This window comes from Cornus florida, unplaced genomic scaffold, assembly GCF_030987335.1.
Source record: "Cornus florida cultivar Cherokee Brave unplaced genomic scaffold, ASM3098733v1 CherokeeBrave_3.0.0_Hap2_Chr02, whole genome shotgun sequence".
In the NCBI taxonomy this organism is placed as follows: domain Eukaryota; kingdom Viridiplantae; phylum Streptophyta; class Magnoliopsida; order Cornales; family Cornaceae; genus Cornus; species Cornus florida.
The window spans coordinates 40,948,729-41,092,907 of NW_026775572.1; the positions used below are offsets into that span (position 1 = coordinate 40,948,729).

At 36.6% G+C, this 144,179-nt stretch overlaps 4 protein-coding genes across 5 annotated transcripts; all 4 read right to left on the bottom strand.

Annotated features, from left to right (window-relative positions):
- Positions 1 to 66,777: 66,777 nt before the first annotated feature.
- LOC132294765 (uncharacterized) lies at positions 66,778 to 83,274 on the bottom strand. Of its 2 annotated transcripts, none has more exons than XM_059792740.1 (15): positions 82,829 to 83,274; positions 82,558 to 82,692; positions 82,126 to 82,279; positions 81,899 to 81,978; positions 80,083 to 80,142; positions 79,729 to 79,941; positions 79,142 to 79,270; positions 77,542 to 78,183; positions 76,949 to 77,141; positions 76,622 to 76,815; positions 75,794 to 75,898; positions 68,436 to 68,575; positions 67,806 to 68,084; positions 67,386 to 67,706; positions 66,778 to 66,995 (listed from the first exon to the last, which is right to left on the bottom strand). In XM_059792740.1, exons 1-14 carry the CDS (start codon positions 83,036 to 83,038, stop codon positions 67,436 to 67,438), a joined length of 2,805 nt encoding a protein of 934 aa, XP_059648723.1. In that variant the 5' UTR covers positions 83,039 to 83,274; the 3' UTR covers positions 66,778 to 66,995; positions 67,386 to 67,435. The 2 variants fall into 2 exon arrangements, with proteins under 2 accessions (XP_059648723.1, XP_059648722.1); XM_059792739.1 differs by having other exon boundaries at positions 66,778 to 67,008; positions 82,829 to 83,273.
- Positions 83,275 to 92,134: 8,860 nt separating this feature from the next.
- On the bottom strand, positions 92,135 to 93,582 carry LOC132286708 (universal stress protein PHOS32). Its single transcript, XM_059789075.1, has 3 exons — positions 93,151 to 93,582; positions 92,954 to 93,042; positions 92,135 to 92,595 (listed from the first exon to the last, which is right to left on the bottom strand). Exons 1-3 carry the CDS (start codon positions 93,449 to 93,451, stop codon positions 92,311 to 92,313), a joined length of 675 nt encoding a protein of 224 aa, XP_059645058.1. The 5' UTR covers positions 93,452 to 93,582; the 3' UTR covers positions 92,135 to 92,310.
- Positions 93,583 to 95,983: 2,401 nt separating this feature from the next.
- LOC132294766 (truncated transcription factor CAULIFLOWER A) lies at positions 95,984 to 116,872 on the bottom strand. Its single transcript, XM_059792742.1, is given in 10 exon segments — positions 95,984 to 96,077; positions 96,725 to 96,840; positions 97,097 to 97,141; positions 99,866 to 99,907; positions 100,006 to 100,105; positions 100,413 to 100,476; positions 101,599 to 101,605; positions 105,567 to 105,596; positions 107,410 to 107,452; positions 116,486 to 116,872. Coding segments are annotated over 10 exon segments (726 nt in total). The 5' UTR covers positions 116,671 to 116,872.
- A 16,149-nt stretch (positions 116,873 to 133,021) lies between these two features.
- On the bottom strand, positions 133,022 to 133,426 carry LOC132296111 (uncharacterized). Its single transcript, XM_059794350.1, has one exon. It carries the CDS (start codon positions 133,424 to 133,426, stop codon positions 133,022 to 133,024), a length of 405 nt encoding a protein of 134 aa, XP_059650333.1.
- Between the last annotated feature and the right edge of the window lie 10,753 nt (positions 133,427 to 144,179).

Here is a 144,179-nt window from a genome sequence, read left to right on the forward strand (position 1 = left end):
AATGGCTCATTTCAGCCCACTTGCACATTGGTTTCCTCAATGCCATCTTCCTTCTTTATGAAGTGGTTGGAGGTGTTCCTTGGAGGAGAGAGAGTGTTGTTGGAGCATAAAAAGCTACCCAAGGGCCACACATGAGGGAGTTTTGGATTTTTAGAAGATAGAGGAGAGAGAAGAGAGCAAGAAGAAGAGGGTTCTTGGAGCAAAAGGAAGGGAGCTCGAAAATGGAGAAAAAGGGCAAGCTTCTTCCTTCTCCTAGCTCACTCATGGGTAACTAAACCTCATCTAGGGAGGTGATGAAGCCTCCCCTTATGCTCATGTTCTAGATTAGGTTCTATTTTGGGGATTATAATGTATAAACTTTGGTCTTTTCATAGTTTAAGAGCTTATTACTTCTTGTAATGAATATTCATGTTTAAATGATTGATGTGAGTTATTTAGCTTGTCTTGATGATTCTTACATTAGTCTTATTGCTTTTATTTTCATAGTGACAATGAAGATATTAACTATGAATGGTTTTCAAGGCATGTTAATTTTGAAGCTTGATATTCCATTGCTTAGGTACCTCCTTTGATGGACTATGCTTGATTCTTACTTTCATGTGCTTCATCATTTGATTGAATGCTTGATGGTCTTTTGCTTAAGTTAATGTATTTGATACTACACCCTAGTCTAGGTAGTCCAAATGTGTTGTCTTTTGATAGACCATTCTTGTTTTAATCTCATGAACTCTTTTTTGGTTATGAAGCAACTATGTGTTGCTACATAATTCTCGATCATTGCTTATATAGTGTTTATCCCCAATTTAGTCTTGATTTAGCATGTACTTAGGGCGTAGGTGGATTCACTTCTCTAGTTTCCCCTTTTATTATCTCTAACTCTCATTTACTAGCACTACTATTTTATGCATTCTAAGTTCCTAGTTTAGTGACCATAAAACAAACCCTCTATGAACACCCCTTATCACTCTAAAATGACTCTAGACACTTAGGTTGCCTTAAGACTAGCACAGTCCCAGTGGTTCGACTTACCCGACCAATAGCCCTATTTTACAATGATTCGTGCTATTGCGAAGGTTGATGTATAGTTGATCAACCGATGAATTTTTGGCGCCGTTGCCGGGGACTGCAAACGGTTTAGCAACCAAAGTTTAGGGTTAAATTTAGTCTGATTGTGCATATTGTGTCTTGTGAATATTCCTTGTATGTTTTGATCATCTTCGTGTTGTAAGATTCTAGGGACTCAAAGCTCGCCGTGGGATTGCTAGCAAATTGTAAGTCTAGAGGACCCCAGGTAAGTCTCTTGACTTCTAGTTTCGCGTTGTGAATATTGTGTATGTGTTTAATTTAGTTGTGAAGCCCTTGTCGAGGCTCTTAACTTGTTTATATTTTGTGTTCAAGCATCGGTCCTTATCGTGACCATTTACATTTTCTGTCTTGATAATTGAGGAGAAAGGGAACATCGTATGTGGAGTTGTGGTTGATGAATTGCTTTGTTGAGTATATGCTTTGTTGTTGATGTTCGGTTGTAGGTCACTTTCCTTACCCACAATCGATTCTCCCATTGATATTAACTCTCTTGAAAGAACTCTTAGACGGAACCTTAGGGAACCCACTCTTATAAGGGACCTTGGAACTGAATTCAATATAATGGGGGATAACGTAGGAAATCCGGGGAATGAAAGGGCTGAAATTCCTAATATCGAGCCAATGACTCTTAGAGATCATTTCATCCCTACCACCTATGCTTCTCCATCTTGCATAGTGATGCCAAACATCGATGCAGCTCAATATGAGATCAAGTCTAGTACCATTCAAATGCTTCCATCATTTCATGGCTTTGATAATGAAGATCCATATAAGCATCTTGATGAGTTCCTTGAAATCTGTTCGACCATCCGGTTGAGAGGTTTTCCGGACAATGCACTTCATCTCCATCTTTTCCCATTCTCCCTAAAGGATAGGGCAAAATATTGGTTGAACTCCCTCGCTCGCAACTCTATTACTTCTTGGGCTCAATTGCAACAAGAATTTCTTAAGAAGTATTATCCGGTGAGTAAAACCAACCAAATGAGGCGTTCCATTCTAAGCTTTTCTCAAGTTGATGGAGAACAACTCCACGAGACTTGGGAAAGGTTACAAGATCTTCTTCGGAAGTGTCCTCATCATTTGATCCCAAAATGGCAATTAGTGCAAGCTTTCTATGCTGGCTTGACTGAAACCCATAGATTCATGGTTGATTCTTCTTGTAGTGGGATGTTCATGTCCAAGAATGCGGATGAGGCTTGGACCTTACTTGAGAATTTGAGTGAAAATTCACTTCACAATTCTCGTAGGGCTCCGACCGCAACCACTCCAAACAACACCAACCCTTGTCAACCAAAGTCAATAAGGGAGGAATCATCTCAAGTGGATGCCATCGCTCATAAATTCTACCAATTGATGGCACCACATCTTCCTCCTTCATTGTCTCAAAATTCGGCAAGTTCAGTTTGTGCTTCATGTACTAGTCCATTCCATCTCTCGGAAGATTGCCCCACATCGGAGCAATTTCCTAGTCCCAACCAAGAGCAAGCTAATGCCATGTTCTCGCGGCCCGGGAACAATCCATATTCCAACACCTACAATCCGGGTTGGCGAGATCATCCGAATTTCTCGTGGCGGCAATAAGCCCCACAGAATTCCCAATTCCAAAACCAAGGGCGGCAAAATCAGCCCTCTTCTCAATATCAAGGTAGACCTTTCCAAGCCTCTTCAAGCTACCGTCCTCCTTACACTCCAAATGTCTCCAATCAACCTCCTGTGTGTCCAACTGACGAGATAGTAGCTGCAAACAAGCAAATGATGGAATCATTAAATAAGCAAATAATGGATGCCAACAAGCAACTCTTGACATCCTTGCAGCCTACTCTCCAAATGGTTCACTCTCATACTCAATCCATAGCTAATCTCGAAAATCAAGTGGGCCAAATAGCTAACTCGGTGAATCAATTGCTTCAAAAGGACAAGGGCAAGCTTCCCTCTCAACCTTTTGAAAATCCTAGAGGAATACATGTGATTGACGAAACCCCTCCTCCGAGTGGGCCGACTCATAAACAAGTTCAAGCTATCACCACCCTTCGGAGTGGTAGAGTGGTGGACAACAAGGTCGATGGAGACAAAAGTGAGGAAGTTTCTCCGTTGAAAAATCCAAATTCAAGCTCTTCTAATCCAAATTCTTGTCCCAATACCATTCACGGAAATCCCACACATGTCTCCCCAAATGTGGAAACTACTTATGAGCCAAAAGCTCCGTTTCCTCAACGTCTTCAAGAGTCGACACATTTTGGGAACAAGAATTGTAAAATTCAAGACATGTGGGAAGTTTTCAAGCAACTGAAGATTAACTTGCCCCTGTTGGATGCTATCAAGCAAATCCCTCCCTATGCAAAATTTCTCAAAGATTTGTGCACTCAAAAGCGCACTTCTAAAAATCATTTGCCAAAAAAAGTGAGGTTGACTGAAAATGTTAGTGCTATCATTCAGCACAGCACTCCCCCGAAGTATAAGGATCCGGGTGCCCCCACAATCTCGTGCGTCATTGGTGACAGCAAAATCGAGAGGGCCCTCCTTGACTTAGGAGCTAGTGTGAATTTAATTCCATACTCGGTCTACCTACAACTTGGTTTGGGAGATCTTAAGCCGACTTCCGTGGTTTTGCAACTTGCCGATAGATCGGTCAAGCATCCACGAGGTATTCTTGAGGACGTTATCATCAAAGTGGACAAATTCTACTTCCCGGTAGATTTTGTGGTTCTTGATACGGAACCAGTCCATGACCCAAAAAAGCACATTCCCGTGATCCTTGGTAGGCCATTTTTAGCTACGGCTAATGTATCAATTAATTGCCGAACCGGGGTGATGGACATTGCTTTTGGAAACATGCAAGTCAAACTCCACATCTTTCATGCAACTCAAGATCCCTCCAATGAGGATGATTGTTTTCTTGTGGATGTCATTGATGAAGTGGTCGAAGAATCTCTCCCCTTCATCCTAAGCAAAGATCCCCTTGAAACTTGCATGTCTCATTTTGACTTCTCAAACTTTGATGTGGATCAAGCCATTCAAGAAGTCAATTCCTTGCTTGATATTAATGCTATCATGGATGTACCTCCTTGGAAAATTCCAAAAGAACACTTCCCCAACTTTCCACCACTCCTCCGGTCCCATCATTGTTATCTCCGCCACAACTTGAGCTTAAGCCGCTCCCAGCCTATCTCAAGTATGTGTTCCTTGGTCCAAAGCAAACCCTTCCGGTCATTATTGCCTCGAACCTTCGAAAAGACCAAGAGACCAACCTTTTAGCGGTGCTCCAAGAGCATAAAGAAGCTATTGGTTGGACAGTGGCAGATTTGAAAGGAATTGACCCCTCCATTTGTATGCACCGCATTCATATGGAGGATGACGCAAAGCCTACTAGAGAGGTCCAGCGCCGGTTAAATCCAAACATGAAGGAAGTGGTCATGAAAGAGGTGATCAAATTGTTAGATGCGGGAATCATCTATCCTATCTCTGATAGCAAGTGGGTGAGCCCCACACAAGTTGTCCCCAAGAAATCCGGGCTCACCGTTGTTGAAAATTCAGCGGGCGAGCTCGTGCCACAACGAACCACCACGGGGTGGCGTGTGTGCATTGACTATCGTAAACTCAACTCATCAACTAGGAAGGATCATTTCCCACTCCCATTTATTGATCAAATCCTAGAAAGGTTAGCCGGCCAAAGCTTCTATTGTTTTCTTGATGGTTATTCCTGTTGGGAAACGTGCAAGTTTTAAAAACTTTTCGAGCGATTTTGATTCATAGATCTTGATTCATTACGTAGAGACAAGTTTTATGCAAAAATATTAATATGATGTATCATTCAATTAATGGATTGAATACTTACATCAAAGGTCTGAGTAAACCTTTAAAACTTTCCTCTAAAGTGAATGTTCTCACTTATTGTAGATCCCTTAGCAAGATGCCTTCTCTTTGGATCTCCATCTTCTTGGTAATTATTTTGCCTTTAGGAATCACTCATAAGCCTCCATGAATTACCTTGGAAAACTAGGCTTGTGGGAGCCTCCATTAGATGAGAACATAAACCCTAATTTTCTAGAGAGAGAAAAGTTATTCCTTTTTTCCTCTCATCAAAATCACCCTTAAAATATACATAGACCATGTATATTTATAGGCAACATAAAGGTAAAGAAAAGGAAACAACAAATCCTTCTCCATCTATAATTCATATGTCTCAAATCTAATATGATTCCAATATCAAGTTGGGCGATGAGTGAGAATCCATTGGGCCTATTATTTTATTGGCTACAATGAATTAATAATTGGCCCGGTCCATGGACCCAATTCAATTAATTCATAAATTAATTTCTACTCCACTAAAAGAAATTAATTGAACTCCAATTAAATAATAAATAACCTCTAAGTCAATATTGCACTTTGACCCCTCTATGCATAATTAGTTATCGGATAAATAAAGCCATCAATCCGACTACTTAATTAATATATCTATTTTGGTACCTCTGATTATTTCTGGCTCGATCACAATAAAAACATTTGTTTGACAAAAATAATAATTTAAATAAATAAATATATAATAAATCATTTTGTCTAAAAACACACGAAGGCCTTTGAATTTACTTTGTGATCAACCATAATCAATACAAAATAAATACAAGTAGCAATGATGCAAATATTAAAAATATAACCCTCTAACTATTAATTACATAACTACCCAAAGTGTCGGTCTAAGGATCCCGAAGAATCCGCCGAACAAATCAAAGTAATTATTAATTAATAAAAGAGTCTATACTTTTCTCATGCTTAAGAGTCAAATGCCATGACGGTGATAGGGAGTAATTGCATACGACGGCTCTCGCAATATATCTCAACCTAACGCGGATCCAGTTCAAGTCTTAATTAATTATGAGTCCATCCATAATTACCGACTATGAACAATTTATAATTACTATTTATATATCATGCATTGATTGCCATCACATACATATATATAAATATTTCTTGTAATTATATGGACACTATCAATTTCATAGTGAATCGAAACATAATACATTGAATTCACCAATTATATAAATCATAAATATTTCAGATATGTCAGGAACATATGTCACTATAATTCAGATAGGAATTTGCTATGCCAGGGCATATAAATCCCAACAGCTCCCACTTGCCCTCATAGCCAATTCAAATTGCACCTAACTCCAATGTTATCCAGATAATGATCAAAATTATTGATCAATGACACCTTCGATAATGGATCAACAAAGTTGTGTTCCAATGCAATGTTCTAACTACAAGTGCATTTTCTTGTCGGACAATATCATGTAGAACATGATACTTCCTCTCAGTGTATCTTATTCCTCTATGGAACCTTGGGTCATTGGTTTGGACTACTTCTGCACTATTGTCACAACATAGCTCATTAGGCAGGCTAGTATACTCCACAACCTCTAAATCAGTGAGATCAAACTAATAGGCTTCCTTTGCCGCCTTTAAGGCTGCAATATATTCCACCTACAGGTTTGAGTCAGCAATTGAAATCTGCTTAACAATCTACCAACTGATCTCCCTTCCATTAAGTGAACTTACACTGAGTCATGAACCTCATAGTATCTACTTCTGATTGAAAATCAGAACTAGCATACCTGACTAGGACCATATCATCACATCCATAAATGAATATGCTATCATTGGTTCTCCTTAGGTACTTAATGATATTTTTCACAATAGACCAGTTGTCAAGTCCAGTATTGGACTGATCTCTACTGACTATCCCTACTATGTAGCGGATGTCCTGTTTGGTATAGACCATGGCATATATGAGACTCTCATATGCCGAAACATATTGTTCCAGTCTCTTTTGCTCAATCTCCTTTGATAGTCTTGAAAAACTACTTACTAGAGAGAGCCATCCATATCAATAAAGCAAGAACTCATTCTTTGAGTTATGCATACCAAACCTGGTCAAAACTTTATCAATGTAGGATTATTAAGATAAGCCTATTTTCCTTTTAACCTGATCTTGCAAAAGCTTGATCCTAGGAATATAGCTTACATCTTAAAAATCCTTCATTTAAAAGTAATTGAACAACTACCTTTTTATTGATGACACAACTTCCACATCATTCTAAATGAGTAGGATGTCATCAATATATATAGAATTAGAAAAATAATGACATTCCCTTGCACACTCATGATTTATTCACTAAGAAATCTTCTGCTATCTTTTTGTAGATTAACTTGCCTTCCATAGGAATCACCCTACTAGAAAGTTCTACAAGATCCCAGAATTTATTAGAATACATCGATTCCAACTCTGATTTCATAGTAACTCACCAAAACGATCTGTATCCACATCGGTTCACGCTTCCGTGTAGCTTACTGGGTCCAACTCATGTTTAACAGGGATGTCCATAATGGTCTCACCTAAAAACATGATTCTGTCGAATTGGATGATAATCCTCCCACTACATCAATGTACCGATGCAAGAATCTGTGTAGTAGATGATGCTAACGCATCAATAGGGAATTCATATATTATTCTTAATCTCTATAATAAGTGTGTTCACATGTGGTACATCTGGTACTCATACCAAATTCTCTAACATTATGCTACTAGGTATGTGATTCATAATATGATTCTCCTATAGATAAACAGTGAGTGAAAACAATTAACTTTTATCTTTGAGATCATAAAATAATCCATCCTAGTGACATTTAGAGTAGCTATCAAATCTAGCATGCCTATGATCTGCTTCCAACTTACTTGTCCATATCAAGCGCACATGTGCAAGACTACCCCATATGTGCATATGATTCAAACTAAGATTTAGTCAAAAACACAGCTCAACGGTATCCTTGAGACAGACTAAGATGGAATGCAGTTCATAATGCGCATCGATGTCATTAACGCTAAACTCTTAAATGAAAGAGATAATGTGGCATAACTGATCATAGATCTAACCATGTTAAGTGGAATTCTGTTATTCCTATTTGACACCTAAATTAATTTAGCGTCAATTGCGGAAAACTGGTACACAACACCCTCATTGACCATATAGTCTTTGCACTATCCCAAGAAATACTCAAATACTCGATCAGATCGAAGTGTCTTGATAAGTTTACCTAATCTGTGCTCCACATCAGTCTTGACCCTCTCGGAATATACCAAAAGTATAAGACTTGTGTCGCAACAGGTAAATTTATCTAAAACGTGAGTAATCTTGATTGGATGTTCATAAGACTACACATGTACGTGTGTACCGACTCCAATTGTTCTTTATGTCTATTTCATTTGGCTGATTAAGCCCTTAGAGTTATCTATCCTTCAAAACAAGATTCACAAGTTTGGTTTAGGCTCCTCTGCCTCACTAGGTAATAAACCTTCTTTAACCAATCTTTAAATCTCATTTTGATTGATTACAACCCAAAAATAGACACCAAAAATACAATGAGTCAGGAATAACAAATGTTCTCTTAACATTCAATCTAGAAGATGCAACATTAGTTTTTACATCCTGCAAATCTTAAGAGCTTGTGATTATAGTATATTAACCATCTTTCAATGCACCAGAAGCAATCGCATATCTATTCAATTTTATAAAACCAGTTTTAGAAAATAACAACACAGTTTTTATAAACCACAAGTGAAACAAAAATTAGATAGCGTCTAACCTCTGTGCATAAAGATAATTCTCTAATACTAATATCCTCATACTCTCTAATTTCAGATGTAATACTCCCACTGACTTAGCTACAACCTTGACATCAGGTTAAGTACAAATATATTCCATATCATCGAGGCTTCTGGAATCCTGAAATCCTTACAATAAATTGCAAACATGTTTAGTGGCTCCAGAATCTATCCATCAGGAATTAATAGACACAACCACATAACATGGCTCAATGATTAAATATATATTTTCCTATGCCACGTCATTACTTAAACAGTTCGTCCTTTAGTGTTTTAGTTAGCGACAAAAGAAACAGTTTTCTTCGCCCTCAACATACACTGCCTTATTCCCTTTAACCTTTTTGAATACCCATATTTTGTGCTAGTCTAGTCCTATTATCATCCTTCTTCTTTGCTTTGCTCGTCCACTTGGGCCTAGAAGAAGATGGTATAGACTAGGTTAGATTGATAGGAACGCCCATACTCTTGATTATCCCTTTATCTGTTACCAATTCTATAAGAATATCAGCGAGTGTGAACTCAAACTGATTCCTTATTTAGTTCACTCTAACAGAGTCGAATGAGTTTGGTAATAAGGCAATAATCATGTCAACTTGAAACTTACCACCCAAGTCAGCCTTATTGATCTCCAGCTAATTTTTAAATAATAAACAATCATTTTTCAAAATTCGATTTCATACTGGAGTTCCTTAGGCTATCTTGATGCTATTCAAGTCTAACATAGTACTTTGGCATACTCTCTATCTAATCTCACCAAAACATTTTATTGACATTTAACATGATGCTTGAAGAAAATAAAATAATACAAATGTTAGCTTTGGAGTAGATTCGAGCTAAACTCTAGAATATTGCACCAAGTCATATCATTTGCCTTATCTAATTTATTAAAAGCATTAATGTCAAATTTGGTATCTCAAAGTAAAATAGATAGGTATAGGAGTAATAAACACATTTTGTACCCTTACGTTGTGAATAAAATATCTAAGTTCATTTTCCAGTCATTATAAATAAGGTCCAATATCATAGAATATGTAAGCAAGCAGATAAACTGGAGTAGACATAATTAATCTGAATATAAATGCATTCATACAATATGCAAGGTGAACTATTAATAATGTCATGCATATTTAAAATTAAAATGAGCTTGTTAACCACATAATACAATAAATCTCAATCGAACAAGAGATCATTATCATTATTGGTGAACAATCCCTTTTAATTAATGCGGGTCCCTCAACTCTGTAGCATAATAAATCAACTAATCAATATGTCAATAACTTATCCTGTTGGAGGAGTTCATTATTACTATTATTGAGATTCATTTGCTATTAAGCGAGCACTTCCATTAAAATAATAATATGTGGGTCCCTTAACCACTGCATGAAAAATCGAATAACCAATACGCCAATAACTTATTCGGTTGGCGAAGTTCATTATTGCTATTGGCGGGCAAATCCCATCATTTCCATATCTCTTAAGACAATGCCTTATCTATCATATGAAATGATTCCCGATTTAATTTAGCCTTTCTAAAATCACCTAGTATAGACTACTTCGTTGGGAAGCTAACACTATTGATTTTAGATTGAGTGTATAACGTTATTAAAACTCTAACGAAAAATTAAACATTAAATATGTTGTCATTATAATCTAGACTCTTTAAATTATGCGTAGGGCCTTATTTTTAAAGATCTAATTACAATGAACATTTAATATTTGTATTTTCATGAGACAACCATTCTTGTAATATTAAGACTCTTCAAATCATGCGTGGGGCCTTATTTTTGAAGATCTAATTACAATGGTGTTAATAACAAAGGCCATGGGGCAATGTATAAAAATCCCCGCTCCCACTCAATTTTTAATCATTCATAATTAGGGTTTTCATTTTATTCATTTACATGATATAATGCATGCAAAACGTCTTGATTTCAATCCAATTAAATTTAGAAAATATTTGGACTTTAAACGATTCACTAATATTTAACTTGAGGCACACTTCAAAAATAATTTATAAAAATAATTTTTCGTTTCCCAATAAGTGTCCTCTAATTAATTAGTAATCAAATCCAATTAATTTTCATAATTTAACTAATATAAATCAAGCCATTTAAATAAATATCATGGATCCAACGCATGAATAATAATTAATTAACAATTATATATTTCATGCATTTCATACATCGCATAAATAAATAAATGACAGATAAAGCAAATAAAATGGCCAATGGAATCAGCTTTTAACATTTAATTGCTCTAATCACTGCGCGAAGATCTTCCATCAGCTTGCAAACACCCACATAAGGTTGGTACGCACCAGGAGAAGCAAAACACGGCTTGGAACGCGCCTGGAGGGCCCCACACGCGCTCACACGCGCCTGGGGCATGCTGCAGGTCTTTGCACGCGCTCCCACGCGTCCCCACGCGCCGACACGCGCTTGGGGCGCGTGGGACGCGCCCTCACGCGCTCCCACGCGCCTGGGGCGAGTGGGACGCGCCTCCACGCGCCTTCACGCGCGTGGAGGACAAAACCTCCATGGCTGGCGCGTGAGATCCACGCGCCAGCTTGCCTATTGATTAGTCCACTCCTGGCGCGTGTGGAACACGCGCCAGGCTCACCTAACCGCTGCCACACCTGATCCGGGCCACCTCCGACGCCTCTTCTCGCCGCCGGCGAAGCTCCGGCCACCGGAAAAACGCCGAAAAAATTCCAAAAAATCCGAAAAAATCCTAGAAAATTAAATTAAGCCTCAAAAAATTCCAGAAAAATTCCAAAAAATTCGAAAAAATTCCAAAAAATTACTGAAGCATAATTTAACCCTTTTGGACCTTCTTGAAGCTTCATAGCATCCTTTGATGAATATTACATGGCTTTAAAAATATTTACAACTTGAAATACAATGGGAAAAATAAATTACATCATTGAACTTTCAAACGGCTAAATCAAAGCCTTAATTACATTCATCCAAAGATAAAATTACATTCAATATTCCTATAAGCTTCATCCATGGCCCAACCATACATCATCATTCATTCACAATTATTCATACATCATCATGTATCAATATATATCAACATATTAAATCATACATCAACATACATCAATAAAAATATATATGAATATAATTTTGGATCCATGAATGATGATTTTCATAAAATCATGATCTCTAATAATGAATCAAACCTGGCTCTGATACCACTGTTGGGAAACGTGCAAGTTTTAAAAACTTTTCGAGGGATTTTGATTCATAGATCTTGATTCATTACGTAGAGACAAGTTTTATGCAAAAATATTAATATGATGTATCATTCAATTAATGGATTGAATACTTACATCAAAGGTCTGAGTAAACCTTTAAAACTTTCCTCTAAAGTGAATGTTCTCACTTATTGTAGATCCCTTAGCAAGATGCCTTCTCTTTGGATCTTCATCTTCTTGGTAATTATTTTGCCTTTAGGAATCACTCATAAGCCTCCATGAATTACCTTGGAAAACTAGGCTTGTGGGAGCCTCCATTAGATGAGAACATAAACCCTAATTTTCTAGAGAGAGAAAAGTTATTCCTTTTTTCCTCTCATCAAAATCACCCTTAAAATATACATAGACCATGTATATTTATAGGCAACATAAAGGTAAAGAAAAAGGAAACAACAAATCCTTCTCCATCTCTAATTCATATGTCTCAAATCTAATATGATTCCAATATCAAGTTGGGCGATGAGTGAGAATCCATTGGGCCTATTATTTTATTGGCTACAATGAATTAATAATTGGCCCGGTCCATGGACCCAATTCAATTAATTCATAAATTAATTTCTACTCCACTAAAAGAAATTAATTGAACTCCAATTAAATAATAAATAACCTCTAAGTCAATATTGCACTTTGACCCCTCTATGCATAATTAGTTATCGGATAAATAAAGCCATCAATCCGACTACTTAATTAATATATCTATTTTGGTACCTCTGATTATTTCTGGTTCGATCACAATAAAAACATTTGTTTGACAAAAATAATAATTTAAATAAATAAATATATAATAAATCATTTTGTCTAAAAACACACGAAGGCCTTCGAATTTACTTTGTGATCAACCATAATCAATACAAAATAAATACAAGTAGCAATGATGCAAATATTAAAAATATAACCCTCTAACTATTAATTACATAACTACCCAAAGTGTCGGTCTAAGGATCCCGAAGAATCCGCTGAACAAATCAAAGTAATTATTAATTAATAAAAGAGTCTATACTTTTCTCATGCTTAAGAGTCAAATGCCATGACGGTGATAGGGAGTAATTGCATACGACGGCTCTCGCAATATATCTCAACCTAACGCGGATCCAGTTCAAGTCTTAATTAATTATGAATCCATCCATAATTACCGACTATGAACAATTTATAATTACTATTTATATATCATGCATTGATTGCCATCACATACATATATATAAATATTTCTTGTAATTATATGGACACTATCAATTTCATAGTGAATCGAAACATAATACATTGAATTCACCAATTATATAAATCATAAATATTTCAGATATGTCAGGAACATATGTCACTATAATTCAGATAGGAATTTGCTATGCCAGGGCATATAAATCCCAACAATTCCGGCTATAACCAAGTGGCCATCGCCCCCCAAGATCAAGAGAAAACAACATTCACATGTCCCTTTGGTACTTTTGCCTATCGACGCATGCCTTTTGGTCTATGCAATGCACCGGCAACGTTCCAAAGGTGCATGATGTCCATATTCTCCGATATGGTTGAAAGGTTCTTGGAAGTTTTCATGGATGACTTTTCCGTATTTGGCTCCTCCTTTGACTCGTGTCTCAAAAATTTATCTCTTGTGCTCCAAAGATGCAAAGAGACGAATCTCATTCTAAGTTGGGAGAAAAGCCACTTTATGGTCCAAGAAGGCATTGTTTTAGGACATGTCATTTCTAAGCGGGGAATCGAGGTAGACAAGGCAAAAGTTGAGTTAATCTCTAATCTTCCTCCTCCGAATTCCGTCTGTCAAATCCGTTCTTTTCTTGGCCATGCCGGATTCTATCGTCGCTTCATCAAAGATTTTAGCAAAATCTCACGGCCCTTGTGTAATCTCTTAGCCAAGGATGTTCCGTTCAATTTTTATGACACTTGCATGGAAGCTTTCATCAAACTTCGCATTCTCCTCTCCTCTGCCCCGATCATGAAACCCCCTAATTGGTCTCTTCCCTTTGAGATCATGTGTGATGCATCCGACTATGCATTAGGGGCGGTTTTGGGCCAACGTGTGGATAAACTTCCGCATGTCATTTATTATGCTAGCAAAACTCTCTGCGATGCCCAATTGAACTACACCACCACTGAAAAAGAATTGCTAGCTGTGGTGTACGCCTTGGATAAATTTCGCTCCTATCTTCTTGGCTCCAAGGTCATCGTCTTTTCAGATCATGCCGCTCTTAGGCATTTGTTAGCGAAAAAAGAGACAAAACCCCGCTTAATTCGATGGATCCTCTTACTTCAAGAGTTTGACATTGACATCCGGGACAAAAAAGGGACCGACAATGTTGTCGCCGATCATCTCTCTCGCTTACTTATTGAGAAATCTTCAGAATTTGCAGCCATCCGTGATTCCTTTCCGGATGAGCAACTTCTTCAAGTTTCACATTCTACTCTTCCATGGTTTGCGGATATTGTCAATTATCTTGCGGTTGGCAAAATTCCAGCTCATTGGTCCAAACAAGAGAGGGACCGGTTTTTCTCCCAAGTCAAGCATTTCTTTTGGGAAGATCCGGAATTATTCAAGTATTGCCCGGACCAAATCATCCGGCGATGTATTCCTGAAACCGAGGCCACCAGCATTTTAAATTTTTGCCATACTCTTGCTTGTGGAGGCCATTTCAGTGCCAAAAAGACCGCTAACAAAATCCTTCAAAGCGGATTCTTTTGGCCTACCTTGTTCCGGGATGCATACAATTTTTGCAAATCATGTAAACGATGTCAAAAACTTGGATCCATGTCCCGAAGAGACATGATGCCCCTCACCAACATTTTAATTGTTGAAATTTTTGATGTGTGGGGGATTGACTTCATGGGACCATTTCCATCTTCTTATGGCTATGAGTACATCCTTGTAGAGGTGGATTATGTGTCTAAATGGGTTGAAGCCGCGGCTACCAAAACCGATGATCATAAAGTTGTGATCCATTTCATTCAATCTCACATCTTTAGTCGTTTTGGTACGCCCCGAGCAATCATTAGTGATGGCGGATCTCATTTCCGAAATCGTTATCTCAAATCCGTCCTTGCTAAGTATTCAGTCATTCATAAGGTTGCTACACCTTACCACCCTCAAACGAGTGGTCAAGTAGAGATTTCTAACCGGGAGATTAAGCACATTTTAGAAAAAACGGTTAGACTGGACCGCAAAGATTGGTCATTAAGGCTAAACGATGCACTTTGGGCTTACCGGACAGCTTATAAGACACCCATTGGCATGTCACCATATCGACTTGTCTTTGGCAAAGCATGTCATCTCCCGGTAGAATTAGAGTACCGTGCTTATTGGGCCGTAAAAAGGTTCAATTTTGATCTCAAACAAGCCGGCTCTAATCGTGCGTTGCAATTAAATGAACTTGAGGAATTGCGTAATGAAGCGTATGAAAACGCAAAAATTTACAAGGTAAAAACTAAAGCTTTTCATGACAAACACATCGTCAAAAAGTCTTTTGCCCCGGGACAAAAGGTCTGGCTTTTCAATTCCCGCTTGAAACTCTTTCCCGGTAAACTCCGGTCAAGATGGGATGGTCCATACATTGTCACTACCGTCTTTCCTCATGGAGCAATCGAACTTCATGATCCTGCAAATGGATCACTCTTCAAGGTAAATGGCCAAAGGTTTAAGCCTTGCATTGACGGCACAATTCTAACCCGAAAAGTTGAGGAAGTCCCCTTGACGGATCCCATTTATGAGGATTAGTGCCTGCTCTAGCTTGGTCTAGCTATCGACATTAAATTTGGCAAAGCAAGGGAATAAATTCTTTCGATGTTCCAAGCTTCCTTCTCTTTGAAATTGCTCGTGCCTTACAAAAAAAATTTTCTGGGAAACGCCCAAAATTTGATTTTTCTTAGACATTCTCAACTCTAATTTTCATTCCCGGAATTCTCCATCGCTTTCTAGCAATTTCATTAGATTTTTCAAATGCGACTCATGTGCATATTTTCTCATTTTTACTAAAAAGTTTGAAATTTTTCTCAAAATTCTTCATGCATTTGAGATGTTTAAACAGTTGAAAAAAATTGCAAGGTTTCAAAACAAAACCTTCAAAATTTCCCATGCATTGGAATGGAATGAATTTGCAAGTTTAAAAAAATTTTCTCCAGAAATTTCATTCATGCATTGTGTGATGTTGCCAAGGTTTGAAAATTTTCTTACATCTACCCATGCTTTGTGTGATGTTCTGAAAGTTGGCATTTTTTTTCATGCATTAGATATTGCAAAGTTTGAAAATATATATATATATATATATATATATATATATATATATATATATAATAATAATAATAATAATAATAATATTATTATTATTAATAATAATAATATTACTTATTCTTTTCCGCCAACTTACTATGATTATTTTGTTGTTAATAATAATAATACTAACGCCAATTTTTTTTTCTTGCATGCATTGCATTCATGCATCCTGTTGCCTGCATTCAGCTCTCAGTGCATGCATTGCCTTCATGCATGCATGCAAATTCCATGTAGAAATTCTTGCATGCCTTAACCCCTTGCATGCATCGGACTCAATGTTGCATGGCATGCCACTGTAGTCATTTGCTCACTGGCATGCTCACTGTCCCTCCATGGTTCAATGGTTTGAAGAACCAGCTTCATCCTCCTACCCAAGCCCCGATTGCTCAAGCTCACAACCTCTTTTAAACCACACCATTCTGAGCCTACTGACCCACTTTCGAGCACTCCAACTCCAATTTGGAGTGCTCGGGCTTCCTTGCCTTTTTCCTCGACCTCTCTGGCTTCATTTCGAGCACTCTAAGAGCCCATTTAGAGTGCTCGACATTGCTTGCACCAAACAACAACCTCACTGCTCTCAGTTCGAGCACTCGCCAAGCCTCTCTAGAGTGCTCGAACTCCACCTTCTTCACTCTCACCACCCAACTTTCTTCCTCTCTCACCTCATCACCCCTCAACCTCACAACCATCTCAGCCACTCCATAACCAACCTAAACCCTCCTGCATGCATGCATGCACGCCCATGCATGCATGCCAAACCAAACTCCCTCACCATCCCACCCCCAAGCTCACCACCCTCTCGACATCATGCATGCACATCACATGCATGCATGCCAACCACATCTCACCTCATCACCCCTCAACCTCCATCAACCCTCACCATGCCATGCACATCAACCAACTCACACCCAACTTCTCTCGGCCTCCTCACCCTTCCCTGCAACCCACTGCTCAAATTTCGAGCACTCGAAGACCAAGCTTCGAGTGCTCGAACTCCTCATGCCCATCACTCACGCTCTCTCACTCACCACCGAGTGCTCAAGCCCCTCTCACCCTCGGCCCCCAACTCTCTGCCAAAATTTCGAGCACTCGAAGTGGGACTTCGAGTGCTCGAACCAAGCTCTCACTCCCTCTCTTTTAAACCCCGAAGCCACACCAACCCCTCACTCTCATCACCCTCTCTCGGCTGCAACTTCACCACCCTCATTCCCAACCACTTTTCACCTCTCTCTCTAACTTCACCACCCTCCTGCTCGAACCTCTCACACACCACACCAACTTTTCTCTCTCTCCCACTCACAACTAAGTTCAAAACCACCAGCATGCACAACACCATGCATGCATGAAAATCCAACACCCTTCACCCTCTCGGCACTCCTCCATCCACAACCTTCAACCTCCACATGCATAACCAACCTTCCCACCCTAACCAACATCATCTCCTCTCTGCACCACCAAACCAATTCTCTCTCATCCACCATACAAACCCACCTCTCTAAATGTCCCTGAAATTCAGGTTTGTGTCCTCTTCCTTAGTTTTTCTTTTCCTTTGTTCATTCATGGTGTTTTACAAGGAGGATGGGCTTGTAATGTTGGAGTTTGGTTCTGTTGGTGCTTTGTTGTTGATTTGTTGATAATAGGGCTTGTTTCTTTGTCAAAAATTTTGGGTTTCCTCCTCCTCCCCACTCATTTTCACCTTCTCCTTTTTGTGGTGCACGCCAGGTGTTCGCTGAAATTCCTCAACCAAGTCCACCTCTCTAAATGTCTCGTGCCGGTCCTTCTCGCCCTCCTCGACCCTCTTCAGGTGCCCGTGCTGTCACTCGTGAGCGACCACGTGATCCTTGGGATCGCAAACAACTCAACTACGAACTCTCATTTCTGCTCACGGATGCCTTTGACATTCTACCTACAACTTCGTGGGCTGTAGCCGAATTGACTAACCGGCGTCTGCAACACATTTGCGCACCCCTTGCCAGGGTTGCCTACCCCCGTGTAGTGCGCCTCTTCTACCAGAATCTCCAATGCCCTGAAGAGCCACCCATTTCTCTCACTACATCCATTGATGGCACCGCCTATGCTTTCACTATGACCGACATCATTCAGGTTTCTGGTTGCCCCATTGAGTGCCCCGATGACATTGTCAATCGTCAGAATCTCCCTTTATATGAGGAGCCGGATACATTAACTGTGGCGCAAATTGCCGCTGTCATTTGCACTATTGACGATCCTACTCGGCCCCGGTCTTTTATCCGCAAAACCACTCTTCCGGAACGCCTATGGTTCATTAACACCGTCTTCAAGCACAATGTCTGCCCTTTGGTGCATAGCACCGAGCGTCGGGGCCTCTTTCTGCAAGCCTTATATGCCATGGACCAAGGCCAATGGTTCTCCATCCCAGAGCTCATTTGGTCCATATTTATGAAGTTTTAGCATGATGCTCATAATACACGGGCTCCGCGAGTTGAAAATCGGAAATTGCCTTTGCCATTTTTCATCACTCGGCTCCTTCAGCACAAGGGTTTCGTTGTTCCTCCCCATGAACCAAAAGGCGACAAAATTAAAATTTTTACCCAGCGCCGGTGGATCAATGTTCTGAGCCATTCTAGTACCCCTCCGCCTCCTGCCCCCCTGTTCATCCACGCTCCACCTCCTCCTCCTTCTGAGGCGGTTTCCACCGCCGCAGCCGCTGCAAGGGTCGAGCCTCCGGTCGACTCTCACCAGGACCAGGCTTTCATCCGGGCTTCCATTGCCGGTATTCATGAGCGACTAGATCGTTTTGAGAATTCTTTGTCCGCGTGCACTCAGACTCTGTGTGAGACTTCTTCACGTGCTGAAGAAGATCGTCGTCTTGCTGCTGAAGACCGCCGTGTTGCTGCTGAGGACCGTCGTTTGGCTTCCGCTGAACGGCGTAAGACTCAATCCCTCCTCCATTCCATCCTCGCCCGTTTACCTTCTGGACAGTAGCTTGTTGCGAGTGTGGACCTTCTCTTTTTGTTTCATCTGTAACTATTTCTCTTGTATATTTTGTTTTCCTTTTAAACTGTAAGAATTTGCTATGTATAGGTTACTCTGGTCGACATGATCCCTGTACAGCTCTTTTTGTCATCATGTAAACTCTTTTTGCAATGCAAATTCTTTATGTTCTGTTAACTTTCGCTACATTCTTTTTCCGTCTTTATGCTTGTGCTATTAATGCTGTTTGTGGTTGTTTCTTTTGGTTCTTCATGTTGCTCTCCAGGTTGCGCAGTCCAGTTCAAGTTTGGGGGTTTTTGTCTCAAAATGCCGTTCCCTCCCCCTGGGTATTGTTGTTCCTTTTATACTCTTTGTCCTTTTTGTCTCTAACTTGCATCCATGTCCCACATTGAGGACACTGTGTCGTTTAAGTTTGGGGGTGCATCAAAGCATTCTTGGCATATTTTTGGTTCCATAATTTTTGCTAAGCAATGATAGTATAACTTGACACTTGTCGGAGATGAAACATATGTTTAATACCTTGTGTATAGAAGCAATTGAAATTTTTGAAAATAAAGAAAAATTTGAGTTGAAATGATCATGTAGATTCAAACTAGTCTGTATAAATGTTTCAATTAGATTCTTGCTGGATTTACACTCTTATAAGCTTCACAATGCACAGATGCACATTGGAAACGTAACTGTGAGGCATGCAGCTGATTAACCTTGACCTTGGCCTAGTTAATCTGATTTGATGGACCTGATAGATGAATATCTTTGGCATGATTTAAGTCATTTAAAAAAATAAAAAAATAAAAAAAATAAAAAAAAAGAATGAAAAATGACCAGTTGACGTTCGTAGCCTTTCTAACTCGAGCTATTAAGCCCTTTGAAGTGTCTCTACACTTAACACCCTAAAGCCGTCTGGTTTGGGAGTTGTTGGCCTAACGCTTGCTACAAGGGTTGGTTAGAAAGCTTAAAGGACTTAAACATTGCACGGTCATTCAAAAAAAATTGTAATAAACATGGTTAGCTGAAGTTCGTAGCCTTTCCAACTTGAGCTATTAAGTCCTTTGGAGTGTCTCTACACTTAACACCCTAAAGCCGTCTGGTTTGGGAGTTGTTGGCCTAACGCTTGCTACATAGGTTGGTTAGAAAGCTTAAGGGACTTTAGCATTGCACAACCATTCTATGTTTCGCTTATGTGTTGAAATAAATTGTTAACAAGCAACAAGAGTTGTCTTGAAAATAAAATCATGCCTTAGGGACTTCATGTAAAAGGGAATTCATTGATTTGAAAACTTGTGCCCTGGAATTGGAAAAGAATGTAAAAGCCGCATGTGAGAATCCAATTCACTTTCACTGGAGTTTGAGTTATTTCCATTTAAGAGATGACAATTGAATTATTTATATGGACTATGATGTTGATGCATGCATGTTGAAATGGTTTTTCCCATTTTTTGTATCAATGCTTCATATATGCAAGGTAGTTTTCCCAATGACCCCATCTCCAGTTTTTGTCTGTTTCAAGTTGTATTTGAGCTATGTATCTATCTCATTTTACCATGGATGATATTTTTGTAGTAGCATGCCCATGGTTGTCTTTTCATTGAAGTATTCATTGTAGTTTTGCTAAGGGACTAGCAAAATGTAAGTTTGGGGGTGTGATAAGCGCCGAATATTGTATATTCAAGCGCCCTAAATTACATTAACAAAGTCCAGTTGTTAATTATTTTATGTAGATTAACTCCATTTGCATGTTCTTATGCATTTTCAGGTTGAAGTGCAAAAAGGAAGCAAAAATGAGGCCTTGTGGAATTTTGAACAAAAAGGATGCCATTTCTGAATTTCTGGCAGCAGTAATCCTGACTTTTGTCACCATTTTCGACCTAGCAAACTTAAGAACTAGACTTCCATCATAACATGAAATATTTAGATCTCTGAATCAGCTTTCCAAATCTTCAAGTGGTTCATCATTCGGAGTTCGGAGCAGAGAGTTATGATCTTCATAACAGAGGGGCGCAGAACTGCCTAGCAGCACTGATGTACTGCCTTTCTCCCCATTTTCGACCAACCAGACTTGAGAATTGGGTCTTCATCAAAACATGAAGTTTTTAAAGCACTGAATCAGCTTTCCAAATCTTCAAAAAGATCATCATTCGGAGTTCGGGGCACAAAGTTATAGCAGTTTTCCCAAAATAGGTCAGCGCTGAGCAAGAGGAGCATGTTGCACATTGCACTAAGTTAGAGTGCTCGAGATCACCAAGCGTGTGCTCGAAAATCAGGCAGAATGCCCTTCGGAAATGGCTCATTTCAGCCCACTTGCACATTGGTTTCCTCAATGCCATCTTCCTTCTTTATGAAGTGGTTGGAGGTGTTCCTTGGAGGAGAGAGAGTGTTGTTGGAGCATAAAAAGCTACCCAAGGGCCACACACGAGGGAGTTTTGGATTTTTAGAAGATGGAGGAGAGAGAAGAGAGCAAGAAGAAGAGGGTTCTTGGAGCAAAAGGAAGGGAGCTCGAAAATGGAGAAAAAGGGCAAGCTTCTTCCTTCTCCTAGCTCACTCATGGGTAACTAAACCTCATCTAGGGAGGTGATGAAGCCTCCCCTTATGCTCATGTTCTAGATTAGGTTCTATTTTGGGGATTATAATGTATAAACTTTGGTCTTTTCATAGTTTAAGAGCTTATTACTTCTTGTAATGAATATTCATGTTTAAATGATTGATGTGAGTTATTTAGCTTGTCTTGATGATTCTTACATTAGTCTTATTGCTTTTATTTTCATAGTGACAATGAAGATATTAACTATGAATGGTTTTCAAGGCATGTTAATTTTGAAGCTTGATATTCCATTGCTTAGGTACCTCCTTTGATGGACTATGCTTGATTCTTACTTTCATGTGTTTCATCATTTGATTGAATGCTTGATGGTCTTTTGCTTAAGTTAATGTATTTGATACTACACCCTAGTCTAGGTAGTCCAAATGTGTTGTCTTTTGATAGACCATTCTTGTTTTAATCTCATGAACTCTTTTTTGGTTATGAAGCAACTATGTGTTGCTACATAATTCTCGATCATTGCTTATATAGTGTTTATCCCTAATTTAGTCTTGATTTAGCATGTACTTAGGGCGTAGGTGGATTCACTTCTCTAGTTTCCCCTTTTATTATCTCTAACTCTTATTTACTAGCACTACTATTTTATGCATTCTAAGTTCCTAGTTTAGTGACCATAAAACAAACCCTCTATGAACACCCCTTATCACTCTAAAATGACTCTAGACACTTAGGTTGCCTTAAGACTAGCACAGTCCCAGTGGTTCGACTTACCCGACCAATAGCCCTATTTTACAATGATTCGTGCTATTGTGAAGGTTGATGTATAGTTGATCAACCGATCAAACACAATCCATCAAGGAATAAGTATGAACCATCTAGAGACATAACAAGAGCATTACATTAAGAACTTCATATTTTAGCAATCTCAAGATTAAAGGCATTAATACACATAGACATGCATCAATAACATTAAATCTAGAGGTGAGCATCTACTTTAGCATACATAGACATATAGATAGAGAAAATGATCAATTAGAAGCATTAATCCATAGAACTCAATGAATAATCAAGATCTTCATAAGTTCAAGAATCAAAATATGCATTACAACACACATCCCTCAAAATTACACAAGATTGGGTAAAGAAAGCATGCTTGGGGCTAAATCTAGCCCCAAGAAGATGTCTAGCCACTCATGGTAGTGATGATCCAACCCTCAAGGGCTAAATCCATGGCTGTTCCTTGTAGATGAAGATCTCCTCCAATGGTTGCTCTAGTTTCCTCCCTTCTTCCTCTCCAAGAATAGCCTCCAAGATGATTTTCAATGTGTGACAAAAGACTCTAAGCTCCTCCCCAAAAAATGTATCATATTCCTTATATAGGTAGGTCAAATACACCCTATGATGAGCTGTGGTCGTGCAAGGTATATTCTCCAATGATTGGGTGAAGGACGGAATAAATGAGCTGGACTTTAACTTTTTCTCGCTGGAGGAAGTTCGATCGATCGAACCTTAACTTGGATCGATCGAAGATGGGTTCGATCAATCGAACTGCATCTTGGATCGATCGAAGTGGTCTGACTCCTCCGGATAAGAACAAGGCTGAGATATTTCGAAGATATTTATGAGGAAAAGGACAAAAGTGGTTGGTAGGCGTACAGCTGTGGATAAGATCAATCATTTGAATAGGACAAAATAGGGTTCGATCGATCGAAGGTGATGTTGGATCGATCGAACTTGGAATTTCAGCAAAAGCCAAGGTTGGATCTATCGAGAAGTACTGTGATCGATCATAGATGTTCGATCGATCGAACTCTAAGTTGGATCGATCGAACTTTTCAGCTGCACAACTTTGATTCCTTTTTGCTCCTTACTTTCTCCACTTTGCTCCCTCCTTTGGTTTATCTCAGGATTGCTTCAATTAAGCTCTTATTTGGCTGAGTTAGCTCAATTTTGGGATTAGTGCCTGAAAATATAAATAACACGTAATAAGTCTAAAACGGCAAAGTAAGATAGATAAAGATACTAGAATGTTTAAGCTTAACGGGTTTAAATGCGCACTTTTCAGTGCTCATCACTATACTTTTAAAAGCTCAAATATTATGAAACAAAAATTTTAGCTCATTATTATTATAGTCAATTTTTTTTTGGTAAATAATTATTATAGTCATTATCTCAACACATTGTTATTTTTTATATATATACACGTACAATATCTATAATATTAATTCAAGAGAGAAAGAAAAGGAATAAAATAATTAATGTTCCCTCATGTTTGGTAAAAATGCATGAAGAATTTTTTGTCAAATATTTTTGTAAAATGGTATTTACAAGAAAAATATCTAAAATTATATAACAATCTTTATTGGCAAGTTTAGGAATATTTGGAAAGAAGATAAACTAAAGTATTGTGAGACTCTCAATAATAATAATAATATCATCTGTATAATCTTAGTTATTACTTTCTAAATAACAAATTTTATAACTATTTGTATCTTGTTTAATAATTCAATAATAATTTTGTTGATATATATATATATATATATGTTAAAAATTGAGTTAAAATTCATTATGTTGTTGAATTGTGGAATCTACTTAATTTTCTTCTTCCAAAAATTAGATTTTTTAAAAATTAAAACAATTGATAAAGGAAATTTGATTTTCTAAAAATGTTTATTTCCTTACATTTCTTTTCTATAATTTTCTTCTAATATCATTTTTTTTTAGTTCAAGTTGTATTTTTTTCATTTTTGAATTTTCTCAAGATACATATACTATGACCAGTATTAAAAATAAATTACATTACAATTAATTTATAAGTTTTTTTTTTAAATTTTTGTTACATAGTTCAAATTCAGCCCCCCAACCTTAAATTTCTGACTCCACCCCTGATTATGGATGCATGTCCTGCTTTGCCTTTATTTACTTTTTTTGCTATTCAGAGAAAAGAGTAGTTCAAGCCATATAGTTTTTCTTTTGAAATTTACAGAATTACATTGAATGTGTAGAATTGCGTAGTTGTCCGAATCCCCTGTAATAATGATATAGGATATAACACAAAAAGAACACGTCAAATCATCCAGACTTCTGAAGTCATACTGTACCACATTCTCATATTTCATTTATCAAAGCCCTTGATCTCATCCATGGCAAAACCAAGACACCATCATGGCTGAATTACCCATTAGTTTCATTTTTTTTTTTTTTCGTTTTAGGGTAAAATTATCCATTAATTATTTTCAGTAGAATCTCTTCCCAGAGCTCATCTCTCTCACAGACGCACTACAACTTTATTGGTGAAGAAATTAATAAGTGATATATGTAATACCCATAAGCTGCTATCTTTCAAACTTTCCCTTTGAGCTCTTGAACTTGAGCAAAATGATAGAACAATACGACCATCGAAATATACCGGCCTATAATAATTAAATACTTTGAACCTATTTGAAAAGGCCCAATAACTGGAGAAGGTCCAAAATATTTGGTTAAGTGAAATTATTATAGGTCAAAAATATTTAATTATTATGGGTCGGTATATTCCAATTTCCAACGAAAAAAGGTAAAAAGCCTATGGAGATCTCAGCTGAAGCCCAACAGTTTGGAGAATTACGACTGGGTCATCTTGCTGGACTTCAGTTGAGATCTCTATGGGCTCTTTACCTTTTTGTGGATCACCTATAGGATCTAGACCTGACTCTTCCGATTTTAATATAGGCGATAAGTTATCGTAATCGTGAGATATCTTTGACCGGCAGAGTTGTCATTATAATCAACCTTCTAGGATTATCCACCCATATTATAGGAGATTTAGCCACGTCAGAGTAGTGTTCTCAAACCACACTTTGATTTTGCTGCATTCCCACAGGCGACAAAAATGTCGACTGATTTGCTGTTACCAGCGACGTAGAATCCTCCACTGTTTCAGAGAATCAACTTACGACCATCGGAAAATACCGGCCTATAAAAATTAAATATTTTGGACCTATTTGAAAAGGCCCAAAAACTGGAGAAGGTCCAAAATATTTGGTTAAATGTAATTATTATAGGTTAAAAATATTTAATTATTATAGGCCGGTATATTCCGATTTTTGACGAAAAAATGCAAAGAGCCCATGGAGATCTCAGTTGAAGCCCAACAATTTGGAGAATTATGACTGGATTATCTTGTTGGACTTCAGTTGAGATCTCCATGGGCTCTTTACCTTTTTGTGGATCACCTATAGCATCTGGGTCTGACTCTTCCTATGCTGACGTAGGTGAGAAGGTCATCGTAATTATGAGATATCTTTGACCAGCAGAGTTGTCATTATAATCAACCTTTTGGGATTTCTGCCCACACTACAGAAGATTCAGCCACGTCAGAGCAGTGTTCTCATACCACACTTCGATTTTGCTGTATTCCCACCAGTGACAAAAATGCCGACTGATATGTTGTTACCGACGACGTAGAATCCTCCACTGTTTTAAAGAATCAACATACGACCATCGGAATATATTGGCCTATAATAATTAAATATTTTGGACCTACTTGAAAGGGCCCAATAACTAAAGAAGGTCCAAAATATTTGGTTAAATGAAATTATTATAGGTCCAAAATATTTAATTATTATAGGCCGGTATATTTTAATTTCCGACGAAAAATGGTAAAGAGCCCATGGAGATCTCAGCTGAAGCCCAATAGTTTGGAGAATCACGACTGGGTCATCTTGCTTGGCTTCAGCTGAGATCTCCATAGGCTCTTTACATTTTTGTGGATCACCTATAACATCTGAGCCTGACTCTTCCTGTGCTGACGTAGGCAATAAGTTCATCATAATTGTGAGATATCTTTGACCAGCAGAGTTGTCATTATAATCAACCTTCTGGGATTCTCCGCCCACACTACAGAAGATTCAGCCACGTCAGAGCAATGTTTTTAGACCACACTTCGATTTTGATGCATTCCTACCGACAACAAAAATGACGGCTGATTTGCTGTTACCGGCCGACGTAGAATTCTCCACTATTTCAGAGAATCAACATACAACCATCGGAATATACCGGCCTATAATAATTAAATATTTTGAACCTTCTCCAGTTAATAACTGGATAACTGGAGAAGGTTCAAAATATTTAATTATTATAGGCCGGTATATTCCGATTTTCTGAATGGTAAAGAGCCCATGGAGATCTTAGCTGAAGCCTAGCAGTTTAAAGAATTACAACTGGGTTATCTTGCTGGGCTTCAACTGAGATTGCTCTTTACCTTTTTGTGGATCACCTATAGCATCTGGGCCAGACTCTTCCTGTGCTAACGTAGGCGATAAGGTTATCGTAATCGTGAGATATCTTCGACCAGCAGAGTTGTCATTATAATCAACCTTTTGGGATTCTTCGCCCATACTACAGAAGATTTAGCCACGTCAGAGCAGTGTTCTCAGACCACTCTTCGATTTTACTGCATTCCCATCGGTGACAAAAATGCCGGCTGATTTGTTGTTACCGGCGATGTAGAATCCTCCACTGTTTCAGAGAATCAACATATGACCATCGGAATATACTAGCCTATAATAATTAAATAATTTGGACCTACTTGAAAAAGTCAAATAACTGGAGAAGGTCCAAAATATTTGGTTAACTGCAATTATTATAAATAAAAAATATTTAATTATTATAGGCCGGCATATTCCGATTTTCGATGAAAAATGGAAAAAAAACCATGGAGATCTCAACTGAAGCCCAGCAGTTTGCAGAATTATGACTGGGTCATCTTGTTGGGCTTCAGCTGAGAACTCCATGGGTTCTTTACCTTTTTATAGATCACCTATAGCATCTGGGCCAGACTCTTTCTGCATTGACGTAGGCGATAAGGTCATCGTAATCGTGAGATATCTTTGACCAGCAGAGTTGGCATGGCGGCACTGACAAGGTTAGGTCTATTGGCATAATATTCTTATCATCTTTAACCTCATCTCAGAAATATATGAAAGCTCCTGGCAAGGTTAACACCAGGATTCCCAGGAAAGACTTTCAGGACAACCCAAGAGACTCTACTTTTGCAATCACCGAATAGATAAGAAATTCAAAAAATAAGGGACCTGCTTGATTTGTAACTCTAAAAATAGTTCTCAGAAAACGGATAACAGTTTTCAGAAAACAATAATAATTGTTCTTTAAAAATAGGCATTTTTAACATAAAACTAAACCATTTAAGTAAAGTTTGTTTTATACAGTTTTCTATTTTCTGATAACAGAAAACAATTTCCATAGTTATAAACGAAGCAGGCCTAAAGTTACCAACTTTGACTAATAGTTTTATACTTATCAAAGTTATGTTTTGTGAGTCTTAAAGAGAATATATATATATGCGTGTGTGCGTGTGTGTGTGTGTGTGTGTGTGTGATTATAATGAACTTTATTATATATGCATGCTCTACTTGCATTTCTGTGATGTATAGTGGCCAAATTAAAGTCCCTAACACATGTACACAAACACAACAACAATCAAACAAACAAACAAAATTAGAGCTTTAAAATTCGATTTAGTCCTTTTAGCCAGGGACAAAGCCCAGGTTTTCATCTTAAGACGCGCAATGTACTTTAAAAAAAAAAAAAAAAAATCAAACAACATGATAAATATAAATTTATTTTAAAAACAATGCATGAAATTAAACACATTGAGTTTATAAAATTATAACAATAATTGTAAATAAGAAGAGGAAAACAAAAGGCTACATATATCATATATAAGTGCAAAAAGAAGAATTTTAGAAAGTGGAAAAATAAAATAAAATGAGAGAGCTTTGAAAGAAAAAAAAATAAAAAATAAGAGCTAATTAACAAAGGAGAAATAAGAATGTAACTTTTTTTAGTCTATGTTTGGTAGGAAGGAAAGAGGGGGGGAAAGGGTTGGAAAGAAAATAGGAAGGAAGGAACAAATTTCCTTCATTCAGTAGAGATGATATAAAAAAAGAAATGATAATAGGAATGATGAATCATCCTTCCTCATTTACAAATGTTCAATCGCCCATATTTGAGCCGAAGATAGGAAAGAAATAAATGAGTCTATTATAGAAATTTTAAATTACTACATCACCCTTCATAAATATTTAATAAATCTGATAAATAAAGTAAGGGATGGGTTTAATGGTAAAAATAACTTAAAAATTTATCTTTCCTTTTATCCTACTGATCAAATTAAATTGTCAGTTTTTTCCATTCTCTTCCATCTAACCGAACAAAAAGAGTGAAACGCTTAATCTCTTCTCTAGGGATGTCTCAGTCATCCTTTCTTCTCTCCCTTCCATTCAATTTTTTTCCTTCTTACCGAACGGAGCATTAAGAAAAATGTAATTAAAGGAATTTGAAGAGTAAAAGAAGAGAAAAACAAAGAAATAAAAGATAATTTTAGTAATGAAAATTTTTAGGTGGGCCATAATATAAAAACTTTCAAACAAAGGGAAAAAATAAACAAAAAATGATAGATGTATAAGGGAAGGGAAGGAGCCAGGGGGAGCATGTGTGCTCCACACTTGCTTCTAATTGAACTTGATTGGATCAGATCCTAAGAGTGACACGGGTACTTGCTATTATCCTTTTAAATTTTTAGCCAATTTTATTTATTTATTTCTTTGTTGGTACTCACACATACATGCTTTCACTAAGTCTTGAACCCCTGACCTCCGTTTAAGAAATAGAGGTCTAGTACCTCTAGGTCATTGTACTGTTGATAATTTTTAACAAAATTTTTCAACTTGGTAATATTAATATTTAAATTTAAAAAGATAAATTAGTAATTTTAAAAAAGAACAACTCTTACAACTAACATAGAACTAAGGAAGTATATAAATAAATGCTTATATTTTTTACCTGACATCGTCTCCGTTTACTCCAGACCGAAATCATCTCCGGTGCTACAGGATATATATCCTAGCCGGTGAGTAAATTAGAAAAGTAAAAATGCGTAAGTTAAAAAATTAAAAAGGAAAACTTTGTATATGCATACACACATACATACGGGGCCCAATCAAAACCAAACCAACGTCTTGCTCTTTTTTTTCTTTTTTCTTTTTTTATTATTATTTTCTCTATACAAACATTTCCCTAACTTACAACTTCTTGTATATCATAACCTACATCTCAACTTTCACCTTATCAATATTCCACTTATTGTACAAATACATAAATAAACATATCTTGATACAAATTGTATATCACAACATTTTCCTACCCTACATCCCAATTATCCCCTTATCAACATCCCAACTTTCTCTTTACCTATATCACACTATTCATCTCTTTATCTTGTTTGGGATATACGTTAGAAAAATGTTGTGATGCTAGTAAGGACAAAGTTGGGATGTACATTAAGAAAATACTGTGATGCAAGACCAACGTCCCAAAATTTTCTTAACATGTATCCCAAACAAAAGAAAGAGATGGTTAGGATATTGGTACAAATTAATATATATACATCAATACGTGTTTATGTATATATATAACAATACTTTTTACGCACATACATATATATGTATATATATGTATATATATATATATACATATATATGTATGTGCGTAAAAAGTTTTGTCATGTTCGAATGAAATTATCCAATTTCAAAACTGTGGGAACCGTTTTCCCACCAATCAATTACAAAACAATAATTACCTAACTATCCAATTTGAAAATTATGGAGATATTCTCCTTAGTACCAATTAATAGTAAAATAAGAGATATAACACTAATAATAAATAATTTAAATACATATATTCCGAATCAATCAATCAATCAACACCAAATTAAAGATTTTGATAAGACAATGCTAAGAATTTAAAATTTTGAGAGAAAAGAAAGAAAAAACGTCATCAGCTTAAACTTAATATTTTATAGGGTAAAGGGCAATAAACCCCCTCAAACTATGCTCTCTTTAGCAAGAAACCCCCTTAAACTTTTATTTTTACAATTAACCCCCTAAACTATCCCTTTTTTTGCAAATATCCCAATTCCGTTCAAATTCCGGTGAATTTTCAACGTTAAAGTGGTGTGTGACATCACATAAGCTAAGCATAAATTTTAAATGGCAAGAATAACCTTATTACCCATTTAAATCGGGTTGTCTTTTGACCCGATTTAAAACCCACTCCAACTCCCAAATCTAGTCAGCTTCGTCAAAGAAACTCCTTCTCTCTACCAGACTCTCTCTCTCGTTCTCAAGCAGATCCTACCAGCAGATCCGATGACAGCGAAGATCAGCCAAGGAATATAACAACAATAGATTCTGATGGTGACAGCAAGAATCAACATGGTGGCGACAAGGTTGAAAGTCTGAACTAACGACGATAAAGCCTGATAATCGGCGATCGTGATGGCGATGGTGTTTCGACGGCGAGACCCACCAATGTGCCTGTTGCAGCGGCAGTGGTTTCAGTGAAAGTTCTCTTATATGGGTTTGGCGATGATGGGTTGAGAATTTTACGGTCGCGATTGGGTTTGCCTGGTGATCACTCTTGGGGTTTTGCGATTGGTTTGCTTGTTGATCGACGACAACATATTTTTTAGATTTTGCGATTGGGATTACTTGATGATTGACAACATATTCTTGGGTTTTGTGATTGGGTTGGCAACTTTTGTAATTGGATATTGCGGCTAGAGTTTGGGGTTTTGTGATTGGGTTATTAATGATTGCGATTCATAGCCAGAGATTGTATCGAAGGAGAGATAACACTATGATGTTTGGGATATTTTTAGTTGCTGGCTTTCGGTATAAATTTGCCCTGTTACTGGTTTTTTTTTTTTTTTAAATTGTTTTTCTTGTTGTGCATTTGGTTGCTTATGACTATTTGATTTTGGCAAATTTAGGGTTTCAATGGTCACTGGTCAGAGCAACAAATTTAGGGTTTCAATGATCAAAGAGATGGGGATTGTTTGGCGCAAATTTTAGCAAAAAGCACACATAACAGTAATATGTGATAAAACTTGATGTGCTGTCAATGTTGGCAAGAGGGATTAGCAGATGAAGGTTAAAAAACAACAAAATGACATACCAGTCTATTGTAAGGGCAAAATGGTCAATTAATTTTTCTGTCAACTGCTGTTAGACTACTGTCCTTAAATTGCACATTTTTAATAGTTGAGGGGGCAATTGTTAATATAGGGGGATTTTGTGAAATACTCTAATAATTCAGGAGGGTTTATTGCCTTTTACCCTATTTTATATAAGATATTATATTTGCAGTATGGAGTAACAAATTTTAACTCAACTCCGCGACATAACGTTACTAGAATGATTGGGATATATTCCCTGTGGCCCTGGATAAGATTTTTATCCTCTACTCCATGCTTTGGAAGTCGTCTGCACAAGTCTTCCTAGGATGTGACACTTTTTGTTTTTCAATTTTATGGTCCTCGCACCCTCACTAGTCTCACTTCATTGCTCTTCTTTTCATGGCTAGACCCCACACAAATGACTTAGTAATTAAAGTTCTCCATTTTTTACTGTATATTTTTTTACTTTCCGAATATATATATATATATTTATTATCATTTTATTAACAAAAACAAAAGATTATTTGTCACAAATATAAAACTCTACAAATATAATATTGGATTCAGTTTTCCGTAAATATTATCCATCAATATTTACTTATATAAAGCAAGCATATAGCTCTCTTACCTTCCATATCAAGGGAGAATTTTTTTTAGAGAGAGAGAAAGAGAGGAGAGTTTGAAGATGGCAGGGTTCCTGGAAGATTTAGCCAAGGCAGTTGAGGCAGCCATGAAAGCTACGAATAGCACTAGTGATGATCATCCTGAAGATCCTGATGATGATGAGAAGAAGAAGAAGAAGAAGAAAGAGGATGGAATGGAGCTGAAAGATATAGCCATGGGAGTCGGCGCGGCGGCAGGGGCAGGTCTATTGGCATGGGGCACAGCAAGACTACTACTGGGTTCTTCTTCGGAACCACCGGAAAAACAACCACCTACAAAACGTCGCGAGCCGGATATGGTAGCTCCTGGCAAAAACCCCGCCAGAATTTACAGGGATGAATTTGAGGCTAACCCAAGTGGCTACTTCCGCGGTGCCCGTGAAGAAAAGAAATTAAAGAACAGAATTAACCAACTTTAGCTAGCTAGCTAGCAATGGTTGTGACTTCTCTATCAAGCAATTAATGGTATCCTAAGTACTGGGTGATCAAGCTTCTCGTACTCTTTTATTATTATTTTGTTTTGCAAGTATTGCTTTCGATCTGGTCGTGTTTATCTATGTTATGTTCTGTGAGTGCTATCGATTATATATGTATGTATGTGTGTGACTGTGTATGATTGTTTTATCTATGCTATGTTTTGATGTATTGTGGTTGGATTAAAAGATAATCTTCTCTCTCTATCACATGCACGTACAGTCAAACAAAAAAGACAAAAACATAATTAGGGCTTTAAAACTCGATTCAGTCCTTCGAGTACTTGAACAGGATTGGATCAAATCGACTGATAAGAGTTAGTGTGTTGACAAGGCTCATTTAAAATTGGTTATTATTGAAAAATGCAATGAATTAACCGATTCAACTGGGAATTAAGAAAACAAATATTAGTATTTAATTCGCTGCACTCGAACACACTTTACACACATTTTATCACTTCTATTTTTTATTCAGGACTCACTTTTTCCTCTTTATCACTCGCACATTCTTTACTATCTTGCTTTTCCTTTTATTCTTTAACCATCTCACACTCACCTCAGAGGAATCAACATTCTCTCGAGGAACTTTTTCTGCGATTATTTGTGTTGTAAAACTTTATCACTTTCAATTGATGGTGAATTTCTCAATTATAATGTTTATTTGTCTAAAAAAATGTTCAACATTCATCATTTAAAATTTTAAAAATGGTAAACTCAATAACATTAAAAATCCAAAAATGATGAAATTTACTATTTAAAATTTTTAGGTGAAGTTTATGGCGGTAAAATTCGTCATTAAAATTGCTGAAATTAATTCTTAAAAGTGGTAAGTAAAATTGTAATGTTTTTTGCAATGAAAAGCTATTAGAGAGTATTCGATTCCCAACGAAAGGATTGGGTAGAGAGCATATCTTCTGCATTGCCGTACTCTTTTCTCTCTTTGTTGTGAGTAAAAAACTAAAAAAGCTACCGGCTGTATTCACTCACTCAGAAATGTGAAAAATTACCATTAATCTTTTAGTTTAGGTTTGGTAATTTCTTTGAACCGATTTGATTGTTTAGTGGATTAGTGTCTTTTATAAATTTTAAAATGTCGACTTCGATCCTCTATATCTACTAATTTAACTTCTAACACTTCTTGCCTTGAAAAAAAAAAAATATCAAATAATGGCTCACAAAGATTGGTCAAAAATATCAAATAATGGCTCACAAAGATTGGTCAAATGGGCAACAAGGCACTTCTAACACTTCTTGCCTTGCAAAAAAAAAAATATCAAATAATGGCTCACAAAGATTGGTCAAATGGGCAACAAGGCACGCCACCTTCAATTGAAAATCAAAATCTTGAATTTTAGGTTCTAAAATTTCTGTGTGGTAATTAAAAAATAAATATATTTTTAGTTTTTTTAAAAATTTTAAACGTTCAACATTCAATTTTAAGTAATATTTTCGTCACTTAAAAAATTTATTTTATTTTAAATAACTCTTACCGGTTTTATTGATATTCAAATTGTGTTATCAAATACATTTAATTAGATAAGCGCTTATTCCGTCAAAAATTGAACGGTGAATTGAATTTTCAAACAATACCTAACACTCGTAATTAACCCAAATTGGAGGGAAATTCAGAGTTTACCCAATTTCTTTTATCTATAGCCATTTCCATTTCTATCTTGGTAAGTCAAATTTTTTTTTTTGTTTCCTTTACTGTCTAATTTGTTCTGTCCTAAGTCACATCAAATGAGAGCGAGAGTAAATTCAAGAGCAGGAGAGTAAGAGCGGCAAAATTAAATAATAAATAATAATAATTTGAGACAGAACGCGCACAAAGTATAAAAGTAAGAACACGTTCAGAGTCACACTCGTTAAGAAAAATAATATAACTTAAGTTCTGCAGTGTATTATTTATTTATTTATATTTGGGTAAAGTACAGAGACACCCCCTGAGGTTTGGGGTAAGGACACCCATGAGAAAGTTTGTTTATTTTTGGACAACGACACCCCTTTGTAAAATTTATTATCCAAACAGAGCCTTAAATCATATGAAAAGTCCACTTTACCCTTCGCTATTTTATTAATTTTAATTATAAAATATCAAAAACTTAAATGACCAAATTACCCTTTTCATCTCTCTCTCTCTATATATATATATCTATATATATATATATATATATACACACAAACAACCAGTGACCACCACCCCCAAGTGAAGACGCCGAAGAGGAGCTCTGCCACCGCTACTTCCTCGACCTCGGCGGAGCTTGGCCTCTAATTCCACTTAGGCTATTCCTGGACTCCATCATTCAGGTTCAGGCCTCTGCTTTGGAGCACTTTGGGACCTCAATTTGGCCTTGAATGATTGTGTACTGGCCATGTAATTTAGATAATTTGTGTACTGCCGGAAATAAGTATCAACACAGACGCTCTTCGCCGACGTCACCGGGGCATTAGACCCGCCAGAATTTACAAACCGAGGGGTGCTTTCGGCTGTGGAGAACCGGCATTCGTCTCCGGTTAGTCCCCAATCGATGTCTTGGGAGTTCCGGTGACCGAGGATTGATAAATGGGTCAAAATTCGACATGGGAAGGGTGAGGAGAGTGTTTGGCCAAATGGGTCGTCGCCGGAATCTGACACCCAGGTTTTGGTTCTCCGGGATCTTGATTTGGCCTTGCCAGTGTCCACTTCCACAACCTTTGGATTGCCCTCAGTGGTGTTTATGTCCAAAAATATTGAACTGTATAATATGCACAGAGGCGTGTTTGGGTTCCGTTTACAATATGCTTTTTCACTACAACGTTTCGCCGTTACTACTGCGCCGGCAACATTTCCGACCACCACGAGCCATCCGGATATTCTGATGACTCGAATAATTGATCCGAATGAACGAACAACCCGTCTAATGAAACGTACTCGCCGTTATTAATATAACTATCACCACCAACGATTCCCAACCCGAACGAGTCGTAACTTAAGATCTCGTCATCAAACTCCCATAACTCACCGAGTCCTGTCGAGTCCGACGGAACTCGGACCAACTCGGTCTCTTCGTTGTTCTCCACCTCGCTTGACGACGCAGTCGACGGAGGGAGGCCGAGCTCGTCGTTGGAGGCTTCCAAGAGGTAGCCGAGCTCTGGTTAGGAATCTCCGGCGTCTGACGTCAGATCTACAACGTTCGCCGGTGGAGGTAGGGACACGGAGATCTCTTCTTCGAAGCTCTTCATGAATGAGTCGAGGTCAGGACAACTGGTTCCGAGATCCGAGTCATCGAGATTTAGGAGGTCATCCCTGAGTCTCTTCACCTCGGCTGAGTTCAGCTCTGACTCATCCCATTCATCTCTGACTCGCTTCTCTCTACACCCACCATCGCAGCCACAAACACCATCCATCTCATCTCCCTTCTTCCTCTCTCTGTTGTCTCTCCTCCGGTGAACTATATAATATACACACAGGCGGGTTTGGGTTCGTGTTTAAGATGGGTTTAGATTTAATCCAAGGGTATTTAAGTCAATTAAAATGTTAATTTTATTTCAAAGGATAATAAGGTCAATTCACCATTTTCAGGGTCTCTTTGTCCATTTTTCAAACTTAAAGGGGTGTCATTGTCCAAAAATAGACAAACTTTTCTCCGAATGTCCTTACCCCAAACCTCAGGGGGTGTCTCTGTACTTTACCCTTTATATTTTTACAGCAAGTCTGTGACATTAGTCAGACATTATCATGGTTACTTTACTTTCAAACCATAACTTTACCCCCACACATGCGCCATTAGCAGACCTTTAAATCTAGCAAAATGCGTTACGTCTGTTCCAACCGGCCCTACCACTCTCTTTTTCCGTGGACACGCAACTACCTTGTACCGCCTAATATCTTTTTATACTGTATATCTTTTTCCTCAGAAAGATAAGACAAGTCGCTACCAAACACTTTTTTAGTGTATCGATGTTCCGGCCTCATACATCTTAAGTATTTATAGGCCTGCCCGATGAAACGAACTTTAGATTGCACCACCTTCAAAGTTTATTTGCTTACGTCACATATATTTTCTTTTTACTGTTTAGTATACTTCTATTACGGAGTAGTTATAAACTTTGACCTATTCACAACATTATTATTATTATTATTTAAGAAAATTCCTGTGCAAATAGGGATTTTACTATCAACTTAGCAATTGAATTGTCTAAAATGTCCTCATAAAGATAAAAATTTCTGTCACTTTCATATTTCCGGCGAGCAAGGGTCGACGCCGACAAACCGGCAAGGACGGCTCAAGTTAGCGAGAAGACGACGAGTTGTAGACCAAAAGGCACATATCACTTGCAGTTAGACTCATCAACTACTTCACCCGAACTGGTTACCTCTGGCCCTCTCTCTCCTTCTCTATCATTTTATCCTCATCTTCTCTCTCATCCTTCACACTCGCAATCTCGTCTGCATTTCTCCCTTCTCTGACCCAATTTATCGCATGCGATTCTTCGGCTTCAACGGACTCCAATCCGATTTCGGATTTTTGCATTTAGTTCTGTAAATTCAGGGTTTGTTAGATCTGAATTAACTATGCACGATATCCATGTGAACATGCAAATTTCGATGGAATTACTGCCTAATTTATAACTGTTTGGGCCGTTTGGCTACTGGGAAAATGGGGTGAAATGAAAAAACGCGATAATTATGTACTACGGCGGGTGTGCGCTTTTTTTTTTTTTTTTTTTTATTTATTTTTCACCACCTCTGCTATGAAAGCTTAAATCAAACAAAGATAGATTGTTGTATCTAGGTTCCCTCTGCGGTTTTTAATGGATTGTTGTATGTAGTCTCACTCTGCATTTTTTAATTTGTTGAGTTCTCAAATATTGTTCATCATCATATCATCCTTGTTTATTTAGTGAATTGGTGATGCTACCATTGGGCTTATTGTACACCAGATGAGTACAAAAGTGTGCCTGACCATTTTGTGGACTATGGATTTTATACTTTGTTTTATAAATAGTTTTTGGGCATATCCATAAATGACCGTCCTTATTATAGGATATTGAAATGGAGGCTGCTCTTTTTTGATCAACAAACTGGTTCTGTTCCATTGTTGCGGAGAGATGGATGGTTTTGAAGAGAGAGAATGGAGAGAAAAGATAAAATAAAATAAAATAATTGCTTACGTTAGCATAGGGTATTTTGAAATTTTTATTAAAAGATGATTTGATCAAAATTGAAGATTAACGGTCAATTTGCTCAAAAAATTGATAATATAGGGAGTTATATTATCAATCTTTTTTTTTTTTAGGAATTTTTTGCACATCTTGTATATAGTAAGAGAATTTTTTACATTCAACCCTTATTATTATTATTATTATATTCTATTCCGACAACAATCTGTCATGGTGGCGACGATTTGAAGCTATGCATATAATAATATGGATTTAGGATGGACCAGTATGTGTGTGTATATATATATATAGACCAGTGGGTATATTATGTATAAAAGAGAGCCGTGCTTGTAATAAGTTTTTGAGAGAGATTTGTATACAAAGAAAAATAAACTTGATTGTTTGGAGGGTATACGAGTAATTTTTAATTTAAAAGTAAGGGTGAAAATGTTTTTGTAATTATGTAAGGGCAAATTTGTCATTTCATGCTAAAAAATGGCCGACATCATCAAAACCCATTATTGACCGGTGTTGACCGAAGGAGAAAAGTGTTACATGAGAGTTAACTTTGAAGGAGGTTGATGTAATTATTGAGACTTTAAGAATACTCTTTGTAATTAAACCTAAACTCAAAAAAGTTAAGTGATATTTAAGTATAAAGTAAAGATAATTGAGGTGGGGATATGACTATCCTATTATTATTATGTACAATAATTTATTTTTTTATTTTTTTTATTTTCTCTAGTTGGACTCACACACACATATCTCTTCTAAAATTTAATCTTTGACCTCCTTTTGAAAAATAGGAGGCCGATATTGTTAGACCACTGCCCATTGGTATTAATTTAGAGTCTAAAGTTAAATTTGAATGGAATTTTATTCTTAGTAAAGTATGGTCTGTTTGACTTGTAACCCTAAAAACAGTTTTATATGAAAACAGAAAATTATACAAAAAAAAATTCTGTTTAATTCAATTTTTTAAAAATTTAGTTATAAAAAGAATAATTTTTAAAAAATTCAATTATAAAAAGACGTGAGTTTTCAATAACTATATCATATTATTATCTTAAAATTATTTTTTATTTTTTAAAAATTATTTTTAAAATTACAAACCCGGTAACTTAGTAATTTTTGAGTCTTCTTTTATTCTTATCCTGTGGTCCGCAGACCACTCGTCACCCTCACAAAGTGTTCATTGTAGGAGGTTTTTCTCTTTTCTTTTCAGGTGGATGGACCCCACAGAAATAACTAAGCGAGTCTAGTGACCAAATAGCTCTCTTCTAAGCTTATCATTTCAACTAAAAAAACAAAAAGGCTCTCTTCTTCCTTCCATAGTTCCACAACAAGAGATTTGAAGATGTCTGGGTTGTTGACAGATTTAGCCAAGGAAGTTGTGGTCGTGTTGGTGGCAGATGTAGGCAGGACAGTCTTTGCAAGGTTCTTGGAAGCTCCCAATAGCAGCACTACTAGTACTTATGCTCTTGTTAACGCTGATGAAGATTCGGATGATGAGACGGCTGCCGCCGGCGGAGTGGAGCTGAAAGCGAAAGATGTGGCCATGCGCGTTGGCATGGCGGCAGGGCTAAGTCTATTGCATTGGGGCACAACAAAACTTCTTTTTGGTTCTTCTTCTTCTTCTTCTTCCTCCGAGCCACTTATGAAAGCTCCTGGCAAGCCTCCCATCAAAATTAACAGGAGGGACTTTGAGGCTAACCCAGCAGGCTACTTCCGGCAGGCCCGAGCAGAAAAGAAATTAGCCAAGCAATTAATTAATGGTTTCTCTACTACTACTAAGTGATCATGCTGCTACTTATCGTTTTCTGGCCGGTTGAGTTTATCTATGTTATGTTTTCGGAGATCTTGATCTTATAATAATGTGTGTGTATGTATGATCTTAATGATCTTTTTATTATAAATCTTGATGAACTTTATTGTATATATGCTGCCTTGCACTTCTCTGATTCTGTAGTCCTTCCAGTACTTTGAACAGGTTTGGATCAGATCCTGAGACCGTTCAACAGATATTGTGTTGATAAGTCTCATCAAAAATTGGTTATTATTGAAAAATTAATCTAATATTTTAATTGATTCAACTGGGAATTAAGGAAACAAATGCGAACTAGTTTATGAATTTTTCCCAAGGCTATGCCTGAGTGTATTTACCTTAAGATGAACATGAAGAAACAGTATAACTGTGTGTGCCCCTTTTTTTCTTTTTCATTTTTCATTTTTTATTGTTTGATGAAGCTTGCAGATGTTTTGGGGAGAGAGAAATAATTGAAGATGATTCATTTTTATTTATTTTTTTATCATGTTAGCAAATTAGGAAACGGGAAGAGAGGTGATGCTCTTCGAACTGGGGTGGTGACAAATTGAAGAGAATCCATTATCCACTCTTAATTCACAGCACCAAAACAAACATTTTCTCAGTTCTTATTTTCTGTTCACACGGGGATTAGTTAATTTTCTTTGGAATTATTACAAATAAATTATGTTAATGACTCATATTTATTATTTAATAGACTCAAAGTATTATGGTTTCAAAAAAATGAAACATGAAAAAAAATACTTTTCTCTTACTGGGGTATCACTTTTAGGCAGATAAGTACTAATTTTTATCATTAGGTATCACTTTTTATTTTGCATAAAAAAGTAGTGCTCGATATACAAAAAGTGATACCTCTGTGTACAAAAAGTGATATCTTAGTAAGGGTAAACAATAATTTTTTATATTCACGTTAGCATTTTGTTCAATTTCATTTTTTCAAAAATTTAAAACTTTGATATTATAAATACGAAACATTAACACCATTTATATATAATAATCTTAATTTCTTTTTCACTAATGACTTGGGTGGGTCTCCCAAAACATAATAATTTTCCTTTTTCTCTTATGGATGGTTCCCAAAAACTCAGTAATTTCAACTGCACGTCCTCTACTTTCTCATGGATGGTCACCAAAATCACCAAAATAATAATAAAGACTACTGTCTATCAATCGACTGTGCTTAGCAAACTTTATATATATATATATATTTTTTAAGTATAAAAAAATAAAATTATATTCTTCAATTTATCATTATTAATATCTATTTCTCAATGGAGTAACTATGTCAAAAGAAAAAAAAAATTCCACTTTTTAAAAATATAAAAAAATAATGGTTAATAAAATTAGAGGGGACTCTGAAAATGTCCCGGCACTTGTTTAAAATATTTGTGATAATTTATTTTTTTTCTTTTTCTAATAGTTGGAACTTTCAAATGTTTCAATATTTTGCAAATAATAGTCGAACTTTTAAAAGATTACCTGTGAGGCATTTGTTGGGATGCTCTTCTACGTTCTTTGCTTTGCTTTAGTGGGCCCCATTTCTTTCACCTTTGTCGCCTTTTGTTTTTCTCTAGCAGATCTGATGCAGTCAAACACAATTTCCACCAACTATTTGCCTGACTTTTCAAAAAAAAAATATTCCACCAATTACCTTTTTTTCGATCTAATCACACGACAACACGTAGAAAGCGGACAATCATGAGTATGATGTAGTAGCGATGAAGTCATGAACACCACACACACACACACACACACACACACACACATATATATATATATATATATAATATAGTGTTAAATACAAAAAACGCCCTGAACTATTAGAATTTTGCAAGAAATCTCCCGAACTACAAAAAATTCCCATAAACTATTATTTTGTTACAATTCACCCCATCATGTCACCGAAAAAGGCAAAAGATAATTTTGCCCTTACTATTAAACAATACAGTTTCAAATATTGTTTATTTAACTTACTAGCGTGGCCTTAATATATAATATGTATATATATATATGTAAGATATATTATACATATATATCATATATTTCTCTTCAATATTCCAAATGGAGATGGAATAGGGGGATGAGTGGTGAAAAGGGCGCAACTATGAAGATGGAGGCGCCGGCTGAAAAAGATGGGGAGAGCTTGGCGGTGCACCGGCGATGGGTGAGCGGGAGCAATGGTGGTGACGACAGCGATTATTTCCTGTGACGCCGTGACGGAGGACGAGCATGCCACCTCCCTCCCTCACCTCCTGCAGGCGGAAACTGTAATACCCCTAGTTTTCAAAATGATATAATGAGAATTTAATTATTTTATTTTATTTCATTTTAATTGATTATTTGGCTAATTGCTTATGTGTTTAATTTAATTAAGTGTTACTTGATTAATTGTCTATATGTTATTTGTATTATTTGTTTAATTAAATTGTGTGTTTAAATGTTGTGAGTTTATTGTAATTATATTTGGTAGATTAAGTGTTTATTTTATTTATCTTAAAGAAATGGATTTGGATAGTAGTAATAGACCACTTAAATGGGTCACATGGACTACTTGGATAGGAGCCTAAATGGGTAGAATTATGACTCATGGGCATGGGATTTTATATGTATATATATATATATTGAGGAGGCCCCGGATGACATGGGCCAGGTCCGACTCGCAAAACACAACCTTCAGTCCGAACAGCTGGGTCAGCCCATAGAAAGACACCGCCATATGGGCCGAGCGGGAGTAAGCCCATCAAGGGTGACTAGGGCTCACAGAGGAATAGGTCCAGGTCCAGCAATCAGAAAATATCTTGCAAATATCTTGTAAATATCTTGTAAGGATCTATAAATAGGAGTTGAAATGAAGAGGAGAGGGATCTTTTTGGGGTTGAGGTGTAAGAATTCTAGAGAGAGAAAGAATAGTAGGAGTTTCTTGCATCTTCAATTGGCGCCGTCTGTGGGAAGCGCATGAAAGTTTGGTTGATCAATGAGGAGTATCGAATGGATTCAAACCAATTCGGTTGATCGAGACTCGATCTTGGGGATTTGAATCCAGATCTGAGCGATTGTGACCTACTCTGGAGGAATTACAATTCTTGAAGCTTTGGCAGGAGTGACTTCGGATCTACGCAACCACGAGTTGTTCGATTGTGGCAGGATCTGACGGATTTAGAGTTCAGACAATTCAGATCTCGTAAACAGTGAGCATAATTCGGAGAATTAGAAGCCAGATCTAAAAATTCCTACTCACGAAGCTCAGATCTACTCGCGAACTTGAGATTAATGCCTTTACTCCGTTCGGGAATAATGATAGGTGAAAGCTCCAATCCGATGGAGGCTGTCCAGCAAACAAAGCTTGAAGAGTTGATGAACTTGATTGAAGCTCTCAGGAAAGAAAATGCAGAATTGAAAGCTGGACTGCAGCATCGGCAGATACCTGCGGTTTCGCATCCACTTCCGGTCGGAGAAGGAGGTGTTCCATCTAATATCGCGCATCAAGGCGATCAGGACGAGAACAATCAGTCAGCTCACCACCGTGATGAAAGGATGATGGACAACTTGCCGCCAAATGTTCGTCGAGTTGAAGATCACGAAGGATCGACTCACGTTGATCCGCAGCGGGAAAGGTTTGACCGAGAGGAAGTGATGGAGGTTGATCGCCGTCGAGTAGCGTCGCCTTGGCAAAGAGAGTTCATAGAGGAACGGTCGTTCGATCCGTCTTACCGGCCCTCCATGGTTACTGTCACTCATCACGGTTCGGAGGGCAGAACCGTAACTCACAGAGCTACCGCTGGACTCCAGAGAGAGAATGAAGCTCTCCGATCCGCAGCTCGGACGGTGGATTCACCATTCACCGACGCGATCTTGAATGCGCCGCATCCAAGGAAGTTTGCTATGCCAGTCTTTATTCTGTTTGACGGAACGACCGATCCGATCGATCATGTGTATCATATCCAGTTGAAAATGGCCCTGAATACGGAAAACGACTCTTTAATGTGCAAATGTTTCCCTACAAGCCTGGCCGGACCGGCGCTCAGCTGGTTCAAAAACTTGCCTAGGAGCTCCATTAGCAGTTTCAGAGACCTGTGCGATCGGTTCATAAGCCAGTATTATGGGAACAAACGCCCGCCGAAGGACATCTCGAGCCTATTCACGATGCGGCAGCACAAGGATGAACATCTCCAGGCCTTTCTTACCAGGTTTAATCTCACTAAGAGTATGGTGATCGAATGCCACCCTTCTACGACAGTTCAAGCCTTCAAGTTAGCCATGACACGCGGAACTCCCTTTCACACCAGTCTGGTAGTGAACACGCCGGCTACCATGGATGAACTCAATGAGAGAGCCGATGGCTTTGTGCGCCTAGAAGAAGAGGAGGCAGCTAATGCTCGGACAACGTCGCTTGTGTCACCCGAGGAAAAGTCCAAGGCAAAGATCAGGCAGAAGCAGGCTCAGCCGCAGCGTCAGACCACCTGGAAGGCCGAAAAAAGGTCCAGGGAGGAAGAGTTGATTACTCCGCTGAAGGTCACTCTGGCGAGGCTGTATCAGGAGAACAAAGACAAGTTTCATCCACCACTGCCAATTAGACAACCCCTCAAACAGAGGGATCAAACTAAACATTGTGCTTTTCATTCTGATTTCGGACATCAAACTAACGAATGCAGGAACTTGAGGAGGCAAGTGGAGATGTTGATAGCTAAAGGGGAGTTTGCGAGTTATGTTCAAGGCTCGGCGATGGAGCAGAATCGACCAGTGGAACAAATAAAAAGGAGTCATAAACAAAGCTCCCACAATTCGCAGCCAGTTCGTATAATCAATGCTATCCATGGTCGACCCGAGCCTAGTGAAGAGTCAGATGAGCTGCTACGGGTGCGCCTGCGGCAGGCGCAGATGAAGAAAAGGGTCGGCAATGTGACCACTCTACACCAGCAGAGCCCATCAATGCAGATAAAGTTCGACTGGACAGACCTGCAGCGTGTTCAACTGCCTCATGACGACCCGTTGGTAGTCAGTTTGACAGTGGCAGATTGCTTGGTGCGCAGAGTTCTGATCGATCCTGGGAGCAGTGCGAATGTTATGCCGAGGGACACATTTGACAGGCTCGACATTAAACCAGAGAGGCTCAAGCCCACCGGAAATCCCTTATTAGGGTTCGATGGGAAGAGGGTGGAACCCGTCGGGATGGTGGAAGTAGAGGTTCAAGCTGCAGAACGAGCTCTTATGGAAACTTTTGTGGTTGTGGAAATTCACCCCTCGTATAATCTCCTGATGGGAAGAGGGTGGATTCACAGAGTCCGAGGTGTACCCTCAACTCTGCATCAGGTCATGAGGTGCCTCGGGCCCGATGGAGATAAAGTAATAGACATTCGGGGGGATCAGGTCGCAGCCAAAGAGTGTTATTCCGTCACACTAAAGCATGCTGGGAAAGGAAAGGCGCCCGTCCGGTCGACAAGCCCCAGATAGCAATTACAGGAACCTCCACTCGAGCAGAATAGGGTGGAGGAGTCAGCCGACTTGACCGAGGAGCCCCTTCTGGATGTGCAGATCGATCAGTCCAGGCCAGAACGAACTACCAGAGTTGGTATAAGACTGACCAGAGAAGAGCAGCAAGAGCTAGTGGATTTCTTGTCCCACAATGTCGACGTATTTGCATGGAGTCACCTCGACATGCCTGGAATTAGTCCTTCCGTATCCTGTCATTCCCTGAATGTCAATCCTAATTTCAAACCAGTGAAACAGAAGCAGCGAAGATTTGCTCCAGAACGTAATCAGATCATAGCGGAAGAAGTCGATAGGCTGCTTGATGCGGGATTTATCAGAGAGGTGCACTACCCTGAGTGGTTGTCCAACGTCGTTGTGGTGCAGAAGAAAAATGGGAAATGGCGAGTATGCATTGATTTCACCAATTTGAACAAAGCCTGTCCGAAGGACAGCTTCCCGTTGCCTAAGATTGATCAAATGGTGGATGCCACCACTGGGTATGAGCGTTTAACCTTTCTGGACGCATATTCAGGTTATAATCAGATTCCTATGGACCCCGCAGATGAAGAAAAAACTTCTTTTGTCACCGAGCGAGGAACATACTGCTACAAAGTTATGCCTTTTGGATTAAAGAATGCGGGAGCAACTTATCAACGACTTGTTAGCAAAGTTTTTAAGAATCAAATGGGTAAGACTGTCGAAGCCTATATTGATGATATGGTGGTAAAGAGTAGGAAAAAGGATGATCATCTGAAGCATCTGCAAGAGGTATTTGATGTACTAAAGCGATATGGGATGAGGCTCAATCCGACCAAGTGCTCGTTCGGTGTGAGTTCCGGGCAGTTTCTGGGACACGTGGTCAACCGCAGGGGCATCGAAGTTAGCCCCGCTCAAGCAGAGGCTTTGATTAAGAATGCCGAGCCAAAGACGATCAGAGAGGTGCAAGCCCTAACAGGACGAATAGCTGCATTAAGTCGATTTATTTCAAAGTTGTCAGACCACTGCAAACCATTCTTTGACACGATTCGGAGCCATGGAAGGCAGGTCTGGGGGGATGAGCAACGACAGGCATTGACTCATTTGAAGCAATATATGCAGAATCCACCAGTCCTGTCAGCCCCAGAACCGGAAGAAAAGTTATTTCTATATCTTGGAGTATCTGGTGTCGCGACGAGTGCCGTTCTGATTCGTTGCAAGGAAGGGATGCAATACCCGGTATTTTATGTAAGCAAAACACTGATGGAGGCAGAAAAAAGATACTCAAAGGCCGAACGGGTGGTACTTGCACTTGTAAATGCAAAAAGAAAGTTAAGGCATTATTTTGAATCCCACCCCATAGCTGTTCTAACAACTTTCCCAATCAGAACGCTCATGCACAAGCCAGAGCTCTCGGGCAGAATGACAAAGTGGGCCATAGAGTTGAGTTCATTTGACATAACGTACGAGCCGAGAACAGCTATTAAAGGGCAAGCGGTAGCCGATTTCCTACTAGAATGTGATGCCGAAGATACGGAAGAGGACCTTAGAAGCGGCTCTTGGAAACTTTTTGTGGATGGCTCCTCTAACCAGATGGGGGCTGGGATTGGGATCAAACTGCAAACCCCAGAGGGTACTTCCTTGAGCCAAGCACTCAGACTTGAGTTCCGAGCCACCAATAATGAAGCGGAATACGAGGCGTTGCTAAATGGATTAAAGTTGGCCAGAGAGCTACAGATCACAAGTTTGACAGTGTATAGTGACTCGCAGCTGATTGTTCGGCAGGTAAATGGTGAGTACGCAACCAAGGATGACATGATGGGGGCATATCGTTCTGCCGTTCTGCGTAGAGCCAAGGACTTTGCAAAGATTGAATTCATACAGTTGCCGAGGGAACAGAATGCAGATGCAGACCGTTTAGCATGCAGTGCTTCGAGTTGCGGTGAAACATTGGCGAGGGTGATTCCAGTGGGAATAGTGACCCAGCCGTCCATTTTCGAAAAACCAATGGACTCGGACCCTTGGCAAGTCAACGTCATACCGTATGAACCGAGTTGGATTGACCCAATCATTACCTATATTCGAGATGGCGTTTTGCCTATGCAAAGGGATGAAGCTAGGAAACTCAAAAAGAATGCTGCCAAGTACGCCATCGTGCGGAACCAGCTGTACAGAAGGTCCTATTCTGGCCCGTACTTGAAATGTGTCACCCCCACGGAGTCGCAGCAGGTATTGCGAGCTATTCATGAGGGTGTGTGTGGCAATCATTCTGGGGGAAGATCGTTAGCGCATAAAGCAATGACACAAGGGTATTTCTGGCCAAACATGTCAAGAGATGCGGAGGAGTTCTCTCGAAGGTGCGATAAGTGCCAACGATATGGACCAATGATCCACCAACCACCTGAGGAATTGCACGTAATGGCCTCGCCGTGGCCTTTCGCGCAATGGGGGATGGATGTGGTCGGTCCTCTGCCAACTGCAAGAGCTCAGAACAAGTATGTGTTACTGGCCACGGATTATTTCACTAAATGGGTGGAGGCAGAACCGTATCCTAGCGTGACTCAGACTCAGGTGAGACGATTTATCTGGAACAACATTATCTGCCGCTTCGGTGTTCCCAGAACAATAGTCATGGACAATGGCACAAACCTCGACAGCAGGCAAGTAAGAAAGCTGCTGGAGGAGTATGGAATCAACCAGAAGTTGGCTGCAGTAAGTCATCCTCAGGCTAACGGACAAGCAGAAATCACAAACAGAACCATTTTCGCCTGCATTAAGAAGAAGCTGGAAGATCATAAGGGGAAGTGGTTGGATGAACTCCCGAACGTTCTATGGGCTTACAGAACCACCCCAAGGCGGCCGACTGGGGAGAGCCCGTTCGCAATGGCGTATGGTACCGAAGCAGTTATACCGGTTGAGCATTTAGTCCCCACTATCAGAAGCTTAGCATGGAGTCGAGATCAGAACGACAAGATGTTAAGATTGAACCTCGACATGATAGACGAAAGGAGGGACGCAGCGGCTATAAGGCTAGCATCGTATCAGCAAGTGCTGGCGAATAGTCACAATAAGAGAGTAAAACACAGGGATTTTGCCCCGGGCGATCTGGTTCTGAAAAGAAAGGTGGGGATGGTCAAAAAAATGATGCCACCCTGGGAAGGCCCATACAGAATTGCAGAAGTCATTGGCAAAGGGGCATATACGTTGGAAACCATGGCGGGAAAGTTGGTCAGCAAGCCCTGGAACGCCACGTCTCTGAAGAGGTACTACCAATAGAAGCTGAGTTCTGGCTTTAATTGGATGTTATTTGTTGTCAATCAAATACGTATGAATGAGCAAGTTACTGGAATTTACAAAAAAAGAATTTTCTTTTCCAATGGTCTACTATAAAAATTTAAAGCCAAGTGGCAAATGGCATTCTAGCCGAGCGCCAGGCACTTAAGCAAGATAAGTGGCAGCTGGCACTATAAGCCGAACGCCAGACACTTGCTAAAAATTTAAAGCCAAGTGGCAAGTGGCATTCTAGCCGAGCGCCAGGCACTTAAGCAAGATAAGTGGCAGCTGGCACTATAAGCCGAACGCCAGACACTTGCTAAAAATTTAAAGCCAAGTGGCAAGTGGCATTCTAGCCGAGCGCCAGGCACTTAAGCAAGATAAGTGGCAGCTGGCACTATAAGCCGAACGCCAGACACTTGCTAAAAATTTAAAGCCAAGTGGCAAGTGGCATTCTAGCCGAGCGCCAGGCACTTAAGCGAGATAAGTGGCAGCTGGCACTATAAGTCGAACGCCAGACACTTGCTAAAAATTTAAAGCCAAGTGGCAAGTGGCATTCTAGCCGAGCGCCAGGCACTTAAGCGAGATAAGTGGCAGCTGGCACTATAAGCCGAACGCCAGACACTTGCTAAAAATTTAAAGCCAAGTGGCAAGTGGCATTCTAGCCGAGCGCCAGGCACTTAAGCAAGATAAGTGGCAGCTGGCACTATAAGCCGAACGCCAGACACTTGCTAAAAATTTAAAGCCAAGTGGCAAGTGGCATTCTAGCCGAGCGCCAGGCACTTAAGCGAGATAAGTGGCAGCTGGCACTATAAGCCGAATGCCAAACACTTGCTAAAAATTTAAAGCCAAGTGGCAAGTGGCATCCTAGCCGAGCGCCAGGCACTTGCCGTACAAACACACGGCGAAGCTAATATAAAAAGAAAAAAGAGAGAAAAGATATGTATGTACTGAAGATAAGTTGAATAAAGCACAACACATAGGGAAAAAGAGTTCTGTCATTTCATTAATATTGAACATTGAGTTTACAAAAGAGAGATGTCCATCATTACAAGAAGATATGAACTAGAAGAATTCGAAGGAGCCCTAGCTAGACGCCTCAGTACCAACAGCATCCTGGTCTTGCCGACTCGCCTCCTCGGCCCCATCAGCCGCCTCACCCTCGTGAGGTGGGGAATCCAGGTGAATGACTGAATCGTTCGGCTGGGGTTCAGCGTCAACAGTGGCTATAGAAGGAGCCACGGTTGACGATTGGGGAGCAGTCAGTGGCAGAGCAGTAGGAGGAGCGGTGATGATCCTTGAGGATGCGATGTCCTGGCACTCATCGAATATACGTTCAGCTTCGGTGGGTTCTGGGTCGACATAGACCCCCAGAGGCTCGATCCCCAGATCCTTGTCTACCTCATCCGGAGTGGAGCTGGTCTGTCCCTCATCCGGAACTCGGTCGGCGAAACCTTCCCGGAATCCTTGAGCATACCGAAGAGCACCGACCCTGGAGAACCGAGCGTGAAGGGCCAGCATCCCACCACCCACTCTGCTGATCGCGTCGATCAGAGCGGTACGCTCGTCGAGAGCTCTTTTTTCAAAAGCCATCCGAGCAGACTGTTCATCAGCTAGAAGGCGCTGGAGTTCTGCCTTCTCTTCTCTGATTGATTCCCGCTCAGTCTGCCAGACGCTCTTCTCAAGCTGGAGGGCGTCCTTCTCATCCTGAAGGGAATCATTCTCCTTTTTCAGGACATCTCTCTCTTGCTCGGCTTTGTCAAGCCGAACCAGCACCTCGGTATTCTTCATGGCAAGGAGGTCATTTTCTTTATTAGCCACCTCCAGGCTGTCAGAATACTTTCGGGCCCTGGCGTTCCCCATCTCCACCTGCTTCTGCATGGCCATCATCCCGAACAATGTCTGCATAGGTGCACATTAAAAACGGTTAAACCAATAGTCAGAACGGGCGAAGGCAGGACCAAGTAATATGAGAGAATTCATGAGTTAGAAAATAAAAGTCACCTCCATAGCAGATTGGGGAAAGCGACTGAACACGTCCTTCTGGGAAAGACCCTTTGCCGCCTCAATGTCCTTCGGAGTCCACATGCTCCTGTAGTAGGCCATAGCGGTCTGGCCATCCTTCAGCATGGTCTCGTTCGGTTTCACGAACGTCCCATCCGTTCGGGTGTACCGAGGGGCCCATGGCGGTAAGCTGGGGATAGAAGGGGGGCCCGAAGCAGAAGCAGAGCCACCAGCTGCGGGAGGCCCAGAGGGAGAAGGAGCTCTGATCGCTCGGTGCAGGAGAGTACCCGGCCCAGAGACCCGGGTCCTTCTAATGAGAGGCTCCTCCTCCGGATCGATTTCACTGTCAGGATGAGGCCTTTTGCCTCGCTCTTTGTCCCGACCACCCCCCGCAGCAGCAGGAGCTATGGTAGCTGGGGAGGGCGCGTTCTGGTTGGCAGCAGGGGCGCTGACAATAGGGTTAGTTGCCACTGCGCTCGGGACAGTGTCAGATATGGTGGCTGAAGAAGAAGCCGACGCTGGAGAGGAGGTCGCCCCAGCAGCAGGAGTGGCTGGGGGAGTATTTTTCCTCCTGCCAAAAGAGGGAATCTGCAGTCTGCTCATGTTGTAGCCGAGTGATGAGAGCGCAAAGAGGTTGTCTGAAGTGAGGAGATCTGAGCAGGAAGGAATATCGTTCAGAACGTATCTCTTCAAGTAGTTACTCCTATCCCTGCAAACACTATAGCTCAAGTCATCACAAGGTATTCCTAAGGAGCGGCATAAGTAAGTGCAAAAACGAGGAACGCATGTTTCACAGGGGCAGTCATGTTTATGGGATTTGAATTTTTTTATAGGAGGAGACAGAGCAGACACCAAAGGCGCTCGGGATGGGGTAATCCTCTGCAGCCGGCGAAGACCAAGCCCCACTAATGCCCACTATGCTATCCCTCCAACCCTTTTCAGATTTTATTGTGTCAGTGCATATGGACATCTTCTCGAACGGGTAGAGGTGGTAGAAGGGCTCGTTAGTACGGATCTTACTGACCTTATAGCACAGAAGGAGGTCTATGAGGTCGAGATCCAGATTTCTGTCACGCATCAATAAGAGCATAACAGATATGATCCTAAAGAAGTTGGGGTTGACCTGCAGAGGGGATATCCCCAATCTATTGAAGACATAACTAAAGAAAGGGTGCAGAGGGAACCTAACAACATTCAATTGAAGGTTCGTGAATAAGACTTCGCCGGGCAGGAGGCCGGCGCCGGTCGTAATATTAACGTCTTGGGGGCAAACCCTAACTTCGATGTTGTCAGGAAGTCTAAGTCTCATACGAAGAACACCCAGATCTACAACCATGGTGGAAATGCTAGAAGAATCTAAAGAGGGAAAATGGAAGCCTGCCGAAAGTAAAAAGAACGAAACTAACCTCGGAGGACTGCAAGATCGCTGGAAGAATGACTCTCGAAGGATTTCACCGGAAAAGGCTTAGCACTGTTCTAGAAAGAGAGAGACTTGGCTGATGATGGAGACGGTAAAGAGAAGTGAAGTGGAATTCTAGAGCATTATAAAGGCGAGGGGGCCCGAGGGCCGAAGCGTCGGGAAGGCAAGAAATCCCTCGAGCCCCGGAACATTGATTCTGGATCTGACCGTCCGCTCCCCCACGTGGTTATCTCGAGCCGTCAGCGTCATGATGAGACGCCATCAATAATTACCCCTTATTAAATAAGGGGCAATTATGGGGGCAGTTGAGGAGGCCCCGGATGACATGGGCCAGGTCCGACTCGCAAAACACAACCTTCAGTCCGAACAGCTGGGTCAGCCCATAGAAAGACACCGCCATATGGGCCGAGCGGGAGTAAGCCCATCAAGGGTGACTAGGGCTCACAGAGGAATAGGCCCAGGTCCAGCAATCAGAAAATATCTTGCAAATATCTTGTAAATATCTTGTAAGGATCTATAAATAGGAGTTGAAATGAAGAGGAGAGGGATCTTTTTGGGGTTGAGGTGTAAGAATTCTAGAGAGAGAAAGAATAGTAGGAGTTTCTTGCATCTTCATATATATATTAAGGTATATACATATATATGGTCATTACATATATATGGTCATTATTATTAATATAATTATTATGTAATAATAATGGATGGAGTATATATATATATATATATATACATATATGTGTGTGTGTGTGTGTGTGTGTGTGTGTGTGTGTGTACTACTATGGTATGTATTATTAGTATTTAGCGTTATTAATAATACATAGTAGTTTTGTTAGATATATATACATATTTATGTGTGTGTGTGTGTATATATATATATATAATTATTTTACGTATCTATATAGTTAATTAGTATTTTATTAATTTAACTAGTTTATATTTCTTTTTCTTATCATTTAAACCTAAACGTGACTTGGAATAGAAGTAGGATTAGGTTTGGTTTTAGAACCTATATATATGTAAGTATTAGGTCTGGGAGAGGGGCTGAAATATATTACGTGAATTTTAGAAAGAGAATGAGAGAATAGCAAAGACAGAGAGAGAGAGATAAGAGAGAATCAAGAGAGGAAGAAGGAGATTCGGCCAAAGGGTGAAGGCCAAATCCAAAGGAGAAGGAAGGAGGAACTGCTCATGGCTAGAACTGAGCGGCATAGAGGTTGAAGGTAACCCAAGAGTCGCCAGAAACAGAGGAAGAAAAAGAGAAGGTTTCATTTCAAAACCTTTGAGGCAAGTTTTACTTCTATTTCTCTCCCTTTGGTCTTGTGTTCTATACATGCCTAGGACAATTCCAGGAGCTTTTAATCATTAAAATTAACCATATATGTATGCTAAAAGATAAAGTACAATATGTTATATGTATGTGTATATGATTGATGGATTTGAATTTAAATGCATAATTCTTGTTCTAAACTTGTTTAGTTTATGTATAACAATGTACAATAATGGTTGGGGATGTTTGGGACTTAAAACAGTAGCCTTAGAACCCTTAATGGAGGAGGAAGGAGTCGCCGGAGCCGGAGAAGACGGACAGTCGAGGCTTCACGTTAACGTCTGTGGGCTAGACGAAATCGGTCGACGTTTGGAGCTTCACGTCGACCGGTTTGTGCAAACCGATCGACTCCTATTGGTTTCACGTCAATCGGTTTGTGTAAATCGGTCGGCGCCTGGGGAAAAATCGTCGACCGGTTTGGGCCTCAAAGTAGGTTTATAAATTGTTGGATTAGGGTGCATTTATGGTTATTTTAGAAACTACAGTGTGTTTAAATTAGCCCATTAAAATACTGGAATGTATAATACTCAATAATATGCTAGGTATGGAATATAATTAACTTGAAGGTTAATTTATGGATGAATATTTGCATTAAACCGATTTAATCAATTAATTGGATTTAAATAGTTTAAACATGTTAAGGAGGTTTAAATAATTTATTTGAGATACATGTTAATTTCTTATAATGTAAATTAAAATGCATGCTACTTAGAGTTGTTATTATTGCTTATTTATATGTAGGGATTATATATATGATTTTTATCATGTTATTCTAGATTAATTGATGTATTACTTTATCCGTTGCATCATATGTTGGATTGTGTGGATTAATGCACCAGTATAAGATGGTGGTACTCTAGGGACGGATTAACCAAAGAAGTTAAGTCCTACCTACTTGTATTATAAGGGAATGGATTAACCATAGTGTTAAGTTCTAATTATTCATGTCAGTTCAACTGAATCGGTTGGATGACATACCGAATATTTTATTTTATGTTTTAGGATGGATTTTATATATATATATATATATATAGTTATGAGTCATGATATGAGCTTGAGTCTCAGGATCTATGGTTAGGGTGCGTATATTGCCAGGGATGTGTAGCTAGACATAGTGTAGTTATGTGCCTGATAGGTCTAGGTACTCATGCCCGCTTTATGTGCGTTTTGCATGTTGCCTACTATTCAGGTTGAGGCAACCATATAGTCTAGTGAGGTTCCTTTAGTGTGTGTGTGTGTATATATGGACTATTAGATATTGTTGGGTTGACTAGGATGTATACGTATATCGGATCTCTGTTTGGATTGTAATAGAATAGAACTTGTTTGTGAACCTGACCCACTATTATTTTTCAGGTGTTCTTTAGGTGTAGAGGATTGTTCGTGCTGAGCAGGGATCAATTTACTTCACTCTTCCGAATCTACTTAGGAGATTCGTTTATGTTTCATCTATTAGATGTAGACAGTCATTACTATTACTGATTAAGTTTTGGATTTTCTAAGGGTCCACACAGTTTGGATTCTCGAGTTGTATTAATGGAGGATTAATTGTATCAGAATAATTTTATTATTAATGAAAATTTATTATGAGGTTTAATTATTGGATTAGTTTTAGTTTTCTTTCAACAAATTTATTTTTTCTTATTTTTTCTTTTTTATTATGTGTTCGTTTATTACCGATTTATCTTGATATCTCCGGTTGTTTGGGCGTGGGCATGGCCAATCCGCATTTGAAAATCTGGGGGTATCACAGAGACGTTCTAAAGAGAGAAGCCGATAGATTTATTCCCTTTCTAGGTATCCAATTCCAATCCATCATTCTTTTATTATTATGATTTTAGATTATGAAATCATTGATTTTCAATGTGTGTGTGTGTGTGTATTGAATTGAAGAATTAATTATTTATGGTTTTGTTAATCGATCAGTAGGAGTCTCATATTTTGATTTCATTATTCAAATTCTGAAACAATTCATTTCCAATGAATGCATGTATTGAATTGAAGAATTAAATATTTATAGTTTTGTTGATCAGTAGTAGGTGTCTAATATTTTGATTTCATTATTCAGATTATGAAATCATTGATTATTAATGTATGTGTATGTATTGAATTCGAAGAATTAAATGTTTATGGTTTTGCTGTTCTGTAGGTTTCACATATTTTGTTGCACCGGCGAAGTTTCAATAAGGAACTGTACCCAATTCTTTGGCACTGCAAATAGGTTCATATCCTTCTTTATTTCATCGAGAGCACTGCTCGATCTAATAGCCCTGTCACCGCCCCCTTTTCGCATCGGTGTAAGTTCGGAATACGAAAGAAAAAAGTCATTTTTTTCTTATAAAAAATGTGCAAAGAAGATGAATAGTGGTTCCAAGGATATATAGTATATTTGTGTGTATATAGAGGGATAATGGCGTGTTTGGGAGTAGCCATAAGAAAAGGGTGTGTTTGTGTTTAGGTGTCAAAATAAGGGGTAATATAGTATTTTAGTGTCTAAAAGGGTATTATGGTCTTTAAATTAAATATTATGGGTTTAATGGTGAGTTTTAACTGGTGTCGGCGCCAGATGGGATCATCTGCAACAAAAATGTATAGTTCAAAGAGGGGTTTTGCAATTTTTATAATTTATAGGGATTTGTTGCTAATTAGCCAATAATTAGGAGAGTTTTTGCACTTAACCCTATAATATATAACATATTATCCAAATTCAAACCATGACTTTACCCCCTGCACATGCGCCATTAGCAAACCTTTAAATCTAGTAAAATGCATAAGTTTGCTCTAACCGCCCTACCACTCTCTTTTTTTCCATGGACACGCAACTACCTTGTACCACCTAATATATTTTCCCTCAGGAAGATATGACTAGTCCCTTCAATGCCTGTACAAAACACTCACTAGCTGCCAAACACTTTTTAGTACATCGTACACATAGATCATAAGTATAAGGCCTGCCCGATGAAACGGACTCGATTGCACCACCTTCAAAGTTTATTTACTCACGTCACCAAGATTTTCTTGTTACTGTTTAGTGTACTTCTACTACGGAGTAGTTGTAAACTTTGACCTATACACAACATTTTTATTATTATTATTATTATAATATTATATCCCGAGATCTATCGTGGTGGCGACGATTTGTTGCAATGTATATAATAATATAGATTTATGATGGACCAGTATATACATAGACCAGAATATATATTATGTATATAATAGAGTGCAGTGCTTGGAATAAGTTGATTGTAGAGAGAGATGTATATACATAGAAGAATAAACTTGATTGTTTTGAGCAGGGGTGTACAAAAATCCTGTCAAACCGAAAATTCAAATCAGACAGATCAAATTAGACCGGACAATTTGGTTTAGTTTGGTTTGTAAATGGTTTGGTTCGGTCACGGTTTTAAATTTGTAAAACCGTAAAGATACGATTTGGTCACGATTTGAGATTCTTTAAAATTGAACTAGACCGAACCGAACCGTTATGTTATATATTTTATATATATGTATATGTGTGAGGTAAATTATACAGTATATTTAATATAATATAATCCTACAATCTAAATCACTTAGAAGTTTGTTGTAACTATTGATCTTATGATCCACTCTTAATTCTCTTAGGTCTTATCAATTTATTAGATAATTCTTTTATTTATTTATTATATAGTGTTTGAATTTTGAATTGTAGCTGATTGCTTGTTGCTGAATTAGTAATTATGAATTTATTCACTTCAGTTTCAGAAGTGATAGCGAAAAATGAATTAAAATTTCTGAATGTGTTAGTAACTTGGTTTATAGTTGTGCATGTGGATTTTAAAATATGAATATTTCTGTAACAAAAAAAAAAAAAAAAAAAAAAAATTGTGGAACCAAATCGGTTTTTCACAATTTGGTTTGGTTTGGTTCTTTTTGTCAAATGGTTTGGTTTGGTTTCAAATTTTATGAATCCGTTAAAATTAGTTTAGTTGCAAAAAATTCTTAAACTGGTCCAAACCGAATTACGTACACCCCTAATTTTGAGAGTGTATGAATAATTTATAATTTAAAAGTAAGGGTGTAAATGTTTTTGTAATTAGAGTAAGGACAAATGTGGTATTTCATGCTAAAAATAACTGACATCATCAAAAATCATTATTGATCGATGTTGACTATCACCAAAGGGGCAAAGTGTTACATGGGAGTTAATTTTGAGAGAGATTGGTATAATTATTGAAACGTTAAGACTACTATTTGTAATTAAGTTTAACCTCAAAAGAGGTAAGTGATATTTTTTCTATTATAAAATAAAAATAATTGAAGTGGGAATATGACTTCCCTATTATTATTATTATTATATACAAAAATTTATTTTTTACTCCTCGGTCATTAATTTAGAGTCTAAAATTAAATTTGAATGGAACTTTATATCATTAATTTGTATAAATCTTAGTAAAGTAGTGTCTACAAGTCTTCTTTTGTTCTTATCTTCTGGTCCCGACTCCCGAGTCTGCGGACACACTCGTCACTCTCACTGTTCATCGTAGGAATTTTTCTGTTCGTTTATCACGTGGATGGACCCCACAAAAAAACTTAGTGACCAAGATTCTAAAAATTTGTTTATATAAAAGCAAGCAAATACCTCTCTTCTTCCTTCCATGGTTCCAAAACAAGAGATTTGAGCATGTCTGGGTTGTTGACAGAATTAGCCAAGGTAGTTTTGGACGTGTTGGTGGAAGATGTAGGCAGGCCAGCATTGGAACGGTTCTTGGAAGCTCGCAATAGCAGCACTACTACTACTGATGCTGTTGTTGTCGATGGAGATTCGGATGATGATGAGACGGCTGCCGCCGGCGGAGAGGAGAACAAAGCGAAAGATGTAGCCATGACGGCTGCCGTCGGCGGAGTGGAGAAGAAAGCGAAAGATGTAGCCATGCGCGTTGGCATGGAGGCAGGGCTAAATCTATTGCATTGGGGCGCAACAAAACTTATTTTTGGTTCTTCTTCTTCTTATTCTTCTTCTTCTTCTTCCGAGCCACTTATGAATGCTCCTGGCAAGCCTCCCATTAAAACTAATAGGTCTTCTTCTTCTTCCAAGCCATTTATGAAAGCTCCTGGCAAGCCTTCCATTAAAATTAACAGGAGAGACTTTCAGGCTGACCCAGCTGGCTACTTCCGCAAGGTCCGAGCCGAGAAGAAATTAGCCAAGCAATTAATTAGTGGTATCTCTTCTACTACTAAGTGATCATGCTGCTGGCCGGTTGTGTTTTCGGAGATTTTGATCTTATAATTAATGTGTGTATGTATATGTATGATCGTAATGATCTTTTTTATTGTATATAATAATATATGCTGCCTTGCAATTTTCTGATTCCGTAGTCCTTCCGGTACTTTGAACAGGTTTGGATCAGATCCTGAGAGTGTTCAACAGATATTGTGTCGCTAAGTCTCATCCAAAATTGGTTATTAGTGAAAAATTAATCTAATATTTTAATTGATTCAACGGGAATTAAGGAAACAAATGCTAACTAATTTATGAAATTTTCCCTAGGCGATGCGTGAGTGTATTACCTTGAGATGCACATGAAAAAACTATATAACTGTGTGCCCTTCTTTTTTTTTTTCTTTTATTTATTTATTTATTTATTGTTTGATGAAGGCTTGCAGATGTTTTTGGAGAGAGAGAGAGAGAGAGAGAGATAAATGATTGACGATGATTCATTTTTATTTATTATTTATCATGGTAGCAAATTAGGAAACGGGAAGAGAATTGAAGAGAATCCATTATCTCCTCTTAATTCACTGCACCCAAACACACATTTTCTCAGGTCTTATTTTCTATTCACACTGGGACTAGTGAATTTTCTTTTTCACTCATGACTGGTGGGTGGGTCTCCCAAAACCGTAATAATTTCCCTTTTCTCTTACGGATGGTCCCCAAAAACTCAATAATATCAACTGCACATTCTTTACTCTCTAATGGATGGTCCCCAGAATAATACTGACAACGGTCTATCTATCGACTGTTGCTTACCAAACTTTTTATATATATTTTTCGCAAGTATAAAAGAAGTAAAAATTTCATTATTCAATTTATCATTATTAACATCTATTTCTCAATGGAATAACTATGTCAAAAGTGAATTTTTTTAGACTTTTTACAAATATAAAAAATTAATGGTTAATAAAATTAGAGAGGACTCTCTCAAAATGTCCCTAAACTCTTTTAAAATATTTATGATAATTTATTTTTTCTTTTTCTAATATATGTTTCAATATTTTGCAAATAATAGTCCAACTTTTAAAGATTACCTTGGAGTTGGGATGCTCTTCGCTTTGCTTTAGTGGGCCCCATTTCCTTCACCTTGTCACCTTTTGTTTTTCTCTAGCAGATCTGATGCACTCAAACACAATTTCCACCAAATATTTGCCTGACTTTTTTTCGGTCTAATCAAACGACAGCACGTAGAAAGCGGACAATCATGAGTATGATGTAGTGAGCGATGAAGTCATGATGAACACACCATATTGATGCCCGAATATATATATATATATATATATATATAACATATTATGCAAATTCCTTGCTCAATATTATTCAATAATCATTAATTTAGAGTTTAAAGTTAAATTTAAAAGATAGATTGTAGTATTTTTCTAATAACTCATAATATGTGAGGTAGCATAAAGCCATAGATTGTTCATAACGAAAGAGTTATTTTGAATTCACAAGGTGGTGTAGTTTGATTTTACGTATTAAAAGAAAATTTATAAAGAATTTTGAAATATTATTGATAAAAAGTGGATCCAGAAATTGTTAATGGGATGGGTTAAAATTAAATATAAATTTAATAATATAATTTCTTAAGCAAATTTTTTTATTAGAGCTTTTTTTGCTTAGGCTTGTTTAGCTTGGGCTTTTATTTTAGTATTATGGTTTAACCGACTTTGACTTGTTGGGGTGGGCTAATACAATTTTTTTTATTTTTATTTTGGGTGGGTTGGGCTAAATAGAGAAAATCTAGCACTAGAAAAAAATTAAAAAAAAAAAAAAAAAAACAAAGAAACTAATAATAGAAATAAGTCTAATATAAATTGTCTCTAAGATATTTTTAAAAAATAGAAAACGAAACATAATCAATTATAACTACTAAATATTAAATCTCAGACTTCGTTAGGGACTCAAACAAAAATTATGAAAAAACACAATTTTAGAGCCTTAAAAGAATATTTTCAGCCAAAAATTAACATGGCCCATAAGCTAAAACTAGAGGTTTTTTTTTTTTTTTTTTTTTTTTTTTTTTTTTTCTCAAAAGGTACTTTCAGCCCAAAAAACACTTTTCTGATGTTAAAAACGGATTTGTTAAATTATTTGTTGAATTGTTCAAAATTATGTCCTCCGTCAATACGTTTCAAAATTGTATTTGAACTTCTTTTAATATAAAAATAATAATATATAATTAAACTGTTGTATTCTAAAGAGGTCAAACTTCTTCTGGATTACGGGGAAAAAAAAAAAAAAAAAAAAAAAAAAAAAAAAAATTGTTGCTCCGTATATGTATGTCTCTATAAGACATTATCATGTTACTAGCTCCAAGAGCACTGTCCACAAGACTTCCTAGGACGGGATACTTCTTTTTACCGTGCAACAAATTTGAGAAAGTTACGTGCTACATATCTGTAGTCGGTGGAAATTATATATTAGGTTATGTTTGGTAAAGTAAAAAAAGAATGAAATAAGAATATTAATTACGTGAGTTCGAAACTATTTAATGTAAATATAGTTAACCTGATCATGATATTAATATTTCCAACATTATTACAAAAATTAGTGAGATTTGTTGGATATGGTTCTCCATCCCTTCTTCTCAAAAATACAAACAAAAATAAAAAAAAGTTCACCTCAAATATTTATTTTACATTCGTGATAATGACATGGTGAAACAGACATATATATATATATGGGTGATTCACGATCTCACTCAAAAGCTTAATTTATAAAATAGAGCTAACACTCAATTCATATATACTCATTCACTTTTTTATTCGAATCCAATGTGGGACAAGTTCTCCCATCTGAATTCGAAATATCCTCATTGCAACTAAGGCCATCCTGCCTACGTAGTCTACTCTGATTGCAAATTTGAAGGCTCTTAAGATTAGACGCTCGGCGCTCGGCGCGACACTAGATAAAAAAATTAGGTCTGATTGTAATAATAACTGTAACTAACGAGAAGACTATTTTTTTTTTTTTAGCTGAATCTCACGTGAGACAAACTCCCCTGCTGCAGTGAACCACTAAGCGCATCCGATGCGCTCTTAGCACATTACCATCTCTCTTTTTTCTGTCACATGCACTACTTTTATTATTATTTTATTATTTTTTTTTTGTGTCTAAAGTCTCTGTACACAGAACACGACGTAAGATGCGGACAAACATTAGTACGATGTGGTAGCAATAAACAGGAACACCATAGTGATACGAATATATATATATATATATATATAATATTATTATATACAACAAATTATTCTCTACTCAATTTTATTCAATAATTATTTATTGAGAGTTTAAAGTTAAATTTGAATAAATTTTATACTCGATATCATTTTTCTAATCTTTCATAATATGTTTTATAATGGAATCTGATGATTAAAAAAAAAAATACTAATAATTACAAAATTACAGTGCTTGTCTTCCAAAGGTGTCAAACATCACGTCAATGGGATCTAAATTTCAAATCACCATACGACTTCTTTCATGTCCTATGTATAAAAATAATATATTCTATTCCTTATTTGACAAAATAGAAATTTTCCCATGCATGGCTAGAAATTAATTCCGTTTCAATCAATCACAATTTGACATACAAATAAATAAATTTAATTTTATTTAAATTTTTTGATTATGTGCCTAATTTTGTTTGGAATCATATAATAATTTTTTAATTATATCACTCCTAAAAGTCTAAGAGAGTACTTTCTGGGAAGGTGTGAGTGGTCTGCATGCGTCCCAAACACCAAATAATTTATCCCAACTTACTAACTATTCATTTCTATATCTTTGTTCTTTGTTTTCTCCTTATTCTCTGTTCTTTGTCCTACGATCCTATCTTTGATTTTCTTTTCCAGTGGGTGGACTCCACACAAATAACTTTAACTTAGCGACTAAGCTAGGTTGTCGATCATGAATATTAATTTGCTTATATAAAGCAAAGAGCTCTCTTTCCTAGCTTCCATAGTGTTCCATAACAATCAAGAAAGAGAGGGGTGAGTTTGAAGATGGAAGATACAGCCAAAGCAGTTGGCATGGTGGCAGGGTTAGGTCTATTGGCATGGGGCATATCAAAACTAGTATTCTCATCATCTTCAACCTCCCAACAATCAAAACCCGACGAGAAATTTATGAAAGCTCCTGGCAAGGACACCATAATTCCCAGGAAAGACTTCGTGGCTAACCCTAAGGGCTACTTTCAAACGGCCCGAGAAGAAAAGAAACTACAAAAGAAATAAACCGACGTTGGCTACCAATGGCTAATCACTTTTTCCAGTGTTTCTGAAGCAAGCAACCAAGCATCCAATTAATGGTATTTCAAGTACTTAGTAGTGATCAATTAAGCTGCTGCTACTTTTGTTATATGTGTATGTGTGTGTATGATCGTAATGAACTCTATTATTATTATTAATCTTAATGAACTTTACTATATATGCTCTGCAAATTAAGCACTTCTCTGATGTATAGTTGCTGGATTAAAGATCATCTTCTCTCTCACATACATGCACACACAAACACAAACACAAAAAAAAAACAAAAAACAAAAAACAAAAAACGAGTCTGATAAGAGATATATATTGTGTTGAAAGGTCTCTTCCAAATTGGGTTATTAATGAAAAATCCAATGTTTCAATTGATTCAACTGGGAATTAAGAAAGCAAACATTAGTTTATGGGGGAAGAAAACAACAATCCAAGTGCCAAGTAGCTAAACTTATTCTCACTAAAATTTATAATTTATTTTTCTCCTGGCCTGTTTAACTTCGGAGTTGGCTTTTGTGGTCAGACCTTAGATTCAGAGTTTGAGCATTGGGAGAGAGATAGAAATGTATATATCATAAGGAAAAAAAAAAAAAAAAAAAAAGATTTTTGAGCCTATAGGTTATAGCTAAAATACTAGTGAAAAACTTATTTAAATAGAAACAAATTTATCACTTAAAATATATTTAAGAAAATAGAAAATTTTCAATTAATATTACATTTATCGGAGTTGTCTCAACTTTTAAATTCTAAGTTGAAAATGATTTTAAAACTGAAGAATTAGCGGTAATGGTCAACCCAAAATTTTGATTGGTCATTGCAAAATATAAAAAAGTGGAATCATCCACTTCTTTATTTAGTACAAACCTAATCAATCAAAATTGTCTTAAGCAATTCACTATACAACTTTGGTCTAAATATCACTGTTGATTCTAAATTATTATTCTATGAGTATTCTTTAGTTTTAAAATCATTCCTGGGCAATTAGACAATTAATACACCCCAATATTTTAATGCTTAGTGGTCATGTACGTGTTTCTATTATAATTATGCAACTAGGGATGTATTTGGACAGCCCAATCCAAACTCAACCCGAAATTGGGTTAGGTTGGGTTGGTCCCATATCAATTTAGAATTGGACTCTTATATAATTTGAACCTGAATAATTTTGGGCCGACTTGTTCAATTTTATTTTATTTATTTTTTCTTTTCAAATTTGTAAATTACTTCTCTGTTTTGAAAATGTAAAATTTTTTTTTTTGAGAAAATTTTAATTTTCAATTCAGTACTACTATTTCATTTTTTTTTCGATCTGATCAAACTGTTGGTATTCAATTATTAATTTTGATGTGCTTCCAACTGTAATTTTATTTTCATTAATACAACAAAAATAAAACTTGTCTTATTTTAAAAATAAAAATTCCGCTTGTTTGTTATTAAATAAACTTTTATTTCCAAATTATTCTAAAAACAAACCCTAAAACAACTTATACATATATTGATAAGAAAACCCTAACACAAGCCACCAAAAACCAAATCAAAAGATTTTTAACGAAAGGTAAGAGAGAGAGAGAGAGAGAGAGAGAGAGAGAGAAAAGTCCTACGAGTCATTTAACTTGCAGGTTTTTTTTTGTCAAGTAATGTATAAATATGTAAAGTAATTGCAATATATATATATATATATATATATATATATATATATATATATTTGGAAGGTGTAAAAAAGGTAACCCTAACACAAGGGCGATTCCTTGAAAATCGTTTTTCTCATTATTCTCTCCATTCAGGTTTTCTCTAGGTGCAATCTCACACACACACACATATATTCTACTTGGAAGGTGAATTTTTTTTTTTTTTTTTCTTCTGATTTCGGGTTGGGTTCGGGTTGAACCCGAGGTCAATCCGAATACAGCTGAGTTTTGAAATATTTGAACCCGATTTGTGAATTTAAAAGCCTAAGTACCAAAAATTTTGGATTGGATTCGGGTTGGGCCGAGTTGACCCGCCCAAATTGCAGCACTAGTTCCTAACTTCCTATACATTTTGCATTCCCACTGCACAAAAAATGAAGTTACCTAATTAAATTCCTCATCAGAAATTTATGACATCTTTTACACTAACCCATGAGAAAACAAACATCAAGGTGACTCTTAGGTTCTCTCATGAGAATTTGCTTATATAAAGCAAATCGCTCTCTTTCCTTGTATATATATATATATAGTTCCGCAATAATCAACACAGAGAGAGAGTTTAACAGCAGCATAATGGGCAATCAAGTATGCTGTGACAATTGCAACTCCATGACCAAAAGTGAAGAAGATCTTCAGTTGGAGAAGAAGAAGAAAGAGGAAGTGATAGAGATAGCCAAGGCAGTTGGCATAGTGGCAGGGTTAGGTCTACTGGCATGGGGAATTTCCGGGCTCATATCGTCGGCAAGTAGCAAGAAGAAAACCATGAAAGCTCCGGGCAGGGACTACTACATTTACAGGGATGATTTTGAGGATGATCCTGCTGCCTACTTTCGCAGCCTCCGTTACTAGAAATTTGAAAGACACCAACTTTATTTAGTAATTGTCATGTCTTTTGTTTTGTTTTTGAAGCAGTGGTTATAAACCAAGTAATGGTATCTTAGTTCATATATGTCTGATCGATTAAGCTGCAAGCCTGCAACTTACTTTTGATGTCTCTGCTTGTATTAATGTGGTATTTTGTGAGACCTAGTGGATCAATATTATTGTATGGTCTTGATTAATGAACTTTAATTATTATTATTATTATTATTAAATTTTTTGAAAATCATCACACACACACACACACACAAGAAAAATAGCTATTTAGAACCTGATTATGTCCTACAAGTTGAACAGGATTGGATCAAATCAGAGACGATTAACAGATCTCGTTGATAAGCTCTATGCAAAATTTTAATTATGTATTGAATTTTGTTGGGAATTATGTAATAATTTTTCAATCATATCACTCCTAAAAGTAGACTCTTAAGAGAGTACTTTTTGAAACGGTGTAGCATATCTTTGATTAGTCGGGATCACATGCTTCCCAAACACCCAATAGTTGGGATTTATCCCAACTCACTAGCTAACTTCTCATTTCTCTGTCTTTGTTCTTTGTTCTTTGTTCTTTGTCCTATGATCCGATCCTATCTTTGATTTTCTTTTCCATTGGGTGGACTCCACACAAATAACTTTAACTTGGTGACTAAGCTAGGTTGTCGATCATGAGTATTAATTTGCTTATATAAAGCAAATACCTCTCTTTCCTTCCATAGTTCCATAACAATCAAGAAAGAGAGGGCTGAGTTTGAAGATGGGAGATATAGCCAAAGCAGTTGGCATGGTGGCAGGGTTAGGTCTATTGGCATGGTGCATTTCCGGGTTCGTATTGTCGGCGAGCAGCAAGAAGAAAACCATGAAAGCTCCCGGCAGGGACTACTACATTTACAGGGATGATTTTGAGGATGATCTTGCTGCCTACTTTCGCAGCCTCCGTAATTATTAGGAAATTATGAAAGACACCAACTTCATTTAGTAATTGTCATTGTCTTTTGTTTTGTTTTTGAAGCAATGGTTATAAACCAAACAATTGACATCTTTTTCGTACTTGCTTCACTTTTCTATTTTTTATTTTTTCAAAAATCATTTTTTTAATGTCATTTTATTATCCACAATTTCCTAAAACAACTCGACGTTAAAATATGAGGCAAAGCAATAACAAGAATATTTTTGGTGAAACATCTTTAACAATCACTGGAGACATAGTGGTTCTTGACTTCCAAGTGAGTAGATAATGAATTCAACTGCTTAATTTTTTTCTGCAAAGATATATAAAACGAATTCAACAGAGAACAGAGAGACCAAGAGAAACATCAAGACAGATATTTGAATAATCAAACAATCTAAAAAATAATAATAACAATATAAATTATTTGGGGAAAGTTACTATCCCTTCTTGCCTCCACTGTCATACAATCAACTCAATAATCAGTATCAGTCAAAATTTCAGAATCTTGTTCAGCCACCAGACGTAACAATCTCTCGTGTTGCGGCCCCCATTACAGTATGTTACATATCCTCCAAATCCTGCAATGGCATCCTGTTCAAAATTGTAACATCATTTCACGTGATATCGATTTTATACTTCAAAACAAAATAATCAGCATAAGCACCTAAACACGAAACGGCCATAATTACAAAATCCAGGTAAACTCCACGGCGGATATCAGCTGGATTCTAGGGCTTCCGAAGTTACACTCATGTCCAAACACTAAGAGCCATTTTTGGAGTAGGAGAAGGAATATAGAGAGAAGGAATATAGAGAGAACTCTTCTACCATCCTCTAATGATTTTGCTTTCCTCCCAAAGGGAAAAGGAAAGTTAAACAAACTCGGTATCTTTTCTGGTTATTTTAAATGTTCACCTACAATAATTAAAAATTAGAATAAAAAAATGAAGCAAATTTAAGTCTCTTACCTAAATCAAAGGAAACTTGGAGGCAGTATGACATCCATTCAGAGCCAGCATCATCTCCTCCTCTTCTTGCCTTTGCCTTTTCCCAATTGCCCAGATTTGTACGCATGCTCTTGTTCCTGGAGGAAAGCTCTTGCTTTTCCATACTTCTCAGCTCTTTCTTCTTCTTGCCTTTTCTTATCCTTTTCTTTCACCTCGAATAAGAAATAATTATCTTTTCGTAGTTCACGAATTGCCCCTTTAGCTTCCCGTTTTACAAGTTTCTTCAACTTTTTCCTCTCAGCTCGTTCACGGTCTGGATCATAATCTCTACCCTTAACATAGCTGCATAATAAAAGATTTAATAGCGAAATTTAGCATTCAATTTAAGATGCTTGGTCTGATGCGAGAAAAGAACAGGCACGAGAAAAGAGTCGGGATTACTTCTCCTCAAACTTTGGATTTAATAGTTTGATAGGCACTGGCTTTTGTTTTCGAATATGTAGTGGTTGACGCAGCTTGTGAAGTTCAAGAGTTTTCTTCTCTATGAGCTGGGCAACTTCTCTAATTTTATCTTGTAATGCATCTGGCATGTGTTCTTGTTGAGCCAGTTCAAGTAATAATTTGGAAATTTGCAAGAATATTTCAGGAAATGAATTAAATCCTTCATAAACATTAACGAAGCCTCGTAGAGTTTCAATCACGGACACAAGCATGCTGGCCCTGCATATAGAAAGTACATAGTTCATAAAGTAGTAAACAATCCCAGACCAAAGACATTATTCACAGAAAACATGCCATAACAAGAAGCTCAAGAATATGTCGAGCAAATGAATTAAATCTTTCATGGTAGATAGTTAACAGATGCACACTTTGTCAGAGATAGAAGCACACAAACCCTGCATATCAAAAGCTTGGAATTCATTAAAAAACAATCCGAAAGCACAAAATTCACAGTGAATACAAAATACAATAAATTTATCATATTTGAGATGGGACTTTAACCTTTAGTCAAAAAGACCTGCCATAAATGATTCATCAGTAACCAATATTAAAGAAGCTAGAATGTACTACCTGAAATTGTCAGAGCTGAAAAAGGGAGTGTCTTCTGGCATGTCCATTAATTTGAGGAAATCTAGAGGACTAATCTCGTTTACACGGCCTTGTAGACAAAGCAGAGGACTCGGTGCTTTAAGTTCCATGAGTTGGAAGAACTGCCACATAGTAAACATATAATTAGATTATTTTCTTCAGTCAACCAAATAAAGTGTACCTCAACAAGTAAAGATTGAAGAACATAGTTATTAAAGGCACGCCAAGGCTCCAAAAAAGGAAAGCATTCATTAAAGTTATTGTTTACATTTACTTGGCACATTGCATGCACAAGGAAATCATTCCTTATTGTTTTGAATCATTTAATCATATCTTTTACTTTGCGTTTCCTTTTTTTAAAAAATAAATATTTTTTTATTTTTTATTATTTTTTATTTTATAAGTAAGAATTTTATAAAAAAAGGCTCAAAGGGGAGCGAAACCCAAGGAAACAAGAAGAAAAAACCACAAAGAGCCTCAAGCCTTCAAAGAGGTCAAAAACATAACAATCTCCTCAACAGAACGATAATCTCTCCCTGAGACCCAACAAAAGAGAGTAGAAATAATAGAAAATTTAAGCATAGAAATAGGTTTCTCCTTGCCATCGAAGTATCTTCGATTCCTCTCGAGCCAAATGCACCACCAAACACAGAGAGGGGTAGCCCTTCAAGCATCCCAGATGAGAGCCCCAACAGAGACACCTCTCCGAGCCTCAATCAACCCTCTAGAGGAACAGGGCATAACCCAGGGAACCCCAAACAACCCAATCATCAAATCCCAACAAACTCTGGCCATACTGCAGTGCAACAGAAGGTGATCCACTGTCTCCTCATCGCAACGACACAAGTAACAGCGATTGATAACCACCTGCATTCTCCTCCTCAAATTATCCTGGGTTAAAATCTTACCCAAGACAGACGTTCAAGCAAAAAAGGCCACCTTAAAGGCAGCCTTGGAACGCCAAATAGCCTTCCAAGGGAAAGTGCCACCCTCCCCATCAGAAAGGCACCTGAAAAAGGATCTCACCTCGAAACGACCCTGAGAGTGTGGACTCCAAAGCCAACAATCAGCCTCCTCATGAGAGATCACCTGACGATACAGTAACTCCAAAAAACGAGTGACCTCCTCAATTTCCCAATCCTGAAAATGCCTCCTAAACTAAACGTCCCAAGTTAGTCTTCTATTATCAAGGTGATAACAGTCAACCACCAAGGCCTGCCTGTCAGAAACAATCCTGTAAAGCCGAGGGAAAGAAAGAGCAAGGGGAAGATCCCCACACCAAAGGTCCTCCCAAAATTTGATCCTCCTACCATCCCTGATCCTAAAGCGAACATGATTACGAAAAACGTCCCGTCCCTTTCGAATGCAAGTCCAAACCCCCCACACCCCTAGGACCACGCCCCTCAAGAGAACACCACCCACCACTGATTTCCCCAAACTTGCTGGCAATAACTTTCCTCCAAAGCCAAAGTCTCTCAACCCCAAATCTCCAAAGCCATTTCCCAAGAAGAGCCTTATTGAAAGGCAACAACCTTCGAATCCCTAATCCTCCATTCCGAAGGGGACGACACACTTGCTCCCATCGAACCAGATGATATTTGAACTCCTTTCCTTTCCCTCCCCAAAGAAAATTCCGCTGCAAACTCTCAATTCTCTCCGCCACCGAAGAAGGAATCTGAAAAGGGGAGATAAAATAGGTGGGAAGGCAAGAGAGAGTGCTCTTGATCAGAGTGACCCGCCCCCCTTTGGAAAGGTACTGCTTCTTCCAACCTGCAGCCTCTTCTCAAATCTATCCACCACTGGATCCCAAGTCCCCACACATCTCGAAGGAGCACCCCGAGGCAAACCTAAATAAGAAATAGGAAACGAGCCAGTGCCACATCTGAGGATCTGAGCAAACATCTCAATATCAGGAACATCCTCGACCGGCACTAAAACACTCTTTCCAACATTCACTTTAAGCCCAGAGACGACTTGGAACCAAATCAAAACACATCTCAAATGTCTCAGCTGGGACGCATCAGCATCACAAAGAACTAAGGTATCATCAGCAAACATCAAGTGAGAAATCTCTAATTGACTAGCGACATCTCTACCCACCTGAAAGCCTCTCAACAATCCCGGATCAACAGCCTTTTTCAACCTACTAAGAGCCTCCATCACAAAAAGAAAAAGGAAAGGAGAAAGCGGATCTCCCTGTCTCAAGCCCCTCGTTCTTGGAAGTTGCAAGATTGCCTCGACTGTTTCAAGGTGGTGTTGCGAGATCTGCAAATTCGTATAGGGGACCATCGATTTATTTGGATGATGACTCGGTTGATAGGAGAAAAGAGGACGTTAGGTCGTGTTTGGTGGGCTTTTTTGATAAGGAAGTAGACGATGGAGCACAGATTGCAGCGTGGGCTTCGAGAGCTTGGAAGATCTCCACTGGTGTGTCGGTCTCGCCGTTGCCTGACTCGCTTCTTTTGTTTCGATTTCCCTCAGCAATCGAAGCATCTCGAGTTCTTAAAGAAGGTCGACGTGACTGGGGGAAGGCAACTCTTCGTGTGGATGCTTGGAATTTCAGGGTCGGGTGTTCGGAGATCTTGAAAGAGAAGGGGTTGAAGAAGGTGACGATTTTTGGCCTTCCACTTCACCTGTGGAGTCATGCTTTGTTTGTGACAGTTAGCGATTTATGTGGTGGGTTTATCTGGGTGGAGGCCGATGAGGCCATTGATGCTGAAAGAGTTCGTATTACAGTCGCTGATGGAAAGGTTTGTCCACCTTTTGTGTTCGTTCATGACGATTGGTACTGTTACAAGGTGGCAGTTTGGGAGGAGAAGCACCCCGAGCTTGTTCCGACGACGGATTGCTTGGAAGGAGGTGATGGTTCACATCTGCTTTAGGAAAAAGAATGGTCGAGGTGGGAATCTATGGGGAAAAAGGGAATGGCAAAGTTCCAGATACGGAAGAATTGGAGAGATGCGTTGTGGATTCGTAATAAGGAATGTTTCCGGAGGCTTTTTGTTCAGAAACATAGGGATGGGCTCTCGTCTGGTTTGAATCAGTGTCAGCCGGTTGATTTCCGGAAGATGCAGTGGAATGGAGGATCCACCGGGATTAGTCGTTGGCCATTTTCGCAGCGGTGGGATCAAAAAGGGTCTCGTCGTGGTGGTGTTCACGCGCAACAAGTGCGTGGGAGTGGGAAGGGGAGAATTGCTGACCAACCACGTGGTTAGCTCCCAAGAGTTGCCCGTTCACAGTGGAATACAGTTGTTTCCACAAATTTTTCAAATTCTGCTAAGTGGGCTAGTAAGAATACAAAGCCCATACGCGATGACGGGCCTGATGTTGGGCTGGGGATTGGGGCTTTAGTTGTTAGTGAGGGCTGTACTTCTTCTAGTGGGCCTGTTCAGAGGCATCCAATTATTAGCAAGCCCGTTTGTGATTTGAGGTTGGATGGTGGACCGGTTACCCAGTCTTTTATAGATGGGTTGGTTGGCAGGTCAGGTGCCCATTCACTTGATGGTTCAGCTGGGTTGAATACTGGGCAGGTTGGTGGGTCTTCTTGTTATGGGCGTGAGTTGAAGAATTATTTTGAGCCATTGACTTCCGCTTCGGTTGGTAGTGACTCGCAACTTTCTGGAAGAGTTAAGGAGGATCGGCGTTCTAGGGATCGGGTGCAGCGAATTTGTCTTCCTAAGAAAAAGATACGTCTTCCTGCTCTTCGCAAGCGTTGGACACGAAAGGATAAGCAGAAATGGGTAGCGTCTGTGCAGTCGGATCCGGGTAAGTCCACTGTTGTTTCTAAGGCACCTCCTTCTTGTTTCTTCTCTCCCTCTGCTCCTTCTCCTTCTCCTTCTCAAGGGGGGTCGAGTTTTTCCTCTGATTTGAAGGATAGTTTGGAGAATGGGCGAAAGGATGGTGTTGGGGTTTGCCAGGTTGATGGATTGGGTACATCTCGGTCTGTGATTCAGAAGAATGAGAGTGTCACAGTTTGTGTGGGATGTGATTTGAAAATTTGTTTGGATGATGCTTCAGTGACTGTGTTGCTAAGTGAGTTGCGGACTCATTTAGCTTTAAAGGGTTTTCAGTGTGGGACGAGTGGGTTTTTGGCTGCTGAGGTTAATGGGACTCTATTGGATGCTCATTCTCCTTCCTCGTCAGTCTTTGAGGAAGGGGATGGTGGGTTATGCTCTTTTTTTGAGGATTTGGGGTTAGGTCAGTGGAATGGCAATGAGACGAATTTTGATTTCTTTGCTCCTTTGGCGGTTGTTCATCCGGATGAGGTCTTTGTGGATGGGGCTGGTTCTGATTCAAGAAGGGTTGTTTTGGAGGACAATTGGGTGAGGGAGAAAGGAATTGAAATTAGCTCTTTGTTGGGAGTTTCTTTTGAAGGACGAATGGAGGAGGCGACGAATATGTTTTTGGAGGTTCTGTCTTCTCAGAATTTGGATAGAATGGGTGGTAGGGAGAGTAGGGGGAGCATGTCGGGGGAGTTGGAGTCAGAGGAGAGGGGAGTGTTGAGCCCAACGGCTCTTGTCACTTACGAAAGAAGGAACAAGGGGTCTAAGGAAAAGGGTGGTGGAGGGAGGGATGTGTCTATCCAATCTGTTGTTTCCTTATGAAGCTACAAATCCTTTCTTGGAATGTAAAGGGTCTCAATGATCCGGTTAGAAGAAAAGTGGTGAAGGCGGTGATTCGTAAAAGGGGTGGGCATGTTGTGTGTTTGCAAGAAACAAAGATTGAGACGATGACGGATTTGTTGGTGCGTAGTTTATGGGGAGGTAAATTTGTGGAGTGGTTTGCTCTGGATGCTATTGGATCTGCGGGTGGTGTTCTTGTGATGTGGGATAATCGGTGGGTCTCTATAATGGATTCTCAGGTTGGGCGTTTCTCTGCTTTTTGCATTTTCTCTGTGTTGGAGGATGATTTTCGTTGGGTTTTTTCTGGTATTTATGGCCCTACTGAGCATTGTGTGCGTCATTTGCTTTGGGCGGAGCTGGGAGAGGTTCATAGGAGATGGTCTTTGCCTTGGTGTATTGGTGGGGATTTCAATGTTGTTTGTTCCCCGTTTGAGAGATCGTCAGGTGGTAGGTGGACGGTCGAGATGGAGGCTTTCTTGGAATTTATTGATGTTTTTGGTTTGATTGATCTGCCTTTGGTGGGTGGGCCCTTCACTTGGTCGAGTGGTCGTTCTCCCCCTACCTTCTCTAGACTTGACAGATTCCTTGTGTCGAGTGATTGGGAGGAGCACTTTTCGGATGTTATCCAGACCACTTTAGCTCGTCCTTTGTCTGACCATGTTCCTTTGATGTTGGACTGTGGTGGGTTGCGCAGTAGAAGATCCCCTTTCAGGTTTGAGAATATGTGGCTTCGGGCTGAAGGTTTTTTAGATCGTGTCCTATCTTGGTGGGTGGGGTATGTTGTTGCTGGCACCCCTAGTCATTCCTTTGCAGGTAAGCTGCGGTTTTTGAAAAATGACCTCAAAGTCTAGAACAAAGAGGTTTTCGGTAATCTTGCATGGAGGAAGAATCGGGTTTTTTCTGAGATTGCAGACATTGATAGATTGGAGGGTCAAGGATCTTTGTCAGACATTGATTTTACATGGCTCTTAATCTGTTAAACGGGTCAACCTTGGTTTGCAATGAGAATGTATTACATTGTTTCAAGTTTCAACTAGATACATTGTAAAGTAGAACATAAGCAGGTCATAAGTGGATTTAATTAACGTGACACAAGATGAACCTGGCCACCTGCCAGCCTCAGTCTTGTGTGAAAAATTATGTTGTTTAATCATGTCATATTTAGTATTAAAAATTAATGGACATATCATCGACTACTTGTTAACATGTATCCAGTGTATTCTCTTAGCCTTCCTTAAGCTGTGTTGCATGCTTAGATCTATGAGACCTTGATATGCCTTGGGGTAAAATGCAAAAAAAGAAAACCCTGAACTATTGGCCAATTAGTAACAAAACCCCCCTGAACTACGAAAGTTACACCAAAAAAAAAAAAAAAAAAACCCCTTAAATATACATTTTTGTTGCAGATAGCCTCATCCGGCGATGTGCCAACTGAATCTCACTGGTAAAATGATCACATACGGTCACGTGACAAAAAGTATATAATTTAGTGACCCTTATGCCTTTCTGAGCATGAAAAGACTATAGTACCCCATATTGTTACCATTACACCCAAGCACCTCTTTAACCCACTGTTACACCCAAACACACCTTATGCCGTTCTGTCTATATACGCGCGCGCGTGTGTGTATCACTGTTCATCTTCTTCGCAATGCTTTCTGATTAAAGGGAAAAAAAAAATCTTGCTGACCTATTATGTAATATGTATATCCTTTTTGTTTTCCTGGTGATGAGCCACAACAGACCCATTACCAACACAGTCATACAATAATCCCACAACCAACCCATCACCAACACAGTCATACAATAAGCATCCAATACAATAATTCTGGTGATAAATGTTGTAACCTCCATAGCAGAACTCGTGTACCATCCTCCCCCAGTCTCTCTCTTCCCTCCTCTTCCATCAATCCCCTCACTACTCTCTGCCGACACCCTCACACTACTCGTCCAAATACTAACTCCGCCGACGACACACCCCCTTTTCTTCTTCTTCTTCTTCTTTTTTTTTTTTTTTTTTTTTTTTTTTTTGCAACGGTAGAATTTGATGGTTCAGATTGAGATCCAATAGCTTATTTTGGTGGGCCCAAATCGAGAGGAGTGTGTTCTTCGCATGGTCTGGTTTGATTTTTAGGACGGACAAGAATTACGGTCAAGATATGGCGTGAATGGGGGTGGTTGCCAGCCGTTAGTTGATGCAATCAGAAGATAAACTTTACCAATTGATTACGTTGCTTTGCTGGCGAATTCTTATTGGTTGTGAAGATTTCACCTTGCCACATCATTTAATTAGATCAAAGACCACATAAACCGTCTCCCATAAATAAGGGTATATGTGTCATTTGATTTATTAGCTTAAACACTCTCAAAACTACATCGTTTTAGTAAGGGTAAATATGTCTTTTTGTTTTTCCGGCCAAGTGAGTTGCCGGATTATCCTTAAATGCAACAAATCAATAGTTCAGGGTTTTTTTTTTTTTTTTTTTTTTTTTTTTTTTTTGTAGTTCAGGAGGGTTTGTTGCAACATGCCAATAGTTCAGGGGGTTTATTGCATTTTATCCTATGCCTTATTAATTGTGCCTTGAGCCTCTAATAAATATATGCCAACAATATTCGAAGTTGATAGGTTATTCAAGAAAGATAACAATGTATGAAAAACACTAGGCAGCTCTTAGAATTCAAATAATGCTGGAAAACTTGGAGACAAACAAGGCATACCTGAGAATCCTTACATAGTCCAGATTTTCTGTCTATAGCTGCCATCAGCAAAGTTTGAAGGAATGTTAAGGCCTCAGGACACAACTTTGTTGATTGTTTAGTGACCTGCACTCCAGTTGATAACCAGTAAAACTTAACTTAGAACAAAGGCCAAGATTTAATTATCACAGAAATAGTAAATCAAATGTATGAAGTTAGGCATCCTTAGTACAATATTATGCCTTGCAACAACCGTGGTATTGAAGTACCATAGAAACATAAATGTATAGCATACAAAATTTTCCACAATATTTTTATATCCTTGTCAGATATCATCAGTGAATAGGAAATAATTTCATCTTTTTGAGTTTCAGCCATTTTACAAGCATTTTTGCTTTCTACTTGCTTTACTGAATTTTAGGAAGCTCAACAAGAATGGAGTTCTCTAAAAAAGCCTGACCACCCTTACGGTTTGAGGAATTAGGAAAGAGGATTATTTCTTTGCCAAACCATTTAGATTTTACAAAACTAACAGAAGAATTAATTTTTAGATCTATTGAGCATTCTTCCTTCCCTTATAGTACCTAATTACAGAATTATATTCCAAGACATCAATGAAAAGTAATAAAAACACAATATAATCAAAGTCAAATGACAATAACAAACAGCAACAGACCAACTATAACACGCCAAGAATGCAATGGGTTTATAAATCAAATATATATTTTTATATGTGTGTGTATATATATATATATATATATATATATAACACTGGGATATTCAGTATCAAATTGGATACTGAATATCCAATTTGATCAACACTAGGATAAAGGGATTTAGTGCACTCACATTGAGGACCATAGAGCATAAGAAGGTACCCACTGCAATATCCCGACCAGACAGAATGGGACAACGTATCAGATATTCACACATCAACAGTAATGCAGGGGTCATGACAACATGACGAAAATCAGAGCAAGGAAATATCATGGACCACAGCCTTAAAAGAAACAGCGTCTTCAGAGAGGGCCAACAGGTCTTCTCTGCAAGAGGTGAAAAGTAAAAAATAAAAAAAGAAAAAGAAAAAGAAAAAGGTGGCCTGTGAATTGAAGGAAAAACTCAGCAAGACGACCTTCCAACAGTGAAGTTCGAAATCTTAAATCTCATTACAACAACCTGGATTCTTGACATCCTCACAGAACAATGTTCGAGTCTGAAGTAACCGTTGACGAGCACATATGGCTGCAAAATATGGGATCTCCGCACTCATTTCCACCAATGGCTTGACAAGAAAATTCAGTAGCTTGAAATTCAGTGGCTTTTTATTTGCCGAAACAGCAAAATACTGCAATAGTACACCATAGAATACCTGGAAAGATATGGACCTTTAAATTTAGCAATACAAGTATGTGCAAGAATGCTGACAGCATTAGTTCTACACTCAAATAAAACGATGTCAACTAAAAACAACTTGCATTAACATAAATTTAATGGCCAAAAAAGAAAAAAAAAAACATTTAAATGGTTATCTTAGTTAAGCAAAGCAATAGGAAGCCCTATTTGTGACTTCCATCTACATATGGGTTAGAATAGAACTAATATACATACTGAATTCCAACACCAGCATTCTGTATCATGTTAAAACCAAATCAACATATCATCTAAAAGTTTAAAGGCTTCTGTTCTTGTATATAAAGATTGAATTAGACACTTTCAAAGATTTATATTAAACCACACAGCAAAGTAAAAGCACTATAAAAGTTTCGTACTTGCATTTTCTTTCGATTTTCTGCTGCAACAGTAATCGCATTGCATGCACGAATTCGCCTAATTGCTTCAACAATTTGGTCATCGGGACGATTCTCCAACAATGAAGATAACTCTTCCAAGCTTTTTGGAGCTTCAATTACATAGGGAAGGTCCCCTTGCTGAATTGAAGGCTGTTTACCATTTACTTTTGCAATCTCAGAATCTAAGGAACCTCTATGTCTTTCCTTAATCACTGATTCATTTTTATTGCCTTTTCGCTGGACCTCTTCATCAACACCATCATCATCTTCATCTTCCAAATCTGTACTAAGATCATCATCATCACTCTGTTCCCAGCCCTTTAACGATTCGATCTCTTCACACTTGTCATTGTCTTCTTCACTTCCTTCTTCATCACCAGTATCTTCAGCACTTTCTGAATCCTCAGAAGATTCTTCACTCTCATGATCCTCGGATTTTTTCCTTCTGAGAGTCTCCCAAGTCAGTTTAGATTTTGGTTCTTCATCATGAGAGAAGGAGTCACCGAGGTCATCCCCAGAAATAGATCTTAACTTCGGTGCAGATGCAACATCATCTTTGGAAGTATCACCATCTTCATCGCTGGCGTCATCACTAGCAAGCATCCTCTTTCGACGCTCTTCCTGAAATTGTGGATCAGTATATAAGTTAAGAACTTAATGAACTTAATGATGTTGTATTAACATTTATGTTTCTTATAATTCTAACACTCCTAACTTTGTGGTAAAACCAGGATTCCTATTTTTCAGAGTATTTACAACAACCCAACTCGATTTTTCTTCAAACAGCACATAAATAATGAGGGGTAGATTAAATTGAAACTTAAAAATATCTTCAGCCATAAATGTTTAGATTCGATCACATTACGAGGTAAAAATAAAATATTATATAGCTAAGGCTAAAGATATATAAACCAGCACTATTGATAGGTTTTACTTAGCATATACATGAAAATGTGTTAAATCGACTGCATCAAGCGGCAGTCATCAATCCAAACAAACAGCTTCTGAAGCTTCCTACTTTTTACATCATGAGGGAACCATTGAAGGTGAACCAACTACAATGCTCCATGGCTCGCACTCATATTACAACTTCATGCATCCAAAATATCTTAATCAAGATAGTATGACAACCAACAAACTTACACAACTAATATAAGAATAATAAGGGTGACTATGACAACAATAATGATAACGAAAATAGTCGAGGATGAGAGAATGGCAATGAAGAACACATGTTGAGTCTGTCAAATTAACAAAAGATATTCAGATAGACCCAGAAAGAAATTATTCCTGTGACCAATACAACGTGGTTGGTATTAATGAATAATGATTCAATGAGTTGAGTCAAATAAAATAGCAATAAAAGTACTACTATTGCATTTATAATAGAAATATAAGTGCAGAAAATTATATTTATGTCAACCCCAATGGGCCATTAGTCCAATGGTATAACCTCACCTCCCTTTTGAGGGAGGTGAGGGGTTCAAGCCCTGTAGTGGGCAATTTGTGAAATGTGTGTTTGAGTACTTACCTAACGGGGAAGAAAAAAATATATATTTATTTCTGCATCAAAATATACCTCCAATAGCTCTAGTCGCTCTTTCTCCTCTTGAGCAATTTCCTCAGGTGTCTTTGTCCTGTCTGATGGGCGAGCACGCATATCCAGTACCATCTCATTGACAAGTTTGTCATAAAAATCAGGTTTATCCTGCCACAATGGATTGAATTATAATCTTAGCCTATTCAAACACAGAGAGTCGGAGACAACTAAAACTATAACCAACCATAGGATGTATACAGTAGCATCACATATACTCCATTTGATATAATAAAGTAGCATCACATATACTCCATTTGATAAAATAAAGTCGCATCACACATATACTCCATTTGATATAACAAAGTCACATCACATATCATAAATGGAAAATTGAATCAGTAATCACATTAATTGAATAGGGTGACAAGGGGAATTAAATCTTTCCCAGGTTTAGAAAACTTTTGCATACTGCATGGCAAGGTAAAGAAGATTAGTATAACTTTAAACCTCTAACAGCTTACGAGAGGACACCAGTAAAATTGGCCATTTTACAAATGATAATACCAAATCTGATAGTAAAAATTTAAAGAAATATTTTATGGGAGGAAAACTAGGTAAACATATACCAGCTGAAGAGAATCTATGTTCCCAGGAGCAGAGCCCTCATTTTTCTTCAGATACTCATTTGAAATGCTTTTGTTCACAAGAGCCTTCAAAGCATTCATTTTATTTGGTTGGGTCAAAGATAACAACGCCTCAGACTGCACTAAAGATGAGAAATCTTTGTCCAGTTGGTCAACCAACTGTTCATTTTCTTCCTTATCCTTTGCTTTTTGAGCCTGGTAAGATATGTGGAGGAAGAAAAAATATAGAAAGAAAAAAGGGAAGGAAACAAAAACAAATAAATTAGTAGCCCATTCATAGAGACTCACACCAATTCCTGAAGGATAATAATAATAAATAAATAAAACAATTATCACCTTGAAGAATTTACTCTTGGAAATAATCTCGTCCATTACTTCCTTTTTAGTCTTCTGCCTCTGCAGTGAAAAAGTAATTACACTGAAACAGGTGAAAAGAGTTTCTAATCTCCTACAGAAAATAACAAATTACAAGTTTCTTTGGTGGCTATTTGAAGACACGAGTCTGATCACTTCTAACATGAATGCATGATGTTCCTCCCAACACAATAAAAATAAATTAAATAAATAATCAGTAAATAACTGATTCCTAGAGTTAAGAAAATGATCATATTAAAGAACCCTAAGACTCGAACTATGGTTATGTGACAAGTGGCATGAATGTACATAAATTGTTGCTCATCCAGTGAAGCAGCAAAAATAAATGGCAAGATGAATTATAAAGTTTTTACTTGCAGTTGGAAAAACAAATAGAACAAAAACATGAATGCTTAAAGAAATAATTATCACCTAGTCTGAATGCTTTTAACACCAGTAGAAAGATCATACTTCTTCTCTTGCAAGATAAAGTGGAATATATGAACAAGCATTCACAAAAATATTAGAAAATAATTTTAATAGAAATAATGAAACAAATGTAATTTACATGGTATGATAATGTTAATTTGATTCTGAGCAAAATGGAGTGCACGCACGAGCATATTGCTAATTTGATTCCGTGTAAAAAGGAGTGGACAGGCAATGCACGTGCTCCTTTCCTCATGGTATTCTTTTCTCATATAAATTCAAGTATGCCCACTTTTCTTTTCAGTTCCTTTTGTCAAGCTAAACTTTTTTCTTACATTGGCACATTGCCAAATTGCAAGTCTTTTAGTTAGAAATTGTTGGACAAAAAAAACGAAAATGTTTTTAGATAATGCAGGTTGTTGACTTAATAAAATAGAATTGATAATTACCAAATATTAGACTGTATGGATAATTCCTCAAATAACTTAAAATGGCAGATGAAGAAAGGTTTTGAACGAGGTTTGAGTTCTGCACAACAAATAAAATAGCAGCATAATTTGAACGAGGTTTGAGTTCTGCACAACAAATAAAATAGCAGCATAACAACTAAAGCAGCAAAAAATAGGTAGTGGTTAATGAAAGAAGCATCAAGTAATATCCTCATGCACGGAATTTTCTACCCCGAGTAACCATTTAAATTTTGAATTTAATTTCTGAAATCAATTTAGTGACAGCTTCCCACAAAATCAACAAAGGGGTCTTTAGCTGGAATAAAATAGAGCCCAAAAAAATTTTGCCTGCAAATTCGAATGGATATGTAAGATCAATGCATGGAGCTCAAACAAGGAAATTTCTGAATTTGTTGACGTTATTTTATTTTATTTTATTTTTGTCATAGCAAGAAACTCACACACACCACTTTATTTCTTTGGAGACTCGAACCCTCACCATCCACTTTGGGATGGTAGAAGAGATACCACTAGGCCACAAGGCCCTTGGTAATTTGTTGACAAAGGAATCTTTATAAGAAAATATGACAATAACTAAATTTGAATCTTCTCCAAGAACCTCATTATGGGCTGTTGGGAGAATATCATGAGTGATTTTAGCCTGTGATAGAATATTGATAGTGATTTCCATCGTATTATTGTGTTTTAAATGAGGGATAAAAGAACAGGGGAGTAAGTAGATCCAACATAAGTTCACAGAACCGGATCCTGCTATGAATGAAAACAAAATGAGATGAAATGTCATCTAGAAAAAATTGACAAAGTCATATGAGATTATGACGCACGAAAACTTAAAAACAAAATAATAATAATAAAATAAAAAATAAAAAATAAAAAATAAAAAAGAGAACTGATCTCACATTTTTATCAGCATCAATCAATTCCATATCTGATGCAGTCTGTGCATCATGGGCATTAAGTTGTTTTAAAACTGCTGAACCTGCTATGCAGAAAAATGGAAGGCACAGTCAACATCCAAAGAAAACAAAATGACATAATGAGTTTGTAGAAGTATTATCAAACCATAAAACAGAGACCAAATTAGTGAAACTCAACATCATTTACATAACCAGGAAAGCATACATACTCCTATCATCAGCAGCTTCAGCATCATCATCGTCATGAAGGGGTACTTCATCCTCAAAATCATCCCTTTCAGGAAAGGAACCAAGACCTCCAAGCTCAAATTCATCTTCCTCCCCATCAGATAAATTATACTTGCTTTTCTTGCTCACTTTCAACTATGAAAATTGAATACCCAAAAACATCATTAGTAAGGGAAAAAACACAAAATGCATACAAAAAGTCAACTTAACCCTGCATATGGTATGAGAAAACAAATAATAATTCTTATTGTTTTACAAATTTAAACACTTATATTATGCCCCAATAAAGTTTTTTTTTTTTTTGGCTTTCTACACCAGTCCTATGCATCAAAATTGCAATACAGAAATTTTGGTTCATCCCCAAATTGATTACTTTCACCCCCAAAAAAATCAATTTTGGTATAAAAAATTACCCGATATTCACGTTGGGACCTTAATATGGCCTTATCAAACTCGCCAAGCTCATCATTTTGCTCGCCAATTCGATTATCGACAAACACAGAAGACTTCCCACTTTGTTCATACTCCTTCAATAACGTCTTCTTCCTCTGTAATTCAAGTCAATATAAGCAACTCAAATTCCATATACATATATACACGTATATACGTAGATATAAACACGCAAATATATATATATATATATCAAATTGGAAAACCAAGGAAAAAAAAAAAAGGATTTTTAACCTTTTGGATGGCGAGAGAGCGAGCTAGGCCGATGCGCTTTTCTTCGCCCTTGCGCTTCTTGCCCAGAATGTCGAATTTTCGTCGGGACCAAATGGTTTCGAAAGGGTTTTCTTGTGGGGCTTTCGATTTCATGAACATGCCCTTTGGACCGGTCTTGTTCTTCTTCTTGCTCTTCTTCTTGTTTCCATTATCAGTGCTTTTCTTCGCCATGGGACTAGCTAGTGATTAAGAAGACCCACCTTGAGATAAATATATGTATATGTAGAGAGAGAAAGAGGAGAGAAGGTTTTGCTCCTGCGTTGGTTTGGTGAAGTTCGTGGAGAGAGAAATTTAGGGTTTTAACTACCGTTAGGGTTTAGTTTTGCAGGGGTGGGTTTAGTGTTAACTGCAGAGTGGGAAGAAAATATGCAGAGAAAACAAATAGATCGAAAAATAGTGAAAAAAAAGATATGGCCCAGTGCAATTTTAGTCTAGGGTTTTGCTTGCCGCTTAGCCTTGTTTTGATTGACTTGGGCCAATGTGTCCATTGCAATAAGAAGTCTAGGGTTAGGCCTGATTTAGCCAGTCTTGCCCAAGCCCACTTGTATTTACACGTTATAAATTATAATACAATTGTTTTGTAATAAATATATGTGTGTATATATATATAATACAATTGTTTTGTAATAAATATATGTGTGTATATATATATAATACAATTGTTTTGTAATAAATATATGTGTGTATATATATATATAGAGAGAGAGAGAAAGAGAGTAAGATATAATAAATATATGTGTATATATATATATATATATATAGAAAGAGAGTAAGATTTCGTGAGAGCTTCTAGAGAGGAAGCGAAAATAGTTTTTATTAAAACTTGTTCAAGTATACCCACAAGCAGTAGATATATACATGGCCTTTTTATAGGCTAAAAATGAGGCTTCTCATGTAAGCCACAATGGTGGCCTTGTTCCACACGCAAAAAGTGTCCTCATGGATGACATAATTCATTGTGGACGCCACACAATTATATATTTATATAACATTCCCCTTGGGGTCCACAATACTACACTAAGAATATGGTTCGTTAAAACCTTGCTAAGAAAAATCCAATGGGACAAAACCCTAGCGAAGGAAAAAGAGCACAGTATTCTTGTGTATCTGAAAATGGTATCGCATAGATTAAAACTGCCTTATTAAAACCTTGCCAGAAAATTCAGTGGGATAAAACCTGAACGAAGGAAAAACAGTACAGTATGCCAATACTTCTTCAATCAATTGTTCCCTCTCATTGTTGCATTTGTTCAACCCTGAAGATCCTTTAGTTGACGTATTCCAATGTTGTGCACCAGTTTCTTGAATGTTGCAGTTGGAAGCGTTTTTGTAAATGGATATGTTAGATTTTCACATGAACGTATCTTTTGAATATCAATATCACCCTTTTTTCTGGAGTCATGTGCATAAAAGATTTCTAGTGAGATGTACTTGGTCATATCACTTTTAATATACCTTTCTTTCATCTGTGCAATGCATGCCGCATTATCTTCATATAATACTGTTGGGCTATCTTTTATTGATGAAAGACCATATGTTGTTTAAATATGTTGGATCATTGACCTCAACCAAAAGCATTCCCTGCTAGCCTCATGAATTGCGAGTATCTCAGAATGATTTGAAGAAGTTGCAATCATTGTCTGTTTCATAGATCGCCATAATATAACAGTGCCGCCACTTGTAAACACATATCCTGTTTGTGAATAAGCTTTATGTGGGTCAGAAAGATAGCCAGCATCTGCATATCCAATTAATTGAGAATTTGATATTTTTGAATAAAACAATCCCATATCAGTTGTGCCACGAAGATATCGTAATATGTGTTTGATTCCATTCCAATGTTTGCGGGTTGGTGCAGAACTGTATCTTACTAATAAATTGACTGGAAAAATCATGTCAGGTCTTGTGCAATGTGCAAGATACAAAAGAGCACTAATCGCACTAAGATAGGGCACTTCAGGACCTAAAAGTTATTCATCATCCTCTCGAGGACGAAATAATCTTCTTGATGTCAAGTGATCGAACAACGAACAACTATTGGAGAGTTCAATGGATAGGCTTTATCTATATGAAAACGTTTCAGAATCTTTTCTGTATATGTTGATTGATGGATGAGAATACTGCTCGAAAAATGTTTAATCTGTAGCTCAAGGCAGAATTTTGTCTTTCCGAGATCTTTTATTTCAAATTATTTCTTTAAATAAGTGGTTGTCTTTTTGATCTCGTCCAATGTTCTCACAAGATTCAGATCATCAACATATACTGCAACAATAACAAAACCAGATTCTGATTTGTTAATAAAAATGCATGGACAAATATGATTGTTCACATACCCTTCTTTGAGTAAGTAATCGCCTTAGCGATTGTACCACATTCGTCCAGATTGCTTCAAATATAAGGATCATTGTAATTTTATCATGTACACATTACGTGGTTTTGTTTCAGGCATTTTAAATCATTCTGGGATTTTTATATAAATATCACTATCTAGTGATCCATATAAATATGTTGTAACCACGTCCATTAGATGCATATGCAATCTTTCTGTGACTGCCAAATGTATTATGAATCTAAAAGTAGGTGCATCTATCACAGGGGAGTATGTTCCTCATAATCAATACCAGGTCTCTGTGAGAAACACTGAGCTACCAGTCGGGCTTTGTATCTTAAGATTTCATTTTTCTCATTACACTTTCGTACAAACACCCATTTGTACCCTATAGAATTAACACCCTCAGGTGTCTGGACTACTGGTCTAAATACTTTACGTTTAGCTAATGAATTTAGTTATGCTTGTATTGCTTCTTTCCATTTTGGCCAATCATTTCTTCGTCGATATTCTTCGACGTTTTGAGGTTCTAGATCTTCATTATCAATATCAAGAGTAACAACATATGAGAATATGTTGTTAACAACAATTTCATTTCTATTCCATCTTGTTTCATAAGCATGTTTTAGGTGCATTTGCTGCATTATTGACAGAAAGTCCCACAGGAAAACAATTCGTATTGGAATATTTGCAGCTGGTATATGTGATTTTATTACTTTCTTTGTATCAGTAAATGCATCAAGTAATTGATTTGCAACATTTTGCAAGTGAATGATCCTCTGAACTTCTCATTCACATTGATTTGTGCGAGGATCAAAATGAGACAATTCCAGGGCATTCCAAGTAATATCACGTTGTTGTTGTGCTTTTTCTTCCCCTAATGGTAGGAAAACAGTCTCATCAAAATAACAATCAGTAAATCATACTTTAAAGACATCACTTGTCAGGGGTTCAAGATATCTAATAATAGATGGAGAATCAAAACCAACATAAATTCCAAGTCTACGTTGAGGACCCATTTTAGTGCGTTAGGGTGGTGCAATTGGAACATATACAGTACAACCAAAAATTCGTATATGAGAGATATTTGGTTATTGACCAAAAACAAGTTACAATGGTGAATACTTATGATAAGCAGTTGGTCGTATACGAACTAATGATACAGCACGTAATATGGCATGACCTCAGGCAGAAACAGGTAATTTTGTTCGCATAAGCAAATGACGACCAATTAACTGAAGTCTTTTAATAAAAGATTCAGCCATACCATTTTGAGTATAAGTGTGTGTAACAGGCCAGGTGTTCAACATCAATTCCAACTGACATGCAATAATCATCAAAAGCTTGGGAAGAAAATTTAACGATATTATCAAGACGGATTGTCTTAATTGGGTAATCAGGAAAGTGTGCCCGTAATTTGATGATTTGAGTAAGAAGTTTAGCAAATGCAATATTACGAGTAGAAAGTAGACAAACATGTGACCATCGTGTTGAGGCATCAATTAAGACCTTAAAATAGCGAAATGGTCCACAAGGTGGATGAATTGGCCTACATATATCCTCGTGAATTCGTTGTAAAAATGGGGGAGATTCAACAATGACTTTTGAAAGGGATGGTCTGATAATCAACTTACCTTGTGAGTAAGCGGTGCATAGATGATTATTTGGTAAGATGATTTTTTGATCCTTTAGTGGGTGTTTATGTGAATTTTCAATAATTCGACGCATCATTGTACTCCCCAGGTGACCAAATCGATCATGCCAAAGTATAAAAAATTTTGGGTCACACGATTTTTTATATATCACAATATTTGACTCAATTGTCCTAATGGTTGTATAGTATAACCCGGAAGAGAAAACAAATAGTTTTTCTAATATCAGCTTTTTGCATGAGTGAATGGAAGTAATGTAGAGATATTCCACATTTCTTTCATTTACGGTCTCAATATGATACCTATTACAACGCAAGTCTTTAAAACTCAACAGATTTCTCCGAGATCTTGTAGAATATAAGGCATTATTAATTTGTAATCTTGTTCCATGTGGTAAAATGATGTTGGCTCGTCCGGAGCCTTCAATCAAGTCGGTGGGACTTGATATTATACTAACACTAGTGTCTGTTAGAGTTAGGAGAAAAAAATATTTTTGATCTCGAATGATTGTATGTATTGTTTCACTATCTGCAAGACATATGTCTTCACCATTTATTTTGAAACTAGTCAGATCCATTCCTATTCATGCAAATTTCTTTATCAGAAAAGAAACATTTATAACAAAAAATACTTTAATACAAACTAGAAAATAGAAACTTTAATACAAGGAAAATAAAAACATAATAGATAGAACATGAAAAGAAAATAAGATTAATCGGTGTGGACATTTCCATTACTAATCAGGAAGTCTATCTTTCCATCACGGTCTTCAAAAAAATCTGATACATCCAGATTTATGATGTCAACTGTCTTATCATGATTAATGAAATTTATTTCCAGATTTGTGATGTCAACCGGCTCATCATGATCAATGAAATTTATTTCCTTTTGTTTCCCCTTTTCTTTCATTGAGGCTTGGTAAAGTTCAGCCAGATGCTTAGGTGTACGACAAATGCTTTACCAATGCCCTGTCATGCCACACCGATAACAAGTATTATCATGTACCTTGGGAGGTTGAGCCACATCCTTCCCTTTTACTTGTTTCAATTCATTATAATCTCTCATTTGGGGATATAGTGTGGATCTCTGATTGCGAAAATGTGAGGATTGATATCCTTCACGATAATAAGAATGATTTCTATCACGACCATATTCATTATTGTGGTAGTTATTTTTACCACGACCATATTCATTATTATATCCATTTCTACCACCACGACCACGGGACGAGGCAACATAAGTTTCAGGGATCGGTGTCGATCTAGTTGGACGAGACTGGTGGTTTCTTAACAGAAGCTCGTTATTTTACTCTGCCACAAGTAAACATGATATCAGTTCTGAATATTTTTCAAATCTACGCTCTTGATATTATTGTTGTAAGAGTACATTCGAGGCATGAAATGTGGTGAATGCTTTTTCTAGCAAAAGTTCATCAGTAATGGTATCACTACACAATTTCAATGTAGAGCTGATTTTAAATAGGGCAGAGTTATATTTAGCCACAATTTTAAAATCTTGTAACCGCAGTTACTGTCAATCAGTCAGGGCCTTTGGGAGGATAACTGTTTTTTGATGATCATATATTTCTTTCAAATTTTTTCACAAACACAATGGATCTCTTTTAGTGAGGTATTTAGTTTTTAGCTCCTCACTAATATGGCGCCGAAGGAAAATCATGGCCTTCGCTTTATCTTGTAATGATGCATCATTCTCTTCTTTAATTGTGTTTCCGAGGCCCATGGCATCTAAATGGATCTGAGCATTCAGAATCCAAGATATATAATTTTTGCCAAAAATGTCCAAGACCATGAATTCCAGCTTTGTCTAGTTTTGACATTTTCAGAATAACTAGATGTGACAACAATATAAAAATAGAATTTAGTATAGTATATAAATAAATAAAATGGCATAATATAAATTATTTAAATAACAAAGGTGGTAAAACCAGGCATAGTGAATAAATTATTAAACAATAAAGGCGGTAAAACCGGCCATAAATCATTAAATATATAATAAATGTGGTAAGACCGACCATAATTAGTAGATCATTAAATAATAAGGTGGTAGAACCGACCATAGTGTGAGCACATATATCATTTAAGTGAACAAATTTATTTTATGAATAATAATCCATAATTAAAATTTTCTTACCCTTTGGAGTAAGAAATACTATTTTCTTTGATAAAGCAAACCAACCCAACAATCTATCAAAATTAATATCACAAAATAGATATATAGTTGAGATAGAAAGAGGGAGAGAAAACTTCTCCTTCAAATCTTAAATGGGTAGAGTTCGTGCTGATAACGTATAATAAATACATGTGTATATATATATATAGAGAGAGAGAGAAAGAGGGTAAGATATAATAAATATATGTGTGTGCGTGTGTATATATATATAGAGAGAGAGAAAGAGAGTAAGAATTCGTAAGAGCTTTCAGAGAGGAAGTGAAAATAGCTTTTATTAAAACTTGTTCAAGCATACCCACAAGCAGTAGATACATACATGGCCTTTTTATAGGCTAAAAATGAGGCTTCTCATGTAAGCCACAATGGTGGCCTTGTTCCACACGCAAAAAGTGTCCTCGTGGATGACATAATACATTGTGGACCCCACATAATTATATATATATATATATATATATATATATATATAACATGTTTTACATTTAAGAAAAAAAATAAAAATAAAATAAAAAAATATTGTGATATTTTTTATATATGTAATTGGAGATAAGAGGGAGGACAATGGTAATGGGCCTAGTTGGGCATCCCCAGCCCCGTTTAAAATATCTATCCCCATCTCTACTTCAAAATCGTTTATTAAACGAGGTGGGAGTGGGGACGAATTTTGTAAAGTATTTTTGTAATTATAATACGAATTTAACGAAAGTAAATATAAAACAAATTTTCAACTATGATAATAATTCTTTTTGTTTTATGTAAAGAAAAACAAGATTCAACTTCTCAATTAAAACTTAAGACTAAAATTATTGTTAGAATATCAAAATAATATATACATAAAATTCTCAAATAAGAATAATACAAAAGAATATTTAGTGATTGAAATAAACTAGAAATTGTTTAATATATACCTAATATTATTGAATAAAAAATAAAGTATAAAGACAAAATTATAATTTATCATTATAAATAGAGCGAGGTGGGGTGGTGAACCTTTCTCCATCCCCACCCTATAACCATGCGAATTTTCAATCCTAACCTCCCATTCCCGCCCCAAAACGCTAAGGGTTCAATTTGAATGGATCAATTCAAATTATTTTTTTGTTATGATACGAGTCTTATTTGTGCTAGAATAGCAAATCAGTGCCCCAATGTACCCCAATAACTTTTCATTCGGAAGGAATTGTGACGGGTTGGATTACATGGAACTAGTGAAGATAAGAAATGAGGGAAAAGGGCTAATTAAAAGTTGCAATGACACGTTTGTTTGCCAAAACATTTAGGCGTAGTTTGGAAAGCTAGAATGAAATTGAATGGAATGGAATGGAATGAAGTTGTGAATGGAATGAGAATGAAAATGGCTGGAATGGAATGAAGTTGTGAATGGAATGAGAATGAAAATGGCTGGAATGGAATGATCATTCTCATTCTCTTATTTGGTTGTAATTATGAAATAATGTTGGAATAAATTAATAATCACGATTTTAAGTGGTGGTAGTGGCGGAAAGCAGTGGTGGCGATGGAAGGCGACTGCCGCAGAAGGTGGAGGCGGTGGCGAAAGGTGGTGGTGGTGACAGCGTTAGTGGTGGAAGGCGGTGATGGCGATGGAAGGTGGTGGTAGTGGCGAAATGCGGTGGTGGTGGATGGTGGCGGCGGTGGCAGTGTTTAAGAATTTATGAAAATACTCCCACTAAAATTACAACTCGCCCCCATTGGATTTTATTTTTATTTTTATTTTTTATTTTTTTGCATTTTATACTTCAATTTTTTTAGAATTTATGAAGAAGACCCCGCTAAAATAACAAAAATGGACCCACTATACAAGTTTGTCCTAACAAATTAAAAGGTCACCCCCCTCACAAAATTTTTTGGGTTCGCCATTGGTGACGGCGGTGGAGGAAGGTGGTGGGTGAAGGAGGTGGTGGTCGCTGTGGCAGCCGAAGTTGGTAGCGAAAGGTGGTAGTGGTGGTGGTGACGATGGTGGAGGAAGGAGGTGGTGGAGGCGGTGGCGGCAAAAGGCGATGGTGGTGGCAAAAGGTGGTATGGTGGTTGTGATGGTGGAAGGCGGTGACAGTGGTTAAGGTAGTGATGGTGGATTTTGGTGGCAGCGGTAACCAATAATTTTATTCCTTAAAATGAATTTTCATTTCATTCATTTAGAAATAGAATGAATTTATATTTTTTTAGAAATGATCATTTCCATTCTAAATGGTATATCAAATACGAGAATGTTTTTGAATGGAAGGCCCATTCAATTCTTAGGTACCGAACTAGACCTTAAGAATTCAGCCAATTTAATTGTCCCCTTTATTGTTATTATATATATATATATATTGGGAAGCATTACATTTCCTTTCCTATTATACCAGTATGCTTCTAATCAATGTTTCTGTCCATCCAAACAAGCTGATTAAGAATATAAGACACATCTCTTGGTGGTCCTCACATGATTGTGGGCCCTACTAGATCCGAGTAGCACCATTCACCTAAAATAACTTGACAAGTCAACCTTAAACTTTTATTGAAATATTGAAGATTATTGTCGGTTTGGCCTTAATTTTTTCCCTGGGTTTTTCTGCGTATATTTGGTGTCTTTGTGTGTATGTTTGAATTTATATTTTGAAAGTTATTTTTGTTAGCCTTTTGCAAAACTAAAGGGTGATAAATAAATAAAAAATTAATAAACAAAAAGGCCTTTTGCAAAATTTTATTAGCTATAAGCATATATGTAAATTTTAGAGGAGTCTTTGGTACAATTTTATAATCTATATGCATTATATGTAAATTTTAGGGAGACATTTGTAAAATTGATAAGCTATATATATAAATATTAAAAATAATAATAATGGGCCAGCTTGGGCTCACGGGTAGCTCCGGTAGGCCCACGCTATCTCCGTACTGATTATATACAGTGCAAACTCGTTTGGAATTGCTTCTCTATAATTAAAACGTGGTTTAATGATCATGTAACAAGAGAAGGTCAGAGGTCTCTCTTATTGAGCAATTGCAGCATCTAAAACATCCTCCAGGTGAAGGAGGGCAAAGGGACCCGGTCTTTTTCTCAGCCATAATTAGCTAATGGACTTAATCATGTCACAAACTCCACTTTTTCATTCATACCCAAAAATCCATTTTCACATGTCATTATGATCTTTATAGTTTATACAACAATACCATATAATAATCACATTTTATATATGTAGCAAAGACTAATTAAAAACTCTCCATGATCATAAAATTATAACAAAAACCACCCAAATTAATTAAGTTGTATTAATTCAAGCTAAAAGCCAGAAATCTTTTTGACGCTTGGTGGTGATCAAATACCCACCTAGCTTCTTGCTCTTCCTCCTCACTGCAATTGCCATGCAATTTGCATTTTGGATGCAGTACTCCACCACCCCACCGCCCACTCGATACCCTGCCCACATCATCAGAAGCCGCCACGTCGTGGACCGCTTCTTCTGCCCTAGAACCAGTAGAGCCACCCCTTGCTTCTTTGCCTCTTCCACTATTGCCGGACCTTTCTCTTTCCCTCCTGCCACTGCAACCTCAATTTTCACCTGTTGTGTGTGAAAAAAAACTCATTCAATTGGACTAATTTTCATCTACTAGAGGGAATAGTTGTCACTAGGCCTTTCTGTATTAATCAACAAGATCCTTGGAGAGAAAAAAAGTACAAACCAGTAATTAAGGGTTTGTTTGGTTTAATTTTCTAAAAATAGTTTTCAATAACTCAGAAAGCATAAGGATGTTTTAAAAAATCTATAAAAGACAATTGTCAACATTTTTTTTTTAACTGAGCTTTCAGAAAACAGTTTTAAAAAACTGTCAGCCTTGATTTTCAATTTTCATATATATCTTTATGACAATTATGTATATATATGGGAAGATCATTAAGTTAAAATAAATTTTACCCACCTCAGGTCTCTTCAGTTGACACAGATTCTTCATAGATTGGAGAAATTCAGAAACTCTTGGAGCTATCTCCTCCTTACAAGACTCATCACCTGTAAAGCGAAGTATGAGGTACTTTTTATCTATATATATCAATGCAATTAGAGGGAATATATATATATATATATATATATATATATATATATGTGAAAAGGACCAACCTTGCTTGGAAGGCTTGGTTACATGTAGAAGAATTACAATGTCTTGGCTCTGAACAGTGTGAGTTAATGCCCACTGTAGAGCTCCCTTGGCTTCAAGGCTCGAATCCATCACCACCATGATCTTCCTGCCAAGCACCACCCCTGCTTTCACCACATCACCGGAATTCGCCTCTCCAACGTCACCAGAATTCTCATTTTTCTGATCGGTTTTGAAGGAATTTCTCTCGTGTTTATTAGATTGAATAGCCGGTGAATGAAATCGAACATGAGGCCTAATCCTGTTTAAGCAAAAACTTGGCATTTTTGAGGCACCTTTAGACCAACCTCTGGAGATGGGTCCTAATTCCTAGCTAACTACTAAATGAGGCCAGAGCTTTAATAATGAGAAGAAGAAGAAGAAGAAAGAAGAAAAAGAGAAGGAAAAAACAATAGTTAGTAGACAAGGTCCAAATCATAACTAATCTGGGCCATGGTTAATTTATTTTGCTCTCTTTGCTTTCTCTTTTCCTTTCTTTTGCCATTTAATCATTTAGGTTCTGTGTGTTCTTTTTATACTTTGATGTGGGGCTATGAAGACCAGAACGTGCTTGTCATAAAACTGTAGGACCATCCCTCATAGATTAGCTGTTATGTCCCTGGAACTTTAGCATGTCTGAGTAAAATAATGGGAAGCATTTCCTAGCTTTTTATATTTATTTTTTCTCGGAGTTCAAGCAAACACACGTTCACTATATATATATATATATATATATGCCTCCATGGAGGTTTAACCTCCTCATTTGAAGCAGAGAGCTTATACCATCTGGCCGGGCTGGTGTCCATTGGCTATGTTTCAATAATTAACAGGTTTATATTGTAATTTTTGATTTGTGACCATGCAACTTCATTATTGATGGGCATTAGTCCAGGATCTCTCTCATTAGCTTATGAAAAATATTGTAGGTGTGCACGCATTTGTTTGAATTTTCTGAAAATAATAATAATAATAATAATATCCACTTCGCAATTATCTTGGAGTGCCGTCAGAATAAGGAACAAGTTAATAAGAAAAACAGTCTTGCGCCATTCAGGAAAAAAAAAAAAAAAAACAACAGTCTTGCGCAACTTTAGTTGTTCTTGATTGGATGTTGAACCTACCATATTTGATAATTAGCTAGTAATAATGGGCACAAATGTAAGGAAAAAAAAAAAAACTCCGCAGGGTAAGAAAAAAGAAGAAGATATCCGTTGGTCGATTTTGAAAGGACAATTATTTTTAAACAGACTTGTCTAACCAACTTAGATGAATGAGCCATTCGACTTCGCAATTAATTTAGAAAATAGAGTGATTATTCCGACTTGAAAAATGTTTAAAGTCTTAAATCTTAACTCCAAATTTGACACAGGACCTCAACATCAGATTTCGAATTTCGGACTCCTTATCATTTCCCGTCCAATAAGTACTCTTTTTCTTTTCAAAAACTCGAAGGATGTACTTAAGTAAAATAATAAACTGACCCACACAATTAATGTAAGTTATTACTGATTTAATAGTTTGAGCTGCTAAACGTTGAACAATAATAGCTCAAATATAGAATTTGGGTTACATACCTTAGTTATTGTTGATATAGTAGACAAAAAAAAGGGCAAATAATAGTTCAAAGCTTATATGTTTTTTTCAGGTAGACTCTGCAAGTCATAATGTAAACTACAGAAAAAGAAGAAAATATCCATCTATTTTAAAAGGAAAATGATTTTTAAACATATTTGTTCAACTGGCTTTAAAGGAGGCTGTTTCATCGTTGTCCAATACATTAAAGTGGGGTGCGACTCTATGAAAGTACGTTATTTCAATTTGAGAAATGTCTTACTATGCTAACTCCGAATTTGAAGCAATGCCTCTCTTCTTGATTTTACTCAATTTTGGATTTTGTATCAATGCTTTTTGTATCGAGAAATTATTAGATGGTCATCGACCATTAATACTTGATAGATTAATTAAAAACATACTCTCAGATTGAGAAAAAAATTTCTCAAAAATTTATTAATATATTAACGGAAGGCTATCATAGAATTAATCCACCAAATATCAAATAGACCAAAACTATTTCAGAATTTCTCCTTAGTATCCTTCTTTTGAAAATATGGAGGGATGTACTTAATTGCAAGAAGATGACTATTAAACTGAGCCACACCATTAATGCAAGTTATTACTGATTTAATACTTTGACCAACTAAACTTTGACAAATAACTAGAACTCAAATATAGAATGGTCACATGAACATGGATCCCTCTCTCATGTCATTGTATCCTTTGGTGTCACGTGTGTCCTTATATCGCTTATGCAATAATTATATTGTTATTTTTACACTATAATATATAGTATATGTCTTGCACCAGCAATCTATATGAACCACAGGACCAAGATACTGAATCCCCTCCTTAAGTGGGGATCCGGATTCACGGTCCCGTTGGTATGATAGAGATAACAAAGCAAATAACAGTTAAAATTAAGTTCATAATTTTCCAGGAAGGGTCTGCTCGATCTTTACATACAGCTCATATGTAAAACTAGAGAGAGCACTACAATAAAATCCCAGATTCACAAAAGCAACCAGATATAGATCACTTACCTTAGGAGAAGTAATATATTGTCACAATAGAGAGATTTAAAATAAGAGGATTTAAATTAGGGGCTATATCTTATTGATCTCCTAACTTAACTATATGTATGCCCCTATTCACTCTATCAATAATTAAAATTTTAAAACTAGGAATGCAGAATTATTTCTCTGTCATTCATGCCTCGAGAAGTTGTCACAATTGGTGTCCATCCCACGTCTTCAAGTCGGATCAGAAGTTTCCTAAATAGTGTAGTGGATGGATCGGTTGAAGAGTCAATTCGAGTTCATTCCTCATTTCTGGCTCTTCTCCTCGATAAATGCCACTGCATCACAAAATAGATATTACAAGTAGTCGTAGATTCATGGTGAGCCTAGCACAATGGCCTCCATGACTGTAACCAGAGTTAGCTTGGTTCAAGTTGAAGTCTAAAACAAAAACTTAAAAGAAGACCGTTTTGATATTTATCATAATGATCATATAAATATATATAATGGTGAACCTAGCTTCCATGTGAGCCTTAAGTGACCACCCTCAATAGCCTTAAGGTGGAGTTGGCCCTTACATTAAAATGCAAATCCGTCGTTTACCGGTTGGTCCATGTTTTACACTTCTATTTCTATAAAAGGGCTAGTTCAGAGCACGAGACTTTCATCATTACAGGGTCATGCAAACTTAATGACCTACGCATACAAAGAGGTGATATCTTATCTCAAACTAGTGACCTTCAGGTCACGATGGAGCACGCAACCTTACCATCCGCCTTGTTAATTCTAAGAAAAATTTAATTTTCTTTTCTCCGGTTTCCTTCCCTTTTAACTTTCATTCTCTGAGGGACATGATCTGCTGGTTAAAATTTGGTCTTCCATAACTCTACTCTTTTAAGCATAAGCATAAGAAAATTTAACTTTGTTGGCATTAAATTAAATAAGAATTATTTTACATTGAATGACACACATGAGAGATAATTACCCAATCCCTAAGTAGGGAAGTGGCTCTGGCAATAGTAATGAAGATGAATTAGGACCATGGTTTGGCTGTTGCCACTGTGCCAGCTGAGCTATAGTCTTCTCCTTCTCCTTGATGATCTATAAGCATATTACAAATTAAGCTGTACTGAACCACAATTAATTTTGAAGAGAGTAACATACCAATTATAATTCTCAAAAAAAAAAAGAAAAAAGAAAAAAAATTCTATTATGTATGTGCGCGCGCTAAATAAAGCAGGAGATTAATTTTTACTTTGTAATTTTCTTTAAGTTTATATATTGGAAGAGTAGGCAAAAAATGGAAGTAGTTTAGAAATTTGCATTATTATTTAAAATGAAGATATATATGTGTGGCTCACTTCTTAGCTATAATGGTATTTTGCTCCTTTATTGCCTTCTCCTGTCACAGAGAATCATAATGAGAGATGAGATATATGAACAAATGCGAGTGCTGTGCATCTCATTTCATCAATTTTCTTACACTTCTGAGGATAAATAATTATGCGGAAATATAGGACTTGGAATCATTTGAAGATCACAGAAAGTAGGATTTCTAGACGTTTTTTTATTTAATTTTTTTTTATCACCCAGGAAATAAAAAGACAATAAGAATGCTTTTCATTATGATGCATTTTGAGCTTAAAAGTTTGAATAAAGAAATTTCCACTAGAACAGAAAGGAGCTGCATTACTCAATTAAACAAAACTAACTAAAAGACACTTACAATTATCCACAATGAGATTTTATATTTTGAAAACATTGTATTCATTATCGATCAATTCTACTGAATATGTCATTTTCAATATATACAATCAAAATATCACTCAGATTTCTCACCTGGTTATGCGATCAATTACTTACCATATTCATAGTGAAAAACAACATAATAGCACTCATAACTGGTGGAATCAAATGATAACATCACAAGCAAATAAACCAATGAATGCACCTTGTTTTGTTTTGTTTCAATCCTTATTTATTTATTTTTTTTTTTGTGCAAGATCACCACTCTATTTCAATCCTTCAAACTCTACTTAGAGCACACATCAAAAAATATAAGTCTTAATTAGTTTATCATCAAGTTTCATGAGTGTTATTGGAGAAAATTCATTTAGATAAAAGTCAGTGGGAGCAAGTATTTATTGGAGGGCGCCTTTAAACTCCATTAGGGGCATTACTAGGATTTTAGCAAAAATTTAGGTATCTAATACAAAGTAATTATTCTAACTAAAAATTCATGTTTGAAGTCAATCTTGTGTTATTGCACCAAAAATAATTCCTTAACTCATTATAATGTGACAACAAAATATTTAGAAAAAAAAATATATGGCAACAAAATTAATTTTAATTGGGTAACAGTTAAGGCGGTCCAAGAATATATTTTCTCTTCTACATCTAGCCTCAACACCACCAAGCCCTCCGGATTTAGCTCCAAGCAGAGCGAGCTTAAAATATTGAGAAATGGACGTTGATATAGCGGTTACAACGGCTAATTTGTAATCAAACTTCTGATAGAAGTTATAGGTTAATCTAGCTAAATATTTTTCATATTTATACATTTGCTTAAAGTTCAAATAGTAGTATTAATAATAATAATAAAAATAATAATTTGCATTATTTTCTTTTGTTTTATTGTTGCAATTCCTATAAAATTTTGATCACTTTGGTTTTAGGTTTCTAAAACTAATCCAACATATCCTAAGATTGGAATTAGCATCGTTTCACGTCTCCAAGTAAATAGACATTATACTTATATAGGGCATTCATACTCTTCCTCATGTGAAGTTTGATAACCCTCCATTTTTGTTGATAGTCTTGTTGTTTGTTTGTCTTTTATTGCACATTCCTTCTTAATGACTAAGAATTAGTTTCAAAAATTTTATATCTAACTATATAGTAGACATGTAACATCTCTACATAATTCTCAACTCTTCTAGATCATTTTTCTAAACTACAAATTTTTATAGGTTCTCTAATGTTGGATCATTCTATCACTCTACAACACTTCACAATTCTCTATAAAATCCATTTATCAGTCTAATTGCACAGTGATGAATATTTCAACACAAATGTATAAAAGTTATTTATGAAGAGACATGACATTTTGTAATTGTACACAACATTCCAAGCGTTAAATCGTCTTTCCGTTATAATGTTTGCTTTTTAGGACAGATCAAAATAATTTTAAAAATTATAAAAGGTGTCCTTATAATTAGGTCAAACTTCAAGGTAGGTTTTTGTAATTTATCTTTATGCCTACGGTCGTACCAGTCTTTTGATTTCAAATGTTTTGGGTGGGCCTTCCAACTTAGATTTGGTTAATCGTGTTTGGGCTAAAATAGTGCCCCTTACTTTTGATAGACCAGGCCCATCCTCTTTTGGACATTCTAAATATTGAGACTAACATGTATACAATTTGTTTTAATTTTGGAAAAAAAAAAAAAAAAAAACTTATTAATTTTGAGATTTTGTCTCTAATTTGAGAAATTATTAAATGATTTTGGACCATCTGCTACTTACTAGTCCAATACAATCAAAATTATTGTTTATAAATGGTCCAATCCAATCAAATTGATATGTATAAATATTAATACATTATTATAAATATTAATTTTGATTGAATTGGATCACTAAGTAGCAGATGGTCCATAACCATTTAATAATTTCTCAATCTTCAATAAGTGAGGTTTTTAGAGAAATTATTTATTGTAATCGTTACAATGATGACATGATGCAACAGCCGGATACAAACATTCCACCAAAACAAAGAAGATCTACAATAGAATTAAAAAGTTGAAATACGTGCTTTGATGGAGTGTTTAGAACCGTTCATACACCACGTTATTGTTACAATCATTGTAATAAATAATTTCTTGTGTATGTGAATGGGTCATAACCCGTATGAAAATAAAATTTGGTCCGAATTCTGACCAAGTATCACCACTCATATACTATTGACAGTGGTGGTTATTTTTAGCACAAAACTTTTTGGCCTATAATAAATCTTAAAATTTTAAATTAATTAGAAGACATATCTTATTTAATAAAATTAACTGAAAGGTTTTTATAATACACGGTTATTTTGAAAGTTTAGCACCAAGTAACAAATGCAAAAACACCACACCTTTTTTTGAAGCTCAGAGATAGACTCATACATTAGCTGGCTCTGCAAAAGAACAAATTTCAAAATGTCAATTACTTAAAGCCTACCTCTAAAAAACCAATTAAGTGTGTAATATTAATTCACGAACAAACATAGCATACTTTTCTCGAACGACTGTGTTTAAGAGCAGTGTCAATCTGTTGTTCCAAATTCTGAAGCTCCCTCTTACTTAATGAACCTAGATCTTCTCCCATATAGTGCCTGAAGAAGTTTAAGAAAATTCAAAAATTATTTTAAAGTCGTAATAAAGTGTGAAAAGAAAGAGACACCTACTTAATTCACACACACATACACACTGCACTTCATTCTAAAATATTGTTGACTGATCCAATGATGCTCTATTCACTACTGGAGTAGCTCTACTTGTCCCTCTTAACTGGCTTGCTAGGGTCTCAAATGTCTCTTCTTTTGTACATTTTCACATACTAATCAATATACACTTATCTTTATATTCCTCAAAAAAAGAGAAAAATTAAAATAAAATTAAAATTAAAAAGAAAGAACGTACCGGTGATTTTGCTGTAGAAGCTCAATCTTAGCCTTTAGTTTGGCGAAATCCATGGACCAGTTTTCTGCACAAATCAAATACGACACGAGATAACTATTGAACATGAAATATGGCTACCACGGGAATAATGAAATCAAACCTGTTACAAATTTTGAGCAACCATTCGTTATTTCAATGAAATTGGTGGATTGAGTAGAGGAAATACCAGTGATTTAGGATCATAATCAGTTAACTGTGCTGATGAGAATGAATTGTTGGAATTTATATATATATATTTAAATAATAAAAATTATTTTATGGTCCTATGCATTACGCTTTCTAAAATAGGATTGCAATGTGATTATTGATACTTGATGGATTGGGTTGTACTTTCCAATTTGGTGGTCTAATTTGGAGTATAGTTTTATACCGTTGGATTGTGATTTTTCAACTTATTTGGTGTGATTTAATTCTAACCATTAATATTTAAGTTTCTATGATAGGAAGGAAAATTTAGGTATGCTTGTTTGTAGAGAAGTCGTCCCCCTGTTGTTGTTATATATAAGGGTTTTAAAACCCTTTTTCCCACCTATCGTATCGACAACTCTCAGAAGGGGGTAAAGTGCTCTAATGTTTTGCAGGAACTCACAAAGAATTACATGGATATTATAAAGGTACTATGGTTTAATTATCAATCAGGTACGATATCTAAATTACTTTTTAAAGTATTCTTGATTTTTACATTAATTAATTTAATTAAAATTCAACAATTGGTATCAGAGCCATGATTATATTAGGGTTTTAATTTTGTAGAAATCAAAATTAAAGTAAATATATCATTTAAGTTTATATGTATATAATTTATATTGTCAGATTATTATTTTCGCACTGCGCATATGAGTTTCTACCTTAAACGTGCTGATTAATTCGGATATTGTTACCTGTTGGTGTAGTATATAAATGTAATGAATATATTACATATATAAAGTTAAAACTTATACTTACAAGTCATGCACGGATCACGAAGCTAATGGATTGATTTATAATCAATCATGTTCATGCAATATAACTGAAATAATAAACTGAAATAAGCATAAACTGAAATAGAACAATAAAGGGTTTTCATGGTTTTATTCATCAATCAGCGTCTCCATGCGATCATCCCTTCTTGTCACTTTACCTAAATTCCAGTAAAGCCATAGAGCACATGGGGCCTGATTTGATGACGCATCAGCATTGTCATCATCCAGGTGTTACCAGTTAACAAAATTGCTGCCAAGATAGATTCATGTTGGTTAAATTTAACAATTTAACTGTAGTTTCAATTAATTTTGTATGCAAACATACATGGAAAGTATTGTTTTTTTATTTTTTTTTATACCACATATGGAGACGAACTCACTAGATTACTGATGATGCCTATATTTTGGGTCAGTTTTGTATTCTTTAATTTCTTGCCCACTCAAATAATTTTGTATGCACAATATAGATATATGTATATATACTCGGTTGTATATGTATATATATATAAATAAATTATTTTAAAATAAATAAATACAATGGTGTGTAAGCAATGAGGCTATTGAACATGAGTTTTTTGAATAATACTATATTGTGTACAATTGAGTAGTGAATGCCTTCAATGTCATGGTAAATATGTATGCATTTATACACTAATTTAGAATTTGTTTTGAACTGGTGAAGCTTGTAGATTCACAAATATAAAGTTCATTTACACACATATGATGATTCATTTCATGGTATTTGAGATATCAATTCATAGATTATTTCTCTTATTATTTTGGGTATATATTCAGTATGTGAATATATGGGGCAAGATTGATTGATCTGTGGTGAACTAATTGAACATTTAATTAATATGATATTCAATTCACGTTCTAATACATGTATAGTAAATAGTTTATATCAAAGAATAGTTGAATAAAATTTTCTTTGAAATTTTATCATCAATTAGATTGTTTGCATGACAATATTGTGAACAAGTGGTTTATTCAAGAATAGTGAATAATAAATGGTATAGATTTTTTTAAGATTGTATTACATATACAAGTCAGTTTTAGCTTGAAAATCTATGGGGTTCACATGCCATAAGCAAGCAGTATTAACTTGATTGATTTAAAGAATTGAGTATTTTAAATTGTTTACTGAATATATAATATGCATGCATCAAATATTTATAATTTTTCTTTCAATTAAAGTTTAGAAAGAACTAAGAGATTTTAAATCTTGATTGATGTGCATGTTATTATTATATTACTCATTGTAATTTCTTAAGATGTATGAGGGGGCTTTATTTTATTTGTATTAAAGCCATTTATGTTACGGTGAAATTAAGTGTTCCATAAATTTGGGTTTAGTTTATGTGCATTATAAAGAAATTGTTGAACTTAAATAAATGGAACTTCTACAGTTTAGGTTCTTTCTTGGGGTTTAGGAAGACCGGTAAAGTGACCGTTTCAAATGTGGTAGCCAAAGTGGGTGATGTCTGCCAAAAGGTGACACGCTCACGGAGGTTATTATTTTTTAAAATTTTAAGACATTAGTCTTATTGAGGTCTTACAGTGCACTTACTTACATGAGGGCATTAGTTCTACCAAAAGGTGATCAATGTCTTAGTGTGGAATAAGTGAGTAGAATATTTGAGAGTAATTGAATTATATTTAAATAACCCTCTTGCCAAAAGGTAGTGAAAGTGTTTAGTAATAATTCAAGTATAATCAAATAGGTCTATGTGCGATTTTATTGCAGGTTTGGGGGTAAAGTAAAATCTAAAATTCTGCCAAAAGGTGGTTTTAGATGATATTTTATCTGTTCCCGCAGGGTAGACAGTTTTTGCACATAGTAAAACACATTGAGAAATTCGGCTTAAAACCCCAAGCACGAATTAAAGTAATAATCCCTGAAGCTATGACATATTGTTTTATATGTTGATTATGTAGTGTTATTCAATATAACATTTATTCTGGTTACAGACGCTTCCGCAATTTAAAGATAGCTCATAGGGATTGAACTATTGAATGGTTAAAATTATATTGCCTAGAAGACATGTTTTGATATTATATTGGGTTTCTTAGACCATGGGTCTATGTTTTGAGGAAGAAACCCATATGCTCAATGCGGAGTCTTCTTAGGTGAAATATATATATATATATATATATATATATATATATATATATATATATATATATATATAGTTGTAATTTTAGGTGGACTAAAGTTACTACCATGCCATTAGGTTAATTTATGCTTCTATTGGTGATATTATTCATGGTGGTATTCTAGTTTTGATAATGCCAAAGAGCTTTTTGATTTGGTCAAGAAAGAGTTAATTGGTATTAAGAAGCAATTATAATACTATTATCTGACATGGATTATGTTAGTAAGATATGATGGCAATGGTTCAGTGAGGGAGTACATCTATAAGATGTGCAAGCTGGTTAATGATCTGAGGAAGTAGAGAATCATATTTGTTGATAAGTTATTAGTTTACAAGGTGATCTATTCTCTAATTAAGTTTTTTCAGCTTTTCAAGGTGAATTATAATTCACAAGAAGTTAACTGTGGAATTAACCAGCTGTTAACATTTTGTGTCATTGAAAGGGAGCGACTTAAGGGCGTTAAAACTGAGTCAGCTCATCTTGCCGTGACAGCGAGAATCATTTCAAAAATAAACTAGGCAACAAGAAAGTGTATAAGGCTAAACAAAATAAAGAAAGACAGAACAATACATGAAAAGACATTGATCATGGAATGATAAATGTTGGTTCTGTAGAAATAAAAGGACATCAAAAGAAAAGGTTATTGTGATGAAAAGAAAAACAAAGCATGAAAGAAAATGCCATGTTAATATTTGAGCCAAACTAGGTAAAAAAGTATAGGTATATACATGGTAGATAGATCCGGATGTGATCTTACCTGTTTCTTCTTTTTCTATAGACTCGATACCTTCCGAATAAAATCGTGCTTTGGTTAAAGAGGATTTATCTATGCTATGCATATGATATTGGGGAATGTCTTACCAAAGAGACTTGAACGCTTAGTCAAGGATGAGATTATTGGGTCACAAATTTTATGCGTTGGTTGTGTCAAAGGACAGATGCAGAGAAACGCAATTTTGAGGCTAATCGGTCAATTTGTTTTGTATTATGTTTATATTGACATTTGTGGTCCATTTCTTATTGTAGCTCGTTTGCAGTAAATGTATTTCAATGTCTTCATTGATGGGTTCTCAAGGTATGATTGTGTACTTAATCCACCAGAAGTCTGAAGCACTTGATGTGTGTAAAATCTACTAGACTAAAGTTGAAAGTAGTTGGTATAAAGATTATGGTTTTAAGATTGGACTAAGGTGGTGAGTTTTAATAGGAGAATGGTAGGGAGGGTGTAAATCGTAGTACTTTCAGTACATACTTAAAGAGCAGTGCATTGTGCCACAGTACACCACTCCTAGTTTTCTTGAACAGAATAAAGTTACAGAAAAGAGAAAATGTGGGTATGTCTTATAGAGACAAAGTTATATAATGTAGATATCAAGGAGCTTGATACTCACACTATCAATGATTATTTTATTGGGTATCTTGAAAGATTAAAAGATTCGAGATTTTACTGTCCTGTAGACCTATGGAGATTATTGGAATATGTCATGTATATTTAATGAGAGTGGTGAATCCAGTGGGAGTTTAAGATGTTGTAGTTTTTTTTGCAGAAAAATATTTTCAGCAATTATTCTATTTATTTCAGACTTCATTCCACTTTCTTTAGTGGTTTTAGTTAAAACTCATATTCCCACTCTTTCAGTTATTCCCACTCAATTAGTTATTTCTTCTTTGTAGCATTTTCTTTCATTTTCCAATCTAGTTCCTAAGCTTGTTTAGCTTAGGAGATCTTCTAGAGCTTGGAAGTATGCTGTAGTTGGTGATTTTGATGTGTCTGGTGGATATAAGACAAAAATTGATGGTCAAGTGTTTAAACAAAAGTTAAGTGTTGATTTCTTTAAGTTTTTTCTCCAATTTCATTAAAGGACTCTTTGAGAGTCATTCTTTCATTATCGCTCATTTATGGCTTAAGCAAGTTTTATAGTAGTGGTATTTGAACTTTGATACAGTGGTTATTAATTGTAGGTTCAAAGAGAATGTTATGAATAAATGCATATACCTCAAGTTCAGTGGGAGTCATTTTGGTTTCCTTGTCCTATATGTTGATAATATTTTGCTAGGTAGCAATGACATTCATGTGATACATGATATTGAGAATTTCATGTAAAGTTTTGACATGAAGGACGTGGGGTATGCAGAGTATGTCCTTGGCATTAGATCCATAGGGATCACGCTACTAGCATACTTGGATTTTCTCTAAAGGTTTATATTAATTAAGTATATGGAAAAATTTAAGAGTGACTAAGCGTAGTAAGCCTATTGACATAAAATACATTTTCAAGCGTGAGAAGGTTAAGGTTGAAGTGTCATTAAGGTTTTCCTATATGGTTACAGAAAGATTGTTGCAAATTCTCTTACTAAAGCCTTCAACCGAAAATAATAAAGTATTTAAAGAGCACGTGATTCGGATAGGTGTTCATGAGTCATTATGTTATAATATCTAGTATTTCTTTTGTATATGCTACATTGCAATTAGTTTCTTTACGCCTTGTGGTAACAGTTTTTTTTCCTCCAGTTTACACCTTATGGTGACAGTTATTTGCATCCAAAATAAAGTTATGATGCATAATTATTATTATCTTTATATATATGGTTTATGAACGTGTTATTATGTTTGTCTAGGAGTGGTATTTCACTCATGAGGTTGTTTGGGTTAGATGTGAGATTGACACCACATCGGTAAGTTCAAAATAATTATTAAAGGTTGTCTGAGAGTGATATTTCACTTATACGGTTGTTTGGGCTAGATATGAGATTGACATCATATCGGTAAATCCAAATATAAGATTTGTCTGGGAGTGGTATTTCACTCATGATGTTGTTTGGACTAGATGTGAGATTGACACCACATTGGTAAATCTAAACATAAATATTAAAGTTTGCTTGTGGGAGTATTTCACACTCCACGAGGATAGCTTGGGCTAGATATGGGATTGGCTCCATATCGGTAAACCCTTACACTGAACAGAATGCTAGCGGTTTGCTGTAATATGTTCAGGTGACATACCGCGATGGTATGAAGCAGGACGGATAGTGAGGTGTGCGTTTAGACCACATTCAGTTTGCACATCTCATGAAATACAGTAAAAACCACTATATTTGCTTGAATCCTAGATGGAATCGGTTTTGAGACCATGGAATTGTTTAGACTAATATATTACTTGTCTACGCAATCATGATCCACTATTGAGGAAATTTATGGAGGAGAGTGTTCTAAAGTTTTCAATCCATCAATTTCGATAATTGTGTTTTCTAAATAAAAATGAGTGGCCACTCGACTTTTATAAAGTGTTGTTGCAATCCATAGTGTCATTTTATAAAACTTAGAGTGCATGGACCAAGTGAGAGATTGTTGGAATTTATATATATATATTTAAATAATAAAAATTATTTTATGGTCCTATGCACTACGCTTTCTAAAATAGGATTGCAATGTGATTATTGATACTTGATGGATTGGGTTGTACTTTCCAATTTGTTGGTCTAATTGGGAGTATAGTTTTATACCGTTGGATTGTGATTTTTTAACTTATTTGGTGTGATTTAATTCTAAGCATTAATATCTAAGTTTCCATAATAGAAAGGGAAACTTAGGTATGCTTGTTTGTAGAGAAGCCGTCCCCCCCTGTTATTGTTATATATAAGGGTTTTAAAACCCTTATTCCGACCTATCGTATCGACAACTCTCAGAAGGGGGTAAAACACTCTAATGTTTTGCAGGAACTCACAGAGGATTACATGGATATTTAAAAGGTACTATGGTTTAATTATCAATCAAGTACGATATCTAAATTACTCTTTAAAGTATTCTTGATTTTTACATCAATTAATTTAATTAAAACCCAACATGAATGTCTTTCATATCGCTCAAGGATCTTCTCCATGCTGTTGCCAAAAAATGATGAAGATAATGATTTATTTACAAATGATTTTCCTTTTCTTACTAAATTAACCTTCAAGAAACCAAATCAAGAACTAGGTAATATATGCAAAAAATGCCCACTTTTCAAATTTTAAAAGATATTCAAGATATGTACAACTTACTCAAAATAATAATAATAAGAAAATAAATTATTTGAGTTTAGAAGAATTAATGTTAAAATTACTTATAATTTGAGGCATGCAAGGTATTTTAATTTGTTTGGAATGCAAGTCATTAACTTGCTGGGCATTAGCGCAAATACTATGATCTCGACGTTAGCTCTGAGAGTTGAGTGTTTGAACTTTGGAGCAATATTGTGAATGTGTGTATATTTTAGTAGTTCTTGAACTTTGAAAAAAAAAAAAAAAAAAAACTTGTTTTAAGAATCTTGAATAATCGAGGTACCACAGGCGTATTGGTAGAAGTGTTACAGGCTTCTGAACCTGGCCATGAATTGGAACGTCACAAGACTTGAAGTTGAAATGGATGTCAAGGGCTTTAGTTGAGAATATATAACAATAGGAATCATATTAGCCAAGTTTTTAAGCCGTCCATTCTGAACTTCTGAGGTTGCTGAGAGTACAGTTTGAACACACCTTTTGAGAACCATCTGGTTTGTGTGTGCTCTTTTAAGTAGGTGGATATATATAACCTAATTTTGAATTTTACTATAGGGTAGATTTACCCTATTAACAGTTATATACAAGTTAGTTTTTTTTTTGAATAATTAATGACACCCTCTATTTTGTTTTTGCACATAAAAATGCTATAAAATGTCTAAATTACCCTAATTTTTGTAAAGCTTTTAATAAAAGAATAATAGTTAAACTAAAAGACCATTTTGCCACTAATATTTAAGAGGAAAAGAATGGTGTTATCTAATTTTAAGGTGATTATATATTTGATATATATATATATATATATATATATATATATACACATTGCAAATTCAAGCATTGTTGCTATAATATTTATGTTAATATTAGTTAAATAATATGTGAGGCAAATAATACCATTTTAATAAGTACAAGTATCGTAGATATTGTATGTATGTATGCATATATATATCCTTGAATAAGCATCTTATCAATAATTTTTTTTATAAAATTTAATAAATAATGGTTGCATAATCACTAGTACATAAACTACTATTTTCCTATTCTTTCTAATTAATATATAATTTTTGCTAATGTCATGTGTTTATCATGCTACGAATTAGAATAATAAATCGATCACATTATTTGACGATAAAATGCTAATGAGGTTGGAATCCAATAACATGTTGGGAATAAATAGAAAACTTATAGTAAGAAATTTAAAGCATATTTGCCTTTTTCAGTTAAGACTTAGTAAAAATTGGAAGGAACTAAGTTCAATCCTTTTAATTATGTCAAATTACTAAAGTTATACTTGTCTCTCACAATTACTATTATAGAGAGAGATGGAGATTAAAGTAAATGGGTTTATTCATATCATTAAAGATTTTTATCCTTATATATATATATATATAGTTTGTTTGATGAAGAATGAAAGCAAATAATAGTGAGAGTTAGTTTGATCTAATAAAATAACTTGTAAATGTTAAAAAGATAATTCCACGTTTCAATAGGTTAATTAAGAAGTCAAAAGCTAATAATGTTAATTTAAAGTGGCATGAGACAATTAGCTAGGGTGTCTTTGATGACTTTATTGATAGGGTGTCATTAATATTGTTATAAAAAATGGATATCTTGTATAATAATATAATGTCAATTCAAAGTGGCATGAGACAATTAGCTAGGGTGTCTTTGATGACTTTATTGATGGGGTGTCAATAATATTGTTATAAAAAATGGGTATCTTGTATAATAATACTATCACCTCTATCTTAAAAAGAATGTCTCTCTTGAAAAACGGTGACACACTGTGAGTCTGAGTTACAGTCAAAAAAGATATTTATTTTAGGATAAATGAAATAATAATAGTTGTGGTACAAGGTAGTCATTATCTAGAGGGTAATTTACACAAACATTTCCTATGGTTTGTCATGTTGGAAATTAAACTTTATTTTATTTTTGTCTTTGAAGGTCATGGGTGTTTTTTTTATTTGGTGTTTTATATTTATGTGAGTTTTTTATTGGAGTTAGTGGGGGGCATGAGAGTTACAACTAGTAAATGGTCATGTTAGTGGGTTAGTGGGAGTTTTACCTACTAAATGATATGTTAGTGGGGTGTTAATTTTCATTTTCATTTATGTTTTGAAGCCTATATAAACCTATGCATTGTACTCATTTTCAATCAAGTGAAATAAAAAGTGTTCTTCCTCCATTTTTATTCTTTTCCAAATAGTATAGAGTTGTGTGTGAAACTAGGCCACTATTTCCAATAAAGTGGTATCAGAGCTAGTTTGTGAGAGAGAGAAGAAATGGCAAACAATTCGGTTCCATTTCAAATGCCTCGATTCACCAAAGATAACTATGAAAATTGGTGTATCCGTATGAAGGCAATTTTGGGAGCACAAGATGTGTGGGAAGTTGTTTCCAAAGGTTATGATGAGCCAGAAGATGAGGCAACTTTGTCTCAAGCCGAAAAAGATGTTTTACAAGCCATGAGAAAGAAGGACCAAAAGGCGGTGATGACCATCCATCAATGTTTGGATGATGGAATGCTACAAAGAGTTGCTAGTGCAGAAAATGCAAAGCAACTATGGGAGATTCTTCAAAACTCCTTCTAAGGAGTTGATAAAGTGAAGAAGGTTCGCCTCCAAACGTTGCGAGGTGAATTTGAAGCATTGCATATGAAGGAATCTGAATCAATTTCAGATTATTTTTCGAGGGTCCTGGCTATTGTAAATCAACTAAGAAGATATGGCGAAACCACCATGACTGATACAAGGGTCGTTAAAAAGATCCTTTGGTCGTTGGATTCCAAATTCAACTACATTGTTATAGCCATTGAATAGTCAAAGGATTTGGATTTCATGACTGTTGATCAACTCATGGGTTCGTTGCAAGCTCATGAAGAAAAGGTGGTGAAGAAACAAGAAGCTTTGGAGCAAGTGCTACAAACAAAGTTTTCGTTGAACGAAAAAGACGAAAAACATGGAGGAAATCAAAGGTGCCGAGGACGTGGAAATGCACGTGGCCGAGGAAGAGGAAGAGGCCGTGGAAGAGGAGAAAGAAGCGGTCAACACACAACCAGCAATGAAGAAAAAGTCCATGACTCACAACAACTAAGAGGTCGTGGTAGAGGAAATTACTTAAGGTCATATAGAATGAGGTATGATAAGTCTCAAATTCAATGTTATAAATGTCAAAAATATGGTCATTATGCTTCGGAATGTAGAAATGTTGCTAACGATGTTGAAGAAAAGGCTAATTATGTTAATGAAGAAGTGGAGCTTACTTTGTTGTTGGCATACAAAGGTGAAAGGAGTGAAAAAGATGTGTGGTATCTTGACACCGGTGCAAGCAACCATATGTATGGTAGCAAAGAGAAATTCGTTGATATTGATGAATCAATAAATGGTAAGGTGACATTTGGAGACTTATCACAAATTCCAGTAAGAGGGAAAAGTAAAATATTGATTCGTTTGAGGAATGGGCATCATCAGTTTATCTCTAATGTTTATTATGTGCCTAATATGAAGAACAATATTTTGAGTTTGGGACAACTCTTAAAAAAAGGCTACAATATTTCCATGAAGAAATTGTAGTCTTTCGTTAAGAGACCCATTGGGTAATTTGATTGCCAAGGTTCCAATGACAAAGAACCGGATGTTTTTGCTAAATATTCAAGCCGACGAGGCTAAATGTTTGAAGGCTTGTTTTAATGATTTAACTTGGCTTTGGCACTTGAGACTTGGGCACTTGAATTTTGGAGGATTAGAGTTGTTGGCCAAAAAGAAGATGGTGAAGGGATTGTCTTTCATTAGTAATCCAAATCAATTATGTGAAGGATGTCTCGTTGAAAAGCAATTAAGGAAAAGTTTTCCTATAGAAGCCACCACAAGAGCTACGGCGCCACTACAACTTATCCATTCGGATGTTTGTGGTCCAATTTCTCCATCATCATTTGGTAAGAATAATTATTTTTTATTATTCATTGATGATTTTAGCCGAAAAACATGGGTGTATTTTCTTAAACAAAAATCGGAGGTGTATGGAATTTTTAAGAAATTTGAAGCACTTGTTAAAAAACAAAGTGACTATGATGTAAAGGCACTTCGATCCGATAGAGGTGGTGAATTCACATCAAATAATTTCAAAAAATTTTGTGAAGAAAATGGAATTCACCATCCTTTAACGGTTCCGAGATCGCCCCAACAAAATGGAGTTGCAGAAAGGAAGAACAGAACCATTCTCAATATGGCTCGAAGCATGTTGAAAAACAAGGAAATGCTTAAAGAATTTTGGGCTGAAGCGGTTGATTATGCGGCGTACTTGTCCAACCGGTCTCCTACTAGAAGTGTGCAAAACAAAACACCACAAGAAACATGGAGCGGAAGAAAGCCAAGTATCTCTCATTTGCGGGTTTTTGGGAGCATTGCCTATGTGCACGTGCCGGATGAAAGGAGGACCAAGTTAGACAACAAAAGTGAAAAAATGGTGTTCATTGGCTATGATGCAAATTCCAAAGGTTACAAGTTGTACAATCCAAACAATGAGAAGATTGTCATTAGTAGAGATGTTGAATTCGAAGAGGGAGCCACATGGGATTGGAACACTTTAAATGAAGATTATAATATTTTTCCAATTTCTGATGAGGAGAAAGAAAATGAAAACATGGAGCAGCCCATTTCTCCACCAACATCACATCCACCACCATCAATTCAAGATCAATCAACTCCATCATCATCAAGTTCAAGTAACACATCACCACTTCGCATGAGGTGTCTTCGTGACATATATGACGAAACAGATGAGGTAACGAAAATGTTAGGTGATCTAACACTTTTTTGTCTCTTTGCGGATTGTGAACCCGTAGGATTTGAAGAGGCGGCACAAGACAAAAAACGGAGAAATGCTATGGATGAAGAAATTAAATCCATAGAGAAGAATGACACATGGGAGCTTGCTACACTTCCAAAAGAGCAAAAGGCAATTGGTGTCAAATGGGTGTATAAAGCAAAGAAGAATGCAAATGGTGAAGTTGAAAAATATAAAGCAAGATTGGTCGCCAAGGGGTACAACCAAAAGCCCGGGATTGACTATGATGAGGTATTTGCACCCGTAGCTCGTTTGGAAACAATTAGATTGTTAATTTCTTTGGCAACCCAGAACAATTGGAGAATCCACCAAATGGATGTGAAATCGGCTTTCTTGAATGGGTTTCTTGAAGAAAAAGTGTATGTTCAACAACCCATGGGCTATGTTGTAAAGGGGCAAGAAAACAGAGTCTTGAAATTGAAGAAGGCTTTATATGGCTTGAAGCAAGCACCAAGGGCGTGAAATAAGCGAATTGACAAATATTTTCAAGACAATAATTTTTCAAAGTGCCCATATGAACATGCTCTTTACTCCAAAGTAAGTGAGAATAGAGATGTATTTTTTGTTTGCTTGTATGTGGATGATTTAATCTTCACAAGTAGCAATCCAAAAATGTTTGAAGATTTCAAGAAGGTTATGGCTCGAGAGTTCGAGATGACAGATATTGGCATCATGGCTGCTTATTATCTTGGCATTGAGGTCAAACAAATGAAGGATGGAATTTTCATTCACCAAGAAGGCTATGCTAAGGAAATTCTCAAGAAATTCAAGATGGAAGATTGTAAATTGGTGAACACGCCCATGGAAGTTGGAATTAAATTGTCAAGAGATGAAGATGGAGAGACGGTGGATCCAACATTTTTCAAAAGTTTTATTGGAAGCTTGAGATACTTAACATGCACAAGGCCGGACATATTATTTGCGGTTGGGCTTGTTAGTCGGTTTATGGAAAGACCCACCATAACTCATTTCGAGGCAGCTAAGAGGATTCTTCGTTACATCAAAGGTACCCTTAATTTTGGGTTGTTCCATTCATTTACTAATGATTTCAAGCTTGTGGGTTATTCTGATAGTGATTGGGCCGGAGATTTGGATGATAGAAAAAGTACTTCTAGCTATTGTTTTTTCATGGGAAATGTTGCTTTTACATGGTGTTCAAAGAAGCAACCCATTGTCACCCTCTCAACTTGTGAAGCTATAATATGTTGCAGTCACCTCATGTATTTGTCAAGCAATTTGGTTGAGGAATTTATTGAAGGAATTACACATGCTACAAGAAGTGTCAACGGAGATTTTTGTGGACAACAAATCAGCAATTGCTTTGGCCAAGAATCCGGTGTTTCATGAACGAAGCAAACATATTGATACAAGATTTCATTTCATTAGAGAATGCATAACCAAGAAGGAGGTGGAGCTCAAGTTCATCAAGTCACAAGATCAAGTTGCGTATATTTTCACCAAGCCCCTCAAGTTTGCAGATTTTCACAAGTTAAGGAGTTTGCTTGGAGTTGAAAAAAAATCAAGTTTAAGGGGAGTGTTAGAAATTAAACTTTATTTTATTTTTGTCTTTGAAGGTCATGGGTGTTTTTTTTTATTTGGTGTTTTATATTTATGTGAGTTTTTTATTGGAGTTAGTGGGGGGCATGAGAGTTACAACTAGTAAATGGACATGTTAGTGGGTTAGTGGGAGTTTTGTCTACTAAATGATATGTTAGTGGGGTGTTAATTTTCATTTTCATTTATATTTTGAAGCTTATATAAACTCATGCATTGTACTCATTTTCAATCAAGTGAAATAAAAAGTATTCCTCCTCCATTTTTATTCTCTTCCAAACAGTATAGAGTTGTGTGTGTAACTAGACCACTATTTCCAACAATAATTAGGACTTCTCCTTTGGTATGAGAATTTATTCAAACCTCCCCTAATAATGAAAGTATCTTACACGGACTTCTCTTTTGTTAGAATCGACGTCAGTCAAGAATCGACTATGCTGACGTCATGCATAAAATTCATTAAAATTTCATATTACCCTTGTCCCAGCCAATTGACATTTTTTATGGATATTCCTTTCTCTCTCCTCTATCTGCTCATAAGAATTTGAAAACAACAGAATGAGCTTAAAATTGCAGCAAATATGAATATGACAATTGTTGTGGAAAGAGCAAGAAACTGTCATGCCTTGGGATAACCCAACAATCCCAAACAAAACCCTAATCCTCCACAACTCATTAATGGACAACACGATCCCTCCTGCACCCAACGACACCCTATAATTACTCCTCTACGACGCCTCAATCTGCAACCCGAACCCTTCCCTGTACCTGAAAAATGCATGGCAATATAAATATTGATAACTTTTCTCTCTCTTCTTTTCTTTTCCCCTTCTTTTCCTTTATTCTTTATTACTGCCCAGGTTGCTAACAAAGAACACTATTAAATAGCTAACTCAAGATGCCATTACTAATAATTGGGCTCTACAAAAAAAGAAAATATTATGACCAAAAATCATCAACAAAACTCCAGGCCATTAAGTCAAGCACAATCAATAAAAACAATTAAAAACGCCAACCAACTTTCAGTAATTTGTTCGACAATTGAAAGCTACTTGTGAAGATAGATTTGTGGTGCAACGATGTCGACGGCGGCGACTGTAAGCATAGTAGAGGGGAATCAGCAGCGACTAACCGGCGAGGTCGTCGGACCATGCAGTGGTTAAGATCGTCATCCCTTCTCTGTCTGTTGGGTCGCTAACCGAAATGTCTCTATGTTTGCTGAAATTAGATCTCACCGGAGAAGTTGTTGCGAGAAATGCGTGCGTGAGAGGTGTCGCCGTTGCCGGCGACGATTGTGAGCAAAGCAGAGGGAACCGACGAGGTCACTGGACCATGCAGTGGTCGGTGGCCTAAGATCGCCATCCCTTCTCTGTCCATTGGGTCGCGAAGGTCTATGTTTGGTGAAATTGGATGTCGCAGAAATCAACAATTGCGATAAGAACCCATGATTTCATAAGAATTGGCCATGCTAGAAAATCAAATGATCCACACAGCTCTGGATTAAATGTGATAATTTCATAAGAATTGGCTGAGATTGAAGGAGGCTAAGACCAGTACCAGTGCAGGGTATGGATTTCAGATATATATATACACACATATATAATTCTATGGGTAATTTAGTCATTTACAATAGTAATTTGAGAGTATTTCAGTAAATTAGACAAGTTATGTTAGTCCTTTTTGACCGTCCGTCATTAAGAGGGAGATCTGTGTAGGATAGTTTCATTTTTAAGAGAGGTCTGAGTAAATAACCAAACTACAAAGAAAGTTCCTGTATTATGACAAACTATAGAGGAGATTTGTGTAAATTACCCTTATCAAGAGGTCAACAAACAAATACTTGCAGTACAATTCCTTAAGACATCTATAGACCATGGATCAAAAAAGTTGCACAAATACACACATTCTTGAAATTTGCACAATTTTCAGGACAAGGTAACTTAAACACCCAGTGCTACATTGGTACCTAATTAAGATCAGAGATCTAAACAATCCGGATTTTCTGATGAACTATTTTGGTTTGGAATATATTGGATCAACCTTAAAAGGTCTGTGTGGGGGGGAAGAAAATAGAAGGTTTGAACTTAAAAAGAAAAAGAAAGCCTTGGATCATAAAATATTTAAAACTTCAAAGTAGCTATATACTTATATAATTTTGATTTTAAAAATAAAATAATCCAAAATATCAAGAAAATTAGATTTTAAAATGGGGGGAGATTTCTCAAATGTGCAACTTATATAACATAAATTCAGAGCATATATGATCTCAAAAGTGACACATCTAATAAGTTATGAACCTATCTAGAGAAATGATAAAAATAAATAATTAAGGAAACCCTAGTATGAAGATGTATCATGTACCCAATAACTCAAAGTACTTGTCATTACAAGATTAATGTGTGTGTGGGGCACATACACACACACATACACACACACATATGACATTATCTTTAGAAAAAAAGAGAGAAATCTGACCAAGAATCTGTGGAGTACTCAAAGATCTTCCCTTTGTAGGAGAATACAATCACAGCCACCTCTGCATCACACAACACTGAGATCTCATGAGCTTTCTTCAACAACCCAACCTTCCTTTTTGAGAAAGTGACTTGTCTGTTGATCTTATTCTCAATGCGTTTCATCTGCACTCTTCCTCTCCCCATTTCTCACACTCTCTCTCTTTTTTTTTTTTCAGAAACCAAACAACGGCCAGTTAATTATTTCCAAGATAGGAGTATATAAAAACCCTCAAACTATACATATATATTCTTCTAAATTTCTAATGATCTAGAAAGTACATAGCAAGATTTAATTTTTTCAGAGAAATAATGGGATTCGTGGTTGTTTCCACCTGGTGAAATTTGGTTAGAGAACATGTTTAATTGTCTGAAAAAGCATACACACTTGAACAAATATTGAATTTGAAAACACAAACAGTTTGTAGCTGGTGGTTTTGGAGATTTAAGGTTTGGATGGTGTAGTAAAACCAGGTGGTTTTTAGAATGCGTTGTTCAGTTTCTATTCGTTAGAGCCAATGTGGGTTTATGGATGTACACAGGTTTCTATGCGAACTCCGTAGATATAGGAATGCGTCTTGCGTACGAAAAAGTTACTGTGCTCTGATTCTTGGACCGGACTCTTGTGCAGGGTATCATTTCACATAGCAATGAAGTTCAATTACTTGGATGCCCCTACTGTTTGAAAAAAGCAAGAGTTAATTCTACTTACCTCCCATGAGATTTGTCAATACCTTACATAGGACCCTTTCATGTTTCATAATTTTCAGATTCTCCCCTGCTGCTAAGCACCTGACAGATTTTGCTGATGTCAGTAGAAAAAAATCAAGAGAATGTCTGAAATGACATCTTTATCCTCATTGACCAATATACAATTACTTATGTACCATACTGACGTACCTCTCACATCATCAAACCCCAAAACAAAATCACATCCATTTCACTACCACCGCCACCGCCACTCTACCACAATATATGGCGGCTATTTGATTACATTTATTAACTGGTTTCACAACCCTGAGCTAACAAATTTTAGCTAACGATGGGCATTACTTTACTCTTCTCAAAGGTCCACTTCATTATATAAATCAAGCAACCTAGTTGAGATATATGCCTATATTTGTCTCTCTTTTTCTTTTCCCATCCATTTTCCTGGAAAACGGCAAAGAGAAGAAAATGTAGTAATATTCCCTTTAATAGCACAAGGCCACATGATACCCTTCTTGGCCTTAACCTTCCAAATAGAGCAAAGATTTGACTACAAAATAACCTTCATTAACACCCCTTTCAACATCAAGAAACTCCAATTTTCTCTCCCTCCAAACACCTCCCTTTGCCTCCTTGAGATCCCCTTTAACAGCTCCGACCACGGCCTCCCTCCGGAAAAAACTGACATTCTACCTTACACTAACATCATTACCCTCTTCGAAGCCTCATTTTTTCTCAAACCCACCTTCAGAAAACTCCTTTGTTTTGGTTTGCTAAAGATCGTGTTGTAGATACCCAATTCATGCATGACGTCAGCGGTCCAGTTGAGGCAGATATGGGCAACCACTGCCCTACACTATGGGTCAAGGAGCTGCCGTCCTCTACCGTTGGTGTCAAGTACACCTTCAGTTGCTGGGTTGCTCAATTTATTTATATGTATACAAAGGACTTGGATCCTCTAAGTTAAAACTCCTCTAAGTTATTATAAGTTGAATTTTCTATAGAATGACACGTGTCATTTAAGATATATCTATGGCTTATGTTAAATCACTTCAGCTAATTTAATATAAGTTAGGAACTGCATCGTTTTAAGATAGAAAAGCTTTAGAATACCTTAACAACGTTAACTCTCGCTTGGTAACTCTAATTATTTTCTGATAGGCTTGATATATGATATGCTTAAGAGTTATTGATTGCAGAATCAATATTACATAGTTGACAGCTACACTTTATTGAATGCCTTTCTATTCAACCATTTATACTTCAGTTTAAATCTGAATCTGAATCTGCATAAAAATGCATCTAGTTATTACCAACCAAAGATTTAGTAGTTTTAAATAATGAAGAATGTCATCTCTTTTCTGTTGATATAGTGGCAAACTATGCTCAAAACTTAAATTTCACAAAATTCATCTAAGCAGACACTGTATACTATTAAATTGAAAACCTACTATTCAAGTTTCTTTAATCAAATCACCTTCTTCATCCAAGCCAATACTATTATTTCAGAAAAGAGAGAGAGGGTGAATTTTTTTTTTTTTTGGGAAAAGAGGAGAGATCTTATAAGAGAGAGAGAGAGCGACGTTCGCGTCTTTGTAAAGCTTTTTACCTTAAAACGGTGTAGTTTTCTAAATTTTATTAAATTAACTGAAGTGGTTTAACATAGGTCGTAGATATATTTTAATGACACATGTCATTTCTTAAAGAATTCAACTTATGATAACTTAGATGAATTTTAACTTAGATGATCTAAGTCCGTATACAAATATGTGTAATGTATATGTGTGTCTGTATAGAGAGAGAAATAGAGAGTAGCAAAAATTGGGCAACATCACGCAGCATAACTAGGGTGTTTTTGTCTTTCCGTTTAAGCTTCAAATTTTTATGAATATCAATATATAATTCACGGACAAAACGATAAAATCACACACTATATATAGTTACCAAATTGGACGGCCATCATTGACAGAGGCAAATGAAATAATGAAATAAGAAAGGGATCTATGGGAGATATTGACCAACTTCAAGAAAATCAAATGAAATTAACCCAAAAAGTAATCCACAAACATAGTGTAAAAGATAAATGGTAATATAAATATTCTCAAATAATTTGTCCATTAGAATGTCCCAAATTTGTTATCACATTTGAAAATTTAAACCAAAATAATTCTATCTTTGTGTCATTACTTTTAAGTTTTCAAAGATCTTTCCAATGGTAATATACATATTTATATTTAAAAGAATAAGTTGATAATTTTAAAAGGGGATAATGCATTAATTGTATGTCCCTTTAAAAACTTTTCATATCAAAGATGGATAACTAATATTAAACCTATAATGTATTTGCCAATATTCTTCATTTTTTTCTAATTAAATACCGAAGTGAGAATGTTGGGCAAAGTGCTCGCTGTTAAAAAAAATAAAAAATGAAATAAAAATTTCATGAAACTGAAACGAAGTTGTCAGGGAGGTGGTGATAGAAGTGACTAGAAAAGTTAAATTTATAAATTAAAGTGCCAATAGAGAGATTAGAATAGTATTTATTAGTAGTAAAATAAGAGAAAATAAACTTAAGTAGTATGAACATATATAACATAGAAGGAAAGATTAATTGGCATGAAAGGTAAGAGACAACGTAAAGGACCAAAACAGATCAAAACTAATATGAAATAAAATAATTAAAAATAATTTCAAAACATTATATAATAGAGGAGACATAACATATATTAATATAATTGAATGAAAAAGAGAATTTGTTATGTTGAATCCAGTTTCTTAAAGAAAAATGCAAGATGACGACGACGACGACGACGACTGAGAATGAATTTGCTCCACCGACATCTCCTGTGAACCTTAAATCTGTGGTGAACATTAATTTTTATTCTCAATATTTTAATATATATAAAATATTATTGAATCACAAAAGAAAAATTTAATGGTTTTTCATTCCCCGTCTCTCTGTTTTTCTCTCCCTCACTGTGGGTGGTATCATACCGATCCTATAATATCCTATAATATATATCAATTCGAATATGACTTCTTTAATAATTATGTCAGGAACCTTTGACATGAAGATAATTTGTTTTTTAAACGGGTAATACAACAAGACTCATTTAATAGATGGGTCATGTAACACACTATATATAGCACAACCAATTTAATAACTTATTTATCATATTTACATTAAATTAAATGTGTCATGTAAGCCAGTTATCAACTTAAGTATATAATACAAATATAATATAAATGACATAATGGATGACTAAATTCATGAAAACAAGAATATTTGGGACACTATAATTAAAGTAAAAAAACACAAATACAATATCTGCATTGAATTTATATTGAAATAACAAAAAAAAAAAAAATCATGGTAATTAGTTAAAACATGTTACGGTTAATCAAGTTTAATTAACATGATTATAACACGACTAATTAAATGAGTCCAATAAGGTGAAACGGGTTGAGCTCCAAAACATGACACTCGTTACACATGATTTTTTTTTTATAATGAAATTCAAATCGATTCGAAACATTTTCCCTTCTTAAAAGATTTCGTGCCATTGCTCGTACTACATTTTCTTATTCAGTAAAAACCATTAATAGAACTAACAATGGGATAGAATTTCTAATGCAAGATTCTTTATCAAAATACTGCATTCTTCATGAGGAGTTTCAGCTCCAAAGCTAATAAAAGAAAAGTGATGTCCAATACTGATTCAAATGGTCTACAACTGAATGGGGAAGATATGCAGCTTGAATTTCTTAACCACTTCAAATCCATACTTGGCCAAAGCTATTAGTAGTACATAGTTTTGGTTTTCCTGCAACATTTGTGAATTGGATTTCGCAGTGTATTACTACACCAGCGTACTTTATTTCCCTTAATGGTGAATTATTTGGCTTCTTTAACGATAAGAGAGGGATTAGACAGGGGGATCCTATCTCTCCATTGCTGTTTGTGCTTGCAATGGAAGTCCTTACCCTCACAATTAATCACAAAGTCAGGTCTAACCCCTATTTTAAGTTCCATTGGAGGTGCAAGAAGCTGTCTATTACGCACCTCATTTTTGCTGATGACATTCTGATTTTCTCTTATGCTAACCTTGATTCTGTCCAAACCATTTTGGAAGCTTTCAAGTTATTTTGCTCATTCTCTGGCCTGCAAATGAATCCCTCAAAATGCAAAGCATATTTCTCCAATGTTGATTCTCAGTCCAAAGCCAGCATTCTTGCACTTTTGCAATTTGATGTAGGGTCTCTTCCAACCACATACTTAGGCTTATCACTATCTGCCACAGCAATTAATGCAAGGGACTGTTAATCAATGGTTGAAAGAATAACTAGAAGAGTTGGGAGTTGGACTTCCAAGTTCTTATCTTATACTGGGAGAGCTGTCCTCATTAAGTCTGTGCTGGTTGCAATCCAATCTTCTGGTCTCAAGTTTTTTCTCTTCCTAAGAAGGTGTTGGATGATATCAACCATATCCTTAGGAGCTTCTACTGGTCTGGAACTGATTTGAAAAAGAGTGGAGCAAAGGTTGCCTGGGCTGCAGTGTGTAGGCCTAAAATGCATGGGGGGTTTGGGGTTTCCAGACCTTGAAATGTCAAATAGAGTTGCAATGTTGAAGCATATTTGGAAGCTGTGCCAGAGGAAGGAAAATTTGTGGGTGGCTTGGACCAACCGTTATCTCCTCAAAGGAAGAAGCTTTTGGAGGTTAAAAGCCTCTTCATTGTGTTCTGGTTTTTGGAGAGGCATTCTTAGGCTGAAGGGGATGGCAAGAGGCATTATTAAGTTCAGAGTGGGGTGTGGGAAGGATACGAGACTTTGGCTGGATTATTGGCTCCCTAATGGCCCCATTGTTTTACAATTAGGACTCAATGAATTAGAAATTCTTCAACTGGACACTAGGGTCACAGTTGATAGCCTAATTTCCAATAATCATTGGGTGGTTCCTATTTTAGCAGCATACTCACACTATTTTCAGTCATTATACTTCATTTCCCAGCTTTACTTTCTTCCTTCTCCCTCGGATCAGCTGGACAGTACTGTTTGGATGCCTAGTCCTACAGGTATCTTCTCATTTTCCCACACCGCAGCTTACTTTTCACCTCCTTCACCAACCTTTAATTGGAACAAGCTTATTTGGTTTAAGCATCACATTCCAAAGCACAGTTGTATTGCTTGGTTAGCAGTCAGAGGTAGACTTTTTACACTTGACTCCAAACCAATGTTCCACAAGCATTATGTTAATAGGTGCTACCTATGTCATACGGAGTGTGAATCTATGGATCACTTGTTCTTCAAATGTTCTTTCAGCTCACAGATATGGAGGTTCATACAAGAGGTTGCAGGATTTCACATTCTTCCTTGTGGTTGGACTGACTTGATTCAGTGGTGTTCAATACATTGGACTGCTCCAGAAAACCTATCACATAAGCTCTTATTGTCAGCAGCCATCTATTTCATTTGGATTGAGAGAAATGGAAGAGCCTTCAGAAATGTCTCTTATTCACCTCGCCACATTATTGCTCAAATCAAGACATGCATCAGATCAAGACTTGCAACAATCAAGCTTACAAGAAGTGCTGATTTGAAGCTTATCTCAACTGAGAGTGGTCTTTTTGACTTGTTTATACAGGCCTGTTCCATTTCAAGCATTCAGTTTTGGCTAGTCTTGTAGGTCATTGCTTTCCAGTTTAGTGTTGGGTTAGCCTGTTGCTTCAGTGCTGCAGATGTGTATTTTGGATTTTTCATCTGTTTGTTTTGTTTTCTTGACTGCCTTGATGTGCAGTGTTTTGTTGTCTTCCCTCTATTGGGCCCCTTGTACTTTCTCATTTCTTATATACAAGCTTACCATTAACCAAAAAAAAAAAAAAATTCTTTATTTTATCATAAATTATTCACCAAACATCTTATGGTAGTACACCCAAACAAAATGTTACTGTTGAACACCCACTTGAGGTAGTTCATGCTCTTTGTTTCACAATTAATTAAACGGGTTGACACAATTATGATACAAATACAATAAAAATTAAATCAAACTCACTAACTTTGTGTGGTGTTGGAGTCGTGTTAGCGGGTCTTGGCAAATTTTGCCACCCCTATCTATTGCCACCATCTCCTCTAACACCACTATGATCCTCCGATCTCCCTAACCACTGGCGGATCTAGTGGTGGGCTTGAGAGGGCTCAAGCCTACCCCAATATATATATATATATATATATATATATATATATATATATATATATATATATATATTGGGTTAGGCTTGAGTATATATATATTTTTATTATACCCAATTTTAGCCCATCCCAAGAAAGAAAAAAATTATTACTAGTATTAGCCCACTCAAATGACAATTCCTGCATTCGTCGTTCCCTAATTCCTCATCTCTCCCTGTAGAAAACTGATTAAACCCAATAAAAAAGTCATAATAAAAAATGGATGATATAGTTGGAACAATTAGCAGTTCTATGACAAAAAAAAAAAACCCCAGAATATGAGAAACCCAGAGAACCTTCACCCCAACTTGCCTCATCCCCATCATTCACCAAAGTAATCTCAGCGATCGCCAAACCACCTCAAATCCCCATTCTTACCCTCTCAGCTTGACCGACCATCATCCCATCTCAGTATATCTAAACCTAAATCAACCACCTTAGGTCCATTAAAACCATCTAGATCATAAAACAAAGCTTTAATATTACTACCAGAGTTCAACCATAAAGCTAATACAAGCCACAAATCCACTACAAATCCCACCAAAACTCTTCTCAACCCACCTATACCTGATCGTTACAAACCCCGATCATCGACAATTACTGGTGCCACACTCACAAGGGTAAAAAATGCCCTGCAATAGGATCGCATCCTCAATCCGGCAAATAAGGAGATTGACGATGTGGTTTTACTGCCAGAGGGGATTGATGCTACTATCACGGAAGTTTCAAAATTTGAACTTCTTAAGGAGATCGGCAGACTACAAGAGCAGCTAAAGTTGAAGGAGATTGAGCTTAAGGCAAAGGATGACGAACTTCAAGCTGCACATAAAAGAACCAGCACACCATTCCTCCTTGAAAATGAAATTCTAGTGATGTGTGACATCCTCGCTAGATTGACCTCGCGGTACCCTACCAGAATCTTTGCATTCCTCAAGGACTGGACTATAGCTCATTGGGTGACCGCCACGTGCCGCTAGCTGCGAATGCTCATGGTTAAGGTACCTTTTTTCCAGGTTTGAATTTAAATAATGTATTGTTGCATCCATCATCTAACTTGGGGACTCCTTCTGCACCACACCCACTTCATGTTGACCAAGAGACTCCTAGTCCTAACCTAACTAGTGATGACTTATTCTCATTCCCCTCAAACCAATTTAATCTATCCTAACTACGGCTTAATCCCAACAGTGCCATATGCAACATCCCATTTGTCATCCCATTTGTCTCCAAATAAATAATATGTTCCCTCTCTCAACTGATCCTTATCCAACCCTCCAAGCCCCACTTTCAATCATAATGAAGTCACTCATAGTTGTACCAAGGGGCTGAATGAATCCAATGAAAATTCAAACCACAACTGGTCTTCTATAGCCCAAGGAGTACAGGATAAATAAAATTTTGATTTCTTCGAACCCACTTTCCATAATGATAGCATCATTATTGAACCACCTGATAATATTGAGTTGGATGGGGAAATATACTAGAAGAATTCTTTATTGTGTTTCTTTCATAAGAGGTTGCCCTTTAAATGGTATCTGGTATTGCCTTTAAGCTGTAGAAGAGCAGAGGCCTTTAAAAAGTTATTGCGAACAAGGATGGTACTTTTGTCTTCAGGTTTAATTATGTGGAGAAATGTAAGGAACTTATCTCTGGTAGACAGTGGGTATTTGCAGGTAACCCTATTACCTTTCATCTGTGGCTCAAGGACTCACCCCCACCCCATAAGGAAAAGTGCAATTCCCTCTCCATTTAGGTAAAATTTTTCAATGTGCCATTCCATCTTTGGTCCCCCAAGGGCCTCAGTTACATTGCAAGTGCTATTGGTAAGCCACTTTTTGCGGATGCTAACACCCAGGAAATGAATAGGATTGATTTTGCAAAGGTTTGTGTTGAAATTAATCCTCATTGCTCACTTCCATCCTCTTTCCCTATTAGAACAAAGGGTAACAAACTAGAAACTATCACTGTGCAATACCCTTGGAAACCTTTGATTTGCTTAGGGTGTAGTTCTTTTGGGCACACAGTGGACTAATGTAAGGAGTCCTCGCTTCCCAAAACTTGTGATGAGATTAGGGAGAACGCTCTTGATGATAGTGGATGGAAGCTGGTCACACGAAGGAAAAATGGTAATAGTACCCAATGTCACCCCATCCCTACCCCCTTCCCTCATCCTACAAGTCATTAGTCTACAGGTGAGGCTACATAATCTATTTCTCTTCTTCATTCTCCCAGTAACTAACTTTCTATTATTCTATGGTCTGAAAATACCACTAATACTGTCACGGAGGTTATAGAAGGGGCACCTCCTCTAACCACACCAACTCCTTTGGAAACCACCAACACCACTGTTGAGCCTAACCCTAACCTTAGCTCATTACCATCTCATCCTAGCATGATTAAGGCCTTGAACCTTGTGGTTGACCTTTCACCCCATAAGATGGCTTTATCTTAAGCCGGTATCCCTGCCACAATGCCAGTACCAGTCTCTAACTCTTTTGAAGCCTTGTTATCAAATTCTTATGATGGTGAATTGGAATTCACTGAGGGCAATAGTATAACTCATGAAGAGAATGACTCCATCACAATGGAGCACTATGATCCTACCTACTAACCCATTTTAAACAAAACACTCAGGCCTAGAAAGCCAGTGACTAGAAAGCACTCAAAGATCAACAAAAAGCCAAATGTCATGAAGCCTGTCTTAAGTAATATAGGGTTTAGGGGGTTGCGCAAACTAACCTCATATTCTCAATGAATTGGACTGCATGGAATATAAGAGGATTAAAATCTACCCCCAAACAATTAGAGGTAAAGAGATTAATTATTGATAATGGTTTATCACTGGTTACATTATTAGAAACCAAAGTATGCCGAGATAGAATTGATTCTATACATAGAGTCATTGTCCCATATTTGGATATCTTATGTAACTACTCTCACTCAATCTTGGGAAGGGTTTGGATCCTTTGGGATCCAAGAAAGGTCTCAATGATTTTTTTTTTCTTGTAATGGCCAAGTCATTAATTGTACCATTTGGTTGATGGATTTGAAAATGAAATGCATAGCATCCTTTATCTATGCTAGAAATACAACCTTGGAGAGGGTTCCCCTGTAGAGAAGTCTAGATTCTCATGGTGATTCTATTGTTCCATGGATCCTTATGGGAGACTTTAATGTCTTACTTCATGTTAATGAAAGCTTTAGAGGTGCATTGAGATGGACACAAGGGATACAAAATTTTAAGGGCTGTCTTCATAGGAATGAATTGGAGGATCTTAGATTTTCTGGAATATTTTTCACATGGTCTAATAATGGTTTTGGATGTGCCAATATCTCGACGAAACTTGATAGAGTGTTGGTTAATTGTGATACTCCTAGATTCTAGAGCCACGGATGATCAAGTCCGAGAACAGACTCGAGGGATACCAAACAATTAAATATATAAACAAGCATGAGTACAAAAGAATTTAAAGAATAAATAATTAAGATAAAGGAATTCTAAATAATAAATCCTCAAAAGTTTTAAAATCCAATATTGCCAAAACCTCCAATACTTTTACAACTCGGGAATCCATCTAATGGACCCCTAATAATAACCCAGCTGGAAAGTAAATAATTGAACTTAAAAGGAAAACCAAAACTAAAACATAAGTAGTCCTATGTAGTCGGAGGAGTGAGTGATTGTCTCTACTCAGCACGATCAAACTTTAAGCTTAGAACTGTCAAACACCTGAAAAATGATAGTGGGTTAGGCCCACGAACAAGTTCTACTCTATTACAATCCAAATAGAGACACGATACGCATGTACATCCTAGACAACTTAACAATAACTATATAGTCCATAAATATATATATATATATCCACACTAAGGGACTCTCACTGGACTACGAGGCAGTCTCAACCTGACTAGTATGTAACATGCAAAACGCACCTAAAGTGGGCATGAGTATCTAGACCTAACAGGGTACACCTCAAACCATCATAGCCAGCTATGCATCTCAATGCATATACGCTCCCTAACCATCAATCCTGAGACTCAAGTTCATTTCGTGGTAACATAATTATATATTTAAAATCCAACCAAAACCAAAGTAAGGTCATTCAACTATTTGTTGACCTGACATAAATATAAGTAGGACTAACTTTTATTGTTAATCCGTTCCCTTATTCCAGAGTAGGTAGGACTAGCGTTTTGTACTAATCCATCCTTGATATGCCACTGTCCCATACCGGTGCATATAATTCATAAATCTAATAATTGATAATACAGATAATAAACATAAACACCAATTATTCCATAATAAGCATAATAAAAATGTGTAAATTAACATGCTTATTTGATACCACTGATACATGATTAAACTGTATAACCATTCACAGAAAATTTCTAAAATAAAGATAAGCAATTTAAATCATCCATATCCAATAACAATATGCAAATTTATTTAAGAATTACATACTGTTCAAGTTATTAGCACTATGCGGTTTATTATGCATTAATACATATTCTGGGAGATTAATCTACACCCTAGAAATCATTTTAATCCTGCTTAGAAGTTTTTAATTCACTCTGGAACTTCAAAATCCAAACACTGTGGCCCAAAAACTCGTCAAAACCACAAACCAGGAGAGGAGCCGCCTCCCCTATGGAAGGAGCCGCCTCCCCCAAACATGAAACCGGCTCCCCCCTTAAGGGAGCCACCTCCCTAGCTTATAGAGCCAGCTCCCCACAATGGGGAGCCGCTTCTTTTCAAAGGGGAGCTGCCTCCCTTCTAAAGGGAGCCAGCTCTCCCCCTGAAATCACCATCTGCTTCACCTCCGGTGACTTTCTGACTTTCCGATTGCCCTTGTTAAGGTCCCTAACCCTCTATTCTAAGTTCCAGACAGTCCCAATTAATTATAAGAAATAATTATGCATCACCAACATGAATCAAAACAAGTTTATATGCAAGAAAATTCAAGATTTAGTCAAGAAAATATACTAACCATAAAAATCAATTTTAATTCAATTCAAGCATGCATATTCGATCAATTTAATTACTGATACTCCTAGAGTTAACCTAGGCATGTAAAGAACATGAGTCAAAGGGAGAGAGTTAGAAATAGAACTTACCTTTGAGATTTCGGACTAAAATCTCAACGTCGTTTTCCTATACTTTCGGCAATTCCTTGACTGTTCTCAACTTCTACCACTCCTGGTTTAACCTACAAGAAATCTTCTTTCTTCCTTCTTGGTCCGACCTTAAATCAATGGCCGAAACCTTAACTTGTTCCCTCTGTTTTTATCTCAAACTTTTTTGTTTACGGCTCTGCCTCTATGTGTACGTGAATAGGGTTCTAAAACTCTTGCAGACACATAACAACATATATATAGGCTTAAAAACCTAATTCTAATTAACTGAGGATTTGGAAACGAAAAAGAAAAGAAATTATAATATAAAATAACTTTATGTATATAATTCGGCAACTTCGTAAATATATAAAACCCTAAAACCAAAATAATACGTATATAAGACATATATCCTGAATAATGCTACTAATTTAACCATTAATAACAATTAATAATTAAATTAACTTTATATACATATGTACTCATATATATATGTTATAACCACCCATGGGTATTAACCGTACCCATTTAATCTCCTATTCAAGTAGTCCATGAGACTCAAACGGTTAGTCCATTACTACTGTCCAAGCCCAACTCCTTTAAAATAAAACAAAAATAAACATCTAATTTAATTTAAACAATAAACATTTAATTCAATTTAAACACATACACAATTAATTTAAATAAGCAGTTAAACATATGTCAAATAACCACATACACAATTTATTCAAATAAACAATTAAACATATCAAATAATCAAAAATGAAATTAAAAAAATGCACTTAAACAATAAAATAAATACTGAGACTATCCTTTTAAAATTAAGGGTATTACATTAACCATGCTTTCCTTCAAGTATTCCCTCAAGCTGCCTGTGAGTTCTTGCCACATGGGATTTCAGACCACTCACCAATGGTGGTCAAATTCGGATGTTTGGCACCAAAAAAGAATTTACCTTTTACGTTTTTTGACTTCTGGAACTTAAATGAGGGTTTCATTGATATTGTTTACAAGGGCTGGTAGAAGGAGGTGCATGGTACTAAAATGTTTTGTGTGGTTCAAAGGTTGAAAGCCTTAATGCATCCTTTAAAGTTGCTGAACAAGTCTGAATTCAGCTCCATCTCAGCAAGGGTTGCCCTATACAAAGAGGAGCTATCAAAGTGTTGAGCTAGTTTGGATCTTAATCCTTCTAATGACCAACTCAGACTTACTGAAAGAGGGTTGGCTACAAAATTTTATAAGCTTTGCTTGGCTGAGGAAATGTTCTTCAAGTAGAAATAAAAAATTCACTGGCTGATGGTGGGGGACCAGAAGACCTCCTATTTCACAAAATTATTCTCTACCAAAGCCAATAAAAGGAAGATTGTCTCAATTGTGGATGCAAATGGAATTACAGTTTAAGATTAAGAGCTAAAAAAGGAATTCCTTGACCACTTCAGGAACTTGCTTGGACAACCTTACAACAACTACCTAGGTATGCCCTCATCCTCACATCTTATCTCTATGTTAGTTCTCTCCCATCTTCTCCCAACCCTCACAGCCATACCTACAGACTTGGAGATTCAGAATTGCATCATATCCTTCCATCCCTACAAAAGCCCTGGACCTGATGGTTTTAACTCCTATTTTTTCAACTATGCTTGGCCAATCATTGGCCAGGATATCATTGGGGCCATTGAAGAATTTTTTTTTTTTTAAATTTCTAGAAGGATGCTCACTGAATTAAACTATTCTTATATTGCTTTGGTTCCCAAAATCCCTAACCCTTCTTGTGCAAGTGACTTTAGACCTATATTGTGATACCTCTCGATTTTAGAGCCACGGGTGATCAAGTCCGAGCATAGATCCGAGGGATACCAAACAATTAAGTATACTCCAAAAGAATTATCCAAAACCTTAAATTATCATTAAAAATCGGGAATCCATCTAGTGGACCCCTAATGATATTCCAACTGAATTAACTGAAAATAAACATAATCCGAAACTAAATCATAAAGAGAGTCCTACGTAGAACCGGAAGAATGATGTGGACTGTTTCTGCTTAGCACGAACAAACTTTATGTCTGGAACTGACGAATACCTGAAAAATAATAGTGGGTCAGGCCCACGAACAAGTTCTTTCTACGACAACCCGAACAGAGATCGAAGAAACTATATATCTATAGCTAACCCATGCAATAACCATATAGTCAATACATACATATACACACTAAAGGAACCTCACTAGACTATAGGGTTGCCTCAACCTGAATAGTAGACAACATGCAAAAATGAACATATAGTGGGTATGAGTACCTAGATCTACCAGGGCACACAACCACACTATATCTAGCTACATATCCCTGGCAATATACGCACCCTATCTACTGATCATAAGACTCAAGCTCATATCATGACATATGTTTATATATATCTAATCTAAAGTAATCCATTATGTATCATCCAACTTGTTCAGTTGACCTGACACAAATTTAAGTAGAACTTAATATTCTAGTTAATCCGTTCCTTTATAAAATAAGTAGGACTTAACTAGTAAGTTAATCCATCCCTAGAGTGCCACCATTCCACACTGGTGCACTACATCCACACAATCCAACAGTTAATGTAATAATTAAAGGAGTACATCTAGAATAAACATAATAATATGATATCATGTTAATAATAATACCTTATAAAATTATTTAAGCTTCCTACGTCACATATCCTACCCATACTGAATCTTAAATAGACTGATATTTTATTATAGAATCACGTAAACATTCTCCATATACCATTCATGCTATAAATTTAATCTTAATTATTAGAACAAACTAAAGACTAAATCCACTCATTCCTCAAAGAATCAAATAGCATGCATTGACATATTTAAGTTTGTTTAAAATTTATTTAAACTTATTCTTAGTCTTTATTTGATAGTTAGGACTCCTCAGAATCACTAAATAGTAAAGCAATGCTATTTACGAAACTTCTCCAGCTAAGGCTCAAGCTTTTGTCCCAATTGCTCGAGCACCTTGCTTCAGGCTCGAGCATCCTGCTTCAGGCTTGAGCTTTTCACCTAATTGCTCGAACTTTTCCTTTCAGGCTTGAGCTTTTCATCCAATTGCTTAAGTTTTCCTTTTCAGGCTCGAGCTTTGGTCCCAAGGCTCGAGCACTATATCGATGACTCATACCCTGTTTACGTGATTCAACCCAGAATTCTACTGTAAACCCAAATATTTATTGTTTAAGGATTCTAAGGCATGTTTCTAGGTTCCATCAATATACAGATATGAAAATACATCATGTAAAACATGTAACAATTCATAAAGTAATCAAATCAAATCTCTGCATTTATTAAGTCATACAACAAGAACAACCATGGAATATAATTGATAAAACCTTTGTTTTAGATCAATTAAATTACAAATTTCAATTTTTAATTGTTTTTTACATAACCCTAAGATTATGCTATAGATATAAATTTTACAGATCAAAGGAGAAGTGTAAAACAAGAACTTGCCTTTAGAGATTTGATAAAAACCCTAGCCTCTTTCTTCTTCTTCCTCATTCTCTCTCTCTAAAATATACGTGATATATTTCTAACCCTATAGTTATATAGTTATAGGCTAAATAAATAACCCTACTCCTTTTCCCAATCCACCTCAAATTAATAAAGAAAATAAAATAAAATTTAAATACTAAAAAGGTAACTAAAATATATGTTACGTATAATTTATGTATATTATTTTTATCTACGCAAAATAAATACATTAGATTATCACCATACGACTTTCCTTAAATAAATATATGTATATTTAATTATATATATATATATACATATACCCTATCTATGGGTATTTATCCGTACCCATTAAACCCCTTATCGAAGGAACTTAATTGGTTGGCCCATGACTACTATCCAAACCATTAAAGTTAAATTAAAATAAAATAAAATAAAATAAATCAACTATTTAAAACGTTTAAATCCTAACCATTTTATTACAAGAAAACACCTAACATTTAAGAACACAAATACACATTAACTAACACATAATTCAACTAAACAAGTATTTTAAATAAGGATAATGCTTAGCTACTCACTGGTGAGTAGTTACACCCTACTCACCCCTCATGTGTTCCAATAACAACATACCACATCAGCTTTAATAACCAAATAACCCACGTTCTCCTGTATTTTCTCGGATCAACTATTAAATAACATTTTTATTAAAGCTGATGTGGTATGCTGTTATTGGAACACATAAGGGATGAGTAGGGTGAAGCTACTCACCGGTGAGTAGCTAAGTATTATCCTTTAAATAAACATATAATCAATTAATTCATATAAACAATTAAACAAATAGCCAATAAATCAAATAAGGAATTAAAAACATAATTAAACAATTAATAAAATACCGAGACTATCTTTTGAAAATTAGGGGTTTTACATTCTTCCCTTATAACAAAAAGAATCTCATCCTCGGAATTCGCCCTTACCTTCATTCATTATGTATGGAAAAGTTGAGTGAATGACATCTTCCCGTTCGCAAGTAAATTCAACCTCATTGTGGTGACTCCATGGGACACGTACCAAAGGAATGACCTTATTATGAAGAATCTGATCCCTACGGTCGATAATACGACATGGTGGTTCCACATAGGTTGTATCCGACTGCAATTCAATCTTACCAACATCAATATGCTGATAACGATCTTCATCGCGAAGAAATTTCCGCAACATGGAAACATAGAACACATTGTGGACACGATCTAAATTGTCTGAAAGTGCTAAGCGATAAGCCACCGTTTCAATGCGATCCGTAATCATAAAAGGACTGACAAAACGTGGTGATAACTTCCCTTTCTTCCCCAAGCACATTACTCCTTTTATAGGAGACATTCTGAGTAAAACCTGATCTCCCACCTAAAACTCCAATGCACGAGTACGATGATCGGCGTAACTCTTCTGCCTACTATGGGTAGTGCGCATACGATCCTTAATAAGAGCAATCTTTTTAGAGGTATCCTTAATGAACTTAGGACCCAAAAATCTACTGTCACCAACTTTCATCCAACAAACAGGAGATCTACAAGGTCGGCCATATAAAGCCTCGAATGGTGCCATACCAATAGTCTTCTGAAAGCTTTTGTTATATGCAAACTCTATAAGTGGCAAATAGTTCTCCCAATGACCCTTAAAGTCAAGGACATAAGAATGAAGCATATCCTCCATGATTCGATTAACTCTCTCAGTCTGTCCATCAGTTTGAGGATGGTAAGCAGTGCTAAGGTGCAATTCGGTACCCAAAGCCTGCTGAAAATTCTTCCAAAATCTCGATACAAAGCTCGAATCCCTATCTGATATAATAGATAATGGTATGCCATGTAACTTCACAATCTCTGTAATGTAAAGTCTCGCCAGCTGTTCTGAAGTGTAATCAGTGCGAATATGCAAAAAATGAGCTAATTTGGTTAACCGATCACCAATGACCCAAATAGAATTGTGATCTTTAAATGAATTTGGCAATCCTTTAACAAAATCTATAGAAATACTCTCCCATTTTCATTCTAGTATAGGTAGTGACTGTAGAGAGCCTGGCGGTCTCTGATGATCAATCTTAACCATCTGGCAAGTGCAACACTGAGAGACAAAAATAGCAATATCCTTTTTCATACCTGCCCACTAAAACTGTCGCTTTATATCCTAATACATTTTGTCTCCTCCTGGATGAACAGAAAACTCAGAACAACGAGTCTCAGTCATCACATCCTTCCTTAACTCATCAGCATAAAGTACTACCAACTGCCCCTTGTACCTCAAGCATCCATCAGTCCCAACATGATAGAATGAAACATTTCCAGAGGCTATCTCTGCAACCTTATCAATGCACTGTTGATCTGTGAGTTATTCCTTCAATACCTTATTAATGATCGAAGGTGTTACTACCATGCATGCCATAAAAGCATCAAACAACTCATCAACGGTCTTCAAAACATTCTATTCAGTAGCAAATAATGTAAAAAGACTCACAGAAGGTCGGCGACTGAGTACATCTGCCACCACTTTTGCTTTCCCTGGATGGTACTGTATAGAGAAATAATAGTCTTTCATAAATTTTAACCATCGACGCTGTCTCATATTCAGCTCCCTCTGAGTGAACAAATACTGCAGACTCTTGTGATCACTAAATAATTTGAAAGATTCTCCTAACAGATAATGCCTCCAAATACGTAAGGTAAAGACCACAACTGCCAACTCCAAATCGTGTGTTGGATAATTAAGCTCATGAGACTTAAGTTTACGAGATCCATACAAAATTGGTCGCTTCTCCTGCATCAGAACACACCCAAGACCTTATAAAGAAGCATCTGTATAGATAAGATACTCTATCCTGCTCTATGGAGTAGACAGAACCGGTGCAGAAGTTAACTTATTCTTTAACTCATCAAAAGCTTTCTAACAGTGTTCATCCTATACAAACCGTACACCCTTCTTAATTAAATAAGTGAATGGTCCCGCTATTTTCGAGAACACCTGAATAAATGTACGATAGTATCCTGCTAGTCCAGAAAACTCTGAATCTCTATAGGTGAAGTAGGATGCCCCTACTCTACTACTATTGAAACCTTGGCTGGATCCACCGCTACCCCCTTCTCTGATACTACATGACCCAAAAACTTCACTTCTCGCTGCCAAAATTCACACTTCCCGAATTTTGCATATAACTGGTGTTCACAAAGCATCTGCAACACTATACGAAGATGTCTAGCAAGATCATCCTCTTTTTTAGAATAGACCAAAATATCATCAATGAACATGATGACAAACTGATCTAAGTAAGCCCTAAAGTCTCTGTTCATTAGATCTATGAAGACTGCTGGTGCGTTAATCAATCCGAAAGGCATGACACGAAACTCATAAGAACCATATCTAATGAGAAACGCTATCCTAGGAACATCCTGCTCCCTAACCCGAAGTTGATGATGTCCAGAACGCAGATCAATCTTAGAGAAATATGTAGCTCCCTTCAACTGATAAAAAAGATCATCGATCCTGGGCAAAGGATACTTGTTATGAATAGTAACCTTATTCAACTCCCTGTAATCTATAAACAGGCGAAGTAAACCATCCTTCTTCTTCACAAATAAAACTGGTGCTCCCCAAGGTGAAGTACTCCGATGAATAAAACCCTGACTGAGCAATTGCTGAATCTGATCTCTAAGCTCACGCATCTCCACTGGTGCCATCCTGTATGGTACCCTAGCAATAGGCGTAGTTCCTGGAGCTAAATTAATAACAAAGTCTATCTCTCGACTAGTTGACAATCCTGGAATTTCTTGAAAGACATCTAAAAATTCCTGTACAACTGGTATACTATCCGGTGACACATTAATCTCCTCCTCGGTCTCCTCCTCCATATGAAACAAGCTAGAAACCTCGTTAGTACGTGGCATATCAATGACATATATATCCTGACCAGGTATAGTGAAAATAATAGACATATCATAACAATTAACTTGGGCATGGTAATGAGATAACCAATCCATCCCGAGTATCATATCATAAGTGTGCATGTCCAGGACCAATAGATTGATTAGAAATTGAAGTCTACCAATATCTAGTGTCACAAGCCCATCACTTTCATGTAAAATAGCTATATCGCCTATAGGTGTAGAAATACCACGAGGTCTATCGCACACTTGCGTCGTTATCCCAGATAATGCAACAAAAGTACTAGACATGAATAAATGTGTAGCACCCATATCAAATAAAACATGACCAGATCTACTGTGAATAGGAAACATACCTTGAACAATCTGAGGCGCCTGAACATCCTGTGGCATGGGGTCATACACCCTACCGTAATATAACTGCTGCAGTGCTTATCCCTGAGGCTATGACGGTGCAGGTAAAACCAAATATGTCTATCCCTGAATCCGTGAAATCTGTGGAGCGGGTATAGGTAATGGTGCCCTCTATCCCTGCTGCACATGCTGTCCCAGTCCCTGTCCTGCTTTAAGACATTGCTTGGAAGTGTGACCAAACTTTCCACAAATGTAGCAATTCCCCTGGAAAGTATCAAATTTCCTCCGCTGTTGGTTAGCCTGTGGCTGACCCTGTCCTGTCTGTGGTCTCCCATCCTACTGCCTCTGAATAAGTGCCCTATTCATATGAGCTTCTGAACCACTTTTTTGCTTCTTCCAAGACTGTTGTCCTTGGAATTCGCCCTTATTATTGTGTCGGTGTCCATTATCGTTCCCTTGCTTAGCTGATTGATTAGCAGAATCTCTGTCACCCCGCTTTTCACCCCTAGCCTGTCTAAAGTCCACAGTCAACTGATACTGCTGTAGAGCAGGATCTACCACCTGAGCATAAGTAGTGTAGGCTGGACTATCTGTAATAGATCGCTTAGTAAACCACATAAGCCCCTTAACGAAGCTATCACATTTCTTCTCCTCAGTATCCACCTTTTCTGGAGTAAATAAAGATAAATGCGCGAACTGCTGCTCATACTTTGCCACTGTCATATTCCCCTGCTCTAGATTAAGAAACTCTATCTTCATAGCTGTCCTGACTGTATATGAAAAGTATTTCTTATCGAAGCGAGCACTAAACTGATCATAGTTCAATGAAGTCCTCTCTTCTGTAGTGGTAATTGACTGAGTGCATCTTCGACAAGCTTGAAGGTAACAAGCATCTGCTTCTGAACCTCTGTGCACTTAACCATATGAAGATGTCACTTGATACCTTTCTTCCACTGGTGAGCTGCTTTTGCATCGGTGGAGCCTGAGAACTCAGGTGGGCTCCCCTTTATGAAAGAACTCCTAGCCTTTTCCTAAGGATCAGTTTGAACCACTGGTGCTGGTATAGGTGCATGCTGAACCTATGGCTGATTCTGAAGTGCAGCTGTTACCCCTGCTTTTATAGCCTGAGCAATGAGGTCATTAAGATGAGAAGGACATTCTAGATATCTTCCCTGATCTTGAGTCTACTGAACTTCCTCCTGTTCTACATGCACTTGACCATCATCTTCCTGAAACCCAGGCATTTGTTGCTCTTCTTCCATTTACTGATGCTGTAAGAGATATTATTGCCTACGTGCCGCTCTCCTTTGCCGCCTGTTTCCTTGTATGTTCTGTCCTCATTTAGCATTATCCCTTCTGTTAACACAGAGAGACAGATATCAATACGATTTAAACAAACTATATAGGAATACAACGAATCCTAAATTTAAGCTCTAAACAAGATAATATGCTATACGGAAGTCTTAATATGAAATAACTCTAGAGATACTGAACTTGGAGTGCACTGATACCAATTGTGATACCCCTCGATTCTAGAGCCATGGGTGATCAAGTCCGAGCACAGATTTGAGGGATACCAAACAATTAAGTATATAAACAAGCATTTGATTACAAAGGAAATATTTAAGAATAAATAAAATAGCAGAAAGGAAAACTAAATAATAAAACCTTAACTTAAATAAATAATTAATCCTCCAAATAAATTATTAAAAACCTTAAACTATCATTACAACTCGGGAATCCATCTAGAGGACCCTTAATGATATTCCAACTGAATAAAATAAACATATTCCAAAACTAAATCATAAAGACAGTCCTACGTAGAACCGGAAGAATGATATGGACTGTCTCTATTCAACATGAACAAACTCTATGTCTGGAATTGACGAACACCTGAAAAATAATAGTGGGTCAAGCCCACAAACAAGTTCTTTCTACGATAACCCAACAGAGACTGGAGAAACTATATATCTATAACTAACCCATGCAATAACCATATAGTCCATACATGCATATACACACTAAAAGAACCTCACTAGACTAAAAGGTTGCCTCAACCTGAATAGTAGGCAACATGCAAAAATGCACATATAGTGGGTATGAGTACCTAGATCTACCAGGGCATAGAATCACACTATATTTAGCTACACATCCCTAGCAATATACGCACCTTATCCACTGATCCTGAGACTCAAACTCATATCATGGCATATGTCTATATATATATATATCCAATCTAAAGTAATCCATTATGTATCATTCAACTTGTTCAGTTGACCTGACACAAATATAAGTAGGACTTAACATTTTAGTTAATCTGTTCCCTTATAAAATAGGTAGGACTTAACTAGTAAGTTAATCCATTCCAAGAGTGCCACCATCCCACACTGGTGCACTACATCCACCCAATCCAACAGTTGATGTATTAATTAAAGGAATACATCAAATAATCCAGAACAAACAAAATAATAGGATATCATGTTAATAGGAATGACTTATAAAATTATTTAAGCTTCCTACATCACATATCCTACCTATACTGAATCTTAAACAGACTGATATTTTATTATACAATCACGTAAGCATTCTCCATATACCATTCATGCTATTCATTTAATCTTAATTGTTAGAACAAACTAAAGACTAAATCCATTCATTCCTTAAAGAATCAAATAGCATGCATTGATATATTTAAGTTTGTTTAAAATTTATTTAAACTCATTCCTAGTCCTTATTGGATGTTTAGGACTCCTCAAAATCACTAAATAATAAAACAACACTGTTTACGAACTTCTCCAAGTAAGGCTCGAGCTTTTGTTCCAATTGCTCGAGCACCCTGCTTCAGGCTCGAGCATCCTACTTCAGGCTCGAGCTTTTCACCTAATTGCTCGAACTTTTCCTTTCAGGCTCGAGCTTTTCATCCAATTGTTTGAGTTTTCCTTTTCAGGCTCGAGCTTTTCATTCATGGCTCGAGCTTTGGCTCTAAGGCTCAAGCACTGAATCGACGACTCATACCCTGTTTACGCGATTCAACCTAGAATTCTACTGTGAACCCAAATATTTATTGTTTAAGGATTCTAAGGCATGTTTCTAGGTTCCATCAATATACAGATATGAAAATACATCATGTAAAACATGTAACAATTCATAAAGTAATCAAATCAAATCTCTAAATTTATTAAGTCATACAACAATAACAACCATGGAATATAATTAATCAAACCTATGTTCTAGATCAATTAAATTATAAATTTTGATTTTTAATTGTTCTTTACATAACCCTAAGATTATATTATAGATATAAATTTCACAGATCAAAGGAGAATTGTAGAACAAAAACTTGCCTTTAGGGATTTGATAAAAACCCTAACCTCCTTCTTCTTCTTCCTCATTCTTTCTCTCTCTTTTCAAAATATACGTGATATATTTCTAACCCTTTTTTCAACCCTATAGTTATATATTTATAGGCTAAATAAATAACCCTATTCCTTTTCCCAATCCACCTCAAATTAATAAAAAAAATAAAATAAAATTTAAATACTAAAAAGGTAATTAAAATATATGTTACGTATAATCTATGTATATTATTTTTATCTATGCAAAAAAAATACATTAGATTATCACCAAAAGACTTTCCTTAAATAAATATATGTATATTTAATTATATATATATATATATATATATATACACACACATATATACATATACCTTATCCATGGGTATATATTCGTACCTATTAAACTCTTTATTTAAGTAATCCATGGAACTCAATTGGTTGGCCCATGACTACTATCCATAACCATTAAAATTAAATTAAATTAAAATAAAACAACCATTTAAAATATTTAATTTCTAACCATTTTATTACAAGAAAACACCTAACATTTAAGAATACAAATACACATTAACTAATACATAATTCAACTAAACAAGTATTTTAAATAAATACATAATCAATTAATTCATATAAACAATTAAACAAATAGCTAAAAATCAAATAAAGAATTAAAAATACAATTAAACCATTAATAAAATACCGAGACTGTCCTTTGAAAATTAAGGGTATTATATTCTTCCTCCGTAACAAAAGGAATTCCGTCATCGGAATTCGCCCTTACCTTCATTCATTATGTCTGGAAAAGTTGAGCGAATGACATCCTCCCGTTCCCAAGTAGATTCAGCCTCATTGTGATGACTCCACGGGACACGTACCAAAGGAATGACCTTATTATGAAGAATATGATCCCTACGGTCAACAATACGATATGGTGGTTCCACATAGGTTGCATCCGGCTGCTACTCAATCTCACCAACATCAATATGCTGATAACGATCTTCATCGCGAAGAAATTTCCGCAACATGGAAACATGGAACACATTGTGGACACGATCGAAATTATCCGGAAGTGCTAAGAGATAAGCCACCACTCCAATGCGATCCGTAATTATAAAAGGACCAACAAAACGTGGTGACTATTTCCTTTTCTTCCCAAAGTGCATTACTCCTTTTATAGGAGACACTTTAAGTAAAACCTGATCTCCCACCTAAAACTCTAATACACGAGTACAACGATCGGAGTAACTCTTCTGCCTACTCTGGGAAGTGTGCATACGATCTTTAATAAGAGCAATCTTTTTAGAGGTATCCTTAATGAACTCAGGACCCTAAAATTTGCTTTCACCAACCTCTATCCAACAAACAGGAGATCTACAAGGTCGGCCATATAAAGCTTCAAACGGTGCCATACCAATAGTTTTCTGAAAGCTTTTGTTATATGTAAACTCCACAAGTGGCAAATAGTTCTCCCAATGACCCTTAAAGTCAAGGACACAAGAACGAAACATATCCTCCATGATCTGATTAACCCTCTCAGTTTGTCCATTAGTCTGAGGATGGTAAGCAGTGCTAAGGTGTAATTCAATATCCAAAGCCTACTGAAAACTCTTCCAAAATCCTGATACAAAGCTCGAATCCCTATTCGATATAATAGATAATGGTATGCCATGTAACTTTACAATCTCTGTAATATAAAGTCTTGCCAACTATTCTGAAGTGTAATCAGTGCGAATAGGCAAGAAATGAGCTGATTTGGTCAACCGATCAACGATGACCTAAATGAAATTGTGATCTTTAAATGAATTTGGCAATCCTTCAACAAAATCTATAGAAATACTCTCCCATTTCCACTTTGGTATAGGTAGTGGCTGTAGAGAACCTGGCGGTCTCTAATGATCAATCTTGACCATCTGGCAAGTACTACACTGAGAGACAAAAATATTAATATCCTTCTTCATACCTGCCCACCAAAACTGTCGCTTCATATCCTGATACATTTTGTCTCTTCCTGGATGAACAAAAAACTCAGAACAGTGAGTCTCAGTCATCACATCCTTCCTCAACTCATTAGCATAAGGTACTACCACATACCTGGGACTTCCACTATCCTCCTCCCCAATAAATACCACTGATTGTCAAACCCTTATTCAGAAAATCATACTAGAATCCACTGTTAGAAGTCTAAATTTTTATCTCATGTAGGGAGAGCTGTCCGGATTAAAGTTATCCTTTTTTCTATCCAAGCATACTGGTCTCATGTTTTTAGACTACCACAGAAGGTTAGGGACCAATTAAACCAGATTTTAAGATCATTCTACTGGTTTGGTGTTGATTTAAAGAAAAGTAGAGCCAAAGTTGCATGGTCTTCTATTTATAGACCAAATTTTTTTAGTGGTCTTGGTTTTCCCTGTGTTGATTTAATCAATAGAGTCTCAGGGCTCAAATTGATTTGGAAGTTATGTGCTAGGAAGGAGAATCTTTGGGTGGCCTAGACCTACATGTACTTGATCAAGAGAAAATCCATCTGGACTGTTAAACCATCCTCAATGAGTTTAGGGTTCTGGAGAAGCTTATGATGAGCGCTGAAAAGTACGCATTTAAACCCCTTAAGCTTAGGTGTTTTGGAACCTTTATTTATCTTATTTTCCCGCTTTAGATTGATTTTGTATTATTTCCATTTTCAGGTACTTATCCCCACAATAAGCTAACTTAGCTAAATAAGAGCATAATTGAAGCAATCTTAAGATGAATCAAAGAAAGGAGCAAAGTGGGAGCAAAAGGAAGCAAGTGGTGGAAATTCAACAAGTTCAATCGATCTTAGAAAATATTCGATCGATCGAAAGTTCATCGATCTCAGCATTCCAAGATGGATCCAAGCTCTTTTGTCCTTATCTAAAGATCCCACAAAGTTCGATCGATCCAACTTTCCTCCGATCGATCGAAAAGATTCCATCTTATCCACTTGTACCACCCTACCTACCACATTTGTCTTTTTCCCAAAAATATCTTCAAAATATCTCAGATTTGTTTTTATCCAAAAAGGCGCCGCCATAGAGGATCGATCCAGCTTAAATTCGATAGATCTCAGCCATGTTCGATCGATTTCACCTTTAGTTCGATCGATCGAACTTCCCAAAGCCCGAGAAAATCCACTTTCCAGCTCATTAAAAGTTGTCTCATATCTCATTGGAAGGAATATTGGTGTACGAGCCCAGCTCATTGGGGGTGACATTTAACCTACCTATATAAGGAATATGAGCCACTTTTTGAGAGCATATACTTGATAGTAGATAGATACACTAGACACAATTTCCATATTCTTAGGGAGGAAAAAAAGAAAGGAGGAGGCTAGAGACACAAGCTTGGAGTTCTTCTATCAACCAAGAAGAGGAGCAATCTCTACCATGGAGTTAGCCCTTAAGGGTTAGAGAACACCTTCCATGAATGGCTAGACATCATCTTGGGACTAGAGTTAGCCCTAAGTATACTTTCTACATCTTGATTTATGTATTTTGAGGGGATTTGTATTGTGATACATGTTTTGACATATATATATAAATAGATCTTGTTTATTCAATGATTTATGTGGTTTAATGCTTCCAATTGATCATTTCATTCCATCCATATGTCTATGTATGCTAGAATAGATGTTCATGTGTTTGTCTCTATTTTTGTGTTATTGATGCATGTCTATGTGTATTAATGCTATAGATCTAGAGAATGTCAAGACATAGTGCTTAATGGAATGTTCTTGTGGTTTATTTGATGGTTCATACTCATTGCTTGATGGATTGTACCTCTCCCTTAGTTTAATTAGTTTAATTTCATGTCATTAGCTTAATTGTAGTGTAGTTGTAGTTTAGATGTTAAATGGGAGGACAATCCATGCTTGTTGTTTGATGTTCCATACTTATGAAAGCAAGTAGCATATATCTCTAACCATGCTTATTGTTTGATGTGTTTGGATTGTAAGCTTAAAGAAAGGATTAATGGCTTAGTTTGATATAGTATGCTATCCACCATGTTGCTTAGACGAAATAACCACACACACACACACACACACTATGTTGCAATACATGTTTTCCCCCTGATTAATCATTCATTAAGGGTGTAGAAAAGCTATGCTTAGTGGTGATCTCTAAACCCTAAGATCTCTCTCTTATTTTCTCTCCATTGCATTAAATTGTTTACTTTAGTTTAAATTGCATCTTAGTGTAATTCAACCACTAACCAATCTTTTGATCACTCGACCTACTAACCCTAATCTCGATTCCACAACCTAATACGACCCACCAATCCCTTGGGACGATCCCTAATCACCCTCATTATATTTTTAGTGAAAGGTAGTAGTGGCAATTTCTAAATGTAAAACTTGACCACATTCATCATAGCCCTACACCACTATCTTTTGGTGCACAAACTTTGGATTTGGGGGTGCGACACCGAGTCCCCACCAAGTTTTTGGGGGTGCGACACTGTGTCCCTACC

Bases quoted from the DNA above. Each gene is read 5' to 3' on its own strand.
- LOC132296111 (XM_059794350.1), bottom strand. From the start codon at position 133,426: ATGTGCTTGGGGAAGAAAGGGAAGTTATCACCACGTTTTGTCAGTCCT.
- LOC132286708 (XM_059789075.1), bottom strand. From the start codon at position 93,451: ATGCCAAGTTTTTGCTTAAACAGGATTAGGCCTCATGTTCGATTTCAT. The intron at 93,043-93,150 runs GTTGGTCCTTTT...TTCGCTTTACAG, and splicing joins AACCAAGCCTTCCAAGCAAG to GTGATGAGTCTTGTAAGGAG. The intron at 92,596-92,953 runs GTGGGTAAAATT...CACACACAACAG, and splicing joins GTCAACTGAAGAGACCTGAG to GTGAAAATTGAGGTTGCAGT.
- LOC132294765 (XM_059792740.1), bottom strand. From the start codon at position 83,038: ATGGCGAAGAAAAGCACTGATAATGGAAACAAGAAGAAGAGCAAGAAG. The intron at 79,942-80,082 runs GTGATAATTGTT...ATATCTTACCAG, and splicing joins CCAAGAGTAAATTCTTCAAG to GCTCAAAAAGCAAAGGATAA. The intron at 67,707-67,805 runs GTAATCCCGACT...TTTATTATGCAG, and splicing joins AATCCAAAGTTTGAGGAGAA to CTATGTTAAGGGTAGAGATT.